At 48.2% G+C, this 142,522-nt stretch overlaps 3 protein-coding genes and 2 long non-coding RNA genes across 11 annotated transcripts; 1 reads left to right on the top strand and 4 right to left on the bottom strand.

Annotated features, from left to right (window-relative positions):
- Positions 1–13,305: 13,305 nt before the first annotated feature.
- Positions 13,306–17,748, bottom strand: LOC136100746 (uncharacterized). Of its 2 annotated transcripts, none has more exons than XR_011740796.1 (4): positions 17,616–17,748; positions 15,355–15,430; positions 14,299–14,445; positions 13,306–13,772 (listed from the first exon to the last, which is right to left on the bottom strand). It is a non-coding gene; the product is annotated as an uncharacterized lncRNA (long non-coding RNA). The 2 variants fall into 2 exon arrangements; XR_011740795.1 differs by lacking the exon at positions 13,306–13,772 and adding an exon at positions 13,810–13,924.
- A 28,236-nt stretch (positions 17,749–45,984) lies between these two features.
- LOC139828806 (uncharacterized) lies at positions 45,985–48,651 on the bottom strand. Its single transcript, XR_011740793.1, has 3 exons — positions 48,536–48,651; positions 47,746–48,161; positions 45,985–47,574 (listed from the first exon to the last, which is right to left on the bottom strand). It is a non-coding gene; the product is annotated as an uncharacterized lncRNA (long non-coding RNA).
- A 27,530-nt stretch (positions 48,652–76,181) lies between these two features.
- ZC4H2 (zinc finger C4H2-type containing) lies at positions 76,182–91,217 on the bottom strand. Of its 2 annotated transcripts, XR_010652107.2 has the most exons (6): positions 91,027–91,217; positions 84,540–84,711; positions 83,113–83,285; positions 81,679–81,841; positions 77,138–80,518; positions 76,182–76,813 (listed from the first exon to the last, which is right to left on the bottom strand). XR_010652107.2 is itself a non-coding variant. In XM_065846380.2 (5 exons), exons 1-5 carry the CDS (start codon positions 91,077–91,079, stop codon positions 80,405–80,407), a joined length of 675 nt encoding a protein of 224 aa, XP_065702452.1. In that variant the 5' UTR covers positions 91,080–91,217; the 3' UTR covers positions 76,182–80,404. The 2 variants fall into 2 exon arrangements, 1 of the variants encoding a protein (XP_065702452.1); XM_065846380.2 differs by having other exon boundaries at positions 76,182–80,518.
- Positions 91,218–97,744: 6,527 nt separating this feature from the next.
- ZC3H12B (zinc finger CCCH-type containing 12B) lies at positions 97,745–120,191 on the top strand. 3 transcript variants are annotated; one of them, XM_065846370.2, is made up of 6 exons: positions 97,745–98,080; positions 110,440–111,214; positions 112,519–112,658; positions 113,382–113,616; positions 113,715–113,821; positions 114,382–120,191. In XM_065846370.2, the coding sequence occupies exons 2-6, from the start codon at positions 110,604–110,606 to the stop codon at positions 115,800–115,802; spliced, it is 2,514 nt and encodes an 837-aa protein (XP_065702442.1). In that variant the 5' UTR covers positions 97,745–98,080; positions 110,440–110,603; the 3' UTR covers positions 115,803–120,191. The 3 variants fall into 3 exon arrangements, with proteins under 3 accessions (XP_065702442.1, XP_071669737.1, XP_071669738.1); XM_071813636.1 differs by lacking the exon at positions 97,745–98,080 and adding an exon at positions 104,978–107,782; XM_071813637.1 differs by lacking the exon at positions 97,745–98,080 and adding an exon at positions 108,278–109,011.
- Positions 120,192–142,015, bottom strand: LAS1L (LAS1 like ribosome biogenesis factor). Of its 3 annotated transcripts, none has more exons than XM_065846374.2 (14): positions 141,774–142,015; positions 141,086–141,211; positions 140,854–140,923; positions 139,660–139,741; positions 138,159–138,350; positions 136,236–136,282; positions 134,808–134,917; positions 133,785–133,870; positions 132,633–132,848; positions 131,323–131,458; positions 130,362–130,738; positions 127,801–127,942; positions 121,845–121,969; positions 120,192–121,313 (listed from the first exon to the last, which is right to left on the bottom strand). In XM_065846374.2, exons 1-13 carry the CDS (start codon positions 141,968–141,970, stop codon positions 121,882–121,884), a joined length of 1,869 nt encoding a protein of 622 aa, XP_065702446.1. In that variant the 5' UTR covers positions 141,971–142,015; the 3' UTR covers positions 120,192–121,313; positions 121,845–121,881. The 3 variants fall into 3 exon arrangements, with proteins under 3 accessions (XP_065702446.1, XP_065702445.1, XP_065702447.1); XM_065846373.2 differs by having other exon boundaries at positions 120,192–121,120; XM_065846375.2 differs by lacking the exon at positions 120,192–121,313 and adding an exon at positions 121,326–121,520.
- Positions 142,016–142,522: the final 507 nt, after the last annotated feature.

Raw genomic sequence — 142,522 nt, 5'->3', positions numbered from 1 at the left:
CACATCGCCGGGTTCCTCTTCAACATCTACAGTAACACGAGAAAACACACGCTCACCGAGCCGTGCCAGCACACAGTATCGCGGGGTGAACGCCGACCCCTTCCGCAGCACCCACCTCCTGCTAAGATCCACGGCGTTCCGCTCAGCGTGTGGTGCCTCGGGCGCAGTCAGAAACCCGCATCGCTCGTGACGCCTAAGACAGCGAGAAACAAAAGAACCGTAGCGCTTGGAACGAGTCCCCTGCCCCACGCTCCTCCTCGCCCCTACCCCGGCTCACCGAAAACGCTCCTCCAAGCCCAAAGGGCCCAAAAGGGGCCTGCAAAATAAGAAAAACACTGAACCGAGTCACCACGCGACACTGGGCTCCTCAACTCCCACCGCCGCCTCACCTTCTCGGCTGCTGCTGGTCGGCATGCGGCTTCGCTCCTCCGAGCTCGTCTGCGGCACCTGCAAAAACAAAGGCACCCGCTCGGACGCTGCCCGGAAGCACAGCCTGCCCGCGGACGGGCCCGCCTCCCCCTCCCTTACCTGGGCCGCTCGCCCGCCTGCCCGCCCTTGCTTTGGACTGCCACGCTGTTGACCACAAAGAGGTTCAGCTACCGCCTGTAAAACACAACCAAAGGACGCTCATACCTGCAGCAGCAACACGGGACCTCAAACGAGCTGATGCTTCGGCCAGCACTCATTATTCACCTTGCCCGAGGAGCTGCGGTGCGGATACCCAGCTTTCCTCTTTACTTCACACCTATAAAATAGACAAACGACCAAAGTTACATAGAGCCACACAGCACGTCTTCCCGCTGGCACCACGCACCGTCCCACCTGCTTACAGCGCTCTGCTCGCCTCTTCTGTTGCCTTTTTGTGCCACGTTGCTCCTCTGTATCTGAAATGAAGTTGTTCAACAAGTCACCCAGGGGCTCATCTACAGCTTGACCATTCCACAGGTCTGCTTTCTATTCAGGAATCCCACCAGAAGCTCTAATCAAGTCCCTAACACACTGGGGAAGGGACTGTCCCCTCTCCTGCCCCATCCCAGATGACTGCACAACCTTTGCCTGCACAATTTAACACGTCCACAGATCCATCATAGACTCCTAGAGCTCAGTCCACCCAACCCAGACTACAAACTTCCGGGCAGAGCATCTCCAAGCCAAATGCGCCTATGTGCAGAAAAAGGCTCCACAGAACGTCATAGACAATGCGATGGCAACAGCACTAAACAACTCCAAACCAGAGACTGCGTCTATGAAAAGAACCTGCAGGGAGGCAGTGGTGAGGCGAGGAGCCTCTACTGCAACCCCAGGAAAAAAAGGAGGCCAAACTTCACAGACAGAGACAGCAGCGCTGGCACAACCAAACAGAGACAGTGGTACTGGCAAAACCAAACAAACAGAGATGGTGGCACACACAAGAAACTGCTGCAAGACTTAAAAACTTCAAGATGCTGGGAAGAAGCGCCAGTCCCTGAGACTGGATGGGTAGAGAGCAGAGCTGCTGTTGCAGCCCAGAACTACACCATAAACACAACTGACCAGAAGTGTCTAAAATACAAGGACTATCCACATGTTCGGCTGCTAATACAAAAAAAAAATATGCTTTTTGTGCCCCTGGAGCACAACGAGACCCCAGGATCATCTGACAGGCGCAAGGCAGGCTTCCCAAAGTACACGACAACAGACCCAGGCTGAAGGTGCCCTGCCCCACACAAGCTGGCATCAGTTCCCTGGACCCCTTACCCTCCCAAAGGGGTCTGTTCCTGGACTGCCCTTTTCCGTCTGAGAAGTTTAAACCCACCCTGCAGTTCCCAGCCCCTTCCCAGCCCTCGTGCCTCCACTTAACTTTTAGAGGGCCAAGGGACCGAATCCGTCTTCACAGAGGAAAACACAACGTCTGCTAACAGGGATCTTCCTGCAGTTGTCACTTTCTCCATCATCACCTACAGTAAGGAAAGCAAGGACACGCACACTATCGAGCATCCAAATAGTATTTATCGGTAGTGGCCTACAAGTAATCGCTCACCTTGGGTGAGTTCTGGGAGGTACATTTGAATGATCTACCGGGGGCCACTGCACGCCGCAAAGGTTCTGGAGACAAGACGCCCTTCCAGGAGAAGAGATTATATTAACAACTATTAATACAGCAATACAAACCAAAAAATAACACGCCATCTTCATTGTAGTCAGGAATTTGGGGAAAATGCAAAGCACCTGGAAATGAATCAACAAATGAAACATAATGACAAACAACTTTTCTACTACAGCTATTGTCAAACCTTCACTGTCCCTGAAACTCTTACCTCAAACAGACACCTCCGCTTGTCCAAAGACATCTGCCCATGTAGCTTAAACGGCTCAAAAGCTGCTGACTGCTGAAGGAGGGGCAGAGAACAAGCACCCAAGCCGCCCTAGAGCAGAATGAGCTCCCTACCTGGGGACTGGGGCTCAAATATCCTGAGCCCCGCCCACCCCCTTCCCACAATCCCTGGGGAAAGGGGAGGGGGTCAATCACCCCAGGCCCCCCCCAGGACCCTTTTCAAATTACCTGGAATGTCACTGGAAGTGACAGCACCTGCACTTTATTGATGCTATTGCACCTGCAATGGGACTGAGTATGGATTTCAACTTAGATTTTCTAGGGAGCAGATAGAAAATGAAATACAATAACCAACACTCCATTTTCATTACAATCAGGAATTTTGCAAAAATGCAAAGCACCTGGAATTGAATCAATTAATGAAATACAGTTACAAACATACTTTCCACCACAGCTGCTACTAAACCTTTGCTGCCCCTGAAGCTCTTACCTCAAATGGACACCTCCACTTCTCCAAAGACATCTGCCCACGTAGCTGAGGACCTGCAGCCTCAGTTACATGTGCCCCCCACCTGCTCCCCCAAACAATGGTCCACAAAAAGGAGCATGCCCAGAAGCTTGCCAAGGGTCCTGAGGTCACCCGATGGACCAGAGAAAGACCCCTGAATGCTGGACACGTAAGCGTTGGCAAAAGAAAGCGTGAATCTCTCGAGCCTGCGCAGTACGAGCCTGGTCTGCGAAATCAAGTTGGAGACTGACCTAAAACAATGGGAGCAAGGGGGGTTGAAGAAACATAAAAGATGAGACCAGAATGGACACCGTTGAAGGTCTTATCGCCAGAGGATCCCGAACCACCGCGTAGGACCGGCAGGACTTTATAGGACTGGAGACCAGAGGAACGCTTCTGGAACTGGACTGGTGATAAATCCAACCTCATTTCTCATATTTTCCTTTACTTTTCCCTGTTTCTTTCCCCTTTCTTTTCTTATTCTCTCTCTATCACGTGCCGCTTTACAGGCAAATTGATAAAGTAACACTGCTTGATTGAATTATAACCCCTTGGCTTTTTGGTCACCTTAATTTTCCACTCTGAGATGAAGGTTAAAAAAGCATCACGAGTCCATCACCGAACAGACCGTGACACCATGGACTCCTAGAGCTCAGTGCACCCAGCCCTGACTCCACACCTCCGGGCAGAGCAGCTCCGAGCCAAACGCGCACACGCGCAGACACACGCTCCACAGAACGTTACGGACAATGCGACGGCAATGGCACCAAAAACACTCCGCAACGAAAACGACTCCGAGACCAGAGAGGCATCAATCAAAATAATCTACAGGGAGACACTGGTGAGGCGAGGAGCCTCTACTGCAACCCTAGAATACAAAGGAGCCGAAAACCTGCACCCTTTGCCCTCCCAAAGGGGACTGTTCCTGGACAGCCCTTTCCCCTATGAGAGCTTTAAACTCCCTCCCTGCAATTCCCACCCCCTTCCCAGCCCTCGTGCCTCCACTTAGCTTTCAGAGGGCCAAGGGACTGAATTCATCCCCAACAGAGGAAAACACCACGTGAGCTCACAGGGATCTTCCTGCAGTTGCCACTTTCCCCTTCACCACCCGCAATAAGAAAACACACACACAATAATGAGCACTCAGATGATGTTTATCAGTACTAGTCCAAGAGGCATTGCTCACCTTGGCTGAGTTCCTGGAGGTACATTTGAATGATCTACCAGGGACCACCACACAGTGCAAAGGTTCTGCGGACAACACACTGTTCTGTGGGTGATCAGGGAGGCGATGAGCCACCCCATAGCCTGAAAGACACTCTGCCCTATGGCCCTGCTGCTTCCTTCAGAAATGGTAAAACTCCATCTGTAGATACAAGGTGCTCATCCTAACCCCTGCTAGATAACCTGAGCATCAGTCCTAGGAGGAAAGATTATATCAGCAACTATTAATACAGCAATACAAACCAAAAAAGAACGCTCCGTCTTCATAGCAGTCAAGAATTTTGGGAAAACGCAAAGCACCAGGCATTGATTCAACAAATGAAACATAGTTACAAACATACCTTCTACTATAGCTGCTGCTGAACCTTTGCTGCTCCTGAAGATCTTACCTCAACCAGGCACCTCCACTTCGCCAAACACATCGGCCTATGTACCTTAAACAGCTCAACAGCTGCCGACTGTTGAAGGAGTAGCAAACAACCAGCACCCAAGCAGTCCTGGAGCAGAATGAGCTCCCCGCTCAGGGGCTGGGGCTCAACTACTCTGAGCCCCACCCACCCCCTTCCCACAATCCCCTGAGAAAGGGGAGGGCGTCAATCACCCCAGGGCCCGTCTACCACCCTTATCAAATCACCTGGGCCCTCACTGGAAATGACAGCACCTGCACTCCTGTCAGGCTCTGTCAGACACTGTCGGTTTTTGTCAAGCCCTGTCGAGATGTGATCTATCTAGACTTCAGCAAAGCCTTTGACACTGTCTCCCATAATATACTCCTTCAAAAGCTGATAGCCCATGGCTTGGACAAGTGCACTCTCTGCTGGGTTAAGAACTGGCTGGAGGGCCGGGCCCAGAGAGTGCTGGTAAATGGGGCTGCATCTAGCTGGCGGCCAGTCACTAGTGGTGTCCCCCAGGGGTCAGTGTTGGGTCCAGTCCTGTTTAACATCTTTATTGATGATTTAGATGAGGGGATTGAGACCACCATCAGCAAATTTGCTGATGACACCAAGTTGGGGGGCAGTGTTGACCTGCTGGAAGGCAGGAGGGCTCTGCAAAGAGATCTGGATAGACTGGAAAAATGGGCTGATTCCAATGGGATGAAGTTCAACAAGGCCAAGTGCCGGGTCCTGCACTTTGGCCACAACAACCCCCTTCAGCGCTACAGGCTGGGCACAGAGTGGCTGGAGAGCAGCCAGACAGAAAGGGACCTGGGGGTACTGATTGACAGCAAGCTCAACATGAGCCAACAGTGTGCCCAGGTGGCCAAGAAGGCCAATGGTATCCTGGCCTGTATCAAAAATAGTGTGGTCAGCAGGACAAGGGAAGTGATCCTTCCCCTGTACTCTGCATTGGTGAGGCCACACCTGGAGTATTGTGTTCAGTTCTGGGCCCCTCAGTTCAGGAAAGATATTGAGGTGCTGGAGCGGGTCCAGAGAAGAGCAACAAGACTGGTGAAGGGACTTGAGCACATGACCTATGGTGAGAGGCTGAGGGAGCTGGGGTTGTTCAGCCTGGAGAAGAGGAGGCTTAGAGGTGACCTCATCACTCTCTATAACTACCTGAAGGGAAGTTATAGTCAGGTGGGAACTGGTCTCTTCTCCCAGGCAGTTAGCAATAGGACAAGGGGACATGGGCTTAAACTCTGCCAGGGGAAGTTTAGGCTGGATATTAGGAAGAAGTTCTTTACGGAAAGAGTGATCAGGCATTGGAATGGCCTGCCTAGGGAGGTGGTGGACTCACCGTCCCTGGAGGTTTTTAAACTGAGATTGGACATGGCTCTTAGTGCCATGATCTAGTAAATGGGCTGAAGTTGGACCAAGGGTTGGACTTGATGATCTCTGAGGTCTTTTCCAACCTAGCCAATTCTGTGATTCTGTGATTCTGAGACCTCTTGGGGTGTGTCAGACTCTGTCAGGCTTTGATGGGCTCTGTAGGGCTCTGTCGAGAGCTGTTGGGCTCTGCTGAGTCCTGTCAAGATTTCTCAGGCTCTGTTGAGACCCCCAGGGCTCTGTCATACATATCAAGGCTCTATCAGGAACTGACAAGATTTGTCAGGCCCTGACGCGTCCTGTTGGCCTCTGTCAAGCTTTGTCAGGCTCTGTGAGGATCCGTCACACTCTCTCGGGCTTTGTCAGGCAGTGTCGAGACCTGTCGGGCTCTGTTGGGCTTTCTGGAGCTTTGTCAGTCCCTGTCATGCCCTGTCAGGGAGCCCACGAATGGAGGTTGAAACGTGGGTCAAGGGGGAGGAGCCCAACAGGGAGGGCGGGGTGCTTAGAAAGGGGGTGGGGCCTGGTTGGGACACACCCCTCGAGGGAGGCACATTGGGGGGACTGAGCTTGGGGGAGGGTGGAGTTGGCAGTGGCCCCACCCACATCTTCAGCCCCACCCTCAACCCCAAACCCCAGCCCCAAATCATTCACTGGAAACAGAACAAACCACATGCTTACAGTTTTTTTACATTTTTAAATTTTATTGGGTGAGAATTGGCCCCAAAACCAAGTTAAAAATCCCCCAACATGGCCGTGGGTGAGCCAAGTGAGGATGGCAGCAGCACAGTGCTGCCCTTTTCCAAGATGGCCCCCATGGGTAACCAGAGTCATGAGTCCCACCACCCACCTTGGGCCCCAAAATGGCCACACTATGCAGGCTCCGCCCACCTCAGCCCCACCCTCCCAGTACAGGCTTGGCAGCCACGACATTCATAGCCCCAGCCACCAGCAGAGACACAGCAGCCAAGGTGGCCACGCCCATCAGGGTTGCCATCTTGTTCCCATTGGCAGGGAGGGCACAGGGCAAAGCACAGTGCAGGGCCACAGGGGTAGCCAATGGGAGCAGCTGATACAGCCAGGAGCTGCCACCAGAGCACAGCCCAGAAAAACAGCCCCTGCGGCAGTGCCAGCATGGGCACCAGCCTCACCCCCCAGCCATCTCAGATTCCAAGCAGGGTGGAGCCCAGCAGCCATGCTATCCTCATTTTCTCTGTTCTGCGCAGGGCCCCACACAGCATCGCAACCCAGGACATCTGGTGGGGTGAGGGGACCCAGGAATGTGGATCTATGGGCAGAATGCAGAAACTGTGGGGTGCTAAATATTAATGAGGCACAGTGCTGGAACTATATGGTGCTGCAGAGCAGTGCTGTGGATGTATAGGGTAGACCAGATGTGTGGGGTGCTGTGGGGCACTGCTGTGGGTCTATGCAGCAGAGTGCAGGAGCTACAGTGTGCTGTGGGGCAGCATTGCTGGCCTATGGGCGAGTGTGAAGCAGCTATGGTGTTTTCTGGGACAGTGCTGTTGATCTATAGGGCAGAGGAGCCATGGGGTGCTGTGGGGTTACACTGTGGGTCTATAGGGCAGAGTGAACAAGATATGGGGTGCTGTGGAACAGCACTGTGCATCTATGGGGCAGAGTGGAGACATAGGGTGCTGTGGAGCAGTGCTGTCCATTTATGGGGCAGAGTAAAATCAGCTACGGGGTGGTGTGTCTGTATAGGGCAGATTAGAGCGGCTACAGGGTGCTGTGGATCTACAGGGCAGAGTAGAGGTGCTATGGGGTGCTGTGGGTCAGTGTGTGGGTCACTCACCTGCAGGGTTTCAGCCTCTTCAGGGGTGTTTCACCCCACAACAGCCCCATTGACCCCATAGCCCCCCTGATCCCCACAGCCACCCCACAGACCCTTGTGACCCACCCATAGCAGGCAGTGCAGGCGTGGTCGGGGGGAAAGGGTGGTCAGGTGGACAGAGGTGTGGGGTGCTGTGGGGCAGCACCTTGCACCTATGGGGCAGAATGCAGCACCTAAAGGCTGCTATGGGGCAGCTCTCTGGGTCTAAGGGGCAGAGTAGAGTCCTATGGGGTCCTGTGAGGCAGTACTGTGGGTCTATGGGGCAAGGTCAGTATGGGGTGTTGTGAGGCACTGCTATGGATGTATGGGGCAGAGTACAGCAGCTATTTGGTGCTGTGGGGCAGTACTGGGCATCTATAGGGCAGAGTGGAAGAAATGAGGTACTCTGGGGCACTGCTGTGGATGTATGGGGCAGAGCACAGGAGCTATATGGTGCTGTGGGGCAGTACTGGGCATCTATGGGGCAGAGTGCAGGAGCAATGGAGTGTTGTGGGGCAGCACTGTGGCTCTATGGGGCAGAATGGAGCAGCTGTGGGGTGTTGGGCACATCTGTGGATCTATGGGGCAGAGCGGACGATGTCTGGGGTCCTGTGAGGCAGTGTTGTGGGTCTATGGGGCAGAGTGTAGGAGCTATGGAGCATTGTGGGGCAGTACTGTGGGTCTATAGGGCAGAGTACAGGAGCTATAGGGTTCTGTAGGGCAGCACTCTGCATCCATGGGGCAGACTGAAGACAAATCAGGTACTCTGTGGCACTGCTGTAGATGTATGGGGCAGAGTGGAGAAGCTATGGGGTGCTGTGGGATAGCAAGCAAGAGCTATAGGGTGCTGTGGGGCAGTGCTGTGGATCTATAGGGCAGAGTGGAGGTGCTATGGGGTGCTGTGGGTCAGTGTGTGGGTCACTCACCTGCAGGGGGTTCAGCTTCTTTCATCCCACAACAGCCCCATTGCCCCCACAGCCCCCCTGACACCCACACCACCCCACAGACCCTTGTGATCCCCTCCGCTTCCCCACCATGGTGTGCAGTGGAGGAACAGTCAGCCGGGGGGGGGGCGGGCGCGGTCAGCCAGAGGCGGGGGGAAGGGGCGCGGTCAGCCGGAGTTGGGGGGGGGGGTGGGCGCGGTCAGCCGGAGCGGGGGGGGGGGGGGGGGGGGCGCGGTCAGCCGGAGCGGGGCGGGGGGGGGGCGGTCAGCCGGAGCGGGGCGGGGGGGGCGCGGTCAGCCGGAGCGGGGCGGGGGGGGCGCGGTCAGCCGGAGCGGGGAGCGGCCAGGCTGCCTTCGCTGTTCTCTGAGCAGGAGCTGCAGGAGGAAAGGGAAGGAAAGGGCCGTTATTTGTGTCACAGTCCTGGCAAACAGCCTCAAATCCCCCCGCTTCAATCTTAACTTAGTGGGCAAATTATTTGCCAAAAAATGGATCTTAAAAGCTTCCTTGACAACAAATAATCCTAAAAACAGCCCCAAAATCAAGTAAATTGAATTTGAGACCAAACAGCCTTAAAAATCTCAAAGACCCACCCAAATATGGTCCCTCACAGCTTTATATAATAAGATATATATGTAAAAATAGATTAGATACATTACATAGTAATTATATATATTAATATAGATATTAATATTATATAATGAATATAATTATTAATACATTATGTTATATATGTCATTATATATTAAATATTAATTACATTAAGTAATATCAATGAATATTAGTTGATTAGTTCATTATATCAGATTATATATTATATATATTTCTACTATTCATCAAATAATATCATTTATATTAGTATATTACTATATTGATTTTATATATTTAATGTTAATATATTATTTAATAAATAAATTAAATTGAAATATATTAAATTAAATTAAAGAATTTAAATGTAAATTGAATTAAATTAAAAATAAAAATAAATTTTAAAATACAATGTAAACAATTAAGTGGGTTTAGGGAGGCGGCGACCAATCAGCACCTTCCTCTCCTCAGAGGCAGCGACCAATCAGCACCTTTCTCACCTCGGAGACAGCCGCGCGGGGCGCAGTCAGTGGAGGCTTTCCCGCCAGACGGCACCGGCCAATCAGCGAGCGCCTCCTCGGCCCCCTCAGCGTGAGGGGAGAACGGGAGGGGGAGACAAAACGGCGGCGGGTTAAAAAAGCCGAATTTGTTCCCGCTTAAATATTAATTCAGTAAATTATCCATAAATAGATTTTAAAAGCTTTTTTTGGGGTCCAAATCAGCACCAGATCTGGGACCTCCAGCTCCGGACACGTTCAGTAAAGTGAATTCAGCCCCAAAACCCCTCAAAAAGCAATGAAATGCCCCTCCCGACTTTAAATACAATAATTCACACACTTATCTCAAAAACTATTTAAATTGTTTCCACAATTAATAATTTAAACAATTAAGCGGCTTTAGGAGCCTCAGAACCGCCCAAAATGCTCAAAAAAAAAAAAAACGAACTCAAAATCTCAGAAAGCCCCGTTTCAATGTAATAGTTTAAATTAACAAGTGGTTAAAGGAAAAAGCCGCATTTGGACTCCCCAGATCGCCCCCCGGTCTTTAAATATTAATCCACTGTATAAATTCTTATCAATAAGTAGATTCAAAAACCTTTGAAGTCGCAAATCGGCTCCTCAAACTTTAACCGCGTTACATAAACTTTTTAAAAGCCGATTTAGACCCAAACGGCCCCAAAACGGCTCCTCCCCCCCCCGGATCCGCACTGAACGCGCTCAGCGCCCTCGGGAGTCAAACACAGCGATGTGACATTAATAAATCAACAATTACATTCTAGGAGCCTCAACCCGCCCGAGATGTTCCAAATAAAACCTCTAAACATAATAATTTCAATAAATACGGGCTCTAAAAAAACCCTGATTTGGACTCAAAATCCCAGGGAAAAGCCCCAGATCCCCCGAGGTTTAAACTTTAATTCTCCTGACACACCGTCAATAAACGGATTTTAAAGGCGCCTTTTGGCACAAATCGGCGCCCAAAAAAACCAAAAAAATACCTAAAAAAACCTTTTACAAGCCGAATTCGACCCAAACCAGCCCCGATTGCTGAGAAAATCCCCGGACCGGCTCCTCCCGCTTTAAACACGATTTAAACCGCTAAAGCGGCTGCGGGAGCCTTAATCCCCGCCCCCCGTCACAAACCCGCGGCTTTAGAACCCCCAGCACAGCCCAGCCCGCGGTCCCTCATGAACCCGCCGAGCCCCGGTTAACACCGCACGGTAACGACCGCCCCAGCCCGCCTGCTCACTGATTCCGGCCGCCGTTCCCGCCGCTCCCGGGGTCCCACGGCGAATGGGGGGGGGGGGGGGTGCTCAACCGGTTCGTCAGCGCTGAGAACCTCGAGCAGTCGCCGACGCATCCACCTTTCTGGCCCTGCGAGCGCTCTGCGCCGCCCTATTTATCGCCTCGTAGTCCCGCCCGGTCCTGCCCCCCGCCCGCCCTCCGGCCAATGGGCGAACCGCCCGCCTCAGCCGCGCTGCCCAATCAGCGCTTCGTTGCTGTGGGCGAACGTCGGCGGGAAAACGGCGACCAATCAGCGCCTTTTCTACCTCAGCTGCGCTAGCGAATCAGCGCCTGACACTGGGAAGCCGAACTTCGGCGGGAAGGTAGTGACCAATCAGTGCCTTCCTCTCCTCAGCTATACGGTGACCAATCAGCGCCTTTCTCCCATCCCCTGGGAGAACCCCGCGTGGGGATGAGCCAATGGGCGACTTCCGCCGCTGACACCGTTAGCCAATCAGCGAGCGCCTCCTCCCTCCCTCAGTATAAAAGAGCGAATGTGACGGGAAAGGGGAAAGAAGATGGCGGAAGAGGAGGTGTCATGACGGCAGTGATTGAGGAGGAAGGGGGGGAGTCGGGGCTGGGCAAAAAAAGCGGCTGCTCTTTGGGCAGCGGCAACGATCGGGGGATGTGGGGGGCGGAAAAGCGGCGGCTCCTCAGGCAGCGGCAGCAGCCATCGGGGGATGTAATGGGCGGAAAAGCAGCGGCTCCTCAGGCACCGGCAGCAGCGATCGGGGGATGTAATGGGCGGAAAAGCGGCGGCTCTTCAGGCAGCGGCAGCAGCGATCGGGGGATGTGGGGGGCGGAAAAGCGGCGGCTCCTCAGGCAGCGGCAGCAGCGATCGGGGGATGTGGGGAGCGGAAAAGCGGCGGCTCCTCAGGCAGCGGCAGCAGACATCGGGGGATGTGGGGGGCGGAAAAGCGGCGGCTCCTCAGGCAGCAGCAGCAGCAGGGATCGGGGAATGTGGGGGGCGGAAAAGCGGCGGCTCCTCCGGCCGCGGCCAGGACGTGGCTTCACGGGCACCGGGGGCGCGAGACCGCGTGCTGCGGGGCTGCGGGGCGGGTGCGGAACCGGGGGCTCCGGGGGTCCCGCAGCGGCGGCCGTGGGGCGGGATGGGGCGGCTGTGGCCGTACCTGTGGGCACTTAAGTGGCGGCTGTGGGGGCTCGTGAGAGGCGCGTCTGGGGCTCTTAGGGGGCAGGTACAGGGCTGCTATAGCGGTACCTGTACGGCAGCCATAGCGTTGCTGTGGGGTTACTTAGGGGTCACGTATTGCGGGGAGGGGGGGGGGGTGCAGCTGAACAGTGGCCCCACCTACGGGGGGGGGGGTTAATGCTGAGGGGCGGGAACGGGGAGGATACGCCCACGGGGAGGCCGCCTGGGAAAAGAGAGCAGGGGGTGGAGCCTCCGTGTGTCACGCCCCCGTAGGAGAAGCCTCTCGTGGTGGGGTCAGCATGGGACACGCCCGAAGGGGGCGTGGCTTAGAAAAGGAGGGGTGGAGCTGGGGGCGGGGCTTCGGTGCACTGTGCTGCTGTGGGTGGGCGCGACAGAAGGGTAGGGGTCTGTAAGGGACACGCCCCTCGGGGAGGGCACAGACTGGCAGGGGCGGAGCCTGGACGGGGTGGACTTGGGGTGTGGTTTTCTCAGACCACGCCCTTGGAGGGAGAAGCCAGACTGGACAACACACTGAAACATTAAAATTAACTGTTGGTAATCAGATGGAGGTTGCTGTCTTTTTATTTTAACTCAAAGGTAATTAATACCCATCAGGTTTTCACACAACCCCAAAAAAGCTGTAGTTAAATTTAGACAGTCATAACACTGTTTTCTAATTTTATTTTACATCTAAATATCTTCTCATGTTCTGTTGGGAATCATTACTGCCTGGGAACTTTTTAATACCTCCATTTATAAACAGCCACTATCTAGTGGTTCCTTTTTACCTCTCTTTGGAAAAAAAAAAATGTAACGTTTTGACTCTGTTTGGTTCTGAGCATTGTTGCCTCCAATCTCATGGCTCTGTTGTAATTCAAATACTAAACACTCCCGATTACTTTCCAATGCTGTTTAAAATCTAAAGCTTCCTTACTTGGTTTCCTATGCAGTCATTCGTGTCTACAGTTTATTTCATAACGGTTCCTCAAATGTAGCTACTAATGACTCCAATTTAGTTTTCTGCCTTTATCATTTAAAAGGAATTTCAAACAATGTGTTTTTTAAACTATGATACAGATTGGGAATAATTGCTGCCTAGTTCACCAAGTAATAGCTGAAATTAAATTTAGTTATTGATCACGCCTAAATAATTTCATTTACACTTCAACATTTTTATCATTACATTACGACCAGGCGAATTAACTAGCACACATTATTTTTTATTATAGATATAAACTAGAGATTTTTTCTCTACAGGTATTACTTCCAATTAGTGCTCCAGTATTTATATTCACTCTTTTAAATTTTACTATATAAATTTGGGATCATTACTGTCTGCAGAATTTTGAGTAACAGCTAGAGTAGATTATAGGCATTATTTACTCCCAAAGACTCTTCTGGTTACTCTTAAGTTTTAATTCTAAATGTCTTACAGTAAGTAAGTAGTTAAAATAATAAAACACAAGGACCTTGGAATTTCCAGGAAAACCCACCGTGGCGCCTCGACGCGTCCAGAGTTTGTCGGTGCCGGCTCCGCCAACAACGCGTCCGACGAGCCCCACGGTGCTGCCGAGGCTGCGGCAGCGCGAGGGAACCGACCGCGAGCGTGGGGAGGAGACTCAGCCCAGCAGGGACCGCACGGAACATGGAACACCGGGCAGCGCACCTTCATTTCAAGGGAGAAACACACAAAGAGCACAAAGGACGTTACTCTACCTGAGACACACACTGTCCTTAGCAGCTGCACAGCAACATTGTCTCTGTGATTTGGAGTTCTGGTGGCAAATGATGGAGCTCTGTACGTTGCACCTTTCAAACCTGCACACAGAAAGACGCTTCACCCCACAGGTGACACCAGAAACTAGGAAGCCTCCAAAAAGAATTCACAACCCCACATCCAAACCAGTTACACTCACCCCCACAACCAATCCTGCTCTACACACATCTCCTCCTCCTTCAGACACCCTTCAACAGCCAGATCCACAGTCATCTCCCAATGGGTCATTCACTGCACTAAACGCAGCAGGGCGGGGGAGAGGGGGGCGGAACTAAAGGAAATTTAAAAAAAACCCTCCCTGACTGTGTTTTTTTCAGTGGCATTTCTTGGCGTTATTTTTGTCGGGCGTTGGAGGTAAAGGTTTAGCTTCCATTACCTGCTGGGCAGTCGTCACTGCATGCCCAGGTTCACGTACCCCTTGCTTTATGCAAAGCTGCTTCCATCAGCGACCCAGGAGTCTTCAGCATCCTCCAGCGGCTGGTCCTTTCAATCCGCTCCGCCGGAGCGAACAGCTTCTGCTGTTTCCAAGAAATCGTGGGCCACCGACTGCAAAACGGATCCACTGAGGAAAGAAGCCGGATCGACAATGTTAGTGGTAGCAATATTTACATCTTTACACGTTCTAAGGAGCCACCGAGGGAGGGATGTCGTTTTTACACAAATGGGGACGGACACTGACACACAGATACCTGGCTGCGAGCCCTGCGGGGCGAACAGCGCCCCTGCCCCCGGCCGTGCGCTGCAGTACCCGAATTTCGCCACAGGGCGGCAGGACTGAGGCGCGCTGCGGCACGGCATTGGGGCGCCCGGGTGCAGCACCGCGCTTTGCCCACAGGACGGCAGCACTGAGACCGCCGCGGCAGCCCGGGCCGAGGGGTTGTGCCGCGTTTCGCGGGAATCCCGCAGAAAAACAAACAAAAAACAAACACAACAAAACAAAAACGCACACAGAGAGCCGCGGCACGAAAGCCACGCGTACAGGACACAGAACCCGCTGGGCCTCACCCCGAGCTCCCACTGAAGCGGCGCCCCACTCGCCACACCACCAAGCCTGCAACCGCACCTTAGCTCTGGTTTTATGCATCCCCCCCCCACAGCGGAAAAAACCCTCCTATCTTGCATTGCTCTTTGGCATTGCAATTGCACAGGTGTGAACTCATCAAAGTAAAGCAGCCATCTCACAGACACACACTCAGAACTCGACTAGGCTGGGGTTTTTCTTTGTGTTACACAAACGGACTCTCACTCCTCTAAGGAAACAAATTCATTCTTAAGCGTAGCCTCTCCCTGGGGGGAAAAAATGCCCACTCCGAGCTCCCAAACACTAGGGAGCTGTGGGGAAACCAGTGAAAGCCAAAACCAACAGCAGCAACGTCAAGTGGAATTTGGCTTAAATTCTGATCATGCACTTAAAAGCCTCTCTCTGTCCTACCAATGGCTGGTCATTCTTTGGAAGGACAAACTTTCTTACCTGAACATCCTAAATTGAAGACTCCACGGAACAGAACGGAGATTGAGCCACAGGACAACGGTGCCATTGATTTACACTAATGGGGAAAAAAAACCCTAGAAGTCAAACCCAAATTTACTTATTACTTCCCATCACATTTCATCCCTTACATTTCAACTGGCACCAAGGTGTTCAAAAATTAACTATGCCCATGCCACTTATCACTAAAGATTAAACTCTATATATAAATCTTAAAGGCTATTTCCAGCGTGCCCATAAATTCATGTGAACAAAGAGAAGGGCAACGCTCGACCCTAAGGAGGGAAAGAGGCGGCTGTTCCTCCATGGCAGATCAAACTTCCTTCTTTTACCTGCAACACGTGGAACTGTCGCGGGACCCGTTCGCCAACGGGGTGTGCGTTCTTAACTAAAACTGGTCGCCAGCTTCTCTGCAGAGGCACTGAATTTGCCTCTTTTTTTTTTTTTTTTTTCCCACGTGGGAAAAAAAAAAAAAAACAAACACAAAAAACACACACAAAAAAAAGACAAAGGAATGATCTCTTCCAGGCCGTTTCTCTAAACCGTCAAGTCACTATAAAATTGCACATGCCTTCTCCAAGCAGAATGAGCCTGTGATTCCATACAAAAGGAGGGCAAGGAGCAGGTCAGCTTGTCAGAGACAGATAGGGACAGGGAGCAAGACAAGGTGACACAGAGAGAGGGAGAGAGAGGCAAAAGGGACGGAGAGGCAGGGCAAGGGGAAGGAGAGGCCAAAATGAGCGCTCCGCAGCCTCCCCTCCCTCGCCTCGACCCCCGTTTCCCCGTTAACTCCCGGTGGCCGCCCCGAGACACCACGGACGCGCTTGCCAGGGAGGCAGCTGTTCAAACGGGATTGAGTCGGTGCGCTCTGATTGGCTGCTTTTCACCCCAGCGCGCCGTCCTCCTATTGGATGCTCCTTCCCGCGCTCCGCGCCCAGGTGCCCGCCTCAGGGTCGGACCTGACTGAGGACTGCGCAATTTGGGCATGCGCAGTACTGAGGCCTCAACGCCCGCCCCTCTGGCAATCTGATTGGCTGCCTGCGCACATCAATTGCCATTCTCCCCGCCTATCAGCGCTCCGCCCCTCCAGCCCTCCCGAGCGATCTGATTGGCCCGCTCTGCATCCTCACTCGCCTTCTCGCCACCCTGCCGGGACCCCCACGCCCTTTGCCCGCGCGGCTTCCAACAGCCGCCTTTAAAAGGAAACAACAAACCGCGCTCCTTTGCTTTACACTGAGGAAAGAAGCCGGATCGACAATGTTAGTGGTAGCAATATTTACATCTTTAAACGTTCTAAGGAGCCATCGAGGCAGGGATGTCGTTTTTACACAAATGGGGACGGACACTGACACACAGATACCTGGCTGCGAGCCCTGCGGGGCGAACAGCGCCTCTGCCCCCGGCCGTGCGCTGCAGTACCCGAGTTTCGCCACAGGGCGGCAGCACTGAGGCGCGCTGCCGCACGGCATTGGGGCGCCCGGGTGCAGCACCGCGCTTTGCGCACAGGCTTTCCTTCCTTGTCCAATTTATACAATGGCCTCTGCTCACAAGATTTCATCAAGGTTGCTCTATTCACATTATCACCAGGTGGTTCCTCGATCTCTTTCCTGTGAGCTAAAATACACCCTAACGGGCTCTTTTTCAGAATACCGCTACTACGCCGTCCTCCCATTATGCGTCACACGGAACGACACGGCTCATCTTGTAACAAATACGAGCAAATAACTATTAACACCTACAGCAGTACTCCACAGGTAATACTCAAACCTACCCACGACACACCGCCCTCACAAGTTGTACTCCAAGTTTATCCCACCGTCTCCAAAACAAAACAATTCCGGTACCCAGCTCGAATCTCTCTAACACTCAGCACCGCAATTAGGACACTCTGCAACACAGATGGCTCCACAACGCTCACACTCCTTGCAAGTTAAAGCCACAGCAGCTCCTGCTGTAGTTTTTGGTGTTCAAGCGCATAGTCAGAACCAAGGCACATCCAAGAATTAAACCGAACTACGGTACTCTTCACAGCTACATACAGAGCCAGCTTTGCACCACAACGGAGCACGGGAACAACCAACACCAAAAGCTGGCCGCACAAACAACTCCACAGCAACTACTGTATACCTCTAAGGTGCTCGCAACCCCGTCCACGCTATCCTGCCGAAATTCCGTACCACGACTTACGGACAGTTCGCGAGCACGTGACCGGTCCCAAATTTCAGAAAAGAAAGACTTCTCACCAGAGGTCCTCGTCCGTCCCCGCGGCGATCCGACCGAGACGAGGAGTCTCTCCAGAGACATCCCCGGGGTGCGCCAAGAGAGCCCTCGGCTCCACGGGCCCTGCGGCCGGACGGAGCGGGTCCTCCGGCTGGCTCACCGGCTGAAACGGGGAAAGAAACGGGACGGCAGAGTCAGCAGCACTGCTAAGCCACGTTCTTTATTTCATTTGACGATGTTAGCTATAATTGTTTAGTTTCTCGCTGACAATACATCTGTTAATTATTAGTCAAATATAAACTAAGCTCTCAGCTTCTAAACAACGTGTTACTTAATCTTCCATCTCCCTCTTGTCGTGCAGAAGGATCTAAAAGGTGAAAAATATCCCCTCATCGTGCAGGCGGTCAGAAAGCATTTACCTCATGTCAACTGGTTAATGACGGGTACACCTTCTATAACTTCATCGCAGTATACGTTAACTTGGCAGCTTCTCTTCAAAAGCGAGAAGAGAAAAAAGGGACAGGGCTCTGAAAAAACAAGGCAGAGATCAAAGCAGCAGGGGGGACAGAGGAAAAGAGGCCGGAAGAGCACCAGGAACAGGGCACAGAAAGAAACAAATCGGCGCGGCGGCAGCGGCGCGGAGACGGAGGAAAAAAACCCGGCACGGTCAACGGGACAGAGAGGAACGCGACCACGGGCAGGGAGCGGGACACGGGGACACGGCGAGGAACCACGGGACGCGGAGAGATACCAAAAAGTCGGCAAAAAAGAGTCTCTAACGCTGTTCTGAAAGTGTTAAACGGCGGGCAATTTCAATACAGCGCACCGCACGCTCAGAGGATCGCCGCTGTAATTGAGCGTACGTGCGATTCACGCTTCTTGGTATTCTTTACATACACCTATTGCATATTCATTTGCTTCTACCGCTTAGTTAGTGCATTAAACAGAAGTTCTTTCCATAACCCCACCCTTCGCTGGCAGTCCATCTCTGGTATGCCAGTGTCCATCAAGGGTCTCCAGGTGTCCCCGGCGCCCCTGCAGCCCGGTGCCCCCTGCCCCGGTGTCGGCTCCTCGACCTCATGTCTTGAGCACGCCCGCTGTCATTTTGTGCTGCTACTCAAGTAGCTCCTTCTCCATTTAGTGGAACGTCCCATTTTCCCAGCCTGCGAGCCAAGGACATCCCGCTTTGCCCCACCTCCAGTCCCTACAGAGCTAGTTTTTCTGTTAGGTTTCTGTTCCGTTAGGCCTGGTCTTGCTGCCTTATGCCAAGGGCTTTCTAAAAGATTTTTGTTCCTCCTATCAACGGGAAGCAAGAGAGAGGGCAACAGGCAAAAACGATGGCAGAGCGAGAGACCGCGGGGAACACAGGGGCTTGGAGGAAGAAAGAGAGGAATGAGGAGCCCCGCGGAGAGACGGAGGACAGGAAAAAAGAAAATAAAAAGAGAGAAAAAAAACGGGGCGGGGGGCAGCACAAAGGCTCAGAACGTGAACGAGGACGGGAACAGTGCCGTACGGAATGAAGAAAGCCGGCAACGCCGAGCACGACAAAGGCACAGAGAGAGAGACGGCGAAGGGAGGGAGGAAGGAAAGAGACAGAGCAGCACATACAGACACAGAGAGGAAACTAATGGCAGGGAAAAGAACGGGCCAGAGAAAGCGTGGGGAAAAAGGAGACGGAGGGGCAGGGAGGCACCAGGACACACAAGCCGGGGACGAGGCCCGAGGGCCAGGGACTCACAGCGGCTCTCGCTTTCGGTGGCTGCCAGGAGGCTTCTAACAGCTCAGACGCTCCCGTCTCCTTCTCTCCTCCCTTCCTCTCCGGTAACTCGGGGCGCTCGGCCGTCCTCAGCCTAGGAGAACACGGTGGGGTGTCAGGGCTCCTACGAGACGAGGCTTCGGGGACATGGAGCCTCGCTGGCTCGCTCGCCAGGCAGCCGTCCCGCTCCAGGATACGCGCACGGACCCTGCCGCGCACGTTGGCCCCCGGCCCGCCGCACGCCGCGCAGAGGGAGCCTTCGCCACCCGGAGAGAGGGGCTCGCTCTCTTGCCTGCCGCAGGAAGCGGACGTCGGGCCCACAGCCCCGCATTGCTTCAGGATCTTTCCAGATCTACAGATTTTGACATATTTACAATTACATAGGTTTAGACGGAGATATCTATTTGCACTTCTTAAAAAAATACGTACACGGGTATGAGTGAATACATAGAGATGATATTTAATATCCATTTAGATTATGTAACGCACAGTCATTACAGGTAGCTCTACCTACTCACACTTTTCTCTATTTTAAATTGCTTTCTATATAATTTTTTTCTCATTTTCGAGTCCTTCATTTTTTAATTTACCTATAGACAAGATATTGGTATTTTTAAAACCAGCAACAGGAATTTTTTACATTCTAAAAATCCTTTATATAATAGAGTAGAAAAGGGGGTTGATATAAAAGCATTTGATATACACGTGAATGCCATCCTGCAATATATAAATACCAAGGACAGATTTCTCTGTTTGCAATTCCCACACTCGTGTTTACAGGTCGAACATGTGTTCTCCTCCCCCGGGAATTTTCAGGCACGTTTGGACTGTGACCCCCTCTTTTCAGGGGGACTCCCTTTTGACCCCCGCATCCCCCACCCGCATCGCCGGCCCCTGCTCACGCTGGGGCGCCACAAGTGACACCGTCACGCGACACGAGGGAAACGGCCCCAACAGGCAGCTCATTGTGTCATTTACACGTGCACGTACCACAACCCCCAAAAAGCGGGGGGGGGCTCCCCTAGGAAAACAAAGCGGGGGCAGCGCCCCAAACAGCCGCAGCCCCCGGCCCACAGGCCGGCAGCCGCCCCCCGGCACGGGAATGCTCCTGGCCAACCTGAGAAGGGAGCTGCTGTGAGTGCCACCCAATAGCCATACCCCTCTTTTCTAGGCAGCTTGGAGAACCCTATTTGCCAGTGTTGTCCTGGGACATTTCCCTCGTCCAATTGTTCTTATTTATACCCTGTATACAGTATTAAGATGATGGTTTTCTAGACACATTTCACATTGCTGGGTCACTCCTTCGCAAACAGTTTAGAAATTCACTCTTACCTTTTCACCTAATCTTAATAGAGCGCATCAGCTCCTTGCGCTGCGAGGTACCACTGCTCTCCCGTCACCAGTGACAGCTTCTTTGGACCCTAATTCTAATTCGGCTACAAATCTCCTATTAATTTCTTATCCTCTTTGTTGCGGTTTCCTGATGTTGGCTGGAGGAGACAGCCACCTGGGATCAGAGATGTGGCTTTTGTATCGGTCTCTGTCCTTTCGGTGGCTGGTTTCACACTGGCACCTGCTAACTTATTTCCAGTTTCCTGATCAGTGTTTCCCTTCTGAGGCCCTTTGCAACGCACGATGGTAACTTTTCCAGCAACAGCACAGCTTCCAACAACTGGAGTATCATGTTTAATCTGTTTAAAAAGCATGCAACTGAAGAAGCGAACGTATGCTTGCCTGTTTGAGTGAGCGTTCCTTAATCAGCTTCTCTACGTACGTCGCCGGATATCTTTGCTGCAGGTTTCGCTGCATCGTTCATCCGTTCGAGCAGAAGCTGACCGTTTCAACTGCAGTCATCATCATAGCCGTCACTTGGATTCTGGCCATCGCAATCACGCGTCCTTCTGCCGTCATGCTGCACGTACAAGAAGAGAAACATTTCAGGGTGATCCTCGGCTACGGCAACGAAACCCGCCCCGTATACTGGTGCCGAGAGGACTGGCCTGACCCAGGAATGAGAAAGATCTACACAACAGGTCTCTTTGCGAACATCTATCTGGCTCCCCTGTCGCTCACTGTTATCATGTACGCCAGGATAAGCATTGCTCTCTTCAACACTGCGATGCCCACGGTGGGAAAGCACAGCCAGGAGCGATGGCACAGCACGTCAAAGAAGAAACAAAGAGTAATCAAAATGCTCATTATTGTGGTTTTGCTTTTCACCCTCTCCTGGCTTCCCTTGTGGACTCTGATGATGCTTTCTGACTATGTCAACCTTTCAGATGTCCAGTTGCAGTTCTTTCACATTTATATCTATCCCTTTGCTCACCGGCTGGCCTTTTTCAATGGCAGCGTCAACCCCCTCATCTCCGGTTTCTTTAACGAAAACTCTCACCGGGGCTTTCAGGCCGCCTTTCAACTTCAGCTCTGCTCCCGGGAGGTGGCTCACAGGGACACCTGTTCTCAGCAAGGCCACAGCAATGTCATTTTGTCAGCTGGCAACCCCCAGACACCCCAGGATCAAGCTTCTCAAAACGCTAAGGAAAAAGGGAAGACAGTTAAGAAAGGAAATTGGGTGAATAACCAGCAAGATTTGACAATGGAGGCTCTAGAAGACACCTGCAATGACGGGATTAAGTGAAACATGCTATGCACTACCAAAACGATGTAAGCCTAGCAGAGTTGGTTTGTTGTGTTGTGAAACTCACGCTCTGTCAGCCCCTTGACAGTGTTTCTTTTTTGAAGGAGATACACAACTTGCCCGGTATCTGAATGTGTGATGTGAGCAGAAAGCCAAATTCATCCTCCTGTGTTAGCAGCTTGAAGAAGGTGCAACCGCCCTGCAGTCAGTGATGACCCACTCTGCTCCCGAACTGGGCTGGAGCAGAGACGTGGCTAAAACGGGCGAGCGTAGGGAGGAGACTCAGCCCAGCAGGTACCACACGGAACGTGAAACTCCGGGCAGCGCGCCTTCGTTTCAAGGGAGGAACACGCACACAGAGCACAAAGGACGTTACTCTACCTGAGACACACACTGTCCTTAGCAGCTGCACAGCAACATTGTCTCTGTGATTTGGAGTTCTGGTGGCAAATGATGGAGCTCTGTACGTTGCACCTTTCAAACCTGCACACAGAAAGACGCTTCACCCCACAGGTGACACCAGAAACTAGGAAGCCTCCAAAAAGAATTCACAACCCCACATCCAAACCAGTTACACTCACCCCCACAACCAATCCTGCTCTACACACATCTCCTCCTCCTTCAGACACCCTTCAACAGCCAGATCCACAGTCATCTCCCAATGGGTCATTCACTGCACTAAACGCAGCAGGGCGGGGGAGAGGGGGGCGGAACTAAAGGAAATTTAAAAAAAACCCTCCCTGACTGTGTTTTTTTCAGTGGCATTTCTTGGCGTTATTTTTGTCGGGCGTTGGAGGTAAAGGTTTAGCTTCCATTACCTGCTGGGCAGTCGTCACTGCATGCCCAGGTTCACGTACCCCTTGCTTTATGCAAAGCTGCTTCCATCAGCGACCCAGGAGTCTTCAGCATCCTCCAGCGGCTGGTCCTTTCAATCCGCTCCGCCGGAGCGAACAGCTTCTGCTGTTTCCAAGAAATCGTGGGCCACCGACTGCAAAACGGATCCACTGAGGAAAGAAGCCGGATCGACAATGTTAGTGGTAGCAATATTTACATCTTTACACGTTCTAAGGAGCCACCGAGGGAGGGATGTCGTTTTTACACAAATGGGGACGGACACTGACACACAGATACCTGGCTGCGAGCCCTGCGGGGCGAACAGCGCCCCTGCCCCCGGCCGTGCGCTGCAGTACCCGAATTTCGCCACAGGGCGGCAGGACTGAGGCGCGCTGCGGCACGGCATTGGGGCGCCCGGGTGCAGCACCGCGCTTTGCCCACAGGACGGCAGCACTGAGACCGCCGCGGCAGCCCGGGCCGAGGGGTTGTGCCGCGTTTCGCGGGAATCCCGCAGAAAAACAAACAAAAAACAAACACAACAAAACAAAAACGCACACAGAGAGCCGCGGCACGAAAGCCACGCGTACAGGACACAGAACCCGCTGGGCCTCACCCCGAGCTCCCACTGAAGCGGCGCCCCACTCGCCACACCACCAAGCCTGCAACCGCACCTTAGCTCTGGTTTTATGCATCCCCCCCCCACAGCGGAAAAAACCCTCCTATCTTGCATTGCTCTTTGCCATTACAACTGCACAGGTGTGAACTCATCAAAGTAAAGCAGCCATCTCACAGACACACACTCAGAACTCGACTAGGCTGGGGTTTTTCTTTGTGTTACACAAACGGACTCTCACTCCTCTAAGGAAACAAATTCATTCTTAAGCGTAGCCTCTCCCTGGGGGAAAAAAATGCCCACTCCGAGCTCCCAAACACTAGGGAGCTGTGGGGAAACCAGTGAAAGCCAAAACCAACAGCAGCAACGTCAAGTGGAATTTGGCTTAAATTCTGATCACGCACTTAAAAGCCTCTCTCTGTCCTACCAATGACCGGTCATTCTTTGGAAGGACAAACTTTCTTACCTGAACATCCTAAATTGAAGACTCCACGGAACAGAACGGAGATTGAGCCACAGGACAACGGTGCCATTGATTTACACTAATGGGGAAAAAAACACCCTAGAAGACAAACCCAAATTTACTTATTACTTCCCATCACATTTCATCCCTTACATTTCAACTGGCAGCAAGGTGTTCAAGAATTAACTATGCCCATGCCACTTACCACTTAGATTAAACTCTACATATAAATCTTAAAGGCTATTTCCAGCGTGCCCATAAATTCATGTGAACAAAGAGAAGGGCAACGCTCGACCCTAAGGAGGGAAAGAGGCGGCTGTTCCTCTATGGCAGATCAAACTTCCTTCTTTTACCTGCAACACGTGGAACTGCCGCGGGACCCGTTCGCCAACGGGGTGTGTGTTCTTAACTAAAACTGGTCGCCAGCTTCTCTGCACAGGCACTGAATTTGCCTCTTTTTTTTTTTTTTTTTTTTCCACGTGGGAGAAAAAAAAAAACAAACACAAAAAACACACACCAAAAAAAGACAAAGGAATGATCTCTTCCAGGCCGTTTCTCTAAACCGTCAAGTCACTATAAAATTGCACATGCCTTCTCCAAGCAGAATGAGCCTGTGATTCCATACAAAAGGAGGGCAAGGAGCAGGTCAGCTTGTCAGAGACAGATAGGGACAGGGAGCAAGACAAGGTGACACAGAGAGAGGGAGAGAGAGGCAAAAGGGACGGAGAGGCAGGGCAAGGGGAAGGAGAGGCCAAAATGAGCGCTCCGCAGCCTCCCCTCCCTCGCCTCGACCCCCGTTTCCCCGTTAACTCCCGGTGGCCGCTCCGAGACACCACGGACGCGCTTGCCAGGGAGGCAGCTGTTCAAACGGGATTGAGTCGGTGCGCTCTGATTGGCTGCTTTTCACCCCAGCGCGCCGTCCTCCTATTGGATGCTCCTTCCCGCGCTCCGCGCCCAGGTGCCCGCCTCAGGGTCGGACCTGACTGAGGACTGCGCAATTTGGGCATGCGCAGTACTGAGGCCTCAACGCCCGCCCCTCTGGCAATCTGATTGGCTGCCTGCGCACATCAATTGCCATTCTCCCCGCCTATCAGCGCTCCGCCCCTCCAGCCCTCCCGAGCGATCTGATTGGCCCGCTCTGCATCCTCACTCGCCTTCTCGCCACCCTGCCGGGACCCCCACGCCCTTTGCCCGCGCGGCTTCCAACAGCCGCCTTTAAAAGGAAACAACAAACCGCGCTCCTTTGCTTTACACTGAGGAAAGAAGCCGGATCGACAATGTTAGTGGTAGCAATATTTACATCTTTAAACGTTCTAAGGAGCCATCGAGGCAGGGATGTCGTTTTTACACAAATGGGGACGGACACTGACACACAGATACCTGGCTGCGAGCCCTGCGGGGCGAACAGCGCCTCTGCCCCCGGCCGTGCGCTGCAGTACCCGAGTTTCGCCACAGGGCGGCAGCACTGAGGCGCGCTGCCGCACGGCATTGGGGCGCCCGGGTGCAGCACCGCGCTTTGCGCACAGGCTTTCCTTCCTTGTCCAATTTATACAATGGCCTCTGCTCACAAGATTTCATCAAGGTTGCTCTATTCACATTATCACCAGGTGGTTCCTCGATCTCTTTCCTGTGAGCTAAAATACACCCTAACGGGCTCTTTTTCAGAATACCGCTACTACGCCGTCCTCCCATTATGCGTCACACGGAACGACACGGCTCATCTTGTAACAAATACGAGCAAATAACTATTAACACCTACAGCAGTACTCCACAGGTAATACTCAAACCTACCCACGACACACCGCCCTCACAAGTTGTACTCCAAGTTTATCCCACCGTCTCCAAAACAAAACAATTCCGGTACCCAGCTCGAATCTCTCTAACACTCAGCACCGCAATTAGGACACTCTGCAACACAGATGGCTCCACAACGCTCACACTCCTTGCAAGTTAAAGCCACAGCAGCTCCTGCTGTAGTTTTTGGTGTTCAAGCGCATAGTCAGAACCAAGGCACATCCAAGAATTAAACCGAACTACGGTACTCTTCACAGCTACATACAGAGCCAGCTTTGCACCACAACGGAGCACGGGAACAACCAACACCAAAAGCTGGCCGCACAAACAACTCCACAGCAACTACTGTATACCTCTAAGGTGCTCGCAACCCCGTCCACGCTATCCTGCCGAAATTCCGTACCACGACTTACGGACAGTTCGCGAGCACGTGACCGGTCCCAAATTTCAGAAAAGAAAGACTTCTCACCAGAGGTCCTCGTCCGTCCCCGCGGCGATCCGACCGAGACGAGGAGTCTCTCCAGAGACATCCCCGGGGTGCGCCAAGAGAGCCCTCGGCTCCACGGGCCCTGCGGCCGGACGGAGCGGGTCCTCCGGCTGGCTCACCGGCTGAAACGGGGAAAGAAACGGGACGGCAGAGTCAGCAGCACTGCTAAGCCACGTTCTTTATTTCATTTGACGATGTTAGCTATAATTGTTTAGTTTCTCGCTGACAATACATCTGTTAATTATTAGTCAAATATAAACTAAGCTCTCAGCTTCTAAACAACGTGTTACTTAATCTTCCATCTCCCTCTTGTCGTGCAGAAGGATCTAAAAGGTGAAAAATATCCCCTCATCGTGCAGGCGGTCAGAAAGCATTTACCTCATGTCAACTGGTTAATGACGGGTACACCTTCTATAACTTCATCGCAGTATACGTTAACTTGGCAGCTTCTCTTCAAAAGCGAGAAGAGAAAAAAGGGACAGGGCTCTGAAAAAACAAGGCAGAGATCAAAGCAGCGGCGGGGACAGAGGAAAAGAGGCCGGAAGAGCACCAGGAACAGGGCACAGAAAGAAACAAATCGGCGCGGCGGCAGCGGCGCGGAGACGGAGGAAAAAAACCCGGCACGGTCAACGGGACAGAGAGGAACGCGACCACGGGCAGGGAGCGGGACACGGGGACACGGCGAGGAACCACGGGACGCGGAGAGATACCAAAAAGTCGGCAAAAAAGACTCTCTAACGCTGTTCTGAAAGTGTTAAACGGCGGGCAATTTCAATACAGCGCACCACACGCTCAGAGGATCGCCCCTGTAATTGAGCGTACGTGCGATTCACGCTTCTTGGTATTCTTTACATACACCTATTGCATATTCATTTGCTTCTACCGCTTAGTTAGTGCATTAAACAGAAGTTCTTTCCATAACCCCACCCTTCGCTGGCAGTCCATCTCTGGTATGCCAGTGTCCATCAAGGGTCTCCAGGGGTCCCCGGTGCCCCTGCAGCCCGGTGCCCCCTGCCCCGGTGTCGGCTCCTCGACCTCATTTCTTGAGCACGCCCGCTGTCATTTTGTGCTGCTACTCAAGTAGCTCCTTCTCCATTTAGTGGAACGTCCCGTTTTCCCAGCCTGCGAGCCAAGGACATCCCGCTTTGCCCCACCTCCAGTCCCTACAGAGCTAGTGTTTCTCTGTTAGGTTTCTGTTCCGTTAGGCCTGGTCTTGCTGCCTTATGCCAAGGGCTTTCTAAAAGATTTTTGTTCCTCCTATCAACGGGAAGCAAGAGAGAGGGCAACAGGCAAAAACGATGGCAGAGCGAGAGACCGCGGGGAACACAGGGGCTTGGAGGAAGAAAGAGAGGAATGAGGAGCCCCGCGGAGAGACGGAGGGCAGGAAAAAAGAAAATAAAAAGAGAGGAAAAAAACGGGGCGGGGGGCAGCACAAAGGCTCAGAACGTGAACGAGGACGGGAACAGTGCCGTACGGAATGAAGAAAGCCGGCAACGCCGAGCACGACAAAGGCACAGAGAGAGAGACGGCGAAGGGAGGGAGGAAGGAAAGAGACAGAGCAGCACATACAGACACAGAGAGGAAACTAATGGCAGGGAAAAGAACGGGCCAGAGAAAGCGTGGGGAAAAAGGAGACGGAGGGGCAGGGAGGCACCAGGACACGCAAGCCGGGGACGAGGCCCCGAGGGCCAGGGACTCACAGCGGCTCTCGCTTTCGGTGGCTGCCAGGAGGCTTCTAACAGCTCAGACGCTCCCGTCTCCTTCTCTCCTCCCTTCCTCTCCGGTAACTCGGGGCGCTCGGCCGTCCTCAGCCTAGGAGAACACGGTGGGGTGTCAGGGCTCCTACGAGACGAGGCTTCGGGGACACGGAGCCTCGCTGGCTCGCTCGCCAGGCAGCTGTCCCGCTCCAGGATACGCGCGCGGACCCTGCCGCGCACGTTGGGCCCCGGCCCGCCGCACGCCGCGCAGAGGGAGCCTTCGCCACCCGGAGAGAGGGGCTCGCTCTCTCGCCTGCCGCAGGAAGCGGACGTCGGGCCCACAGCCCCGCATTGCTTCAGGATCTTTCCAGATCTACAGATTTTGACATATTTACAATTACATAGGTTTAGACGGAGATATCTATTTGCACTTCTTAAAAAAATACATACACGGGTATGAGTGAATACATAGAGATGATATTTAATATCCGTTTAGATTATGCAACACACAGTCATTACAGGTAGCTCTACCTACTCACACTTTTCTCTATTTTAAATTGCTTTCTATATAATTTTTTCTCATTTTCGAGTCCTTCATTTTTTAATTTACCTATAGACAAGATATTGGTATTTTTAAAACCATCAACAGGAATTTTTTACATTCTAAAAATCCTTTATATAATAGAGTAGAAAAGGGGGTTGATATAAAAGCATTTGATATACACGTGAATGCCATCCTGCAATATATAAATACCAAGGACAGATTTCTCTGTTTGCAATTCCCACACTCGTGTTTACAGGTCGAACATGTGTTCTCCTCCCCCGGGAATTTTCAGGCACGTTTGGACTGTGACCCCCTCTTTTCAGGGGGACTCCCTTTTGACCCCCGCATCCCCCACCCGCATCGCCGGCCCCTGCTCACGCTGGGGCGCCACAAGCGACACCGTCACGCGACACGAGGGAAACGGCCCCGACAGGCAGCTCATTGTGTCATTTACTCTCATTGTGTCATTTACACGTGCACGTACCACAACCCCCAAAAAGCGGGGGGGGGCTCCCCTAGGAAAACAAAGCGGGGGCAGCGCCCCAAACAGCCGCAGCCCCCGGCCCACAGGCCGGCAGCCGCCCCCCGGCACGGGAATGCTCCTGGCCAACCTGAGAAGGGAGCTGCTGTGAGTGCCACCCAATAGCCATACCCCTCTTTTCTAGGCAGCTTGGAGAACCCTATTTGCCAGTGTTGTCCTGGGACATTTCCCTCGTCCAATTGTTCTTATTTATACCCTGTATACAGTATTAAGATGATGGTTTTCTAGACACATTTCACATTGCTGGGTCACTCCTTCGCAAACAGTTTAGAAATTCACTCTTACCTTTTCACCTAATCTTAATAGAGCGCATCAGCTCCTTGCGCTGCGAGGTACCACTGCTCTCCCGTCACCAGTGACAGCTTCTTTGGACCCTAATTCTAATTCGGCTACAAATCTCCTATTAATTTCTTATCCTCTTTGTTGCGGTTTCCTGATGTTGGCTGGAGGAGACAGCCACCTGGGATCAGAGATGTGGCTTTTGTATCGGTCTCTGTCCTTTCGGTGGCTGGTTTCACACTGGCACCTGCTAACTTATTTCCAGTTTCCTGATCAGTGTTTCCCTTCTGAGGCCCTTTGCAACGCACGATGGTAACTTTTCCAGCAACAGCACAGCTTCCAACAACTGGAGTATCATGTTTAATCTGTTTAAAAAGCATGCAACTGAAGAAGCGAACGTATGCTTGCCTGTTTGAGTGAGCGTTCCTTAATCAGCTTCTCTACGTACGTCGCCGGATATCTTTGCTGCAGGTTTCGCTGCATCGTTCATCCGTTCGAGCAGAAGCTGACCGTTTCAACTGCAGTCATCATCATAGCCGTCACTTGGATTCTGGCCATCGCAATCACGCGTCCTTCTGCCGTCATGCTGCACGTACAAGAAGAGAAACATTTCAGGGTGATCCTCGGCTACGGCAACGAAACCCGCCCCGTATACTGGTGCCGAGAGGACTGGCCTGACCCAGGAATGAGAAAGATCTACACAACAGGTCTCTTTGCGAACATCTATCTGGCTCCCCTGTCGCTCACTGTTATCATGTACGCCAGGATAAGCATTGCTCTCTTCAACACTGCGATGCCCACGGTGGGAAAGCACAGCCAGGAGCGATGGCACAGCACGTCAAAGAAGAAACAAAGAGTAATCAAAATGCTCATTATTGTGGTTTTGCTTTTCACCCTCTCCTGGCTTCCCTTGTGGACTCTGATGATGCTTTCTGACTATGTCAACCTTTCAGATGTCCAGTTGCAGTTCTTTCACATTTATATCTATCCCTTTGCTCACCGGCTGGCCTTTTTCAATGGCAGCGTCAACCCCCTCATCTCCGGTTTCTTTAACGAAAACTCTCACCGGGGCTTTCAGGCCGCCTTTCAACTTCAGCTCTGCTCCCGGGAGGTGGCTCACAGGGACACCTGTTCTCAGCAAGGCCACAGCAATGTCATTTTGTCAGCTGGCAACCCCCAGACACCCCAGGATCAAGCTTCTCAAAACGCTAAGGAAAAAGGGAAGACAGTTAAGAAAGGAAATTGGGTGAATAACCAGCAAGATTTGACAATGGAGGCTCTAGAAGACACCTGCAATGACGGGATTAAGTGAAACATGCTATGCACTACCAAAACGATGTAAGCCTAGCAGAGTTGGTTTGTTGTGTTGTGAAACTCACGCTCTGTCAGCCCCTTGACAGTGTTTCTTTTTTGAAGGAGATACACAACTTGCCCGGTATCTGAATGTGTGATGTGAGCAGAAAGCCAAATTCATCCTCCTGTGTTAGCAGCTTGAAGAAGGTGCAACCGCCCTGCAGTCAGTGATGACCCACTCTGCTCCCGAACTGGGCTGGAGCAGAGACGTGGCTAAAACGGGCGAGCGTAGGGAGGAGACTCAGCCCAGCAGGTACCACACGGAACGTGAAACTCCGGGCAGCGCGCCTTCGTTTCAAGGGAGGAACACGCACACAGAGCACAAAGGACGTTACTCTACCTGAGACACACACTGTCCTTAGCAGCTGCACAGCAACATTGTCTCTGTGATTTGGAGTTCTGGTGGCAAATGATGGAGCTCTGTACGTTGCACCTTTCAAACCTGCACACAGAAAGACGCTTCACCCCACAGGTGACACCAGAAACTAGGAAGCCTCCAAAAAGAATTCACAACCCCACATCCAAACCAGTTACACTCACCCCCACAACCAATCCTGCTCTACACACATCTCCTCCTCCTTCAGACACCCTTCAACAGCCAGATCCACAGTCATCTCCCAATGGGTCATTCACTGCACTAAACGCAGCAGGGCGGGGGAGAGGGGGGCGGAACTAAAGGAAATTTAAAAAAAACCCTCCCTGACTGTGTTTTTTTCAGTGGCATTTCTTGGCGTTATTTTTGTCGGGCGTTGGAGGTAAAGGTTTAGCTTCCATTACCTGCTGGGCAGTCGTCACTGCATGCCCAGGTTCACGTACCCCTTGCTTTATGCAAAGCTGCTTCCATCAGCGACCCAGGAGTCTTCAGCATCCTCCAGCGGCTGGTCCTTTCAATCCGCTCCGCCGGAGCGAACAGCTTCTGCTGTTTCCAAGAAATCGTGGGCCACCGACTGCAAAACGGATCCACTGAGGAAAGAAGCCGGATCGACAATGTTAGTGGTAGCAATATTTACATCTTTACACGTTCTAAGGAGCCACCGAGGGAGGGATGTCGTTTTTACACAAATGGGGACGGACACTGACACACAGATACCTGGCTGCGAGCCCTGCGGGGCGAACAGCGCCCCTGCCCCCGGCCGTGCGCTGCAGTACCCGAATTTCGCCACAGGGCGGCAGGACTGAGGCGCGCTGCGGCACGGCATTGGGGCGCCCGGGTGCAGCACCGCGCTTTGCCCACAGGACGGCAGCACTGAGACCGCCGCGGCAGCCCGGGCCGAGGGGTTGTGCCGCGTTTCGCGGGAATCCCGCAGAAAAACAAACAAAAAACAAACACAACAAAACAAAAACGCACACAGAGAGCCGCGGCACGAAAGCCACGCGTACAGGACACAGAACCCGCTGGGCCTCACCCCGAGCTCCCACTGAAGCGGCGCCCCACTCGCCACACCACCAAGCCTGCAACCGCACCTTAGCTCTGGTTTTATGCATCCCCCCCCCACAGCGGAAAAAACCCTCCTATCTTGCATTGCTCTTTGGCATTGCAATTGCACAGGTGTGAACTCATCAAAGTAAAGCAGCCATCTCACAGACACACACTCAGAACTCGACTAGGCTGGGGTTTTTCTTTGTGTTACACAAACGGACTCTCACTCCTCTAAGGAAACAAATTCATTCTTAAGCGTAGCCTCTCCCTGGGGGGAAAAAATGCCCACTCCGAGCTCCCAAACACTAGGGAGCTGTGGGGAAACCAGTGAAAGCCAAAACCAACAGCAGCAACGTCAAGTGGAATTTGGCTTAAATTCTGATCATGCACTTAAAAGCCTCTCTCTGTCCTACCAATGGCTGGTCATTCTTTGGAAGGACAAACTTTCTTACCTGAACATCCTAAATTGAAGACTCCACGGAACAGAACGGAGATTGAGCCACAGGACAACGGTGCCATTGATTTACACTAATGGGGAAAAAAAACCCTAGAAGTCAAACCCAAATTTACTTATTACTTCCCATCACATTTCATCCCTTACATTTCAACTGGCACCAAGGTGTTCAAAAATTAACTATGCCCATGCCACTTATCACTAAAGATTAAACTCTATATATAAATCTTAAAGGCTATTTCCAGCGTGCCCATAAATTCATGTGAACAAAGAGAAGGGCAACGCTCGACCCTAAGGAGGGAAAGAGGCGGCTGTTCCTCCATGGCAGATCAAACTTCCTTCTTTTACCTGCAACACGTGGAACTGTCGCGGGACCCGTTCGCCAACGGGGTGTGCGTTCTTAACTAAAACTGGTCGCCAGCTTCTCTGCAGAGGCACTGAATTTGCCTCTTTTTTTTTTTTTTTTTTCCCACGTGGGAAAAAAAAAAAAAAACAAACACAAAAAACACACACAAAAAAAAGACAAAGGAATGATCTCTTCCAGGCCGTTTCTCTAAACCGTCAAGTCACTATAAAATTGCACATGCCTTCTCCAAGCAGAATGAGCCTGTGATTCCATACAAAAGGAGGGCAAGGAGCAGGTCAGCTTGTCAGAGACAGATAGGGACAGGGAGCAAGACAAGGTGACACAGAGAGAGGGAGAGAGAGGCAAAAGGGACGGAGAGGCAGGGCAAGGGGAAGGAGAGGCCAAAATGAGCGCTCCGCAGCCTCCCCTCCCTCGCCTCGACCCCCGTTTCCCCGTTAACTCCCGGTGGCCGCTCCGAGACACCACGGACGCGCTTGCCAGGGAGGCAGCTGTTCAAACGGGATTGAGTCGGTGCGCTCTGATTGGCTGCTTTTCACCCCAGCGCGCCGTCCTCCTATTGGATGCTCCTTCCCGCGCTCCGCGCCCAGGTGCCCGCCTCAGGGTCGGACCTGACTGAGGACTGCGCAATTTGGGCATGCGCAGTACTGAGGCCTCAACGCCCGCCCCTCTGGCAATCTGATTGGCTGCCTGCGCACATCAATTGCCATTCTCCCCGCCTATCAGCGCTCCGCCCCTCCAGCCCTCCCGAGCGATCTGATTGGCCCGCTCTGCATCCTCACTCGCCTTCTCGCCACCCTGCCGGGACCCCCACGCCCTTTGCCCGCGCGGCTTCCAACAGCCGCCTTTAAAAGGAAACAACAAACCGCGCTCCTTTGCTTTACACTGAGGAAAGAAGCCGGATCGACAATGTTAGTGGTAGCAATATTTACATCTTTAAACGTTCTAAGGAGCCATCGAGGCAGGGATGTCGTTTTTACACAAATGGGGACGGACACTGACACACAGATACCTGGCTGCGAGCCCTGCGGGGCGAACAGCGCCTCTGCCCCCGGCCGTGCGCTGCAGTACCCGAGTTTCGCCACAGGGCGGCAGCACTGAGGCGCGCTGCCGCACGGCATTGGGGCGCCCGGGTGCAGCACCGCGCTTTGCGCACAGGCTTTCCTTCCTTGTCCAATTTATACAATGGCCTCTGCTCACAAGATTTCATCAAGGTTGCTCTATTCACATTATCACCAGGTGGTTCCTCGATCTCTTTCCTGTGAGCTAAAATACACCCTAACGGGCTCTTTTTCAGAATACCGCTACTACGCCGTCCTCCCATTATGCGTCACACGGAACGACACGGCTCATCTTGTAACAAATACGAGCAAATAACTATTAACACCTACAGCAGTACTCCACAGGTAATACTCAAACCTACCCACGACACACCGCCCTCACAAGTTGTACTCCAAGTTTATCCCACCGTCTCCAAAACAAAACAATTCCGGTACCCAGCTCGAATCTCTCTAACACTCAGCACCGCAATTAGGACACTCTGCAACACAGATGGCTCCACAACGCTCACACTCCTTGCAAGTTAAAGCCACAGCAGCTCCTGCTGTAGTTTTTGGTGTTCAAGCGCATAGTCAGAACCAAGGCACATCCAAGAATTAAACCGAACTACGGTACTCTTCACAGCTACATACAGAGCCAGCTTTGCACCACAACGGAGCACGGGAACAACCAACACCAAAAGCTGGCCGCACAAACAACTCCACAGCAACTACTGTATACCTCTAAGGTGCTCGCAACCCCGTCCACGCTATCCTGCCGAAATTCCGTACCACGACTTACGGACAGTTCGCGAGCACGTGACCGGTCCCAAATTTCAGAAAAGAAAGACTTCTCACCAGAGGTCCTCGTCCGTCCCCGCGGCGATCCGACCGAGACGAGGAGTCTCTCCAGAGACATCCCCGGGGTGCGCCAAGAGAGCCCTCGGCTCCACGGGCCCTGCGGCCGGACGGAGCGGGTCCTCCGGCTGGCTCACCGGCTGAAACGGGGAAAGAAACGGGACGGCAGAGTCAGCAGCACTGCTAAGCCACGTTCTTTATTTCATTTGACGATGTTAGCTATAATTGTTTAGTTTCTCGCTGACAATACATCTGTTAATTATTAGTCAAATATAAACTAAGCTCTCAGCTTCTAAACAACGTGTTACTTAATCTTCCATCTCCCTCTTGTCGTGCAGAAGGATCTAAAAGGTGAAAAATATCCCCTCATCGTGCAGGCGGTCAGAAAGCATTTACCTCATGTCAACTGGTTAATGACGGGTACACCTTCTATAACTTCATCGCAGTATACGTTAACTTGGCAGCTTCTCTTCAAAAGCGAGAAGAGAAAAAAGGGACAGGGCTCTGAAAAAACAAGGCAGAGATCAAAGCAGCGGCGGGGACAGAGGAAAAGAGGCCGGAAGAGCACCAGGAACAGGGCACAGAAAGAAACAAATCGGCGCGGCGGCAGCGGCGCGGAGACGGAGGAAAAAAACCCGGCACGGTCAACGGGACAGAGAGGAACGCGACCACGGGCAGGGAGCGGGACACGGGGACACGGCGAGGAACCACGGGACGCGGAGAGATACCAAAAAGTCGGCAAAAAAGACTCTCTAACGCTGTTCTGAAAGTGTTAAACGGCGGGCAATTTCAATACAGCGCACCGCACGCTCAGAGGATCGCCCCTGTAATTGAGCGTACGTGCGATTCACGCTTCTTGGTATTCTTTACATACACCTATTGCATATTCATTTGCTTCTACCGCTTAGTTAGTGCATTAAACAGAAGTTCTTTCCATAACCCCACCCTTCGCTGGCAGTCCATCTCTGGTATGCCAGTGTCCATCAAGGGTCTCCAGGGGTCCCCGGTGCCCCTGCAGCCCGGTGCCCCCTGCCCCGGTGTCGGCTCCTCGACCTCATTTCTTGAGCACGCCCGCTGTCATTTTGTGCTGCTACTCAAGTAGCTCCTTCTCCATTTAGTGGAACGTCCCGTTTTCCCAGCCTGCGAGCCAAGGACATCCCGCTTTGCCCCACCTCCAGTCCCTACAGAGCTAGTGTTTCTCTGTTAGGTTTCTGTTCCGTTAGGCCTGGTCTTGCTGCCTTATGCCAAGGGCTTTCTAAAAGATTTTTGTTCCTCCTATCAACGGGAAGCAAGAGAGAGGGCAACAGGCAAAAACGATGGCAGAGCGAGAGACCGCGGGGAACACAGGGGCTTGGAGGAAGAAAGAGAGGAACGAGGAGCCCCGCGGAGAGACGGAGGGCAGGAAAAAAGAAAATAAAAAGAGAGGAAAAAAACGGGGCGGGGGGCAGCACAAAGGCTCAGAACGTGAACGAGGACGGGAACAGTGCCGTACGGAATGAAGAAAGCCGGCAACGCCGAGCACGACAAAGGCACAGAGAGAGAGACGGCGAAGGGAGGGAGGAAGGAAAGAGACAGAGCAGCACATACAGACACAGAGAGGAAACTAATGGCAGGGAAAAGAACGGGCCAGAGAAAGCGTGGGGAAAAAGGAGACGGAGGGGCAGGGAGGCACCAGGACACGCAAGCCGGGGACGAGGCCCCGAGGGCCAGGGACTCACAGCGGCTCTCGCTTTCGGTGGCTGCCAGGAGGCTTCTAACAGCTCAGACGCTCCCGTCTCCTTCTCTCCTCCCTTCCTCTCCGGTAACTCGGGGCGCTCGGCCGTCCTCAGCCTAGGAGAACACGGTGGGGTGTCAGGGCTCCTACGAGACGAGGCTTCGGGGACACGGAGCCTCGCTGGCTCGCTCGCCAGGCAGCTGTCCCGCTCCAGGATACGCGCGCGGACCCTGCCGCGCACGTTGGGCCCCGGCCCGCCGCACGCCGCGCAGAGGGAGCCTTCGCCACCCGGAGAGAGGGGCTCGCTCTCTCGCCTGCCGCAGGAAGCGGACGTCGGGCCCACAGCCCCGCATTGCTTCAGGATCTTTCCAGATCTACAGATTTTGACATATTTACAATTACATAGGTTTAGACGGAGATATCTATTTGCACTTCTTAAAAAAATACGTACACGGGTATGAGTGAATACATAGAGATGATATTTAATATCCGTTTAGATTATGCAACACACAGTCATTACAGGTAGCTCTACCTACTCACACTTTTCTCTATTTTAAATTGCTTTCTATATAATTTTTTCTCATTTTCGAGTCCTTCATTTTTTAATTTACCTATAGACAAGATATTGGTATTTTTAAAACCATCAACAGGAATTTTTTACATTCTAAAAATCCTTTATATAATAGAGTAGAAAAGGGGGTTGATATAAAAGCATTTGATATACACGTGAATGCCATCCTGCAATATATAAATACCAAGGACAGATTTCTCTGTTTGCAATTCCCACACTCGTGTTTACAGGTCGAACATGTGTTCTCCTCCCCCGGGAATTTTCAGGCACGTTTGGACTGTGACCCCCTCTTTTCAGGGGGACTCCCTTTTGACCCCCGCATCCCCCACCCGCATCGCCGGCCCCTGCTCACGCTGGGGCGCCACAAGCGACACCGTCACGCGACACGAGGGAAACGGCCCCGACAGGCAGCTCATTGTGTCATTTACTCTCATTGTGTCATTTACACGTGCACGTACCACAACCCCCAAAAAGCGGGGGGGGGCTCCCCTAGGAAAACAAAGCGGGGGCAGCGCCCCAAACAGCCGCAGCCCCCGGCCCACAGGCCGGCAGCCGCCCCCCGGCACGGGAATGCTCCTGGCCAACCTGAGAAGGGAGCTGCTGTGAGTGCCACCCAATAGCCATACCCCTCTTTTCTAGGCAGCTTGGAGAACCCTATTTGCCAGTGTTGTCCTGGGACATTTCCCTCGTCCAATTGTTCTTATTTATACCCTGTATACAGTATTAAGATGATGGTTTTCTAGACACATTTCACATTGCTGGGTCACTCCTTCGCAAACAGTTTAGAAATTCACTCTTACCTTTTCACCTAATCTTAATAGAGCGCATCAGCTCCTTGCGCTGCGAGGTACCACTGCTCTCCCGTCACCAGTGACAGCTTCTTTGGACCCTAATTCTAATTCGGCTACAAATCTCCTATTAATTTCTTATCCTCTTTGTTGCGGTTTCCTGATGTTGGCTGGAGGAGACAGCCACCTGGGATCAGAGATGTGGCTTTTGTATCGGTCTCTGTCCTTTCGGTGGCTGGTTTCACACTGGCACCTGCTAACTTATTTCCAGTTTCCTGATCAGTGTTTCCCTTCTGAGGCCCTTTGCAACGCACGATGGTAACTTTTCCAGCAACAGCACAGCTTCCAACAACTGGAGTATCATGTTTAATCTGTTTAAAAAGCATGCAACTGAAGAAGCGAACGTATGCTTGCCTGTTTGAGTGAGCGTTCCTTAATCAGCTTCTCTACGTACGTCGCCGGATATCTTTGCTGCAGGTTTCGCTGCATCGTTCATCCGTTCGAGCAGAAGCTGACCGTTTCAACTGCAGTCATCATCATAGCCGTCACTTGGATTCTGGCCATCGCAATCACGCGTCCTTCTGCCGTCATGCTGCACGTACAAGAAGAGAAACATTTCAGGGTGATCCTCGGCTACGGCAACGAAACCCGCCCCGTATACTGGTGCCGAGAGGACTGGCCTGACCCAGGAATGAGAAAGATCTACACAACAGGTCTCTTTGCGAACATCTATCTGGCTCCCCTGTCGCTCACTGTTATCATGTACGCCAGGATAAGCATTGCTCTCTTCAACACTGCGATGCCCACGGTGGGAAAGCACAGCCAGGAGCGATGGCACAGCACGTCAAAGAAGAAACAAAGAGTAATCAAAATGCTCATTATTGTGGTTTTGCTTTTCACCCTCTCCTGGCTTCCCTTGTGGACTCTGATGATGCTTTCTGACTATGTCAACCTTTCAGATGTCCAGTTGCAGTTCTTTCACATTTATATCTATCCCTTTGCTCACCGGCTGGCCTTTTTCAATGGCAGCGTCAACCCCCTCATCTCCGGTTTCTTTAACGAAAACTCTCACCGGGGCTTTCAGGCCGCCTTTCAACTTCAGCTCTGCTCCCGGGAGGTGGCTCACAGGGACACCTGTTCTCAGCAAGGCCACAGCAATGTCATTTTGTCAGCTGGCAACCCCCAGACACCCCAGGATCAAGCTTCTCAAAACGCTAAGGAAAAAGGGAAGACAGTTAAGAAAGGAAATTGGGTGAATAACCAGCAAGATTTGACAATGGAGGCTCTAGAAGACACCTGCAATGACGGGATTAAGTGAAACATGCTATGCACTACCAAAACGATGTAAGCCTAGCAGAGTTGGTTTGTTGTGTTGTGAAACTCACGCTCTGTCAGCCCCTTGACAGTGTTTCTTTTTTGAAGGAGATACACAACTTGCCCGGTATCTGAATGTGTGATGTGAGCAGAAAGCCAAATTCATCCTCCTGTGTTAGCAGCTTGAAGAAGGTGCAACCGCCCTGCAGTCAGTGATGACCCACTCTGCTCCCGAACTGGGCTGGAGCAGAGACGTGGCTAAAACGGGCGAGCGTAGGGAGGAGACTCAGCCCAGCAGGTACCACACGGAACGTGAAACTCCGGGCAGCGCGCCTTCGTTTCAAGGGAGGAACACGCACACAGAGCACAAAGGACGTTACTCTACCTGAGACACACACTGTCCTTAGCAGCTGCACAGCAACATTGTCTCTGTGATTTGGAGTTCTGGTGGCAAATGATGGAGCTCTGTACGTTGCACCTTTCAAACCTGCACACAGAAAGACGCTTCACCCCACAGGTGACACCAGAAACTAGGAAGCCTCCAAAAAGAATTCACAACCCCACATCCAAACCAGTTACACTCACCCCCACAACCAATCCTGCTCTACACACATCTCCTCCTCCTTCAGACACCCTTCAACAGCCAGATCCACAGTCATCTCCCAATGGGTCATTCACTGCACTAAACGCAGCAGGGCGGGGGAGAGGGGGGCGGAACTAAAGGAAATTTAAAAAAAACCCTCCCTGACTGTGTTTTTTTCAGTGGCATTTCTTGGCGTTATTTTTGTCGGGCGTTGGAGGTAAAGGTTTAGCTTCCATTACCTGCTGGGCAGTCGTCACTGCATGCCCAGGTTCACGTACCCCTTGCTTTATGCAAAGCTGCTTCCATCAGCGACCCAGGAGTCTTCAGCATCCTCCAGCGGCTGGTCCTTTCAATCCGCTCCGCCGGAGCGAACAGCTTCTGCTGTTTCCAAGAAATCGTGGGCCACCGACTGCAAAACGGATCCACTGAGGAAAGAAGCCGGATCGACAATGTTAGTGGTAGCAATATTTACATCTTTACACGTTCTAAGGAGCCACCGAGGGAGGGATGTCGTTTTTACACAAATGGGGACGGACACTGACACACAGATACCTGGCTGCGAGCCCTGCGGGGCGAACAGCGCCCCTGCCCCCGGCCGTGCGCTGCAGTACCCGAATTTCGCCACAGGGCGGCAGGACTGAGGCGCGCTGCGGCACGGCATTGGGGCGCCCGGGTGCAGCACCGCGCTTTGCCCACAGGACGGCAGCACTGAGACCGCCGCGGCAGCCCGGGCCGAGGGGTTGTGCCGCGTTTCGCGGGAATCCCGCAGAAAAACAAACAAAAAACAAACACAACAAAACAAAAACGCACACAGAGAGCCGCGGCACGAAAGCCACGCGTACAGGACACAGAACCCGCTGGGCCTCACCCCGAGCTCCCACTGAAGCGGCGCCCCACTCGCCACACCACCAAGCCTGCAACCGCACCTTAGCTCTGGTTTTATGCATCCCCCCCCCACAGCGGAAAAAACCCTCCTATCTTGCATTGCTCTTTGGCATTGCAATTGCACAGGTGTGAACTCATCAAAGTAAAGCAGCCATCTCACAGACACACACTCAGAACTCGACTAGGCTGGGGTTTTTCTTTGTGTTACACAAACGGACTCTCACTCCTCTAAGGAAACAAATTCATTCTTAAGCGTAGCCTCTCCCTGGGGGGAAAAAATGCCCACTCCGAGCTCCCAAACACTAGGGAGCTGTGGGGAAACCAGTGAAAGCCAAAACCAACAGCAGCAACGTCAAGTGGAATTTGGCTTAAATTCTGATCATGCACTTAAAAGCCTCTCTCTGTCCTACCAATGGCTGGTCATTCTTTGGAAGGACAAACTTTCTTACCTGAACATCCTAAATTGAAGACTCCACGGAACAGAACGGAGATTGAGCCACAGGACAACGGTGCCATTGATTTACACTAATGGGGAAAAAAAACCCTAGAAGTCAAACCCAAATTTACTTATTACTTCCCATCACATTTCATCCCTTACATTTCAACTGGCACCAAGGTGTTCAAAAATTAACTATGCCCATGCCACTTATCACTAAAGATTAAACTCTATATATAAATCTTAAAGGCTATTTCCAGCGTGCCCATAAATTCATGTGAACAAAGAGAAGGGCAACGCTCGACCCTAAGGAGGGAAAGAGGCGGCTGTTCCTCCATGGCAGATCAAACTTCCTTCTTTTACCTGCAACACGTGGAACTGTCGCGGGACCCGTTCGCCAACGGGGTGTGCGTTCTTAACTAAAACTGGTCGCCAGCTTCTCTGCAGAGGCACTGAATTTGCCTCTTTTTTTTTTTTTTTTTCCCACGTGGGAAAAAAAAAAAAAACAAACACAAAAAACACACACAAAAAAAAGACAAAGGAATGATCTCTTCCAGGCCGTTTCTCTAAACCGTCAAGTCACTATAAAATTGCACATGCCTTCTCCAAGCAGAATGAGCCTGTGATTCCATACAAAAGGAGGGCAAGGAGCAGGTCAGCTTGTCAGAGACAGATAGGGACAGGGAGCAAGACAAGGTGACACAGAGAGAGGGAGAGAGAGGCAAAAGGGACGGAGAGGCAGGGCAAGGGGAAGGAGAGGCCAAAATGAGCGCTCCGCAGCCTCCCCTCCCTCGCCTCGACCCCCGTTTCCCCGTTAACTCCCGGTGGCCGCTCCGAGACACCACGGACGCGCTTGCCAGGGAGGCAGCTGTTCAAACGGGATTGAGTCGGTGCGCTCTGATTGGCTGCTTTTCACCCCAGCGCGCCGTCCTCCTATTGGATGCTCCTTCCCGCGCTCCGCGCCCAGGTGCCCGCCTCAGGGTCGGACCTGACTGAGGACTGCGCAATTTGGGCATGCGCAGTACTGAGGCCTCAACGCCCGCCCCTCTGGCAATCTGATTGGCTGCCTGCGCACATCAATTGCCATTCTCCCCGCCTATCAGCGCTCCGCCCCTCCAGCCCTCCCGAGCGATCTGATTGGCCCGCTCTGCATCCTCACTCGCCTTCTCGCCACCCTGCCGGGACCCCCACGCCCTTTGCCCGCGCGGCTTCCAACAGCCGCCTTTAAAAGGAAACAACAAACCGCGCTCCTTTGCTTTACACTGAGGAAAGAAGCCGGATCGACAATGTTAGTGGTAGCAATATTTACATCTTTAAACGTTCTAAGGAGCCATCGAGGCAGGGATGTCGTTTTTACACAAATGGGGACGGACACTGACACACAGATACCTGGCTGCGAGCCCTGCGGGGCGAACAGCGCCTCTGCCCCCGGCCGTGCGCTGCAGTACCCGAGTTTCGCCACAGGGCGGCAGCACTGAGGCGCGCTGCCGCACGGCATTGGGGCGCCCGGGTGCAGCACCGCGCTTTGCGCACAGGCTTTCCTTCCTTGTCCAATTTATACAATGGCCTCTGCTCACAAGATTTCATCAAGGTTGCTCTATTCACATTATCACCAGGTGGTTCCTCGATCTCTTTCCTGTGAGCTAAAATACACCCTAACGGGCTCTTTTTCAGAATACCGCTACTACGCCGTCCTCCCATTATGCGTCACACGGAACGACACGGCTCATCTTGTAACAAATACGAGCAAATAACTATTAACACCTACAGCAGTACTCCACAGGTAATACTCAAACCTACCCACGACACACCGCCCTCACAAGTTGTACTCCAAGTTTATCCCACCGTCTCCAAAACAAAACAATTCCGGTACCCAGCTCGAATCTCTCTAACACTCAGCACCGCAATTAGGACACTCTGCAACACAGATGGCTCCACAACGCTCACACTCCTTGCAAGTTAAAGCCACAGCAGCTCCTGCTGTAGTTTTTGGTGTTCAAGCGCATAGTCAGAACCAAGGCACATCCAAGAATTAAACCGAACTACGGTACTCTTCACAGCTACATACAGAGCCAGCTTTGCACCACAACGGAGCACGGGAACAACCAACACCAAAAGCTGGCCGCACAAACAACTCCACAGCAACTACTGTATACCTCTAAGGTGCTCGCAACCCCGTCCACGCTATCCTGCCGAAATTCCGTACCACGACTTACGGACAGTTCGCGAGCACGTGACCGGTCCCAAATTTCAGAAAAGAAAGACTTCTCACCAGAGGTCCTCGTCCGTCCCCGCGGCGATCCGACCGAGACGAGGAGTCTCTCCAGAGACATCCCCGGGGTGCGCCAAGAGAGCCCTCGGCTCCACGGGCCCTGCGGCCGGACGGAGCGGGTCCTCCGGCTGGCTCACCGGCTGAAACGGGGAAAGAAACGGGACGGCAGAGTCAGCAGCACTGCTAAGCCACGTTCTTTATTTCATTTGACGATGTTAGCTATAATTGTTTAGTTTCTCGCTGACAATACATCTGTTAATTATTAGTCAAATATAAACTAAGCTCTCAGCTTCTAAACAACGTGTTACTTAATCTTCCATCTCCCTCTTGTCGTGCAGAAGGATCTAAAAGGTGAAAAATATCCCCTCATCGTGCAGGCGGTCAGAAAGCATTTACCTCATGTCAACTGGTTAATGACGGGTACACCTTCTATAACTTCATCGCAGTATACGTTAACTTGGCAGCTTCTCTTCAAAAGCGAGAAGAGAAAAAAGGGACAGGGCTCTGAAAAAACAAGGCAGAGATCAAAGCAGCGGCGGGGACAGAGGAAAAGAGGCCGGAAGAGCACCAGGAACAGGGCACAGAAAGAAACAAATCGGCGCGGCGGCAGCGGCGCGGAGACGGAGGAAAAAAACCCGGCACGGTCAACGGGACAGAGAGGAACGCGACCACGGGCAGGGAGCGGGACACGGGGACACGGCGAGGAACCACGGGACGCGGAGAGATACCAAAAAGTCGGCAAAAAAGACTCTCTAACGCTGTTCTGAAAGTGTTAAACGGCGGGCAATTTCAATACAGCGCACCGCACGCTCAGAGGATCGCCCCTGTAATTGAGCGTACGTGCGATTCACGCTTCTTGGTATTCTTTACATACACCTATTGCATATTCATTTGCTTCTACCGCTTAGTTAGTGCATTAAACAGAAGTTCTTTCCATAACCCCACCCTTCGCTGGCAGTCCATCTCTGGTATGCCAGTGTCCATCAAGGGTCTCCAGGGGTCCCCGGTGCCCCTGCAGCCCGGTGCCCCCTGCCCCGGTGTCGGCTCCTCGACCTCATTTCTTGAGCACGCCCGCTGTCATTTTGTGCTGCTACTCAAGTAGCTCCTTCTCCATTTAGTGGAACGTCCCGTTTTCCCAGCCTGCGAGCCAAGGACATCCCGCTTTGCCCCACCTCCAGTCCCTACAGAGCTAGTGTTTCTCTGTTAGGTTTCTGTTCCGTTAGGCCTGGTCTTGCTGCCTTATGCCAAGGGCTTTCTAAAAGATTTTTGTTCCTCCTATCAACGGGAAGCAAGAGAGAGGGCAACAGGCAAAAACGATGGCAGAGCGAGAGACCGCGGGGAACACAGGGGCTTGGAGGAAGAAAGAGAGGAATGAGGAGCCCCGCGGAGAGACGGAGGGCAGGAAAAAAGAAAATAAAAAGAGAGGAAAAAAACGGGGCGGGGGGCAGCACAAAGGCTCAGAACGTGAACGAGGACGGGAACAGTGCCGTACGGAATGAAGAAAGCCGGCAACGCCGAGCACGACAAAGGCACAGAGAGAGAGACGGCGAAGGGAGGGAGGAAGGAAAGAGACAGAGCAGCACATACAGACACAGAGAGGAAACTAATGGCAGGGAAAAGAACGGGCCAGAGAAAGCGTGGGGAAAAAGGAGACGGAGGGGCAGGGAGGCACCAGGACACGCAAGCCGGGGACGAGGCCCCGAGGGCCAGGGACTCACAGCGGCTCTCGCTTTCGGTGGCTGCCAGGAGGCTTCTAACAGCTCAGACGCTCCCGTCTCCTTCTCTCCTCCCTTCCTCTCCGGTAACTCGGGGCGCTCGGCCGTCCTCAGCCTAGGAGAACACGGTGGGGTGTCAGGGCTCCTACGAGACGAGGCTTCGGGGACACGGAGCCTCGCTGGCTCGCTCGCCAGGCAGCTGTCCCGCTCCAGGATACGCGCGCGGACCCTGCCGCGCACGTTGGCCCCCGGCCCGCCGCACGCCGCGCAGAGGGAGCCTTCGCCACCCGGAGAGAGGGGCTCGCTCTCTCGCCTGCCGCAGGAAGCGGACGTCGGGCCCACAGCCCCGCATTGCTTCAGGATCTTTCCAGATCTACAGATTTTGACATATTTACAATTACATAGGTTTAGACGGAGATATCTATTTGCACTTATTAAAAAAATATGTACACGGGTATGAGTGAATACATAGAGATGATATTTAATATCCGTTTAGATTATGCAACACACAGTCATTACAGGTAGCTCTACCTACTCACACTTTTCTCTATTTTAAATTGCTTTCTATATAATTTTTTCTCATTTTCGAGTCCTTCATTTTTTAATTTACCTATAGACAAGATATTGGTATTTTTAAAACCATCAACAGGAATTTTTTACATTCTAAAAATCCTTTATATAATAGAGTAGAAAAGGGGGTTGATATAAAAGCATTTGATATACACGTGAATGCCATCCTGCAATATATAAATACCAAGGACAGATTTCTCTGTTTGCAATTCCCACACTCGTGTTTACAGGTCGAACATGTGTTCTCCTCCCCCGGGAATTTTCAGGCACGTTTGGACTGTGACCCCCTCTTTTCAGGGGGACTCCCTTTTGACCCCCGCATCCCCCACCCGCATCGCCGGCCCCTGCTCACGCTGGGGCGCCACAAGCGACACCGTCACGCGACACGAGGGAAACGGCCCCGACAGGCAGCTCATTGTGTCATTTACTCTCATTGTGTCATTTACACGTGCACGTACCACAACCCCCAAAAAGCGGGGGGGGGCTCCCCTAGGAAAACAAAGCGGGGGCAGCGCCCCAAACAGCCGCAGCCCCCGGCCCACAGGCCGGCAGCCGCCCCCCGGCACGGGAATGCTCCTGGCCAACCTGAGAAGGGAGCTGCTGTGAGTGCCACCCAATAGCCATACCCCTCTTTTCTAGGCAGCTTGGAGAACCCTATTTGCCAGTGTTGTCCTGGGACATTTCCCTCGTCCAATTGTTCTTATTTATACCCTGTATACAGTATTAAGATGATGGTTTTCTAGACACATTTCACATTGCTGGGTCACTCCTTCGCAAACAGTTTATAAATTCACTCTTACCTTTTCACCTAATCTTAATAGAGCGCATCAGCTCCTTGCGCTGCGAGGTACCACTGCTCTCCCGTCACCAGTGACAGCTTCTTTGGACCCTAATTCTAATTCGGCTACAAATCTCCTATTAATTTCTTATCCTCTTTGTTGCGGTTTCCTGATGTTGGCTGGAGGAGACAGCCACCTGGGATCAGAGATGTGGCTTTTGTATCGGTCTCTGTCCTTTCGGTGGCTGGTTTCACACTGGCATCTGCTAACTTATTTCCAGTTTCCTGATCAGTGTTTCCCTTCTGAGGCCCTTTGCAACGCACGATGGTAACTTTTCCAGCAACAGCACAGCTTCCAACAACTGGAGTATCATGTTTAATCTGTTTAAAAAGCATGCAACTGAAGAAGCGAACGTATGCTTGCCTGTTTGAGTGAGCGTTCCTTAATCAGCTTCTCTACGTATGTCGCCGGATATCTTTGCTGCAGGTTTCGCTGCATCGTTCATCCGTTCGAGCAGAAGCTGACCGTTTCAACTGCAGTCATCATCATAGCCGTCACTTGGATTCTGGCCATCGCAATCACGCGTCCTTCTGCCGTCATGCTGCACGTACAAGAAGAGAAACATTTCAGGGTGATCCTCGGCTACGGCAACGAAACCCGCCCCGTATACTGGTGCCGAGAGGACTGGCCTGACCCAGGAATGAGAAAGATCTACACAACAGGTCTCTTTGCGAACATCTATCTGGCTCCCCTGTCGCTCACTGTTATCATGTACGCCAGGATAAGCATTGCTCTCTTCAACACTGCGATGCCCACGGTGGGAAAGCACAGCCAGGAGCGATGGCACAGCACGTCAAAGAAGAAACAAAGAGTAATCAAAATGCTCATTATTGTGGTTTTGCTTTTCACCCTCTCCTGGCTTCCCTTGTGGACTCTGATGATGCTTTCTGACTATGTCAACCTTTCAGATGTCCAGTTGCAGTTCTTTCACATTTATATCTATCCCTTTGCTCACCGGCTGGCCTTTTTCAATGGCAGCGTCAACCCCCTCATCTCCGGTTTCTTTAACGAAAACTCTCACCGGGGCTTTCAGGCCGCCTTTCAACTTCAGCTCTGCTCCCGGGAGGTGGCTCACAGGGACACCTGTTCTCAGCAAGGCCACAGCAATGTCATTTTGTCAGCTGGCAACCCCCAGACACCCCAGGATCAAGCTTCTCAAAACGCTAAGGAAAAAGGGAAGACAGTTAAGAAAGGAAATTGGGTGAATAACCAGCAAGATTTGACAATGGAGGCTCTAGAAGACACCTGCAATGACGGGATTAAGTGAAACATGCTATGCACTACCAAAACGATGTAAGCCTAGCAGAGTTGGTTTGTTGTGTTGTGAAACTCACGCTCTGTCAGCCCCTTGACAGTGTTTCTTTTTTGAAGGAGATACACAACTTGCCCGGTATCTGAATGTGTGATGTGAGCAGAAAGCCAAATTCATCCTCCTGTGTTAGCAGCTTGAAGAAGGTGCAACCGCCCTGCAGTCAGTGATGACCCACTCTGCTCCCGAACTGGGCTGGAGCAGAGACGTGGCTAAAACGGGCGAGCGTAGGGAGGAGACTCAGCCCAGCAGGTACCACACGGAACGTGAAACTCCGGGCAGCGCGCCTTCGTTTCAAGGGAGGAACACGCACACAGAGCACAAAGGACGTTACTCTACCTGAGACACACACTGTCCTTAGCAGCTGCACAGCAACATTGTCTCTGTGATTTGGAGTTCTGGTGGCAAATGATGGAGCTCTGTACGTTGCACCTTTCAAACCTGCACACAGAAAGACGCTTCACCCCACAGGTGACACCAGAAACTAGGAAGCCTCCAAAAAGAATTCACAACCCCACATCCAAACCAGTTACACTCACCCCCACAACCAATCCTGCTCTACACACATCTCCTCCTCCTTCAGACACCCTTCAACAGCCAGATCCACAGTCATCTCCCAATGGGTCATTCACTGCACTAAACGCAGCAGGGCGGGGGAGAGGGGGGCGGAACTAAAGGAAATTTAAAAAAAACCCTCCCTGACTGTGTTTTTTTCAGTGGCATTTCTTGGCGTTATTTTTGTCGGGCGTTGGAGGTAAAGGTTTAGCTTCCATTACCTGCTGGGCAGTCGTCACTGCATGCCCAGGTTCACGTACCCCTTGCTTTATGCAAAGCTGCTTCCATCAGCGACCCAGGAGTCTTCAGCATCCTCCAGCGGCTGGTCCTTTCAATCCGCTCCGCCAGAGCGAACAGCTTCTGCTGTTTCCAAGAAATCGTGGGCCACCGACTCTTGGGTGGGTCCCCTCCTGAACTCTTGGGTGGGTCCCCTCCTGAACTCTTGGGTGGGTCCCCTCCTGAACTCCTGGGTGGGTCCCCTCTTGTACTCTTAGTTCAATCCTGAACTCCTAGGTCCCCTCCTGAACTCCTGGGTCCCGCCCTGAACTCTGGATCCTTTGGGGCACTCCTGGGTCGCCCCCTGAACTCCTGGGTCCCCTCCTGAACTCTTGGGTCTGTTGGGGCACTCCTGGGTCCCCTCAGAACTCCTGAGTCCCCTCCTGAACTCCCGGATCCTTTGTGGAACTCTTGGTCCCCTCCTGAACTCTTGGTCCCCTCCTGAACTCTTGGGTCCCCTCCTGAACTCCTGGCTCCCCTCCTAAGCTCTTGGGTCCCGCTCCTGAACTCCTGGGTGGGTCCGCTCCTGAACTCCTGGGTCGTTTGGGGCACTCCTGGGTCCCCTCCTGAACTCCTGGGTGCCGCCCTGAACTCTTGGGTCCTCTCCTGAACTCCTGGGTCCATTGGGCACTCCTGGGTTCCCCCCTGAACTCCTGGGTCCTTTGGGGAACTCTTGGTTCCCTCCTGAACTCTTGGGTCCCCGTCTAAGCTCTCGGGTCCTGCCCTGAACTCCTGGGTCCTTTGGGGCACTCCTGGGTCCCCCCCTGAACTCCTAGGTCCCCTCCTCAACTCCTGGGTCCCCCCCTGAACTCCTAGGTCCCCTCCTCAACTCCTGGGTCGTTTGGGGCACTCCTGGGTCCCCTCCTGAACTCCTGGGTGCCGCCCTGAACTCTTGGGTCCTCTCCTGAACTCCTGGGTCCATTGGGCACTCCTGGGTTCCCCCCTGAACTCCTGGGTCCTTTGGGGAACTCTTGGTTCCCTCCTGAACTCTTGGGTCCCCGTCTAAGCTCTCGGGTCCTGCCCTGAACTCCTGGGTCCTTTGGGGCACTCCTGGGTCCCCCCCTGAACTCCTAGGTCCCCTCCTCAACTCCTGGGTCCCCCCCTGAACTCCTAGGTCCCCTCCTCAACTCCTGGGTCGTTTGGGGCACTCCTGGGTCCCCTCCTGAACTCCTGGGTGCCGCCCTGAACTCTTGGGTCCTCTCCTGAACTCCTGGGTCCATTGGGCACTCCTGGATCCCCTCAGAACTCCTGGGTCCTTTGGGGAACTCCTGGGTCCTTTGGGGAACTCTTGGTTCCCTCCTGAACTCTTGGGTCCCCTCCTGAACTCCTGCCTCCCCTCCTGAACTCTTGGGTCCCTGTCTAAGCTGTCCGGTCCCGCCCTGAACTCCTGGGTGGGTCCACTCCTGAACTCCTGGGTCCTTTGGGCACTCCTGGGTCCCGCCCTGAACTCCTGGGTCCTTTGGGGCACTCCTGGCTCCCTCCTGAACTCTGGATCCTTTGGGGCACTCCTGGGTCCCCTCCTGAACTCTTGGGTCCTTTGGGGCACTCTTAGGTGGGTCCCCTCTTGTACTCTTAGTTCAATCCTGAACTCCTAGGTCCCCTCCTGAACTCCTGGGTCCCGCCCTGAACTCTTGGGTCCTCTCCTGAACTCCTGAGTCCCTTCTGAACTCTGGATCCTTTGGGGCACTCCTGGGTCCCCTCCTGAACTCTTGGGTCCTTTGGGGCACTCCTGGGTGGGTCCCCTCTTGTACTCTTAGTTCCATCCTGAACTCCCGGGTCCCACCCTGAACTCTTGGGTCCTCTCCTGAACTCCTGAGTCCCTTCTGAACTCTGGATCCTTTGGGGCACTCCTGGGTCCCCTCCTGAACTCTTGGGTCTGTTGGGGCACTCCTGGGTCCTTTGGGGCACTCCTGGGTCCCTCCTGAACTCTGGATCCTTTGGGGCACTCCTGGGTCCCCTCCTGAACTCCTAGGTGGGTCCTGCCCTGAACTCCTGGGTGGGTTCTCTCTTGTACTCTTAGTTCAATCCTGAACTCCTGGGTCCCCTCCTGAACTCTTGGGTCCGTTGGGGCACTCCTGGGTCCCCTCAGAACTCCTGGGTTCCCCCCTGAACTCCTGGGTCCTTCGGGGAACTCTTGGCTCCCCTCCTGAACTCTTGGGCCCCCGTCTAAGCTCTCGGGTCCCGCTCCTGAACTCCTGGGTGGGTCCGCTCCTGAACTGCTGGGTCCTTTGGGGCACTCCTGGGTACCCCCTGAACTCCTGTGTCCTTTGGGGCACTCCTGGCTCCCTCCTGAACTCTGGATCCTTTGGGGCACTCCTGGGTCCCCTCCTGAACTCTTGGGTCCTTTGGGGCACTCCTGGGTGGGTCCCCTCTTGTACTCTTAGTTCAATCCTGAACTCCCGGGTCCCGCCCTGAACTCTTGGGTCCTCTCCTGAACTCCTGGGTCCCTTCTGAAATCTGGATCCTTTGGGGCACTCCTGGGTCCCCTCAGAACTGTTGGGTCCTTTGGGGCACTCTTGGGTGGGTCCCCTCCTGAACTCCTGGGTGGGTTCCCTCTTGTACTCTTAGTTCAATCCTGAACTCTTGGGTCCCCGTCTAAGCTCTTGAGTCCCACCCTGAACTCCTGGGTCTTTTAAGCACTCCTGGGTCCTTTGGGGCACTCCTGGCTCCCTCCTGAACTCTGGATCCTTTGGGGCACTCCGGAACTCTTGGGTCTGTTGGGGCACTCCTGGGTTGGTCCCCTCTTGCACTCTTAGTTCAATCCTGAACTCCTGGGTCCCCTCCTGAACTCTTGGGTCCCCGTGTAAGCTCTCTGGTCCCGCTGTGAACTCCTGGGTGCTTTGGGGCACTCCTGGGTCCCCTCCTGAACTCTTGGGTCCTTTGGGGCACTCTTGGGTGGGTCCCCTCTTGTACTCTTAGTTCAATCCTGAACTCCTGTGTCCCGCCCTGAACTCTTGGGTCCTCTCCTGAACTCCTGGGTCCCTTCTAAACTCTGGATCCTTTGGGGTACTCCTGGGTCCCCCCCTGAACTCTTGGGTCTGTTGGGGCACTCCTGGGTCCCTTCCTGAACTCCTGGCTCCGCTCCTGAACTCTTGGGCCCCCTTCTAAGCTCTCGGGTCCCGCTCCTGAACTCCTGGGTCCTTTGGGGCACTCCTGGATCCCCCTCTGAACTCTTTGGTACTTAGGGGCACTCCTGGGTCCCCTCCTGAACTGTTGGGTCCCTCCTGAACTCCTGGGTCCTTTGGGGAACTCCTGGGTCCCCTTCTAAGCTCTCGGGTCCCGCCCTGAACTCCTGGGTCCCGCCCTGAAATCTTGGGTCCCTCGGGGCACTCTTGGGTGGGTCCCTCGGGGCACTCTTGGGTGGGTCCCTCGGGGCACTCTTGGGTGGGTCCCTCGGGGCACTCTTGGGTGGGTCCCTCGGGGCACTCTTGGGTGGGTCCCTCGGGGCACTCTTGGGTGGGTCCCTCGGGGCACTCTTGGGTGGGTCCCTCGGGGCACTCTTGGGTGGGTCCCTCGGGGCACTCTTGGGTGGGTCCCTCGGGGCACTCTTGGGTGGGTCCCTCGGGGCACTCTTGGGTGGGTCCCTCGGGGCACTCTTGGGTGGGTCCCTCGGGGCACTCTTGGGTGGGTCCCTCGGGGCACTCTTGGGTGGGTCCCTCGGGGCACTCTTGGGTGGGTCCCTCGGGGCACTCTTGGGTGGGTCCCTCGGGGCACTCTTGGGTGGGTCCCTTCTTGTACTCTTAGTTCAATCCTGAACGCCTGCATCCCTCCTGAACTCTGGATCCTTTGGGGCACTCCTGGCTCCCCTCCTGAACCCTTGGGTCCCCGTCTAAGCTCTCGGGTCCCGCCCTGAACTCCTGGGTGGGTCCGCTCCTGAACTCCTGGGACCCACTCTGAACTCCTGGGTCCTTTGGGGCACTCCTAGGTTCCCCCTCTGAACTCTGGTACTTAGGGGCACTCCTGGGTCCCCTCCTGAACTGTTGGGTCCCCGTCTAAGCTCTTGGGTCCCGCCCTGAACTCCTGGGTGGGTCTGCTCCTGAACTCCTGGGTCCTTTGGGGAACTCCTGGGTCCCCTTCTAAGCTCTCGGGTCCCGCCCTGAACTCCTGCGTGGGTCCGCTCCTGCACTCCTGGGTCCCTCGGGGCACTCTTGGGTGGGTCCCTTCCTGAACTCCTGGGTGGGTTCCCTCTTGTACTCTTAGTTCAATCCTGAACTCCTGGGTCCTCTCCTGAACTCTGGATCCCTTGGGGCACTCCTGGCTCCCCTCCTGAACCCTTGGGTCCCCGTCTAAGCTCTCGGGTCCCGCCCTGAACTCCTGGGTGGGTCCGCTCCTGAACTCCTGGGTCCTTTGGGGCACTCCTGGGTTCCCCCCCTGATCTCTTGGGTCCCTCCTGAACTCTGGATCCTTTGTGGCACTCCCGGGTTCCCCTCTGAACTCCTGGGTCATTTGGGGAACTGCTGCGTCCCTTCCTCAACTCTTGGATCCCCTTCTAAGCTCTCCGGTCCCGCCCCTGACCTCGTGGGTGGGTCCGCCCCAACCTCGTGGGTGGGTCCGCCCCAACCTCGTGGGTGGGTCCGCCCCTGACCTCCTGGGTCCCCTCCTGAACTCTTGGGTCATTTGGGGCCCTCCTGAACCCCTGGGTCCCCCCCTGAACTCCTGGCTCCTTTGGGGCAGTCCTGGGTCCCTCCTGCACTCTGGGTCCCCTCCTGAACTCTTGGGTCCTTTGGGGCCCTCCCGGGTCCCCTCCTAAACTCCTGGATCCTTTGGGGCACTCCTGGGTCCCCCCTTGAACCCCTCCCTCCTTTGGCGCACTCTTGGGTCCGTCCTGGACACTTGGGCCCCCTCCTGAACTCCTGGGTTTTTTGGGGCACTCCTGGGTTTTTTGGGGCACTCCTGGGGCCCCTCCTAAAGTCCTGGTCCCCCCCAAAACCCCGGCCCGATGGCCTCCTGCGTCCAAACCTTGGCAACAAACATCGCCTCGCGGAGTGGCCAGGACCGGGGAAAAAAAAACCCAGCCGGGGGAAAAAAAAAAAATCCCCCGGTTGGGTTTTTTTTATTCTATTTGAAATTTTAAACGTACCTGAAAAGGAAAAACCATGAACCTGCAAGGACAATAACCCCCAACCCCAACTATACAAATGCACCACAATCTCACAGCTCACCACACCACTCATTCACCTACCAAACCCACCCCACGCTCACATCACAGCCGTTGTCCCCTCTGTGCCGTCGCCCCTCGGGCCCATGGTTCCCAGGAGCCTCAAAAATGGCCGTGCCTGCCAAAACCCCGGCCCAAGGGCCGCCCGCGTCCAAACCTCGGCGACAAACGTCGCCTCGCGGAGCGGCCGGGGGAAAAAACCCGGTCGGGGGGGGATGGATCCCCCCGCTGGAGTTTTTTATTCTTTAACTTTGGAATTTACCTGAAAAGGAAAAAAATTTGAACCTCCAAGGACAATTAACTACAACCCCGAGCCGCATTCGCTCGAGGTTTCACGCTATCCGAACGCTCTGCGCGTCGTCTACCCCGCCGACCACTTCTTCGTCTCCCGAAGACTGGCTTAAGATGGGGACTTCACGCTTTGCACTTAATTCCCTTGCCATCCTTCATGTAGTTCTTGACCGTGGTGACCTATTTTCGCTCAGCTTCCCTATCGTGGCATTTACCGCGACCTCCTTCCTCTGACGATCTGGAACTCAAACTCGCCCCACGTCTCCGACGCCGAACGCCGATGTCGCTCCGTCTCCGGTGACCAACTGGGGTGCGGTCAAGCGAGAGCGGCGCTAGACGGCTCACGCTGCGGTGTGGCGGGACGTGACGGCGAGGGACACTATCGCTTACTAAGTGGACAGAATATGCCAAGGAAATTCGGCTGAAACTTGATTCGGAGCGATTTCTACGTGGACGGAAGATGCCAAATGCTACGGGGAGGTCTTTCCGTCGAGTCATGAGGTTTGGATCGGACCCCCTCGCTTTCTAAACTCCTCTGCGGATGGGAGCCCGGGTGCGGCTGGATCCGAACTTAGCCCTGCGCCGGATCTACGGTCGGTCTCCTGGACGCGCAGGGGGTAGGGGAAACACCTAAGATACTATATTTATATATGGTCAAAGGACTGTATGTGCACACCTGATTCCTTATATCACTCAGCCTGAATTTCTGAATTGCATCGCTCTATACCTCAACATCTCTACCTCCCTTCCAGAGGCATGAGGATGCTTGGGTTGCGGTCTAGGTCCTCGGTCTATTGGGGCAAACTCCCAGGCAAAATCCATGTAAATAACTAACCAAATGCAGCGGTACTGTGGGAAGGCTGACTGGACCTGCTGCTTCTGCTGAGGTCCCAGCCGAGCGTAGAAATCCCTGGGTATTTATACCCTTACAAACTATTCATCCGCACCTCTACGTTGCGATTCGATCCAATAGCCATAGCCGAGTCTCCGGTCTTCTCGCTTCTCGGCGGATCCTTCACACTGACCTCGTGCCGGACTCGGCTCTGCACGGCCATAGATTCGGTTTACGGTCCGTGGGAGCTTCCCAACGGCCTCAAACGTGGCATTTTCGGCGACGGAAGCCTATTTCTGCGCGAACGTGTGAAGCGCACCTTATGGGATGGGTGCGGATCGGAGTCTGTAGCTGCTTTTGTTACCGTTGAGGAAAGGCTATGAGTGCTACATAGCCTAACAAAACACCTTTTTATAAGTGACTCATATTGACAATGTGGTCACCTGCAAAGAAAAAAATACAAAAAGATTTCATTAACACATGCTTTGTCTATGAAATAACAGCACACCACAGAAAACACTAGTCAACAATGGTCTCTGTGACAACTGCGAAACACCACTAAAAGAACTTACAACTCCCCTCCCCACAGCTACTGCGTCCCAGATGACTTCTGGCTACACATTTTAACACATCAACAGATTAACCCTGGACTCCTAGAGCTCAGTCCACCCACCCCTGACTCCACACCGCCGGGCAGAGCAGCTCCGAGCCCAATGTGCACGTGCGCAGACACACGTGCCACAGAACGCTATGGACAACATCACGTCAACAACACCAACAACACCCAACGATGAGAACAACTGCAAATCAGAGAGGCATCAATCAAAAGAACCTGCAGGGAGGCAGTGGTGTGGTGAGGAGCCTCCACTGCAACCGCAGAAAACAAAGGAGTCGAACATCACGGCCCCTTACGAGACGGCGGCGCTGGCCCGCGCACACACACAGAGACGGCGGCGCTGGCCCGCGCACACACACAGAGACGGCGGCGCTGGCCCGCGCACACACACAGAGACGGCGGCGCTGGCCCGCGCACACACACAGAGACGGCGGCGCTACTTAAAAACTTCAAGATGCTGGGAAGAAGTGCCAGTCCCTTAGACTGGAGGGGTACAGAGCAGAGCTGCCAATGCAGCCCAGAACTACACCATAAAACACAACTGAGCAGAAAGATCCAAAATGCAAAAACCATCCACACTTTCAGATGCCAATACAAGAAAACCGGGACCCGATTGGCGCTACGCCAATTGGCACCGGCGCTCCGGATCCCAGGATCCCTGTCCGGTCCCTCAAACGCGACGAGACCCCGGGATCGTCTGACAGGCACAATGCAAGCCTGCCGACCTACAACACAAACACTGACATGAGGCTGGAGCTGCCCTGCCCGGGACACGCTGGCATCGCGCTGTGAAGTTCCCTGGACCCTTCACCTGCCCAAAAGGGACTGTTCCTGGATCACCCTTGCCCCAAAGAGAACTTTACCCCCCTCCCCACAGTTCCCAGCTCCTTCCCAGGTCCCCAGCCTCCACTTATCTTTCAGAGGGCCAAGAGACTGAATCCATCTTCAACAGAGGAAACCACCACATGTGCCGATGGAGATCTTCCTGCATCACCAAGTTCCTCCTCAACATCTGCAATAACACAAGAAAACACACCCTCACTAAGCAGAGCCAGTACACAATATAAAGGCACAAAGCACATCTTCCCTCTGACATCACGCACCGACCCACCTGCTTACGGCGCTCTGCTCTGCTCTTCCGTCACTCTTTTGTGCCATGTTGTCCCTCTGCATCTGAAATCACGTTATTCAACAAGTCACCCAGATGCTCATCAACAGCTTGACCATTCCACAGGTCTGCTTTCTATTCAGGAATCCCACCCGACACTCTAATTGAGTCCCTAAAACACTGGGGAACGGACTGCCAGCTCCCCTGCCCACAGCTACTACATCCCAGATGACCGCACAGCCTTTGCCTACACAATTTGATCTGTCAACAGATTAACCATGGACTCCTAGAGCTCACTCCACCCGCCCCGACTCCACACTGCCGGGCAGAGCAGCTCCGAGTCGAACGTGCACGTGCGCAGACAAACGCGCCACAGAACGCTATGGACGACACGACCGCAACAGCACCAAAAACGCTCCGCAACGACAGCGACGCCAAAACCAGAGACGGCATCAATCAAAACGCCCTGCAGGGAGGCAGTGATGAGGCAAGGAGCCTCTTCTGCAACCCCAGCAAAAAGAAGGAGCACAACGTCACGGCCCCTTACGAGACGGCGGCACTGGCGCGCGCACACGCAGAGAGACGGCGGCACTGGCGCACACACACACGCAGAGAGACGGCGGCACGACCTAAGAACTTCTTCCCAGCATCTTGAAGTGCCAGTCCTTTAGACTGGAGGAGTAGAGAGCAGAGCTGCTGAAGCAGCCCAGAATGACACCATAAATCACAACTGATCACAAACGTCCAAAATGCAAGCACCGTCCATGCTTTTGGCTGATGATACAAGAATCCAGCACCCCATTGGCACTACGCCAATTAACACCGGCATTCCGGATCCCGGGATGGCAACTGAGAGGCCCGTTGGGCCCCCGGAGCACAGCGAGACCCCGGGATCGTCTGACAGGCGCAAGGCAGGCTTCCCGAGCTACACAACACCACACACAGAGGCTGGAGCTGCCCTGCCCGGCACGTGCTGGCATCGCACTGTAAAGTTCCCTGGGCCCTTTACCCACACAAAGGGGACTTTTCCTGGACAGCCCTTTCCCTTATCAGAACTTCACCCGCCTCCCTGCGATTCCCGGCCCTTTCCCAGCCCCCATGCCTCCACTTATCTTTCAGAAGGCCGAGGGACCGAATCCACCTTCAAAGAGCAAACGCCACGTGCGCTAACGGAGGTGTTCCTGCATTGCTGGGGTCCTCTTCAACATCTACAGTAACACAGAAAAACACAGGCTCACTAAGCCGTGCCAGCACATGGTATCGCGGGGTAAACGCCGACCCCTTCCGCAACACCCACCTCTTAAGTTCCTCAGCATTACATTTGGCGGGTTGTGTCACGGGTGCGGTCACAAACCCTCATCACTCGTGACACCTAAGACAGTGAGAAACAAAAGAACTGTAGGGCTTGGAGCGAGTCCCCAGCCCCATGCTCCCCCTCACCCCTACCCCAGCTCACCAGAAACGCTCCTTCAAGTCCAAAGGGCCCAAAAGGAGCCTGCAAAACAAGAAGGAAACGCTGAACCGAGTCACCGGGCGACACCGGGCTCCTCAACACCCGCCGCCGCCTCACCTTCTCGGCTGCTGACCGGCGTGGGGCTTTGCCCCTCTGAGCCGGTCTGCGGCACCTGCGAAAACAAAGGCATCTGCTCAGACACTGCCTGAAAACAGCCTGCCCACAGACAATTCCATCTCCCGCTCCTTTACCTGGCTGCCCTTGCTTTTGACTGCAACGCTGTGGACCACAGAGGTTCAGCTACCGCCTGTAAAACACAACCAAAGGACGCTCATACCTGCACCGGCAACACGGGACCTGAAACGAGCTGCTGCTTCGGCCCGGTAGTCGTTCCTCACCTTGCCCGAGGAGCTGCGGTGCCGATATCCAGCTTTCGTCTTTGCTTCACACCTGTAAAACAGACAAACAACCAAACTGACATAAAGACACACAGCACATCTTCCCTCTGACACCACGCACCGACCCACCTGCTTATGGCGCTCTGCTCTGCTCTTCCGACGCTCTTCCGTGCCATGTTGTCCCTCTGCATCTGAAATCAAGGTATTCAACAAGTCACCCAGATGCTCATCAACAGCTTGACCATTCTACAGGTCTGCTTTCTATTCAGGAACCCCACCCGACACTCTAATTGAGTCCCTAAAACACTGGGGAACGGACTGCCAGCTCCCCTGCCCACAGCTACTGCATCCCAGATGACCACACAACCTTTGCCTACACAATTTGATCTGTCAACAGATTAACCGTGGACTCCTAGAGCTCACTCCACCCGCCCCTGACTCCACACCGCCGGGCAGAGCAGCTCCGAGCCGAATGCGCACGTGCGCAGACAAACGCGCCACAGAACGCTATGGACGACATGACCGCAACGGCACCAAAAACGCTCTGCAACGACAGTGACCCAAAACCAGAGGCGGCATCAATCCAAATGCCCTGCAGGGAGGCAGTGATGAGGCAAGGAGCCTCTTCTGCAACCCCAGGAAAAAGAAAAAGGAGCCCAACGTCACGGCCCCTTACGAGACGGCGGCACTGGCGCGCGCACACGCACACAGAGAAATGGCGGCACGACCTAAGAACTTCTTCCCAGCATCTTGAAGTGCCAGTCCCTTAGACTGGAGGAGTAGAGAGCAGAGCTGCTGATGCAGCCCAGAATGACACCATAAATGACAACTGACCACAAACGTCCAAAATGCAAGCACCGTCCACGCTTTTGGCTGATGATACAAGAATCCAGCACCCCATTGGCGCTACGCCAATTAGCACCGGCATTCTGTATCCCGGGATGGCACCTGAGAGGCCCGTTGGGCCCCCGGAGCACAGCGAGACCCCAGGATCATCTCACAGGCGCAAGGCAGGCTTCCCGAGCTACACGACAACGCAGACGCAGGCCGGAGCTGCCCTGCCCGGCACGCACTGGCATCTCAATGTAAAGTTCCCTGGGCCCTCTACCCACCCAAAGAGGACTATTGCTGGACAGCCCTTTCCCTTATCAGAACTTCACCTGGCTCCCTGCAATTCCCAGCCCTTTCCCAGCCCCCGTGCCTCCACTTATCTTTCAGAGGGCCAAGGGACCGAATCCACCTTCGACAAAGAAAACGCCACGTGTGCTAACAGGGATCTTCCCGCAGTTGTCGCTTTCTCCATCGTCACCTACAGTAAGGAAAGCGAGGACACGCATGCTATTGAGTGCCCAAATAATATTTATCTGTAGTCGCCTACGGTTCGTTGCTCACCTTGGCTGAGTTCTGGGAGCTACATTTGAATGATCCACCGGGGGCCACCGCACGCTGCAAAGGTTCTGGAGACGAGATGCTCCTCCAGGAGAAGAGACTACATTAACAACTATTAAAACAGCAATACAAACAAAAAAACAACAGTCCATCTCCATTGTAGTCAGGAGTTTTGGGAAAATGCAAAGCACCTGGAAATGAATCAACAAATGAAACATAATGATAAACAACCTTTCTACTACAGCTATTGTTAAACCTTTGCTGTTCCTGAAGCTCTTACATCAAACAGACACCTCTGCTTGTCCAAAGATATCTGCCCATCTGGATTAAACATCTCAAAAGCTGCAGACTGCTGAAGGAGCAGCAGAGAACCACCACCCAAGCCGGCCTGCCCGGAGACCGGGGCTCAAATACCCAGGGCTCCGCCCACCCCTTCCCACAAACCCCTGGGAAAGGGGCGGGGTCATTCACCCCAGAGCCCCTCACCACCCTTATCAAATTACCTGGAATCTCCCTGAAAATGACAGCACCTGCACTTTATTGCTGCTATTGCAGCTACGATGAGACTGAGTATGGATTTCAACTCAGTTTTTCTAGGGAGCAGATAGAAAGTGAAATATAACCACCAGCACTCCATCTCCATTGTAGTCAGGAATTTTGGGAAAATGCAAACACCTGGAATTGAATCAATGAATGAAACATAATGACAAACAACCTTTCTACTACAGCTGCTCCTGAACCTTTGCTGCTCCTGAAGCTCGTACCTCGAACAGACACCTCCGCTTCTGCAAAGACGTCTGCCCACGTAGATTAAACGGCTCAAAAGCTGCCGAGGGGAGGGGTCGATCGTCCCAGGCCCCGCCCACCACCCTTATAAAATCACCTGGACCCTAACTAGAAATGACAGCACCTGTGGGAGATTTAAGGGATTTTCTTAAGGTTGTTGTGTGGATGGGTTTCTGTTAGATAGAGATTTATTTCTGAACCAGACAAAGTGACTCCGAGGCCAGCACGAAGGCTGAAAAACACCACCCGTTATGAGAGTGAGGTAATTCTATAATAACAAGACCCGAATGTGGATGATATCCGATCAGCCGATGCATTTGGAACGTGGATGCTTATCGGGAAATAACTGCGTATATAAGGAGGCTTGTCTCTGTAATAAATGGCTTCGCTTGAATTCGTATGGAATTGCGTGGAGTCCGTAGTTTGCGCCCTCGTGAGCGGTGACCCCGACGTGATCCATAAGGAGAATTTACGGAAGGCGCGCGACTGCTGCGGGGAGCGAGCCCCAGCCGGAATGGCTCGGCTGGACCGGGACCGGGACATGGGCTGCAGGCTGCGGGCTGCGTGACTCCCGATTGATGGCTACAGAGCGACAGAGGAGGAATAAAGGATCCGATATCGTCGCAACGAACGCCCAAAGAGGTGAGCAGCTGGGGGTGAGAGGAGATGGGGCAGAATATTTTTAAAGAAGAAGAAGAAATACTGGGGCTCCTCTCGCATATTCTCTCTAAGAGAGGGGTGAAGTATGAGGAGAGTAACCTCAAAAGACTGTTAATTTGGTGCAGAGGCAATGGGTTTCCTGCTGACCTGTTAGGAGTTTTTCAAATAGAGACCTGGGAAAAAGTGGGAACTGTGTTGTGGAAGGCGATTAATCACAGTGAAAAATATATTCTCGGTCTTGTAACCACCTGTAAACTGATAATTACTACGGTGAAGCAATTAGAACCTGAAAAGACTGTTATGAGCATTAGTGACTCAAAACTTAAACTTGAACTTTGGGATGATACAGGGCAGAAATCGTGGGATAAAGTCAGCAGTGGAGCTAAAGAAGCTAAATCATTAGTAACTACGTGGAAGCTTATAATTGCTACCTTAAGAGATCTTAAGGTCGAATGGTCTGCTGCTGCCGGAATTTTAGCGGCGTTGCGGCCCGATAAGCATCGCGAAAGCCGCTGTGAGGTTTACCCGGTTGGTGTCTTCGATACCCTCCCTGTTCCGTCGCCTGCTGTGCTTTCGGCACCCCCGATAGCTCGGCAGTCCGGGGCGGGGGGAGGGAAAATGCCGAGGGGGTGGCCTCCCATACCGTTGCCCAACCCCGGTGAGAACAGCGAGGATTGGAGTCAGACGACTTGCCCAAAGAACCTGCAAAAGCTGAGAATGCTGAGGTCGTAAATAAGTGTACTGTCGGTCCTTTTACCGATTTGTATCTGCCTTTACCGCCTTTTAACCCTCCAACTTCCATGAGAGAGCAGAAGGAGTCACTGGATAGAACTGGGCAGCAGAACTGTGTGAAAGATCAGATCAGCTATTAGCGAGTGAATCCAACGGTCGGCTATGCGGTCGTGATGATCGTGACGGGAAAGGGGGTGCTCCTGGGGACTCGGGTAATACGAATAATTACGATGCTAGAAAGTATTGGCGAGACTGTGCGCTGTTCCGAACCCCCCGGTTACTAATGATTCTCCGGCACCGTTACCTGCGTTATCCGATGACTCGGATGAGGACGGGGGTTTGCGGCATTTTCTTCAAAAGTTAACAGGAAAAAGAGTATGTGTACGTGTTGCCCTGAGATCAGATAAAAACTGTGAAAGACTCAAGCAAAATTAGACCTATGCAATGTAACGGCTATAGATCGTTTAGGACGGAACGATGGGGACTCATTGAAAGGGACAGGTATCCCGGCTCTTGGAACAGACACTAATTGATACACCGCAATTGCAGGCGCTGCTAGTTTCTTAAATCCTGAGGCGGTCGACAGACCTCGCATACCAAGCTATAGTAGAGGTGTCTGAAACCAACAAAGCAGCCAAATCTTTTATACGTACTAACAGGGTCCCAGTGAGAATTACATGCAATTCATTGACCGTGTTCAAGAGACCATCAATAAGCAGGTTGAAAACTTAGAAGTTAAGGAAGCACCGGTGTTGAAATTAGCAGTACAGAACGCTAATGTTTGCTATCAACGTGTTGTCTGCGGGTTTTACGGTACTTATTACGTGCTTCCGTGTATCGCCCCTCTGAAAGCCAAGCAGCTTGTCAGGAATGTGAGTTAATTGTTTCGCTGGTTGTTGTTAGAGTTGTTTCTTTGTGCTATGAGTGCACCGTAAAACTTTCTCCCCGCTTTTCCCGCTCGCGCTGCGAGGAGCCCTGTGCTTTCCTCCCCTCCCTCCCTCTTCTCGTGGTTTTTGCTTACGAGATGGGGTCAGAAATTACTGTTTTCAGTTGCGTTCCTGAGAAATCGGTATCGGGAGGTGTTTTAAAACATAGGAAAGCTCTTGGAAATATGAGGAAGGAAGATCTTGTAAAATATTGTAATTAATGGTGGCTGCTGTATAAGTTAAATGATTGGGAAAAGTGTCCGGAGAATACAATCTTGAAGTATAATGCTTGCAATTAATGTTGTTTTTTAGGGTGATAAGAGTAGGACAAAATAAATCCCTACTAGAGATCGTTACATCGTTTCAGACAGTTTTACGGGCGGAACAGTTTGAACTCCAACTCCAACAAGCCGAGAGGGGTGATACTGTTGTAGGTGTCTATTACAGGCCACCAGATCAGGCTGAGGAAGTTGATGAGGCCTTCTATGCGCAGCTGAGAGTGGCCTCGCAGTCACAGGCCCTGGTTGTTGTGGGTGATTTTAACTTCCCTGATGTTTGCTGGAAGGACCATTCAGCCAGCCAGCCACAGTCCAGGAGGTTCCTCCAGTGCATTGATGATAGCTTCCTCATGCAGATGGTGGAGGAGCCGACCAGGAGAGGTGCACTGCTGGATCTCATCCTCACTAACAAAGAGGGTCTGGTCAAAGCAGTAAAGGTTGAGGGCTGCCTGGGTTGCAGTGACCACGAGATGGTGGAGTTCAGCATCTCGTGTGGCAGGAACAGAATAGCACGTAGAATTGCAACCCTGGACTTTGGCAGGGCTAATTTCGGCCTTTTCAAGCAACTGCTGAGGGAAATCCCATGGGCAAGACTGCTTGAAGGAAAAGGGGCCCAAGAGAGCTGGATTGCATTCAGAGATTGCTTCTTCCATGCTCAGGATCAGAGCATCCCCACACGTAGGAAGTCGAGGAAGGGAGCCAGAAGGCCTGCGTGGTTGAATAGGGATCTGTTGGGTATGCTCAAGCAGAAGAGGCGAGTTTACAGGTCATGGAAGCAGGGACTGGCCACTTGGGAGGAATATAAGGCTGCTGTTAGAGGATGCAGGAAGGCAGCTAGGGTAGCCAAGGCCTCCTTAGAATTACAGCTGGCGAGAGGGGTCAAGGACAGCAAGAAGAACTTTTTCAAATACATAGCAGATAAAACTAATACCAGAGGCAATGTAGGCCCACTGATGAATGAGGTGGGTGCCCTGGTGGCAGAAGACACAGAGAAGGCAGAATTGCTGAATGCCTTCTTTGTCTCTGTCTACTCCGCTGGAGGCTGTCCTGGGGAACCCTGTACCCCTGAGACCCCGGATGAAGCCAGGTCAATGGAGGAGTTTGCTTTAGGCGATGAGGACTGGGTTAGGGAACAATTAAGTAGTCTGGACGTCCATAAATCCATGGGTCCAGATGGGATGCATCCGCGGGTGCTGAGGGAGCTGGCTGAAGTCATTGCTAGACCGCTATCCATCATTTTTGCCAAGTCTTGGGAAACGGGAGAGGTGCCCGAGGATTGGAGGAAAGCAAATGTCACTCCAGTCTTTAAAAAGGGCAAGAAGGAGGACCCGGGTAATTATAGACCGGTCAGCCTCACCTCTGTCCCTGGGAAAGTAATGGAACAGCTTATCCTTGGTGTCATCTCAAGGCACATCAGGGATAAGAGGGTCATTAGGGGCAGTCAGCATGGCTTTACCAAGGGTAAGTCACGCTTGACCAACCTCATAGCCTTTTATGAGAATGTAACAAGGTGGATGGATGATGGCAGAGCGGTGGATGTGGTCTACCTTGACTTCAGTAAAGCCTTTGACACAGTCCCTCACAGCATCCTCACAGCTAAATTGAGGAGGTGTGGTCTAGACAATAGAGTAGTGAGGTGGGTTGCAAACTGGCTTAAAGAGAGAAGCCAGAGAGTGGTGGTCAATGGTGCGGAGTCCAGTTGGAGGCCAGTATCTAGTGGAGTGCCTCAGGGGTCAGTACTGGGGCCAATATTATTCAATATATTCATTAATGATTTAGACGAGGGAATTGAGTGTACTATCGGCAAGTTTGCTGATGACACGAAGCTGGGAGGAGTGGCTGACACGCCAGAAGGCTGTGCTGCCATCCAGCGGGACCTGGACAGGCTGGAGAGTTGGGCGGGGGATAACCTGATGGAATTTAACAAGGGAAAGTGTAGAGTCCTGCATCTGGGCAGGAACAATCCCAAGTTCCAGTATAGGTTGGGGCATGACCTATTAGAGAGCAGTGTAGGGGAAAGGGACCTGGGGGTCCTGGTGGACAACAGGATGACCATGAGCCAGCACTGTGCCCTTGTGGCCAGGAAGGCTAATGGCATCCTTGGGTGTATTACAAGGGGAGTGGTCAGTAGATCGAGAGAGGTCCTCCTTCCCCTCTACTCCGCCCTGGTGAGACCCCATCTGGAATATTGTGTCCAGTTCTGGGCCCCTCAGTTCAAGAAGGACAGGGAACTGCTGGAGAGGGTCCAGCGTAGGGCAACAAAGATGATTAAGGGAGTGGAGCATCTCCCTTATGAAGAAAGGCTGAGGGAGCTGGGGCTCTTTAGTTTGGAGAAGAGGAGACTGAGGGGTGACCTTATTAATGTTTATAAATATATAAAGGGTGAGTGCCATGAGGATGGAGCCAGGCTCTTCTCAGTGGCAAACAATGATAGGACAAGGGGCGATGGGATCAAGCTGGAACACAAGAGGTTCCACTTAAATTTGAGAAAGAACTTCTCAGTGAGGGTAACAGAGCACTGGAACAGGCTGCCCAGGGAGGTTGTGGAGTCTCCTTCCCTGGAGACATTCAAAGCCCGCCTGGACACATTCCTGTGCGACCTCACCTGGGCGTTCCTGCTCCGGCAGGGGGATTGGACTAGATGATCTTTTGAGGTCCCTTCCAGTCCCAAACATACTGTGATACTGTGTGAGAGAGAGTTAACTGATAAAACACAGGTCACGGTAAACTTGCTGAAGTCTGCAAGACGCTTTCCTTATTAACCTGTTTTCTTTGTAGGTATCTGTTTAAGAACATTACAGTTTAATAGGTCTTTGTCTGTTATATGGTGCAGTAAGTTCGCAGACTGTGAAATCATGAGAATCCGTTGACTCAAAACGTGCGTTTTGTGATATTACAGAAGATCGTGAGTAATTTAGTTCCTTACTGCGTGAACGTGATTATAAGATTTTACGTGTAATGGCTGTTACTTTTCTTTCTAGCACGCTAGCTTTATTCCAATATCCAGATTTGCGCAACTCCGTGATCGGCTGTGTCTCGATGTGCTGGATTTGGCTCTTTTGTATGCGCATCATGTAAAGAATCCTGGTTTGGGATAGCAGTTGTAGCGCACCAGATGAGACACCGATAAAAGCCTTGCCGGGTCCAGCTCGCTGCGGCGGCGGGGGGCGGATGCCGATGGGGCTCCGGCGCGCGCTGACCCATTTTGTCAGGGAGACCCAGAGGGACCACGACCTGGCTGAGCAGTGAGCGGCCCGAAGGTGCAACGCAAAAATTGAGAGATTGTCTTGAGTAAGTGTAACTCTGATCTACCTGCGTATTTGAACTTGGTATTTGGTTTTCATATCTGAGCTCAGTATTTTAGTTTGCATATTTATATTTGGTACTGAAAGAATTTTGGGTGGGGAGATAATTACAAAATGGGAACCGGTTCCACTGCTAAAATTCCACCTTGTTCCCCCTTAGGATGCATCCTTATGCATTAGAGTAATTGCTTATATTGTTATCGAGTAATTTTGAGACCAGAAGAGAATTTAAATTGTTAAACTCTGCTTCACAAAAAAAAAAAAAAAAAAAAAAAGAGAAAAACAAACACCTAAATGCTATGATGGCTGTGATGGATGTGAATTTGGTATTGTATGAAGTTGTAGTTAAAGCTGCTGGAATGTGAGCTGATTTGGATCTAGGAAAATGGAATAATGGATTGATGTTTAATATGCTGGTTTTTGACATCTGTAAATCGTAAAAGGTAAATGGGGCTGAGCAGTGTAGCAACTCTTGAGCTACTTGGCATTGCATATAAAGTGTGTTATGGTTGGAATGAAATGGGAAACAAAAAAGCAAAATATCCCAGGCCTGTGTCGAGCTGCCTGACAAACTCAGGTCCTTGTAACCGAGGGGTTTGCCAGAGCCTCCCGCTTCATACCAGCGATTGTGCCCGCTGCGTGGCCTTGGCTGCGTCTGAACTGCAGGGAGAAGGGAAAGAAGGAAAAAAAAAAAAAAAAGGAAAAAAACCTGTTTTCCCACTGCTAAGCGGAGACCCCGCTCTCTTTCTCTGGAGCATTGTCATCCGTCCTTGTTGTGGCGCTGTGTTGCTTCTTAGCTTTGAATCAGGGTTTGCTGGTGTTGTTTCTTTTTGCTTCTGTCTTGTTTCCTGGGTTTGGCATATCTGGGAAGAGAGCTCATCATTTTCCCTCCTTGCTGAAGTCAGTCTTTTCACACGGGTCAGCTTTGGGGGTCAGAGTGGTGCTGGTTTGGGTGTGGAGTGCAGCCAGGTTGGTTTGATGTGGAGTTGAACTGATTTGTTGTCATGCTGGGCTGGAGATCCTGCCCTCCCAGATGGGGGCGAGAGGGAGGTTTTATTCCCCCCCAGCGATGTTACTGCTCGAGAATGGTAATAGTGCATCGAGGAGTCTGAGGGTGAAATTCAAAGGCATTGCTGGTGGGTCCATAGCTCTAATGAAGCTGGGAAACTAAACCAATTTGGTTTTTTTAATAGACTTATTCTGTGGTAACCGGTTGTAAGAGACTTCTTAGTAAATTCACCATGCTGGTTTTTGAGGTCGTGGGAGAGAACGAGAGAAAGGCTGTTTTGTGAGACCAATAGAATGCCAAATTGGGAACAAAGTTTTAACGCGTGAATTCTGGTAGTTGCCAGAAAGTCCTGTACCTCTCTTGGGTCAGGATTCATTAAGAAAATTGTAAGCTCAAATAACGTTTTTGATAATTCTGTTTAGTTGCGTGTCCCACGAGAAGCTGCTTGGATGGTGCAGATCTGCTTGCTGCGAGTGAGAAATTTTAAGGAGGAAACTCTAAATTTGACTTGTGATTCTGAGTACGCAGTCAAGGTCCAACGCACGTATCTGATTCTGAACTGGTTTGGTTTTGGTTTTGTTTTGTTTAAACAAAAAGGGGGGAAAAGTAGGGAAAACACCACAAAACCAATTGTCAAAAGCATTGTATGTGATGAATCGCTTATATCTAAGTGGTGCAGCCTAAATGTGATGGAACACTTTGCAAGTATGACCCAAAACCATGCTAAATCAGAAAGAACCTACATTAGTTATGGTCAAATCACTAGTTAATGGTAAATGGAAAAGGCCACATCGATTGATAAGCTGGGGAAAAGGTTATGCTTTTGTCATTACGGGCCAAGGATTGAAGTGGATTCAACAAAGATCCAACGGATGCAGACGGACAGGAGAGAGATAAGTTGTGAGGACTGTTTCAGATGTAAACCGTAGATCCTAATTCAGTGTTACAGATGCTCACAGACCTGGTGGTCCAGAAGCCTATTAGCAAGTGGGTGATGTACCTTCTGTGGAGAATGGCAACTTCAGCAAACAGCAGGAGAGCCAAAAGGGTGATATTACACTTAGATAGTCGATGCAAAAATGAGGTAAAATTATGAGACATTCCTACCATAGTATCTACTGCACTCCTTCTCCCTAGTCTAGCAGCTGGTAAAGCTTTAGGAGACATATCAAAGTTAAGCTATTGGTCTTTTAAACAGGCTAATCTAACTTCTGAGATACTAACTCAATTAATAGTAGATGTTGATGGTATTAGGCAGGTTACACTTAAAAATCGTGTTGTTATAGATTTTTGTTGTTATCGTAAGGACATGCTTGTGATGAATTTAAGAGAAAGATGTTGTATTAACATGTTTAATCATTCTGGATCTATTCTCAGTACTTTAGACAAACTAAAACAGCACGCTAATAAAATTGTCATAGTAGAATTAAGGTTTGACAAATGGTTTAAAAGCTTGGAAATAGGTGGGTAGTTGTTTGATCTTATTATGTAAGGCTTAGCTACATTATATGTATCACACAGTATCACAGTATCACAGTATGTTTGGGATTGGAAGGGACCTCAAAAGATCATCTAGTCCAATCCCCCTGCTGGAGCAGGAACGCCTAGGTGAGGTCGCACAGGAATGTGTCCAGGCGGGCTTTGAATGTCCCCAGGGAAGGAGACTCCACAACCTCCCTGGGTAGCCTGTTCCAGTGCTCTGTTACCCTCACTGAGAAGAAGTTCTTTCTCAAATTTAAGTGGAACTTCTTGTGTTCCAGCTTGATCCCATTGCCCCTTGTCCTATCATTGTTTGCCACTGAGAAAAGCCTGGCTCCATCCTTGCGGCACTCACCCTTTATAAACATTAATAAGGTCACCCCTCAGTCTCCTCTTCTCCAAACTAAAGAGCCCCAGCTCCCTCAGCCTTTCTTCATAAGGGAGATGCTCCACTCCCTTAATCATCTTTGTTGCCCTACGCTGGACCCTCTCCAGCAGTTCCCTGTCCTTCTTGAACTGAGGGGCCCAGAACTGGACACAATATTCCAGATGGGGTCTCACCAGGGCGGAGTAGAGGGGAAGGAGGACCTCTCTCGATCTACTGACCACCCCCCTTGTAATACACCCAAGGATGCCATTAGCCTTCCTGGCCACAAGGGCACAGTGCTGTAACTGTAATCATTGTTGTTAATCATATGTTGTATGCTACAGTGTATTTCAAAGATGATTACCCACGTTGTAAACAAGGCCTGGCTGGTTCAAAAACAAAAAGGGGGAACTGTGGGAGATTTAAGAGATTTTCTTAAGGTTGTTGTGTGGATGGGTTTCTGTTAGGTAGAGATTTATTTCTGAACTAGACAAAGCAACTCCAAGGCCGGCGCGAAGGCTGAAAAACATCATCTGTTATGAGAGTGAGGTAATTCCAAAACCTAAGCCTAACCCTAACTGTCACCTCATGTGGGGGACTACGGTGAGTCCGTGGATATCCCTGATGGAGGACATGGGAATGGAAATGAGCCTTGAAGATATGAAGGCCTACCCATGAGAAATATGTGAGTAAAGGAGCATCCAGAGATGTTAAGGATGTACCTGTGACAGAGAAAGGAGTAGAAAAGTAACACTGATGATAGCAAAATTAGCCAATGACATGTTACTACTGTAACTTGGAACCAATAGTGAAGAGACACATGAATTGGTAAAACTGTATAAAAATGCACTTGTGGCTATAAATGGTTTTTACTACATTCATCCTGGAAGAATTGGTCTATGTTGTTTGTCCGTCTCAGCCACGACGACCTAACCCTAAACCTAAACCTGACCTAAACCTGACTCTGACCATGACTCTAATGCTAACCTAGGCCTAGGCCTATGCCTAAGCCTGACCGTAACCTAACCCTAACCCTGACCTAACCCTGACTCTGACCGTGACCCTTATGCTAACCTAGGCCTACACCTAAGCCTAACCGTAACCCTGACCGTAAACTAAGCCTAACCCTAACTGTAACCAAACACAAACCTAACCCTAACCCTGAGTGTAACCTGAGCCTAACCCTAAATGTAACCTAACCCTAAACCTAACCCTAATCCTGACCTAACCCTGACTCTGACCGTGACCCTAACGCTAACCTAGGCCCAGGCCTATGCCTAAGCCTGACCGTAACCTAAGCCTAACCCTATCCCTAACACTAACCCTAACTCTGACCTAACCCTGACTCTGACTGTGACCCTAACGCTAACCTAGGCCTAGACCTACGCCTAAGCCTAAATGTAACCCTGACCGTAACCTAACCCTGACTCTGACCATGACCCTAACGCTAACCTAGGCCTAGGCCTATGCCTAACCCTAACCCTGACTCTGACTGTGACCCTAACGCTAACCCTAACCCTGAGGCTAAGCCTAACCGTAACCCTGACCATAACCTAAGCCTAACCCTAATTGTAACCTATCCCTAACCCTGACTCTGACTGGGACCCTAACGCTAACCTAGGCCTAGACCTACGCCTAAGCCTAACCGTAACCCTGACCGTAACCTAAGGCTAACCCTAACCCTAGCTGTCACCTAACCCTAAGCCTAATCCTAACCCTAACCCTGACTCTGACTGTGACTCTAACGCTAACCTAGGCCTAGGCCTACGCCTTAGCCTAACTGTAACCCTGACCGTAAACTAAGCCTAACCCAACTGTAACCTATCCCTAACCCTAACCTTAGCTCTAACTCTAACTGTAATCCAACCCTAACCCTAATCCTAACCGTAACCCTAGACCTAACCCTAAGCCTATGCCTATGCCTAAGCCTAACCGTAACCGTGACCGTAACCTAAGCCTAACACTAACCGTAACTATAACCTAACCCTAAGCCTAATCATAACCCTAACACTAACCCTAACCCTGACCCTGACCTAACCCTGACTCTGACCGTGACCCTAATGCTAACCAAGGCCTAGGCCTACGCCTAAGCCTAACCGTAACCCTGACCGTAACCTAAGCCGAACCCTAAATGTAACTGTAACCTAAGCGTAACCCAAACCCTAACCCTAAACCTAACCCCGACTCTGACCGTGACCCTAACCCTAACCTAAGCCTAAACCTATCCCTAAGCCTAACCCTAATCCAAACCCTAACCCCAACCCTAATCCTGACTCTGACCGTGACCCTAACCCTAACCTAAGCCTAAACCTAAACCTATGCCTAACCCTAACCCTGACCGTAACCTAAGCCTAACCCTAAGCCTAATCCAAACCCTAACCCAAACCCTGACTCTGACCGTGACCCTAACCCCAACCTAAGCCTAAACCTATGCCTAAGCCTAACCCTAAGCCTAATCCAAACCCTAACTCGAACCCTGACTCTGACCATGATCCTAACCCCAACCTAAGCCTAAACCTATGCCTAAGCCTAACCCTAAACCTAACCCAAACCCTGACTCTGACCGTCCCCCTAACCTAAGCCTAAACCTATGCCTAAGCCTAACCCAAACCCTAACTGTCACCTAAGTCTAAGTCTAACCGTAACCACTAACCTGTAATCTTCATACTAATGTCCCTAACCGTAACTGTCAGCGAAGTTTAATGGCCCTCATGTAATTGTCTGTCATGATGTTAATGATTGTTATAACTGTAAGCTATTATTCATTTTGTCTTTTGTATAGGTGTAATGAACGCAATTGCTATTTGTAATGACATTCAGTTGTCACCCCTGTTGAATATAATATGATGTTGTAGTATTTGTTTGCAAAATATAGTACTTGACTTGTAGAGATAATGTTAGGATTTAAAATTAATTTAATGAGAACTGTAATCAAGTAGTTAAAGGAAAGTGTTTGCAAACTTGAGATTTTACTGGTAAGTATCTGTGGAAATGTAGCTGTTAAGATCTTTTGAGGTTTAAGAATAGTAGTAAGTGTGTCAATAATCCTCATTTTAATAGTAACGGTAGGTTTAAAGTGGTTTACATATGTAGTAGCAAAAGGTGGTTTCAAGTTAATTGTAAATTTAAAGGGATTTGTGGAAAAATTGTCAAATATTTATAATTAGCTTTGTATTTTAGTTTGTAATTTTGTTTATAAAGTACTTTATTTTTTATATTGTCTTGTAATATGTTTTAGTTTTAGATTCTGTGTTACAGTTGTAGTGTCTTGTATTTTTAGAGGTAGTGTCATGTATTTTAGTGTTGTTTGAAGGAGAAATCATAAATGGGTTTTTGGTGATTATTATATTTAGTAGTTTAGTATATTACATTTTTTTAGAGATATACAAGTAGTGTGAGAGTATGTGTAGTCCATACTTAAATATTAATAAGTGTAAGTATGGTATTGTATAGTTAAATGAAGTATAATGTGTAGATAATATATTAATGTTACTCTTGAATACACAATGTGTAAAGTATTTTAAGAGAAGGTTTGAAATGAGATTGTGGATAGAATGTAGGTAAAGTTTATTGTACAGGAAGTGAAATTATTTTTGGTTTTCTAATTTGCATATTTGATTCAGTGTTGTGCAGTTAATGATGTTTTCGTGAGTTGGGGTGTTTTGTGGTGTGTAGTGTGTTGGGTATTAGTTGTGATTTGTTGTGTGTTTTGTTGTCTGTGGTTGTTGTTTATTTGTTTTATAGGGTTTTGTTTTATTTTGATTGTAGTAGTTTTGTTTTGGTTTTGTGGAAGTAACTTGTGCTTTTGTTTCATTTTTGTGTGGTTTGTTGTTATTTGGTGTGTTTTGTTTTGGCATGTTTATGTTTTGTATTTGGGTAGGTTTGTTTAGTCATTTGGTGGTAGTGAAAAACAATTTTTTGCATAATTTGCATATTTAATTAGGCAATTTGCATAATTGATTTGCCATTTGCCTGGCCATAGGGAGTAGTCCCTAATTAAAGCTGTGTGCAGTTGGGTTGTTTAATTAGGGACTATTCCCTATAGCCATGCAAATTGATGGGTGGGATGTTTTGTATATATGTTATGTATAAAAGAATAGAAATACAAAGTCTGGTGCAGCAGTGGGGCTTTGGATGCTCTAGGAGAGAACTAGGATTTTTTTTTTTTTTTTTTTTTGTCCCCTAGAGCATCCAAAGCCCCACTGCTGCACCTGAAAAAATAACCAATAATTTATTTTAGTTTATTTTTAATTGAGAAACTAAACTATCTTACATGCCATCCAAAAGAAACCCTACCATACCTGCACACTCAATCCCACTCAACCTGACCAATCCATCCACTCAAAGTCCAGCACACACACACAGAGACAGAAACAAAGACCAGCACACATACAAAGTCTAGCACCCACACAGACAGTCAAGCACCACACAAAGTCCAGCACCCTGACTCTGACCATGACCCTAACCCTAACCTAGGCCTAGGCCTACACCTAAGCCTAACCGTACCTAGGTACCAGATGGTGCACGGGGGGACGGGATGTTTGCGGGGGTGAGCTGCACCGGGGGGGGGTTCACCTAGGACCACTCGCAGCAGACAACTTGCCTGGGACAACCCACAACGGAGAATCTGCTTTGAAGAACGACCCACAACAGAGAATCCACACCAGATCATCCCAGGCAATGCCCCTGCAACTGCTGGTGTTTCCCTCTGTATTTGCCCCACATGGAGGGGTGCTGGTGTTTACTTTTCCATAATATCCAGTTTTGAGGTTCTTTTGGCACTTCAACAAAACATAAAAATTGGTGATTTTTGCTTTGTGTTTAGTGCATGAAAATGTGGTTTATTTAGCTTTCCAGCTGCACACATCCAGGGGAGTTTTGCTTCCCCAGTTGTTCCAAACTGATTGCTGTGGGTTTTTCCCCAAATTGGTGTAGTTCTTGGGTGTGGGTTGTGGGATTTGTTGTTGTTGTTTGGTTTTGTTTTCTCCCTCCCCCCCCCCGCCCCGTTGCAGATCCAGATTCAGGATGTTTGAGGCATTTTTGTGCCATGGCAGTGGTTCCCACTGAGCGTGCATTTTAAAAAACTAATATATCACTAACATTTACTTTCTAGTTATTTTGCTTTACTTGCACACACTGCTTTCCTTCCCTTACTACAATGTATTTTATCTCAGTGCCTGAGTTTTCTCACTTGTACTCCTCCAAGTCTCTGCCCCATCCCACCGGGGTGAGTGATTGGCTGTGTGTGGCTCAGCTGCCAACTAGGGTTAACCCACAAGTGTGGGAGCCACCGTACAGGCCCCAAACTCTGCAACGGGTTATTGGCAGGAATACTGCACTCCAGCTCCTGCCTACAAAGCAGGATCTCTCATATCCAGTTTCAGAATTATAATCTACTTTATAATGCTACTTTGACATGAATTCTAAGAATGTAGCACCATAACTAAGCAGTTTTGAATACCAATAATTTATAGACCAGAGTCATTTTGCTGTGTCTTTTTGATTTGCATTTCATTCTAGCATGAGCAGTTTTAGAAAAAGAAACTACAAGAGAATTCCAGAATTTGTGTACTTAAATAAGCAGTAAATCAAGAAGAAGGTGGCTGAATTCCATATGGCGGGTAACTTGTTTTTGACGCATGCTTTCACTCCTACTTGAGGTGTACACCCACAGCTCAGTATTTCTGTGCTGTCCTGTATCCCACAAGCAGCAATTACGTTTGGTGAGACCATGAGAGCTTAGGCTGTGCAAACAGGCTCCAGTCAGTCAGTATGAGCTGTGCCCCGAGGCCGCGGGCAGCTCACGCCTCTGCAGAGCATCCATTCCAGTTCACACACCGTGCACCTCACCTGAATGGTTTTCTCAGTGTGTTGGAAACGTTTCTGGAAAATACTGTAGTTCCGTCAATTTTCTGCCCTCTCCTGCTGCTCCAGGGTGCGGTTCCAGCAGGGAAGCGGCCGCGGAGCCTGGGCGGGGGGGGGCAGCACTGGCCGCGGCTTCTCCTGGGGCGGCACGGGCGGCGCTCCCGGCCCCGGACACGCTGTTTCTTGGTCTCTACCGGCTCTTGTGTGTCCTGCAGCCATTTTCTGTTGGAGGGGGTGGGCAGGTGGAACCATTTATTTATTTTGTTTTAAAGCGCCACAAGCTCATAGCCCCAAGGGTGACTGATTTCCGTTTCCTTTGGCACTCGCAGGGATAACTGAGCCCTGCTAGGACGGTGCAGAACACCCGCGGCTTTGAGCAGCCCGGTGCGACCCACAGCTCTGCCCGAGCTCGCGGTGCGCTCGGCAGCTCCAGCAGCGCTGGGCGGCCGGGACCGCTTCGGCGGTGCCGCAGTCGGGGCAGGTCCCACCGGGCTGGGCCCCACCGGGCCGGGCTGCGCGCAGGGCCCGTTAGGGCCGCCAGTGGGACGGGCCGCGGGCTGTGACGTAAGCGGGCCGGCTGCGCGGGCGCGGGCCGGTGACGCAGCGCGCGCCCGTGACGCGCTTCCGTCGCGACTGCCGGTGGGCGCCGGCCGCGCGGAAGCGAACGCAGGCGGGGGTTGCGGGCCGGCCCGGGCGCCCCTCGGCGGTCGCTGGCGGCTGCTGAGCGGCCCGGGAGCGGGTGCGTGGCCGCTGTGTCGCCTGGCGTGGGCCGGGGGCGTGTGGAGTGGCGGGTGCCGCGGGCCTTCTAATATCATTAGAACAGACATCCCTTTCCCCATGTTTATCTCAATAAAATTCTGTAAAGGTGTAACAGAATTGTGGCGCATTGCATCCCGTACAGTTAGAGAGCTGGGGTTTACCTTTCGGGATGCGGCTGCTTCTCAGTAGCATAAGCAAATAACAGATGTGAAAATACTCTGCGGGAAGAATGCAAGACATGAAACAACCATTTATTAAAAAGGGTTGTACAGGCAAATGCAATGGGCAGCACACTGTTACTCCAACTGGGCACAGGGGTAAAATATTTAAAACACAGAGCCAGTGAAAATGTCAGATACTGCTAAAATACCTAAATGTTAAAATGGAAACCTATGTTGGAAGAATTAGGAAACTGTAAAACAAGGGAAAGCACTTTCAGTTATTTAAAGTGCCAGTGAAGTTAATGTCTGCTATTTCAAGTAACACATTAATGGCTATTCTTTTAAAATTAGATTCTGTAACTTGAAGCCACTGGCAGGTTCAGTCAGTGTTGTGTTCAGAAAGCTAAAGCTGAATTCAGGAAGTGCAAGTATTAAAATTTAGTGTAGATTTTCTCTGTTGTTAATGGGGTCCTTGGCAGTAAAGTTGAAACAACTGATCTACCCCAGCTTGGGTACGAAAATTTTGATAGCGAAGCCTTTAGACACAGGAGAGTCTTTGTATCCTTTTAGCATGAGCTTAAGATAAGGGGCAGGGGGACAGGCTTGTGATTTTTTTTGCCACTTGGTTGCAGAACAACAGGACTATCCCTTGAGGCGAGTGAGGAACCAGGAAAAGACCCCAGGAACCATCTGTAACAAAAGGATCCAGTGATTTTGTTGTTGCTTTAATACCCATTGAAAAGGGAATGACAATGCTAGGGTTAAACCAGACTTTAGTAATATAAAAATCTTGTGAGCTTTGAGAAGGGTGTCTTTGTGACTATTACGAGAATTTAACCCAAATAAGAATGCATTTAAGCCAAGGGAAGAAATATCCTCAAAGAACCTTAGGTTCAAAGGAAGAGGCTATTGTTACTCCCTGGAGCAAAAATGCAGTAGACTCATGGCAAGAACTGTAGTTGCCACAGCTTCTGCTTCTGACTAAAAAACAATAAATCAATATTTCATAATTACCCCTCTAGGCTCTTGAGAAAGGTGCCTGGGAGAAAAGGGTCCAGGGCTTTTGCAAGAAGAGCTCTTCAGTTAAGCTTCCTTAGTTAATCTGTGAGAGAAAAGGAGAATACTGGTTCCCTATGAAAGGTACTGCTTCCCTGCCCCCAGGATCCCTTAATACATAACACGGATTTTGTCTCCTTGAAGTAGAATCACAGAATCACATAGTATGTCGAGTTGGAAGGGACCAATAAGGATCATCAAGTCCAACTCCCTGCATCCCACAGGACTACCTAATACTAAACTGTAACACTAAGAACATCATCCAGACGCTCCCCAAACTCTGGCAGGCTTGGTGCTGTGACCACTTCCCTGGGAGCCTGCTCAAGCGGCTGGCCACCCTCTCAGTGAAGAACTTTTTCCTAATGTCCAACCAGCCCCTCCCCTGAACAGCTTCATTCCATTCCTCATGTCCTATCCCTGGTCACCAGCGAGAGGAGCTCAGCACCTTCCCCCTGCTGCCTGCCCCACCGGGAGGAACGTGCAGACTGCGATGGGGCCACCCCTCAGCCATGGGGTCACCCCTCAGCCTTCTCCAAGCTGAACAAGCCAACTGACCTCAGCCACTCCTCTTGCCCTTGAGGCCTTTCACCATCTTGGTCACTCTCCTCTGGACACATTCTAACAGTTGGATGCACCTGAAACTGCACCCAGTGCTCGTGGGATGATCACCTGCAGTGACTGGCTCACTGCGCTTGATCTGCTCCAGGACGAAGTTTTGTCTGCCGGAGGACGTGTTGGCCATATTCAGTTAGACTCATTCTCAGCAATGCCTGCTATTCATATGGCAGAACTTCGTAAAGGATGTGAAAACAGATCTGTAAATGCTAGTACATGACTGATACAAACACAATATGTCATATTCACGTTTTGCTTTTTTTAAAAAAACAAAAACCTTGTTAAACACAAGGGCACAAGAGACTAGTTTAAAAAGGTAAAAATACAAAACTGCCACACTAATTTAGTAAATGGTGAATCCTTAAGCGTATTTCAGTTTAGAGCTCTAGAAATCTTCAAGAACGAACGAACGTGGCAAAGTAACAGTGAAGTAAGAGTAGCTATGACTAACCCTATCTATTTCAGAACTGTAAGTCAAAGTTTCTACGCATCTAACCTTCTATTCGCACTACTTCATTGCAGACCATTCACCCATTCTGCACTGTCACTGCTTCTTAAATTTACGTACAACTGTCATCAACGTGTGCTGCTCTCATGCATGCACTTTGGGGAGTCCATATACTGTCCTTCAACTCTGTGTCCCATAAACTCAGTAGGAATTGCTCTGAACGGGGCACACACAGAGTATGTGGCTGCTCTCACATTTAAAAGCAGAATCCAGTATTTGTGTTGGGAAAGATGCATAACAATAGAGTTAGCGTAGCACTGCCATGCGCAGCATGGGGTCAGACCATCCTCCGTTATTGTTATCTCACAGAGACCGAATCCCAGTAATTCAGCCAGCAGAATCTGTTCTTCATACAATTTCAGGGGCACGTGGTCCACATTCTGTCTCTGCTGTTGACAGGTGTTTGTTTGGCTACAAAACATTAAACTGGGAGAATACCAACTGAACTTGGTCAAAATTATAGGGCTATATGTAATAGAATACTCATGTACTTTATGGCAGAGTTGGGAAATTAATGGCAACATAAATGATTTGGCCAGCAAAATCGGTTTATGTGGATTTGTATGGTCCCCAGCATTTTGCAAAGTTCTTACAAAGTTGGGGCTTCCTTGCTCTTCCTATTTAACAAGTTCTCCATGTAAACGCTCCAGCATACTATAGTAGAGGAAAACCGGGGCTAAAGAGAGAAGGATATAAACAGGCAGTCCCTGCCTCCTGGAGTTAGTGAGAAGAATGCTTAATACTCAAGATCAATGTAGACAACAGAGGCGGTAACAAAACTGGGATTAGAAATGAGTGAGTTTTAAACCCCGGTTCTGTTGTTGCGTCACTGCCATCCTCCCCATTGCAGGAACTGCTGTTACATGAGGTGAAACAAAGGGAAGACATGGATACAGGGAGAGGTCTATAGGATCCTTTAGTCAGGGTTCTTTTGGCACACATACAGAGCAAGGAAAAGAAAAAAAAAACAACAACAAAAACAAAACAACAACAACAAAACCCAAACAAGCAAAAAACCAAATGAAAACAAACCCTGGGCTGAAATAAAGTGTACTTGAAAATGATACAAAAATAGGAAGTTTTGTTTCAGGGTGGATGATAATACAAAAGCCACGCAGTTCTGGTGAAAGTCATCATTTTTAGCTGACGCTGTTGCTGGTGCATGTTCCTGAGCTTCCCTGCGCTCCAGTGGAGGAAACACCTGCCAAGGGAGATCTGGGCTGTAGAAACCAGGAAGAAGACATACAGAATGGCTGTTGTTGCAGTCTGTGCGCACAGAGATTTGGGATATTTCATGCGTGTTTCCTAGGGAACCACAGTGAGCTGGTTGGCCACAGGACCTAAGAAGAGCACTAATACAGTTCATTTGAGCCTTGTACTTAAGTCAATCAGTCTTCTGACTGTTGAAAATACCATATTTGGATGTTAAAGCATCACAAATTACATCATTTTTGGAAATCCATAGACAGCCAGCAACTTGATCCCCCTTCCAAATTTTAAGTCAAGTTTGAGGGAATGGTACAGTTGAACTCCAGTAACCCAAAGCTCAATTGTGTCCTTAATGCACTGATTTCCTGTATAAACAATTTCTCTTTTTCCCCTGAACTATTCCTGTATAAGAAGAGCTCTGCTGGATACCCAAACCTATGAAATCTTACTAGCTTAGAAAACTAATTGTTCTTTAGTGAAACAGAGAGTCTGCTATTTCAGCACTTCAAGTAGTCTCCTATTATCAGGAGAAAACAGAATAGTCTTTTAGTAACATCTGTCTTTGAAAAGAGAATGTGAAAGCATTTGTGGTAATCACATTCAGCCAATAGGAATAGCCTGGCATAAGAATTCTACCTTGTTTAGGAATCCAAAAGATGGAATGATTGAAGTGTTAAACTGTAGCACCAGTAATACTTACTTTGCTAAAATCAAATCCTGAGGACTGGAAGGAAATCAAGACAGAACAGGAACATTGTGCTTACACTGCGTTAAATAGGAAACAATGGGTTGGTCGTACTTGAGTCTGTACTTCAGAAAGTGTGGCCACGTTTGCAGTTCTGCTGCAAGAGGACTGGAACAGGTGACGCGCTCGCTCGTCAGTCTGCTGGGTGTCACTCGTCCTGTTTCCTCTTGGGCTTTTTGGGGTTCCGGGATCGGCTCTTTGCCTTGCAGAGCGGACATATGGGCGCGTTCCGATGAATTTGTTGGTGACATGATAAACATGCCTGAAATAAACATCCCTCAATAAATAAACATATAAACATTCTGTGATTCTGTGAAATGTGACGCTGCAGCCTCATTACAAATAATTAATTGCCTCGTTAGATGGGTTATTGAGTATCACATTCCAAGTCACTGTACAGAACAAAATAACTAAAGCTTCTTGCCTTCAAAGGAAGGCAAACCAATGCTACATTTTATACAGTCCAGGCCAAATGAAAAACTAGAGTATCTCAGTGAATTGAAACTGCAGTTCAGCAGACACACGGTTCAGGCGTGTATCAATAACTTTAAGTTCTATTTTATGTTAAACATTCCACATGTTTTAAAGATGTTTACATGCATAATAGCCCACTGAGTCAGAGACGTTCCAGTGAAGGCCGACTGCGATGTCACAGAATTCAAGGCAGGAGCGGGCAATTAGATGAATTCCATGTATTTAACACAAGAGGCACCTTTTGCTCCATACTAAGCTCTTTAACTTCCATTTGACTGACGCATATCACTTTCAGAAAGGCTTTTTGAAGGCCTGACTCCAGACAGTAAGTACATAACTGTGCAGCGTACTCATGTCAGTTAGACTCTTTAGGGACTGAATCTGTGGAACCTGGGTGGGATGAATCCTCCTATGGAATTACTGAGCTCTTTTTACTGACTGCAGAAGGAGCTCAGTAAAACCATGGTTAGGCTAAATTAATCCATACGTTAGTCTTGTCTTGACGATCCCAAGAAGTGCAGAAACAATCACCTTCCCTGGTAATTTGTACCACCAGTAGTTACTCTCCCTTATAAAATAAATGCATTGCTTCTAATATTTATCCATTTGGGATTAACTCACAGCTATTAGTTTTTATTTTGTCTAACTTCTTTATTTCTTACATGCCTCTCTCCCACGTGAAGCAAAAGAGCAGAGAGAATTTCCTACGTCTCTGCTGATGGAGGCTCTTAAGTCATAAAGGAGTCAAATAATAGAGCCTTATCCTTAACCCTGGGTGACTGGTGCTACTCCTCGAAGTCTACTGGGGTTGCTCTTGATTTGAACCACTGCAGGAAAAAGCAGAATCAGGACACATTGTTTTTTCCGTTTTGTAAATATTGATCAACTTTATAAACACAATACATTCCAATGACAAAAGAGAAAACGCAGTGCATAACCTGTCCTGACCTTCATGGGTGGCGGCTGTTGTCTGAAGGTTGCCGTCTGTCTGGTGTCTTGTTTCCTGGCCACCTGCAGCTGTTGGGCAGCAGCTGCAGCTGCAGCCAGTGACTCGGGGATGGGCGGCTCCTGTGGCTCTGTCTGCCATTCCGCTTTCTGCTTCTCAAAGTAGCTAGACAAAAGAAAACCAAATAAAAAATATAACCACCTTCTGGAGCATTCCATTAGTTTGTAAATTATATTTTGTGTTAAAATATAATGGATCACACTGCCCTATCGTTTTCCTCCACTAGGGTCAAGTTGCCTACACTTAGATACCACTTGGACTAGTTTATAAATAGAATTGGAGGTATTTTCCTCTGTGTTTGTACACTTCAGCCAGATTCCAGAGTGTCGGCTTCTAAGGCACCTTGGTGTACAACTGGATATAAACCTAATAGGATGGAAAATGCTAACACACTGGGAACCTCAGATTACCCAGAGAGGTGGTAGATGAACCATCCCTGGAGACATCCCAGGCCAGGCTGGACGGGGCTCTGAGCACCCTGACCTGGTGAAGATGTCCCTGTCATGGCAGGGGGGGCACTGGGGAGGTCCCTTCCAACACAGACTGCTCTATGATTCTCTATGTATTTAATCTTTAACAGCTCTAGGTGCACCTCTGTCAAACTTCTTAAATACATTTTATTCTGTTAAAATTAATAACTTTTGCATGCAATAAATACATTATTTGTAGCATCAAGGTGCTTGGAATGGAAAACAGCATTTCTGGAACAATGCAAAAGAAATCTTGAAAACTGTCCATTTGTGAAAATGATACCAGTTGTGCTGGGCATTAAGAGAAATACATGTTTCTTAAAAAATCATTTGCATTTAAAACTGACCTGTTAAACGAAGGACACGGATCTTTTAATAGTAGCTAATTCTGTCACCCTCCCCACACAGGTTGTAACTAAAAATGAAACTGTAATTTATTATCCAAATTTATTCCACATCCATGGTAAACTTACTTGTTGAAAGTCATAGGTATATGGCTAAATGCCACTGCCATCTTAGCACAGCAAAACATAAAATTCTGACTAGCAGTAACCAAGTGAAGAATACTTGTTCTGTGTTCCCTCTGCTTGCTAAACAAGGGGGAAAAAAGTCTTTCTAGAAAAAGCAGTATATGGTAGAAAAATCTAGAGAATCAGCCAGCCTTGAAATGCTGCATGTCATATACAGAGTTTGCAGCTTGGGATAATCTAAATTTAACTTCCAGCAAATTCAGACTGAATGTTAGCAAACACACATGCTTGTGCATCCCTTTTTTGTTAACTTTTGTTTTTCACGCTGACCTCTTAAGTTCTTTTTTTCCACCTACCAACAAAAATAAAGCAACAAAATAACCAGTAGAATCGAGAAAAGGTATAAAGCTGGGTAATATTTGCTTTGCAGACTTACTCAAGGGACAGTTTCTCTTCCTCCTCACACAGATCTGGCAGCCTCTGCAACCCCAGAGTCATCCGCAGAGCATCCACGTGCTCCTTCAGGGGTTTGTACTCCTCATGCAGGCGACGAGTCGATTCCAGGAGCTTGTTGAGATCGTTCTCAGACTGCTTGATAGTGTTCTCCATCTGAAATGGGAGGATGGGCATGTTTTTAAAGAACTGTTCTTTTAGTAATGCTCCAATTTAGCAAGAGACTGTATCAGAAAGCAGAGATTTTTCTCACTCAAGTTGGAAGAGATTGGAGACATTGCAATAGTAAAACAAAGAGTTAAGATACCAAGAGGATAAAAACTGGGCAAGGAAGAAGCAACTGCAACTGAAATACGAGATGCATTTTCAGTTAAAAGGGTGCACTCAACTTATATGACCTCCTGAACGGCAGAAAAATCAGGTAGATGGGCTACAGATAAGTCAGCAAGTGAGGAGCAATGGAAAGCAGAATAAACTAAATTTCTGTGTTTCTAAGATAACCGAACACTGATGGTAAGAATTTAACAAACAAGCTACGGAAAGATTCCTGGTTCTCTTATTGCAGTAAATGACAAAAACAGCAGAGAAAAAGACAATCTGACAGGAAAAAGAGGGGAGCAGGAAACAGAGACTGAGGTTGTGCAGCTGGGTGGGGAACAGACATTTCAAGTGATAAACAAGTGCAGTCTGTGCATCCAGCATGTAGCGTGTACTTGCTAATGATGTGGGAGCTTTTTTCTTCTAATGCAAAGCACAAACACCTTCAGAGCTGGAAACCATTGTACAGTCATGTGAGTGCCCTAACGTGACGTACAAACTGCAGGTTTAAAAATATATTCACCATTTATCCCCTTTAATTGGCTAATCTTCCTTGTTGATAAACTGGTTTGCTCTTATTTGCACTAGTTGCATTCAGGCTGGTGGTGCTTTATGTTTGATAGTTCCACTCAGTGATGAAGGCCAGCTCTTACTAAGAACCTAACAAGTATATTTTGCCAAAATCTCTTTTCTTCCAAAAACCTCCCATCAAAAGTCCCACCTAGCTGTCAAAGTTTCTCTGTTTCCAGGTGCTAAATGGGAGAAGACTAATGGGAAAAACAGTTTTCTGTGGGGCTGCCAGGGTGATGTTACTGTGTCTGCAGGTAAAGCTGTCCCACAGTGAGCTTGCCTGTACTCTTGGTGCAAATGTTCACTATGCCCACCTTACAAAATATCCTGCCCAACACAGACAGGAAAAAACAGTTATCCTGAGGAAAATTTACTTTGCACTCTTTGTAGGATCCTGGGATGGTGTTGTAAAGTCCAGACTATTGAAGCAGTGCTAGTCCACTGATGTGGACAACTCACAGCCTGTGGAACGATCCACACACAACTGCTGGTCAGGCTGCCCACAGCTGGACCATCACATACCACGTTAATGTCCGCGTGGATCAGGCGCAGCTCCTCCACATGGGCCATCTTCTCCTGCAGCAGCAGGTCCATCTCCTGCTTGTATTCCTTCAGGTGCCTCTCCTCAGACTCCAGGGCTTCAAATTCTGCTTTCAGCCGTGCCTTTATTTTTTCCATCTGCAAAGTCTTATTCCTGGATCCCAGTGATAATTAAAAATATAGAGAGACAACAGTGAGTCACTGCAACAGATTTTTGCAAGGTGTCACTTTATATATGAATGGATGGAAGAAGGTAACAGCAATAACAGACAAGACTAAACATGTCTGAGAAAAGATGAGGTGCAATGAGACAACTGAATTCTAATCCCAGATCTTTTGCTGAGTTTTTCAGTGCTGTGAGAATTCCTATACTGAATTATGAAATTAACAGAACACTGTCAGACTTCAACAGTTACTGTAGATGCAGATAATTTGTACCAGTAGAGTTGTACTGCATCAGTTAACTCAGATTAAACCCTAGTTCTGAAATACAGAAATTCAGAAAATCTGGGAGGTTTAGCACAGGATTCTGAGAAATGTAAATTGAACTGGAGTTTTTTACAGTGTCATATATACTGACTAAAACTATGTGGACAGTAATCTGAACTGCTAAACACTCACTTCAACTTCAGGTTAAAGAAAATTCCAGAGTGACATCCCACTTGCAAGTAGCAATGCGTTTTCTTGGTTCTTTGCTAAGATTTAGTACCCGTCACATATTTGTGTTTCTGCCCATATCCCGCATTCTGTTTTTTTTTTATTTGTGCCAATCCGTAATTCCATAGTAAAAATGTTTAGATACTCTGTCCTTACCTCTCTCTTCAAAGCTAATCACCAAAGAGTGTGACTTTCAGCCATCAGTTCTAAGCCGCAGAACTGCCTACTTACTGCTGTTGTGATTCAACACTTGTCCAAGCTGTAGAACAGAACAAACTGTTCTTGTTTCTGCAATTTCCTTAATGAAGAGGCCTTAGTTATTTTTCCTGTACTGGAAGTCAGAATATAATACTGGGTAACCAATGTGGCAACAATGTTTAAATGTTCCTAACAAGATGCTGCAATGTCGCTGTGGCAGGTGCACACTCTTCTCTCTCCCCCTCCCTTGCTTTGATAGGGAAGGTGCAGACACATCTCCCCCCCATCTCCTGCAACGGGGTCAACAGCTTCCTCTGCTTGATCCCAGAGCCCCTTGGCCAGGGTCCTTAAGAGAGAGGAGGAGGGGGCGCAGAGGTGCCAAGGAGCCACTGGGCGCCACAGCCAGAGTGGGGGTGCAGAGAAGCTTCTGGAATGCCCACAGTCAGATGCCGGTTGTGTGGACTCTGGTGGCGCAGGCCAAAGCCTGCAGCTGAGAGCCCTTCCCCTCAGGCAGGGTGGCTGCCTAAGGTGATCTCTCGGGACAGGGATTTCCCCATCGAGCCACTGAGTGAGCGATAAAACTTCTTAACACTTCCTCGCAGGATGGCGGGTGCTTATTCTGTGCTTAAATATAAGCACGTGTATTTTCCTTAATAATTCCTTGCCAGAGTCAGGCAAGTGTGTACTTTTCCCGGAGTCGGGGACGGCTCTGGCATTGTTTTTGGTGAGCCACGCGTATGCACACTGGATCTCCATTGTTAGTATTTGCTGCACCTCAATAATTACCTCGACTGATACTCAAACCTGTATTTATGTCACTATTGGAGAGCTAAAACCCCGTTTTCCACTGGTTAATCTGCTGCACCTTCTTTACCGAATAAAAGTTTGTTTTGGACCCTGTTGTCCATCTAAATTAACTTTCAGGTGCCTCCATGACAGTCACATTTCAGGGATGTAATCTAGAGTTTCAGTACTCCTTTACACTGTGTGAAACGAGAATGTACCACTCCTCTTTAGTCACCTAACACCTAGTGCAAACAGATCAGTATTGGTTTCCAGGTGCAAGAATAATATCTTCCTACAGGCATGATGTAAGAGGGGGCTGGGAAGACGAGGTTTGCATTCATATTTAAATATCCTATTCCTAACCCAAAGCGAAGTGGGGTAAGTTTTATTCAAATTCACTGTAAGCTGCAAAGCTGGCTATAGAATGCAGTGTGTAGATTATATGAAGCTGCCTATCAGATCAGCAGTGAAATCCCAGAACAGGGATTTGACCCCATTCCAGAACAGGGTCTGTGATTTCCCTTCCTGCAGGGTCCAGACTTGCTCTAACAGAGGCTCCAACGTTGTGCCTGTGAATCCTCCTCTCAGTCCCCTCATTTCTGTTTCCAAATCAGCCTTTGTGAGTTCAGTATCTGCTCATGCATCTAGTTTTGGTAACCTTTGGTTATCTTTGGTTACCTTTGGTAACCTTTTCCTGAGCGGGTGAGACATTACCGGCACAATGGGCTCCCACCAGCGGATGAGGAGTGGGGCAGAAAGCACAGTCAGTCTCCAGGATAACTAATTATGGCTATCTATTTCAAATATTACAGCTAGTGATGTGACCAGGGCTCCTCCCTCTCTCACTTCAGGAGTTTATAAAGCTGCAAGAGATAAAAACAGTGTCATAAATAACTTCTCCAATATGTATTCAGAAATGGGCTGCCTGGTAGGGATAATATGAATGACAGAGATTTTAAATGGAACAGTTGAAAAATTTAAGGTCAGAGGAAGTGCTGCTTGTTTCCTTAGAACAAAATTCTGCCTCGCATTGGTACTTCAGAAAGAATCTTAACAGTAATGTTCTTTCCTCCATATAAATATACTGATTGCTGTTCCCAGGGATGGCAACCCATGACTGTTAAGAATAGAAATACCAGATCAAAGATAAATAAAGAAAAAGCCAATGACAAATAATTATGGTCACCTCAGATGTCACTCAGAGATATTTACAGATATTGTGGGAGACATTTAAAACCAAATTTGATAAAATTCACTAAGTATGATTACTGTGTCTGTACTGTAGCTCACCAAAGAGTTCACCTTATTTCACATGTTTACTATAGAAAATATTAATCGTATACCTGTGAGCAGACATTTCTTTTAAAAGGTACACAGTCATTCCAGTTCTGAAAAGCCTGTATCTCACCAATAGGGTAAAAATAGATGATGGAACAATAAGTCAGCTAGTGAAAGTTCTGTGAATGAAGTGCAGAAGCAGCCTGGGTGTAGACAAAATACAGGTATGTAGCTACAGCATTGTAATTGTTAATGTAATTGGAGGTGTTCTGTCATTTGCTATACAATGGCATATACTAGTCAGTGTAAACATTGGACTTAAACCAGTAAAAGAGATCCTCTATGCCTTCCATTTTAAATGTGGCAATATCCCACTAAAAAGCACCATCCAACCATCTACCCCTGTTTTTATCCATCCTCATTGCTCCCATTTGCTTAGAACATTTATTTAGTAATGGCAGATTTGACTACTGGGACAGGCAGTACTTGTCCCCAATTTCCTCCATTTCTTCTCCTCTATTTATGTCACGTGTACACGTGAAACAATGGAAAAGATCAGTCCCTCACTGTTACAAGTCACTGGCTGCCATGCTTGGCCAAACTGCTACAAGTGAGTTGCAAAGGATGTTTCAGTCAAAATGATTAGCTTTTGGTATTAGAAAAGAAAAAGTGCACACAAATTAGAACTTTTCCTGTTAGCATCAGGCAACATGCATTAGTGTTTTAAAACAGAAACCATAAGTGTGATTTCTAGGCTGCCTAATGAATTCTGCCCTCGTATTCTTTTCCCTTCTATTTAAGTTCTATCACTGCACTGATGACAGTAGTCACTGAGTCCCAGTTAATCAGTGAAACCAGTGTCTGTCATCAGTGAGTTCACTTTAATCCTCATTCATCTCTCCCCAGTCAGAACACAGGGCTCTGGTCTTTGTTTAGGTATTTGCTATATTTTATGACCAGGGTTATTTCTCTGGAACAACTTGGTGCATATAAATAAACATGTGCAGATATGTTTGGCATGTGGACACATCTCTCTGTTAGCTGGCAGCAGTATTCCATTGACTACAAGCTCTATGTGTGTATCTGTAGATATGTATATGGATAATGACAGAGGTCTTCGAAATCAGATCCCACAATCCCTTCAAAAACCCAGCTGAGCAGCCTGTAATAAGCGACAGAGATCAAGTACAGGAATGGGCAATTTGATTGATTTTGATTGTGGGGGCTTTTTTCCTCTCTGCCTGTGGAGTAATACATGGAATACAGATTCAAATAAAGCCTGCCAAGTCTATCAAAGGTGTGTCCGTAAACACAAGAACTTCTCCTGTTTATTTTGAAGGAAATTCTTGACAGAACAGAAGCTCTTTTTCAAAGATTTGGGGATGAAAAAATAGGTTTATTTGATCAGATTTTGTTAAAGGTGACTCAAAATATACATCAATGTTGCAAGCAGGATTCATTTTTTGATTTTTCGAAAATTTAAAATATATCAAAGCAACTTTCTTCACCTTTACAGTACCTTATGCCACAAGCAAACAGCAAAAATGTCTTATGGTTTATATATCACCTTCGAATATATAATTGGAAAACTGACTGCACCATAAATTTCCAAATACAGGATATCACTCTCACTGAAAATATAATGTAATGAGATATTTAAATTAAGTGTTATAATATTTGGACTACAAGCCGTAGGAGGCCATATTTAGATCTGTATTTTAAAACTAAGCCTGTGTAGCACTTGAGTAGAAAAGCATTGTTCTTACTCTGCAAAGTAAGTGTTCGCTCATCTCTTTCTACTAATAGTTTTCGGATACTAGAGACACAAATATTTTTGCTTGGTCTTTGTTCACCTTTATGATATTGTGTGAAGCAGGCCAAGGCCCATACACTGCTGCCCAATTCACCTCTTCCATGGGTACAATGTGCTTTTCAGAGGTGCTGTTACCAGCCAGCAGTCTCTGCGACCACCTGCAGGCACCGTTGCTGGCCCTGTCCTTGTCCCTGGCCCTCTCCTCTCTCCCTCCCATAGCCCCTCTCTAGCTGTTCTGTCCCGAAACACTTCCCATGGCTCTGGGGTTTCCCACTGTAAGCATGTCCATGCCTTGCACCTCCCAGCTATATCACTGCTCTCACTTTCTTTTTCACATGTTTTGGCTTTTGGATGCATCAGGCCTTATCCTGAAAATCAGTGTCCTAAGACAAAGAGTGAAAATGCCCGATCTGAAGCTGAGAAGCAGGCACGTCCACACTGGGCACACACACATGGTGCCGTGATGTTTCTGAGCCCCCTTTTTCAGAGCATCCCGCGACTCCCCCGGTGCAGGACGCTCTGCACAAATTCCTGGTGTGCACTGGCCTCCTGCCCTGCGGTGGGTCCTGCAGGGGTGGAGGGAAAAGCTTCATGCGGTGTGTCCCCATCCACCACTCCTGTACTGCCCTGCCAGCCAGCACTCGGCAGATGGGCAGGGCAGGGCAGGGCAGGCAGAGGCAGGGGCAGAGGCAGGGGTAGGCAGGCAGAGGCAGGGCAGGGCGGGCAGGGGCAGGCAGGCAGGGGCAGGGGTAGGCAGGCAGAGGCAGGGCAGGGCGGGCAGGGGCAGAGGCAGGCAGGCAGGGGCAGGGCGGGCAGAGGCAGGGCAGGGCGGGCAGAGGCAGGGGCAGGCAGGCAGAGGCAGGGCAGGGCGGGCAGAGGCAGGGGTAGGCAGGCAGAGGTAGGGCAGGGCGGGCAGGGGCAGGGCAGGGCGGGCAGGGGCAGGGCAGGGCGGGCAGGGGCAGAGGCAGGCAGGCAGAGGCAGGGCAGGGGCAGGCAGGCAGAGGCAGGGCAGGGGCAGGCAGGCAGAGGCAGGGCAGGGCGGGCAGGCAGAGGCAGGCAGGGGCAGGGCAGGGCGGGCAGGCAGAGGCAGGCAGGGGCAGGGCAGGGCGGGCAGGGGTAGGCAGGGTAGGAGGGAGCCAGGTGGGTGCTGGCTGTTCCAAGGCTCGGCTGCTCCCCTCTCCTGACAACCACACAAATTCCGCGCCCTCTGCAGGCCACAGCCCTGCAAAGCCGCGGTGACCCCGGCCCCGGCCGCCCCGTGCCCGCCCTGCCCGGACACCGCATACTCTGCTTCCCGTGCCAGCCCCTTCCTTCCCCAGCCGGTCACGGCTCCTTCCGCGGAGTCAGTTGGGCAAAATAACAGATTCATGACAGAGGCCCTCAGGAACAGGAAATAACAATCCAAAGGGCCTAAGCCGCCCACCCGCAGCCGCTCCCGCTCCCCCGGCTGCGTGGGGCCGCCGCGTCCCCCCCGCGCTCTCCCCGCGGTTCCTCTCGAGGCTGATTCTCTGGAAATTCCCCACCCTTGCCGCCCCCACTGCGCATCCCAGCGGCGATTCGCAGCACCAGGTGCTCCTTTCCTACTTAGAAAAAATGTATTTTCACCTCTTATCATAAAGCCCAATGGTGTTTTTCCCCCCCCAGTAGCACAATAGCTACTTTCAGATCGATGCAACTCCTCCGCTCTCCCGAGGAAAAGCTGCTTCATGTAACTGATGAGGCACAAAGAGAACGTACCTGATCTCCTTGATGCTCTCGAGTTTGCACATAATTTCTTGCTCGTCTGTCATGCTTTTCACTCTCGATTTAAACCTCCCGTGAAATGTACAAAATGCCAAGGCGGGGCGGGGGAGGGGGGAAGAAAAACATACAATAGACAATGTAGTGGCCCCTCGGAGCACACGGTCTCTGAGCCTGTGCGGCGGCTCCAGCGGGAGCGATGGGACTGGGAGTCCCGCTCCCCATCGAGCCCGGGCAGGCAGGCGGCACAAGGACTACAGCACCCACAAGGCAGAGCACAGCGGCCCTCCCCGCTTCCTGCAGTTGCGTTTAAGTCCGTTTGTCACAACTCATTGTGTCAAAGGTTTTTAGGAGTGCAAGAAGAGCAGGGGCTTTCGCTAAAATTATTGAGTACACACTAAAAGACTGTTGAATGACTCCATTATTTTGATTTAAAACTTTTTTTTTTCTGACACAAGGGCATGCTGTAGCCTGTATCAGTACTGCTCTGAGTGACCTGACTGTTCCTGTAGTTCATAAAAGACATATTTTCTTCTCTAGGCTTTTTTTATTTCAACTACTATACATAACTATGGAAAAAACAGAATGCGAATAAAACTGTTGGATTGAGGAAAGTGCCCATCTATCTTTCTACAGACACTCTTGTCAAAAAATATCAGAGCACTTCACAGGAACTGATGAAAAGGCTCTCAGTCTCCTCAGCCAGGTAATTATTTCCCTTCAGCTTCTGTAATGTACTAAGCGCTGTGTTTTAAGTTATGAAGATAACAGTTGTATCTCAACACTTTGGAAGGTCTCCTCCAGGATCTGTCCAAAGGGATCCACAGTGTAAAGTCATGATCCTCCACCTACGTGCCCACGCGTGTACCCGGGGTTTACCAGCTCTGAGGGTCATGCTGGACTGCAGGGTCAGCACATCAGAATGAACATTAAGCTCAAGGTCTAGACAGTCAGTAGGCAAATCGGATTCTGCAAACGTGGACACCTGCATGTTAAAAATGTACAGGCAGCAGTACCACAGTCCTAGTGAATATAGCAGACCACTCATCAGTTAGTACTGTGAGGCTGATAAGAATGAGGCAATTATTCCAGAATATATTACAGAAATGTTATGTGGAAGGCACCAGAAGTACTTAACCTCTACTCAGCACTGATCAGACTTGCTGTTGTCTGGCCTGGGGCTCTGAAAAGGAGGTGAAAAATAAAAATGGACAGAATGCAGAGGAGAGCAACAAAAAATGATAGGAGTTTTGGGAACATGAAAGACAGCTGAATGCAAGACAGTGTGGCCATATTTACATGATCACAGTATCACAGTATGTTTGGGATTGGAAGGGACCTCAAAAGATCATCTAGTCCAATCCCCCTGCTGGAGCAGGAACGCCCAGGTGAGGTCGCACAGGAAGGTGTCCAGGCGGATTTTGAATGTCTCCAGGGAAGGAGACTCCACAACCCCCCTGGGCAGCCTGGTCCAGTGCTCAGTCACCCTCACTGAGTTTTTTCTCAAATTTAAGTGGAACCTCTTGTGTTCCAGCTTGATCCCATTACCCCTTGTCCTATCATTGTTTGCCACTGAGAAGAGCCTGGCTCCATCCTTGTGGCACTCACCCATTATATATTTATAAACATTAATAAGGTCACCCCTCAGTCTCCTCCAAATTAAAGAGCCCCAGTTCCCTCAGCCTTTCTTCATAAGGGAGATGCTTCACTCCGTTAATCATTTTTGTTGCTCTACGCTGGACCCTCTCCAGCAGTTCCCTGTCCTTCTTGAACTGAGGGGCCCAGAACTGGACACAATATTCCAGATGGGGTCTCACCAGGGCAGAGTAGGGGGGAAGGAGGACCTCTCTCGATCTACTGACCACCCACGCCCCTTGTAATACACCCGAGGATGCCATTGGCCTTCCTGGCCACAAGGGCCCAGTGCTGGCTCATGGTCATCCTGTTGTCCACCAGGACCCCCAGGTCCCTTTCCCCAACACTGCTCTCTAATATGTAATTTCCCAACCTATACTGGAACCTGGGGTTGTTCCTGCCCAGATGCAGGACTCTACACTTTCCCTTGTTAGATTTCATCAGGTTATTCCCCGCCCAACTCTCCAGCCTGTCCAGGTCTCTGGATGGCAGCACAGCCTTCTGGCTTGTAAAGCAATATAAATTTGCATTAAATTATGAAGCCAATATAAATCTCAGAAACTAATGCCATGTGTTACTGTAATACTTGGTAGCTGAACTCACATCGTCTAGGTAAACTAGGTGGTTCTGAGCTAAAAATTGATCTTGGAAACTTCACATGCCACAGTCCCTGGCATTTCACATGGAAGATTTCTGCAGCAAAAAGGACTCGAGGGGAATTACCCTTGCAAATTTTCTCCCCATGGTATCTGGGGCTTTTTGCTCATTTTGGTTTGGCTTGTTTTCTTTAGGGGAGTTGTAAACTGAAGCTGGATGAGGGTGCTGCCATTCAAAAAACTAAAAACCCAGAAAACAAAACAGGGTTCGGAGCTGAGCTGCTGTGACTGAGGTTTGTCCTCAGTGTGAGGCAGGGAACTTCCTAATAGTTGGACTAAACAGCTCCAAACTGAGGTTCCTAAATAGCCATAGTTAGGGAAAATAGCTGAATTTATTTTTGTATGTCCTGCCTTTCACTCTCTTAACCACAATAAAGATAAATCCCTTGATGGATTTCTTTTGGCCAGCCACTGGAGCACCTGGGTTGATTCAGGATGTGAAGCAAGCCACATTCTCTCAAGGATTAACAGTGGATATTTTTATTACTTTTTTTTACACTTTATTAGTAAATTGGTATTTGGTTTTAGAGAGCAGAGGTGTCAGCTCAGAGACCATCTGAGTTGTGGGTAGTTGGTGTCTCTGAACAGTGAGATCTTCCCTGTCATGAACTTCATGTTAGTGTCTACAGTCTTAAGCTGTGGAGCAGGATCCCTTCATAATTAGCAGTGTAGAAATCCAAGGACAAAAGCTTGTGGTTCCTGTTCCAAAGAAATTACTTAAATATAAGGCAAGAAATAAGAAAAGAGAATGAAGAAAAAAAAGATGAGAGCACTGGCCATCATAAGCAGCAGTGGCTGAGGTTCACCTAATGCCTGAGCAAGTGGCAGTAGTGACCAAACATTCCCTCTCAGAAAGAAGATTATTAGTGTTGATAATCTATCGTGGCAATGTATCCTGAGAGTCTGTCAGTATTTGCCATGTGGACGCTCTGAGATCCCTTGTGTTTCTAGAGATGAAAATCCCCAGGCAGAAGGGCAGGCTCTGGGCATCAGGATTGTTTTTTCAGATCTGGTGCCAACACTTGTAGTTCAAGTGTGTTCGAATTGATAGCATTCAGCTTTTGCTTTGTGGCTTTGTAAGTGTCTTAGTGTGTCCCACCTTTCCTGGTCTGCAAAACAGGTCTGAGCTCTTTATATGATCTGAAGTCACTGCACTGATGTTTAATACATATTCTGCTGCTGTTTATAAACTTTGATAGGTGGGAGCCAAATAATGATCAGTTTTCCCCAGCACGTGGATTAGATTTTTCAGGGAGACCTAAGGGATTTAAGGATGAAACTGCCATTGAACAAAATCTTCCATGTCTCTCTGAAAAATTCAACCTTGTTTCTAAGCTAACAGATACATTTCAAAACAAGTTGCAGTATTATACAGCCTGAAACCAATGCTAAAATACTCCATGGAGCACAGGATTGAATTTTGTTGCATGAAAAATGAGCTGCTCCCATTTCACTGTCTAACGCCAGTCCACGCAGCCTTGTCATCGACAGCAAACCCCGCACACAACATTTCCAACTGCAAGAAAAATTTTTTCCCTCTGGGTAATCACCCTGATTAATTAATCTTGCAATTAATTCTGCAAGACTGGATGCAATGATGAACATTTTTATTTCTTTTCTCAGTATATGTTAGATATAACATCTTAATATATATTCTCTTCAATTCCTTCACTATTTTTGTTAAAAAAAATCTGGATACAAAAGAGATGACCCTAACAAAAGTATACTGGTGTTAAATTTGGACATTTCTTTACTATTCTTTACAGAAAACTTGGCACACGTTATAAAGAGTGACCTAAAATATCAGTATCATCCGAGTTTATTTAAAATGAGTCACTATGACAGATTATATGACAAAATTTACATATTTGTTATAAATTATGTTATAAATACAAAATATTGTATACTTTGTAAACTTTTGTATTTTTTTCTTCAGAGCATCTGATACATCTTTACCAGAAAATATCTGTGAGTTAAAGCAGCCAACCTGTATAATTTCTTTCTTGTATATGATAAAACTCAGACATTTAGTATTTCGTAAGGTTGCTCAGCTGGCAGGGGAAATGTGGGGACATTGAGAGCAGATTGAAATCTTTAAGGATTGACTCTGAAATAGCCATGGCCCTGGCGTTCTGCGTGTGGAGGTGCTGGAATGCACCACGAGGGGCTGCGGGCTTCAGGGAGGGGTGTCTGTGCTGGGCAGAGGAGGCCAAGGGGCGACCCCGTCTCTCTCTGAGGCTCCCCGAGGAGGGGATGTGGAGAGGGACGCGCTGAACTCTGCTCCTGGATCCGGGGCGGGACCTAGGCAAGGCTCAGAGCTGCCTAGTGTGGGTCGGATTTGACGTGGGGAAGTGCTGATTTACCCAGAGGGTAGTCAGACACTGAACAGAGTTCCTGGGGAGGCGGCCCGTGCCCTGTGGCTGCCGGTGTTTCAGAGGCATTTGGACAATGCCCTTAATACCTTGATGCTTTACCTTTTGGTCAGCCCTGAAGCGGACGGGCAGTTGGACTCGATGATCACTGTAGGTCACTTTCAACTGAACTGGCCTGTTATGAAAAAAAATATGCAACATGTTTTATGAAACAAGTAGTTTTTAAGGCAATGTTAGAGAATAAAGACTAATGGAGAAGACCCTCCAATAAACATACAACAGGACTGAATTTTGGCTAACGTACTGCTGGATGAGGTACAGGTCACTACGAGTAGAATAGGTAACAATGTTGTCAAATCTAAACATCATAAAATGAGTGATGCAAAATGGTGCATCCTAAGTTGTGAAATTTGGTATAAATTCCTGAGTTTTTAAAATCAAAATTGATTATTTCTATATCCCATTGGGTTTTTGAGGCTTCAAGATGTACTCAAGTCACATTTGCAAGACTTTTTTCTTACAGCTGGGTCACCCAAATTGTACTGGCCCACTTCATATTTTAAATTGGTTTCAGGAAGCTTTGGGAAGCTGAGGGTAGTCATCAGCAACGCTAAACTGCTGGCACTGACATCTTAAGAGCATCTGGTCTTCAAATGTCAAATTTATGCAAAGCCTAAAGTATCTGCAATTTTTGTTAATCAATACAATAATTCTATACACACTGTGTCTAAGAGCACACAATTAGCATCCTAGGAAGCTAAAGGTGTGTGTGCCTAAGTATGTCAGTCTTGGCCCATTCCAAAGCTGGGCCTAAATACATCTGAATTTAGTCCTGTCCTTTATTTCATCTTCCATTCCTGTGTCCTGGTTTTGTTAAAAACAACACCAGTTCTCTTTTAGTGATTTTTCTTTCAGCTAAGTTCTTCTAGGTGGCTGTATTTTTCTGAGTTTTAGCTGCGTATTTTTCCTAGGATGCTGTAGTCAGTGCTGATAAGAGACCAACGGAATACTGAAGAAGCTTGTGTTTGGATTTACTATTATGGTAGCTAAGAAAGACTGATAAGTTTTCCCACATTCTGTTGTGAGAGAGGCGTGTTTGAACAGCTGACTAGAACTGACCAATGGAAGTATTCCATCCCATAATCATCATACCCCTATATAGGAGGGTGATCAGGAGGGTTGAGCTCTCTTCGACCATGGCTGGTATCTGGGGGCGTGTCTGTCTGTGATCCACAGGCCTCAGGCCCTGCGTCCTGCACCCAGGTTCCGGTTGCTGTGCAGTCCTGCCCGTGACTCCCGGGGCCTGGCCTGCAGCTGCTGGAGCCGCCAGCCCCGCACACCCAGCTCTGCTGCTCAGTGACCCAGCTCCACATCCAGCACTTGAGATGGGTTTTGTGTATTCTGTATATATATTCTCTATTTATTAGTAGCACTAGTAAAACCCTTTAAAACTCTCCAACTTGAAGTCTAAGTCTCTCTTCCATCATCTTTCCGATCTAAAGGAAAGGGTGGCGGGAGATCAAGGGCATAACAGGGAGCGTCTGCCGCGGTTTATTGCCGCCTTGCCTTAAACCGTAACATCCTGTGATCTCCAGAGCCGAGCAAGCGCGGTGTTTTCACCAACGCTGCCACTCGTCTGCCCTCCTGAGCCACCTCCTTTCATGGGGGCCGGAGGAGCGCAGGGCCGGTGCAAAGGGCGGCGGCCTTCCCCTCCCGTTCTGTCTCGGACCTCGAGCGCCCCGCGCACCCTGTGACGTGTTTTCCGGTGCCGTCAACCGCCAGCACGGCCACGAGCGGCCCGACGCACCGACAGCGCTCGTACGGGCACACGCGCCTCAGCGCCGCGCGCCGCAGCTCTCGCGCGTGCCCCGAGCGACAGGCGGCCGCGCACGTGCACACGCCCGCGCGCCGCGGCCGCTGCCCCGCCCCCTGCACGCGCACAGCGCCCGGCGGGCCGGGGCAAGGGGAACGTGCCGGCCCCGCCCCCGCGCCGGGCGCGAGGGGGCCGGCTGGCGCGTGCGCTGCCTGCGGGAGGAGCCGGGCGCCTGCAGCGGCGGGCCCGGCGCGGTTGCTAGGCGACGGCGCCCGGCAGCGGCGTTGGCCCGGCTGGGGCGCGGGCAGCGATGAGGCGGCGGCAGCGCCGGCCCCCGGGCTCCCGGCAGCGCTGAGCCCCGCTCCGCACCTTCCCTTCGCGGCCCGCCCTGGCTTTGCTCCACCGCCCCCATCCTCCTCCGCTCCCCTCGCTCTGGCCTGCCCTTCCCCCTCCATGCGGCGGGAGCGGCCGGAGTGGGGCCCCCGTCGCGGCCGCGCCGAGCCCCGCCGTCCGTCGCCTCTCTGCCGCCAGAGCCCGCAGGGAGCCGCGGCCGGTGTCTGCAGCGACAGCAGCGGGTGAGGCCCCGGCTGGGGGAGAGGGTGGTGAGGGAGAGAGCGGGGTGGCCGGAGGATGGCGGAGCCGGGGCTGCCCGGGCCCGCGGCGGGAGCTGCCCGCCGGTGGAGGCCGGTCGGACGCCCCCTGCCGGCCCGCCGGGCGGCCTCCAGGCCTGGCAGCCGCGGCCTTGCTGCCGCCCGGGCCCAGCGGGCCGCCCGCTCGGCCGCCTCCGGGCCGGGCTGCCTCGCTTGCCCTGCGCGCACGGGCAGGGGCAGGAGGAGGCGAGGCCGCTCGCTGTGGCCCTGCTCCCCCCCTTGCCCCGCTCCGCCTGGGCACTGCCGGGGCGCGGGGCCTGCGCGGGGCCGGGCGGCCAGGGCGGCCTGGGTGCAGTCAGGAAATTGGGCTGGTTACAGTTAAGTGATTCGAGTGCCAAGAAGGGGTTGCAAAGGCTGCGTTAGCGCGGTGTGCAGGGAGGTGCTCAGTGTCAGAACACAAGAAGGGCAGCAAGAAACTTGCATTGACGAAAGCAGGGTGTGAAATAAGGGAATTACGTTTTTGGAGGGTACCTTATATCCCTGCTCACATCCTTCCATTTTGCTTTGTAGTGCAAATGGGAATAAGGAACTGGTCACCTGCTGCAGTATACATGACATTCTAGATAGTTTTTCTAGGTGGTTCATTCTAAAGTGTTATTTTTCATAGTTATGTCCTTTTCTGGTTGCCATTTAATCGTTTGGAGATGATATGTCACAAGAGCTGGATATTTTCTTCACAAGTTAGCAAACAGTATTGTGTCTGCTTAAGTTGATAAAGGCAGATCTGAGTTAATTTGGGTTTATTGAGATGCATGTGATACCTTTTTCTGTTTTTTAATCTTGCAGTGTGTTTCAGTGATTAGCACGTATTGTCATAAATGGGAAGTAGGAATAGAAATTAAATTAAGATACTGGTCATTTATGAACTTCCATTATGCATAGCAGTTGTTGAGTGTACAGCATTCCAGATCAATCACATTTCTTATGCTTGTTGTGTTTGTTTATTCAAATGGATGTGTCTGTCAAGTAGTCATTCTTGTATAGGAGGTATCTTTTTTTGATGAGATACATCTTGTGCTTGCTGGATGTTAAAAACGGACTGTGGTATGTACAACTGAAAGGTGTCTTTCACAAGTGTAGCTAATGTCACTTATAAAATTGTCTTTGCTTCTTGCTGAAAAAATGGGTTAGTGGCAAAGTCAAGGTCACCCTCAAATTTAGAACAATTTAACTGCTGCCAGAATATGTCATCTTCTTCACTGTCATATGTTTTCCATATATTGATCCTGTGGCAGCTGAAGTTTTCTGGACCTGTGATCTATTTGTCTTCTAAAACGATCGAATGTGTAGTGAGTTTTAGTAGAAGCAATCTGTAAAGCTTCCTAAGACACTTTCATTTAAATGGCCTCTTGAAGATGTATTAAAAAAAAAAATCTAGGGACATCCAGACTCTTCAGAAAGAATGGAAACAAGAGGTGTTAAGAGCACCTGTGATAGTTGATTTGCAAATGAACTAGTAAGAAAGTAAATTCTTACTGTGAACTGCTGTGAGGGAGTTCTGGCTTTCTGTTCTTTGATCTTGATGCCTTTTCCAATGCAAATTATTCCTTTGTAGACAGCTACTGGTTTTGCCTTTCCTAGTGACTTTATGGTTTGCAACTGAAATGTTATTTTGTAAAACACTTCTACTATAGGTCTGTGGGTAATAGAAATAAAACAAATGCTTCTGTCACTTGTACTCTGTTAGTGCTTACATCACTTTTGGAAATAGCTTTTGGAAATAAGGAGGGCAGCAGGTCAGTTCAGTTATGGGAACTGGCCTTGGGAAGGTGAAGAAATGTAATTTATAAACTGAGAAGAAGTTTTCAGGTGTTGCCACATTGGAAATTAGTTTGATATATTCATTTGTCTATCTGCTAATGTAAAAGAAATATATACATATAAATGGCTGCAATACTACGTAGACCTCAGACACATCCCTGAGAATGCTGCCCTGTTTGGATCATGGAATCTGGTAGACATAAGGTGCTTTGAAGAGCCATGTGTACATAGCTGGACCAATATATATTTTTGTATGTATAAACTTACGGTTTTTGTAAGTTTATTATAAAAGGCTATTTTTTCCTAGGCATTATAAATGAAAAAGATGTTTGAGTAATAATGCTGGTATTTTAAAATTTCTTTACATCTGTTAGTGCATTGTGGGTTTTTTCTGTTTGCTGTGGATTGTCCATTTTTGTTGATTTGTTACAATACACTCATGGTAACACAGATAATTCTTCTGGAGGTAAGAATACCATGACCACCTTTACAGATCCAGGCTTCCTGATGCCATGATCTGTAGTACTGTAGTTCATACATTTCAGATTTAGGAAACATGTTTGGAAGTGCAGATCTAAGCAGAATAGTGTGCCTTAAGATATAGTTTTATGGTTCTGAGGTGAACAATTTATTCACGAGATGTGCCATAAAAAGAAAAACTCTTAATTAGCTGACAGTTTTGATGCAAATATATACATTCTTTATTTAAACAAGTAATTCAGTTAAGTGTCTTTGTGTTTTAAGGGTAGCCATTGTATGTTTATGTGTGTATGTATATGGTTGGGTTTTTTTGCATCACTGTTGTGTGTTGACAGGACACATGTAGGTACAAGAAGATATAGAACGTCAGCAAGGTAAAGCTTAGTGATATTTCTAAATTAATTTCTAGTTCTATACATTCTAGTGTGTGGTTTCCTCAAATTCAGTCCTGTCTGCACAGCTGAACCTCTTCCACCACCACAAGTGTTGCCTTAGCATTTGTTAAGACAAAATATCCCCTTCAGGGCTGGGTGATAATGATGATTACTGGTGAGTTCCTTTCCTCCTGGCTGCTGTGGCAGACGTGTGGGGTCACATCCCTCACTGTCCTACTCCAGAGGTGCTTAAGGGAGGGAGACAGGCAGATGCAGAAACAGAAAAGGCAAATTCACTTTTCTTTTAAAATAGTGCATCTGAAGTGACTCAGAAAGGAGGAAGTTTCTAAATAAAAATTATTACTAACCATAGCCAGCAGGCTGTTTTTCAGTTGTAGTTTCAATATTAATTATAGGGGCGAGGTGTTCACTACTGGTGTTACCTGTAGTGCTTTACTTTGGACTTAAAGTACATCAGTGTTTTATTTTAGAGAGGTTCTAATGAGTAGAAGAAGTAAAATATTTCTATTGATGGTGTTCTGAGTGCGGCTTGATAAAAGACTATACAATATTAGGCCTTTGATTTGTGTAATTTAAGATTTCTGTTCATCAGAATGACAGTGTTGAAACTCACCATTAACATGTTGAGACTGACTTTGCATAGTAAGGTAAGAAAAAAATCCATTAAACTGACTCAAAATGCTGTCATTCTTACGACTCTAATTATCAAGGGACTAAAAATTCTGATCTGCCATTTTAACGCTTCTGTTAAAAGTGGGGTTTTAACTTGGTGCGTGCTCTGGGAATACTGATTATATGCCTTGTATGTATAAACAAGCTGCAGATCTGTGCCCAGGTCATTCATTTACACCACCTCTTCTAGAATGGAGAAATAAGCTGATTTTGTTAGATTAAAAAGTACAAAAGTATTTGAACACGTGTTCAAGTATCTTAAAATAAGAGTACTCCTTTTAAATAAGGAGGATTCCTCACTCCTTAGTGAGCAAAGTGCTGTAAGTGATGTTAATGCCAGATGTTTGCATCAAAAGCAGCTGCTTTGATACACTTGCTTTCCTTCACTGAGTGTCTCGTATGTATTTTGGACTGTTTATGGAAGCTCTATCAGAATATATATACTATACACGTGTCAATGATTTGATGAGTCTTGTTTGCTAAGTAAAAAATCTCTTAGGACAGTTTAATAAAACTGTGTAAAATACAGTTTTAAAAGGAGCAATAGAGTAGAATTCTTTATTCCATGTCTTAGATAAATTCAGAGCGTTTGGTCATAGGATCTTGTTGAGATCACTGAGAGGTGCACTGGACACTGTGACTACAAATTATGCATACTGTATTTTTGCAAGAGCGTCACCATTTTGGAGTCACTTTAATCTCAAAATGGCCAACTTAAATAGGAACATTTTCTACAAAGCTTATTTTATCCTGTTTTCCTACCATCTTGCAACAGTTGACATAGTAAATGAAAATTAAATATGCAAAGCTGACAGATTTGTTACGTGCTGAGAGTAATTCTAAGGTTCAAAAAAATAACTGGGTAAAAGTGATTAATTCCTGTTGAATTACAACATATGTATTATTATGGTATGCACGTGTAAACTGTAATGTATTCCTGTTAGCTCTGTTCAAAATAATGATAAATAAGGAAATCCAGTGGTTCGAGGTATATAAACACACTGGCAAAATGCTACAGATCACCAACCCTTTTTATTAAGGACAAAAGAGAATTGCACGTAGTGTCACACAGCCCAACTCTTCCATTTTTTTAATCCAGTCTGAAATACCCACGTGTTAATTTTAGAATGTATTCTGCTTTTTTCAGTTGTGAAACTGTCCCAACAGATGTGTACCACCTAAGTGTATAATTAGAATGAGGGAAAACTACCATTTTTATTTGTGACTCATATACTATGTCAGCTTTAAGTGTTTTTTTTTCCTCAATAGATAAAGTAGTTGACTATGTCAGAAAATATTCAAAGCAGCAAGCAGTAATGTGTAATATCTGTACTGCTCCTGAAATAAGGATACGAGAAAGTTGTGTCCTCGGTGCCGTGAAAACACCAATGCTGGGTTGTGTCACTTTTTTCATGAGCGCTGTAGAAATGCGCTAATCAAGAGCTAATCAAAGCCCAGCGCCATCTGTGCATCTTGAGCTGCTTGTTGTCTGTGTCCTCTAACTGCTGCCTGATAAATACTGCTCACGTTCCCGAAGACTTGTGCCATGTGTTTCGGTTTGGTTTTGTGTGTGTGCATGTGTGCTGCAGGCCCAAATTGTCATGTCTTTAAAATGGCAATTAGTCATGTGATGGAAGTGTTAAAAATCACAGAAGTGCACTCTGTGTCCTGAGGGTCACCGCTGGTCTGTGCTGTAGCACACTGCAGTGTTGAAGGGCTCAGTGGATATGGTGTCTCTGAACACTGAATCGTTTTTGGAAAGACGTCTCTTTGTCTCTACTCATATTGTTTCCGTCGTTTTAGACTCCTCATTTACCGTGATCAGTATGTGGAAGTTGTCAGCTGTGGTGTTAGTCAGCTTACACGCTGTTCACGCTGTACTCATGAGGCGCAGCTGTAGTAGGTATGTAGTATACCAGCCCTACCTGTTGTTTAGTTGTGAAGATGAGAGAATGGGTTTAACTCATTATTTCATTTGTTGTAGAACAGGTGACCTGGGATCCTGGTGAGTTTGTGCACTTTGTGTTGCAGTCCATGTTGTTGGGATTTGGTTGCTTTTGGTGCCTGAGCTGGCTGCATGGACATTGTTCTGGGTGTGTGTCTCTGTTCTTCAGTTGGGTTCTGGTGATATAGAAATAGCCACAGTAGTCAAAGGCTGGGCTGTTATTTGAAACAGCCTTCTCTGTACAGATGGCTTGTCCTGAATGCTGCTGGTAAGTTAGTGAAATAGAGAGGCAAGAGACATGCTAAAACATTGAAATTCGTGCTGAAGCCATGGAGGGAATACCTTAATTTTCTTCATAGAAAACATGCCAGGTTTTTAATTGTTGTGAAGATGTCTGTTTGACAGTTTAAGAAATATGGAAGGAGAATTTTGAAATATTTATTCCTCACTGTGCATATGGAACTCCCCTAGACATGACCGTTTCATGTGCCAGTATTCAGTTAGTTTTTTTTTCCTTGAGTGTTATTAAAACCCCTTATTAACTGCATGTATCTCAAAAATGTACAAGGGAAAACAAACAATCCTCCCTCCTCTTAAAAGAAATACTATAGAATCATTATAATCTGTATTTATTATCCGGGTGGGAGAGACATTTGAGAAAATACTTGGCTTGGGTGTGTTTGTTTGTTTTTCCAGTTTAGTATCTGTAATGACAGAAAACATGTAAAGCTGCTTAAAAGTTGATGAAAGGAGTTAATTAATAAAATACTTTTCATTTAAAGGTTGTTCCTCCCAACAGATGTGTGCATCATGTAATTGCCCCTTTGAAGGGCACGGCTCAGACACACGTGGATGGAGGAGACAGTGTCAGAAGGGACCAAAGAAGTGGCTTGGTCCCACCTTTCACTCTGTCTGCTCTGATTGTCTTGGTCCTGCTGAAATGAACAGGCTTTGAATAGAGTATTTCTAGCACCAGCTCTTTTATAGTCATTGTCATTTGAATAGTAATTTTTGAATAATTTCCAAGTGTTTTTTGTTAATATTACAGTGCTTTATTACTGAGCACACATTTTCCTTCTATTTTAATACCTGCAAAGTTAAATAGATGGTTCCAGTTTAGTCCTTTATGAACAAAATATACATAATTTTGCCTCACCCTTTTCTCTGAATCACATCAATTCTACTAGTCAGTCGTGACTGTGTTGAAAGAGGTGTTTACTAAGAAAACTTGGTTTCTTAGCAGTGAACATGGTGAGAATTAAAATTTTAAAGCTGCAGTATATGTATTTCTGAGTTATATTTAAATCAAAAGCTGCTAATAGCTTTCTTTTCTCTCCTTAGATATATGTTCACATTCTCCTGTCTCTGGAGATAACATAACTCGTACTAACCAAACAGTAAAATTTCATCAACACAGTATTATTGTTTATGATTTGTGAGATGAGCTTTTGTTCTAGCTTTGGCAAGATTTTGAGGCACACTGACTCATTTCTCAATTTTGTAGTTATCAGCAAAATCAAGTGTGACTCAAATGATTTATGTTTTTAGGTGTTTGTTGTCTTTTTGCTTGTAAATGGATTTTTTAAAAATTTACCCTGTGTGATAACTCCTTAATGCATCTATACCAGCTTTAAAAACTGTACAGTATAAGCTATAACAAAACAAAAAAGTGGAAAATTATCTGCAAGGATAGCTCTGTAAACAAATTATTAGCGCTTTCTCCACAACTTTTCCTCTGCACGTAAGGACAAAGAGAGCACAAAGGCAATGAGATAACAGAGAATTCTCCATGGACCAGCTATTGCTTCCAGAAATAGAGCTCAACTAAGATATTCCTTCCAAAGACTTTGCCCGAAAGCTGTCCTATTATTCTACATGTGCATATTAAACACATCATTACTTTTCACTTGCTCCTTTAAAACCTCTCCATAAACTCCCTTAGTGTCCTCACAAAGTACCTTCTAAAGGTGTCTGGACAAACAGTAAACTGAGACAGTACTTAAGTGTTTCCTGTAGTCTTTCTGATATTCCACTTGTTGAATTAATCTGTAGCCAGTCGTCATAATTCTCGATTGTGTTTTCGTTTAGTTAGGGACTACAGAGTTAGAATAGAATAGGAACTGGTTGAGGTCCGTAGGTACAGCTGTACTACCACTGCCAGGTAGTGTAAATGAGAAGGAAAAGAAATTCTTAATTATTGTCGGTACTTTGCAAGACGACAAGTTGGAATTTTGGGAAGTGCAATGTGGAAAAACAGACAAGCAAACTATACTACTGCAGCTTTGAGGGTTTTTTTAGCCTAAATGCCAGTGAGTTAATTGCATACAGGTGTTGCTGCTGACTGGAAGTTGTCCTGAAGATGTGGCACTGATGTTGTTTTTACACGTATGAAAGAAATTATGAACTTTGTTGCTTAAAATGGGAAGCAGAAGGAAGATTAATAGCCAGGGGCTGTTTTCATACGGATGTGGAAAACGCAACTACCGAACGAGCTTTTTGTTAAAAAAAAAAAAAATATATATATATTTTTTGCACACACTTTCTTTTAAACTATATTTATACAAATTATGCATGTTATACTAACAGACCTTCATCTTTATCAGCCAGAGAGGGCAAGGAGTTGAGGCCCCCAGTCCCATTGTGTTTGTGCAGGTGGCCCCGGCAGTGTGTGTGTGTGCTAGTGTGTGTAACCTGGGAGTATATGCTTGGCCTGGCTGCGACTGGAGCTGTGCAGCTGCTCAGGGTTTCCTCAACAGAAACCAGAGTTATTTGGTGCACTATATGACATGTGTTTGACAAGGGATGCTTAATCTATAAGCAGTATGGGAAGCGGGAAACAATGCTAGCAACTTAAATGTGTAAATTCTTTATTAGGTTATGCTTCAATGGCAACAGATCTAAACAGTGAAGCAAGAACCTTATTTTAGTTGGAGAGGTAGTCAGGGGAAGCAAGACAAGCTACTTATCAAAAGCTTAATGAAAAAATCCAAAACTTGCTCAAAAATGCATTAGAATTTTTAAGATCGGTAAAAAATGGAGGACTTGGCTTAATGTAAAGATAAAATGTTGATTTTGTATCTGCTTAAGACTATTTCACGTTTCCCATGAGAAGGTGCAAAGAGCAGCGGCTACAACTCTTCCCTGGGCTCTTCTTGTGTTTGAGGTGGCAAGACAGAACCCGGTCAGTATCTCATTTGTTCTTTGTTTCCTGGCAGCATCACGCCTCTTTTAAAGGAACTTCCTAAGTTCCTACTTACAGTTTTTTAATCAGCAGTTTCTTCAGTTCGACTGTTGTACGGTTGAGATGGGGGGCGAATTCAAGTCACTGAGCTTACGTGCTTTGAACATACAGAAAACTCATTTCCCTGATATGCCTACATAACAGATGACTCCTTAATTTGAAGGAGAACCATGTGGTCCACTACAAAGGACTAATATACTGAATGCGTGTCATACTGTGGGTGTAGAGGTAATGACAGCAAGTAGAGGTACTGAACTGGAAGTCAGAAGTAAACTGAGCAAATATGGTTTCAGACATGGGTGGTACAGAGCTGAGACCTCAGCTTTCCAGGAGCGGGCACCTGAACCTTTTCAGAGCCGTGGTGCTGGTTGACATTGACAGAGGCAGTGACTGACAGGCTGCTTGGGTCCAAATACCCACTGACAGAAGAGAGGTCCTGTCTTCACCATAGTCAGCCTGGGCTCCAGAACAGGACTGGGTATTTATTTAAAAATCGTGACTGCAATTTGACAGCAAGTGGTAATCAGTTTCTGTAGCTCTGCCTTTTCTCACTGCTGAGAGTTGCTCAGGGTCACGGGTCTGGATCGCAGTCTGCGAACACGCAGTAAATCTATAGTGATGACTGTGGGATTGCAGCACAGTATAGACTGGACTACTCGGGGCTGAGAAAAAGTGAGGGAGAGACCATAGTGCTGTTTTTGTAGCTGAATGGTGTTGTTACAAGTCTGATTTCTGATCTGGAGGGTGCGAAGAAGGGCGCTGTGATATAGGGAATTGACAACTAATTAACACTTAAAGAGCTAACCCTTTAACCCACATCATTATTGCCTAGCCTTGCTTAGCTCTGTGTAACTTATTGTACGAGAAACAGGACTTCACTGACGCCTTGCAAAAATAATAGTCCTTGGGTGCATCCTTGGGTGAACTAGATTACAGAAACTTGGGCACAGGACAGGAGATACGCCAGTTTAACCAACTCAGCAGTCTGAGACCTCACCAACTCATCACATTGGACCAAGGGTGACCGTGTACAGAGAAAGACGACCCGGGGTCACAATCACTGCGCAGCTGCAACCAGGAGGAGAGGAGCCGGAGGTGGAGACTCTGGAAGTCGTCTCCGGGAACTCATTGTAGTAAGAACCGCCTTCTCAGGGACAGGTTATGAATATGTATAGGTATTCCTAAAACTGTCATGAATATGTAACACTTTACTGCATTTAACCAAGCTCACAGCTACTGTAATTTTGCACACGCATTAGGTGAAATGATTCCCCGTGTGTCCGGCGTCATAAATACATACCTTCCTTAAAACCTCAAGGGTTGTAAGGTCATTCCACACCTCAGCTGTGCTGAAGTAGCGGTAGTTGCCACTCTTTCTCTTGCATAGTTCTTCATTCCACTGTATTTGCTGTCTTAGGAGCAACACAACATGTCCTCCTTCCTGGGCTCCTTCTCTCAATGGTCAGTGGGAAAACTTGGTCCTGTGCTGTAATATGTTCGTTGTTGTTGGATTTGCTTGTTTGTTTTGGTGCTCCTGACCAAACCATGAGATGACCCTCATTGTTTGAGAACCTTATGCATTTGGAAACAAATCCTGCAATGTCCCAAGTTTGTGGATGCGTGGGAGCAGTGAAGTTGCATAGATGGAGCGACTGACTCTGGTGCAGGCTGGTTTCTCTCCTAGAGCTCTGTGCACAAGTGTGCAGGCTTGCAGGGTGGGCTCTGGAGCCCGCCTGCCCCGTTCGCAGTCCCCGTGGCAGCTAGTGCTGAACAGACTGTCAAAACTAGCTGGCAAAGGTTGCCTCTGCGGGTCCTGGCTTTGTGTGCAAGGTGTTTAAAGAAAATGGGGAAAAACTCCTTACTTTTCCAGAAGTTAGTTATAATGTCTACTTTTTATTTTTCTTCTTTTGTTCTGTGTTATATTTTGGTAGAAAAAATGACACAGTTGGTACAAATAGGACCTTTGACTTTTAGTGCTTCCCTCACAAGATGGATATGAAGAGATTGTTACAAAACCCTGTGATTTAGTTTTTAAATAGTTTGAAAACAACTAGAGATTTATTTCTTTTTTAGTGTATTTTTAGTTCCCTTCTAAAATATTTGAAAGATAATGGTGATGATTACATCACAGACCAAATATTTTCCACTGCTATGCAAGAGAGGGATGAGGCAGCTAAAATTTCCCTAGTTAGCGGCTTTCAACCAAAGGCTGACATGAATGAAAAAAAGAAAAGAACCTCCAAGATGAGTCACGCAGTGGGAGTTCCCATAGACTGAGCTTCCCTGAGAGAGCCGCGGGTGCAGCGCTGTGACCAGAGCACAGCCAACCTGACCCAGCCTGGGGCTGCGGAGCTGCTGCCTCGTGAGTGCGTCAGAAACTCTGCTTGGGATTAATGTGCTTTCGTTGTGTTTTAAATAACTTTTGAACGATGATCAAACTATCTGCTTGTTACAATAAGATTTTACTTTCAGGGAAGGTCAAATGAGATTTAAGACAAATTGCTTACATGATGTTAAATAACAGAAAACTAGAGATATATATGCAGAATTGGAACAATGCAACAAAATGGTGAAATCAGTTTATATGCTGATAAAATGGATTCTTTTCCAGCTAAGAAAGAGGGGAAAAAATAAAAGCAAAACTTAAAGAAAATTTGAAAAATATAAATTTAATTAGTGATAGTGTTACCCAGATGATGATGGTTGTTGTTATTATTATTAAAATATCATAGTATTTTTGAGTTAATCTAGGTAATTTAATTTCCAGTTAGGAAGGAATGTATTTGGCTTGTGGTTTAAATTAATATTTAAGTGTTTAGAAGAGAATGTAAATTTGGCCCTTGTGGTGGTTTGACTGAAAATGAGGTAATTTTCTTCATAGAGTTATAAACTTTTCTTGTTCGTAGCTAGCATGGCTATTGTTTGGACTTAGTTTGAGAACAAGAGATAACAGCCCAGCCCAGAGTTAATGCTTTCAGTTGCTCTGGTCTGAGAGCCAAGGACCATCGGCTGATCATTCTTATGAGATTTCCTCTAGCAAAGGTGTTAGGATTATTTACTGGAGTGGAAAGCCAGGCATGATAAGTTTAACAAATGGCAAAAACATTCTTGTGACATTATGGTTAAAGAAATGATGACAGCTTGGCAAAAAGAGTGGAGATGTTACGAACAACTTTTCTTCCGGCCTGGATGAGAATTCTGAGCGTCTGTCCTGACTTTCTGAAAAAAATGCAATAATATCCGTCCTTGATTGTTTGGATTTGCAGTGCAGTAGGTCCAGTGAACAGCACTAGGTGATTAGGTGTAGAGCCTTTGTGCATCCGTTTATTGACCTTTACGCCTCTAGCAGCCAGCTTGAAATAAACTTGTCAGTTCTGATAGTGAACTCTTACCAAAAGGGCCTGAAATGGTTTAAGTTTTGTGTGTACTGGAACTCCACACAGGTGTTCCTTATGTAGACAGACGGCTGTAAAGGCAGTTTCTGATGGAAGTGCTGGATTACCCTTTTCTGTTTTATTATCTTTAAATATTATTGAGATACTCCATTAATTCCAGCTGTAAGTTTATTGTGTGGGAAGTGTAATTTTTTTGGTATGTACAGTAACTGGGGGAGGGAAAAAGAGTTTAATTTGTGATTAAAGAGACAACATAATTACATGCTTTCTTATGATCAGTTTTTACACAGAAATGTGAATGACGAGGGACCTCTGCTGACTTGTGAACAAAGTCATCGTAGTTGAGAATTCACAGAATTTGTCAAAAGCTAATTTTCTTTTTTTTTTTTTTTAAGGAACTTCATGTTGGTGTTGTTTATGCCAGAACACAGTAAGCAAGGCAAATTACCTTCAGCCTCATGTAAACTTTCAGTTGGCCAGCACAATGTGATTGAGCACAAATTCCGCGTGGCTTTGGAAATGAAAGAGAACTGAGCGCTCTGGCTGGAAGCTGAACGTGATGACGGCCTGGTCTATGGTAGGGAAGCTGAAAATGGAGAAGAGACGCTCCAGAAAAGCCAGAAACGTGGAACAAGATGCTGGAGAGTGCAGTGCTGAATCTGAGGAATGGACGAGCTCAGACAGTGAACCTGAGCAGCCGTACTTCAGGAGCAGCTGCAGCAACGCTCCGTGGAGAGAAAAGGAGGTTCCCACTAAACCACATCGGCCGCTCTGTCGGTCCCCTTGTTTGGATCGCCCAAGCTTTTCACAGAGCAGTATCACACAAGACTTGAAGCTAGATGAATGCAAAACAAATTTGGACAAGGAATACCAAGCTAAAATGGATTTTGCTTTAAAGCTTGGGTATGCAGGAGATCAGATCCAGGCTGTACTGAATAAACTGGGAGCAGATGCGCTCATCAATGATGTTCTGGCAGAGCTTGTGAGACTTGGCAACAAAAGCGAATCAGAGGGACAAAGCAGTGCCAGCAGTGCCACTGGTGCTCTGGTGCCACGAGGCCCTTGCCCAAAGGAAATAGCAAGCCCTGAACTGTCGCTAGAAGATGAAGTTGTGGACAACAGTGATAACCTGAGGCCAATTGTCATTGATGGAAGCAATGTGGCTATGAGGTGGGTCTCCCTGTCGCACCGCTTGACAAGCACGAGTCACTAAACATTTATGAGAAAAATCAATATTTCTGGCAAAGTCCTTTTAAGTCACACAATATATTTACACTGGTAATACATCTTTTTAATGGACTCTTTAGTCCAGGCTTTTATTTATACTGTTGCTCGTATATATATATATAATCCCTATTCCATTTCCCCTCCCCTCTTTTTCAAACCAAGTTCTCCCCTCAAATCTTTTGTTCCAGCAACAAACAACATTGTAACAACATTGACTGAAAAGGGCCAGAACCTGTAGTTTTTATTATTCAATTATATGGTGCAGCAGTAATATATGCACTCTGGTTTTCTAGACAAAGAAAATGTTGGTTTGAATCTAAATATGAAACCCAGCCATAATGCAAAGATCTGTGACTCTCTCTTATCTGTGAAGACTACCTACTAAGGAGGTTATAATTACATGTCGTCTTCTCTTATGTAGGTACTCATGTATTATTTAGGCATTCCTAAACTATTTCCTGAGAGGATTTAAAACCTGATTCTTTAGTTCACTCTATGTTTAGCAAATCAAGATAGGTGCACCCATGAGGTAGACTAAATGAGATTCATAATTAAGATCCTGCTTAATTTGTATCAAAATCCTAAAGAACTCTTTTCTTTTGCGGGTAGTTCTTAGGCCATTTTAAAAATTGAAGCCCTATATCTGAATTGTGTGCTGTGTCACTCCTGTGTGCTTCAGAAAACAAATTTTTCATGGGGGCAGGGCCTGAACATCTTTGAAAGCTTTTTCATTTCCTTGAAAAAGCCGTAATAAAAATGCATTTAGTATTAGAGAAACATATTTTTTTAATCTAGATGTTTAAAAGCCCATATCACCCATGACAACCAGCATTGTTAGTTCATTTTGATTTTGTTATTAATAACTTTTGTATGGTACTTTTTAAGGCAAGGTCAATTTGTTGGAGTGAGTGACACTTTTCACTAACTCAGCTAACAACATGAAAAAGCAGAAAAACTTGGTTTATTTGTTTTTGCTTTTGGGAGAGTGAAATCTGACTATTTCTAGAATTTTAAGTAGGGGTGTTGCTGTAATCCAATAGCTGAATAGCTCTGGACAGTTGTCGTCTTCCAGCTATGTAAGCTGGTCTGATGGCCTTCTTTGCAGACTGTTTCCCTGATGCCCTTAGACCATGGCAGCTTTAGAAGAAAAAACAAAACAAAAGAAGAAAACCCAAACCAGAACCACCACAACAACAGAAACCAAAACCAAATGTAACTTTTGTCCTTGCTATTTCTAAAACTTTTAGCCATGGGAATAAAGAAGGATTTTCCTGTCGGGGAATTCAACTGGCTGTTGACTGGTTTCTGGAAAAAGGACATAAAGATATCACTGTGTTTGTACCTGCATGGAGAAAGGAGCAGTCTCGACCTGATGCACCGATTACAGGTAACAGATCAAGATTTTCTTTGACCTCTTGGTTAAAAAGAAAAAAAAAATGAAGTATTGCATGAAGATGCACCCACGTCATGTTTCTGATGGGTGCCGCATACTGTGAGTGTGAGGTTGTACTCAACTGTTTGTTTGAAAACAACAGCTTCACTGGAAACAAGCACTTAGCTATCTGCATCTGTCAACAGTGCTGGGTTTCTGTAACAATACGGGATCGTTTCAACAGTTTTGCAAAGCAGTACTCATAATTTTCCCATTAGCAAACATTGTTAAGCATGTAGGGACTGATTCTTACTTGCTGGGTGCGTGTAAAATCAGCGGCATCGGGCCAGGGTCTCAGTGAGCAGGATTGTCCTGGGCACTGAAGGGGCAGCATGTGTTTGGAGCAGTAGGCAGCACTCAGGTTTCACTCCAGGCTGTCAAGAAGGCTGTTACAGTAGCGCAACAACCAACTTCTTGACGTGTTCAGAAAGACTGAGTAGAGATACGTGTTTGTTTACAGAGGCGTAGCTTAAATACTGAACATTTACCCAGAACTTTGAAATCTCAGAAATAAAATGGCTCTCTGCATCTGGGTATTTTTTAAATGATAATGGGGACTGTATGTGAACATAATTGCAAAATACTTTCTCAGAAAAGAGGACAAGAAGTTTCATATTTAAAAGACTGCATTTCTTTCTTTTACAACTTTTATAAAAACTGCTCAACATTATTTTACAGATCAAGAAATCTTACGTAAATTGGAGAAAGAAAAAATCCTTGTTTTCACCCCATCTCGAAGAGTTCAGGGAAGAAGAGTAGTTTGCTATGATGATCGATTCATAGTAAAACTTGCTTTTGACTCGGATGGCATCATTGTATCAAATGACAACTATCGGGATCTTCAAAATGAAAAGCCAGAATGGAAGAAGTTCATAGAGGAACGGCTGCTAATGTATTCATTTGTGAATGACAAGTATGTTGTGGGGTTTTTTTTCTTCAAAAGTAAGGGAATTTACTAGTTCAGCATCCTCGCTAATAACTGAGATTCACATTTCATTTCTTTCCCCTTAGGTTTATGCCTCCTGATGATCCTTTAGGACGCCATGGTCCAAGCCTTGAAAATTTCTTAAGGAAAAGGCCAGTTATTCCTGAACATAAGAAACAACCATGTCCTTATGGTAAGTGCCTAAGTCAGATTGCTTCATTGTATTCAAAGGTAGGTAAAGCAAGCAATTAATTAATATCTTGTCGTTACTGAAAAAAAAGCACAATTTTCCTAATGTCATCTGAGCACTGTATCAGTTTTTATACCCTTCATACACATAATAATTAACAAAAAAAAAGAAGCAGAAAATTAAGGATTACCAGATATACCTTGTGGATAACACAGTTTTTTGCTATTTTCTTCAGATTTGCATTAAAGGAAGAAGATTCACAACTATACAAACTGTGTTAGAGCTGGTTTGATTTATATAGCGTTGAGTATGTCATCAATATTGAAATCACAAGCCAGCTGTAAGAGAAGTAACGTGTCTTTGCCCTTGCTGCAGTGATATACATGGATACAGACAGCAAGTCTGTGACTGCCTGTGGACACTATATATAATTATTCCTTGGGGGGTTAATATAGAAATTTTACTATTGAGAAGTGGTAAAAGATATAAAGAAAAAAGATAGCAACTGGTGGTATTGATTAGGTTTTTTTGGTTTATTTAACCTGAAAACACTTTTCTTGCAGGTAAAAAGTGCACCTATGGGCACAAATGTAAATATTACCACCCAGAACGGGCAAACCAGCCTCAAAGGTCAGTAGCGGATGAGCTTCGAATAAGTGCCAAATTATCTGCTGTGAAAACTATGAGTGAGGGAGCCTTGGCCAAATGTGGCACAGGGCCATCCAGCTCCAAAGGAGAAATCAGTTCTGAAGTGAAACGCATTGCCCCAAAACGTCAGTCAGATCCGAGCATTAGATCAGTAGCTGTGGAACCCGAGGAAAAGTTGTCAGTAGCACGCAAGTCCGAGGCCAGCTCTGTCCCGTCTCTGGTGACCGCACTGAGTGTGCCAACGCTCCCTCCACCAAAAAGCCATGCAGCTGGTGCGTTAAATACTCGGTCGGCAAGCAGTCCGGTGCCAGGTTCCTCACAGTTCATGCATCAGAAATCCTCACTGGAACACATGTCCAGTGTGCAATATCCTCCTATACTGGTCACCAATAGTCATGGCACCTCAGTTAGCTATACTGACCAGTATCCCAAATACGAATCGTTGGGGGACCACGGCTATTATTCCTTACTCAGTGATTTCTCCAGCTTGAGCATAAGTAGTATCCGTAACACAGATTATTATGGGGCTGATATGGACCAGGGGATGTATTCTAGAAACTCAAGCCCCTGTCCTGACAATTGCTTAAGCCATACAAGTAATGATTCTTATTCCTCTTACAATGACTTGTATCTGGGTGTAGCAGATGCCAGTCCAGAAGACAATGTGAAGATCCACAGACTGCCATCGCAAAATCGTCTTCAGCCTTTTTCCCATGGTTACCATGAAGCCTTAAATAGAGCTCAGAGTTACGGAGCTGAGGAGCCCAAGCAATCCCTTCGCAAACAGTCAGTGTCCCACTTAGGCCTGCATGCCCAGCATCCAGTTGTTGGAGCACGGTCCAGTTGTCCAGGGGAATACGCTGTGCCTCAGAATGTTCATCCATCGGCTGCGCAACCAAGCCGTGCCTTGGTCATGACCAGAATGGACAGTATTTCTGACTCACGGCTCTATGAAAGTAACCCCGCGAGGCAGAGACGGCCACCGCTCTGTCGAGAGCAGCACGCGAGTTGGGACCCATTGCCGTGCCCATCAGACTCCTACACCTACCACTCGTATCCGCTGAGTAACAACCTCATGCAGCCATGCTATGAACCCGTCATGGTGAGAAGCATGCCTGAGAAGATGGAGCAGCTCTGGAGAAATCCCTGGATTGGGATATGTGGTGAGCCACGGGAGCCCCATATCATTCCAGAGCACCAGTATCAGACGTACAAGAACCTCTGCAATATTTTCCCTCCGAGCATTGTCCTTTCTGTGATGGAAAAGAATCCCCACATGACAGATGCGCAACAGCTGGCAGCTATGATTGTTGCCAAATTAAGAACAGGGCGTTAAAGCATTACAGCTTCTTTTGGATAAATGGAAATATACAGTGTACAGGACCTGGAGGAAAACTAATATGAAGAAGGAAGATGCAAATCTATTGTAAATATTTTCTACTAAGATAGTATAAAATTCTGTACACAGTAGCAAGCATACATGTGCTGAGGCACTACACAAGAGTTGATTGTATTGTAAATTTTAAGATTTTAAATATAGGGATTTTTAGTAGTATTTTATGGGAAATGCATACCTTGGTGCATGGATAGCTCATTAAGAACTACAATGTCACGTTCCGTGTCTCAAAGCTGTTACTGCAAAATGATTGTTAGCAATTATACTGCATGGTTTAGTGTACGCTTTCAATTTGCTTACAAGTACCTAATTGGCTTTAAAGGTATGCTCGATACACACCCAGATGACCCAGGGTTTCAGCTTTGTCATTTGACACGGCCTACTGGCATATTAAATATTGGAGAAAAAGTAAACTTGACAAAAATTAAAATACTCAATTTGTAAAAGGAAACACTGATTTCAGCTTTTGAATGTCAGTATTGTTAGTACTTAAATTTCAAAACTGTTCCCCAAGAGTGTCAGTATCTGTTACATTGTCCAACATGTTGGCTCAATCCAACAGAAGCCAAATACTTTATTAAATTAGGACCAAAACATTGATTGCGAGGGCATGAGCGCCTTTCAGTAAACTAAGAAGTTCAACTGTAGCTTCTCTCTCCAGAGCTGCCTCTGGCTGCGGGCGGCCGCTGTGGCCCGGCGGGCTGACATTGCCAGTTTTGTGTAGGTCGGGTCACTCGACGGGAAGCAGCGGCCGCTGGAGTTCAGGTGGGCGTTCGTCGGTCAGCACAGCCCTGGGCCCGCAGAGGCCGTGCAAGCCCAGCTGAGAAGGGGCGCGGGGGGGCAGCTTCTGGAAAAGAGCCGCTGCAGTTGGATTTGTCAAAGCTGGCCCGTGCTCTCCAGATCCAAAGGTGTGCATTTGCCTCCCGAAGGCTTTTAGAGTTCCTGTTTCAACAGGTGAGATAATTCTGTGTGGCATTGTTTGCGCAACTGGTATCTTGCTCAGGGTGGGAACCTTTGTAGCTAAATGTCTCCAAAAGAGGCGTTTATTGTTTTTTAAGCTGCACTGACTGGACGCCCTTTTTTGAATCCATTGTATATTTCACCATTTCGAAGCATTACTAACTCGACAGGTCTCGAGCTGGGACTTGTTGACTTCTACTGTAGTTTTTTTCATGAAAGCTGAGAAGGCCGGGTTTATGGCCTTTGTTTCTTCATGAGAAGGTGTGACACTGCCTAAATGTTTCTTACTGTGAAACACACGGAACGTGAGGCTGCAGTCAGGGTTGTTTCTGGTGTTTTGATAACGGCTTGCATGCTGCTTTCTCAGTTATCTGTTTGTCTGAGGAGCACAGTTACAGCATTTCCTCCACTTGTGTTACTGCAGCGGTTGGTTTGGCTCTAAATATCTTGTGGGCTCTTTATCACGTGCAGAATACGTTCCTGTGATTTTAAAAGAACAACCACAAACAAACCAACAGCAAACCACAATTACAGGTGCAACTATAGTTAATTTATTGAGATTTGATAACCATATCATTTCACACAGGATAAACATCCCTGTGTTGGTACAGGTAGCATATATAATGACCATGTCATTACGTATTTAAAATGAGTCAATTACACTTGGTATTTAAAAATAAGTTTTAATTAGTTTGTTATCATCTCTGTTAATAGGAAAAATAAATCTTCAGACATTTATAATAGTTGAGGAAAACATTTAACTCTTGACCGGTTTTCAAAACCATTTCTTACTAACCAGCATTTAATAATTTTAATTTGCAATTAGTTCTTATTCTCTTCTCTTGCATGGTATAAGCAGCTGAGAGCAATGCCTCAAATAACCAGAAATGACCTTTTGTTTGTTGATACAAATTGTATCTCTTTTTCTTGATTGTATAAAAACTGTGTATAGAAACAATAACAATCTCTAGATGAACTTCAGTATTACATTTTCACCACGATGTTTGTGACACCATGTGTCACAGGAGAGTAGCCCATGAGTAATTATGGATATTTTTTATTTAAAATGGGCACTTGTAGTTTATAGACAAACAAGGACAACTTTTCGGAATCAGTTTATTACGTGCACAGATGCTGTGTGTACACCTCGAAGCATTACATAGTGATCTTCAGTCTATTTATTAAGCAGATACATTCTTGCACTAAACTTAATGTAAAAATGTTGCTGTTAACTCATCTGCATGTGTTTTAAAATGTAGCGGTATAATTGCTGTAGACCCTGCTTTATTCTTAATGGATTAATTTATAATTTATTTAGGTATAAAATGAAGTTTATTGTGCACTCACACTTTCCATCTTGCATGGATTTAAATACTTGTATGTAGAAAAGTGTTTGTTCCCTTCTTCTCCAATTATAAAGATAAGCTGTTTTCAGAGGGGTTTAGTGGGGTTTTTTTGATGTTTTCTACTGTGGAAAACGGAGTAGAAATTTCTGTGTGAAGTGCTGGGTGGTTTATGGAGATACTCGTTTTCCTAGGATTTGTCCTTTTGATTTTCACCAACTTCAGTCCTACTGATGAACAATTCCTTTTCCAGCGCCGGGAATGCTCTACCAGCACAAACCTGCGCTGTTTCCCGAGGCACGTGGCACGCACGTTGTGCTGGTCCAGCAGCTGCTGGCATCGGGCAGTGTGGCCTTGTGGGAACGATCCGCAGGTTTTGTGCTGGTTTAGTCCTCCTGAGGTCACTAAACCTCTCTTTGTGATGTGGTCTTTCCTAATCAACTACTTTAAGTGATAATTCAGTTGTCCACGTCTGTTTTCGGATACGTTTACGTGCGAGTTCAAAACACCAATACGTTCACTCATCTTCAGTGCATAAGATTAGATTTCTTCTTACATGGAAGAGCTGATCTTATTAACACCCAATCATAACTGTCTATATTGTAAATAGAAGACTTTGTATGAATGCTCTTTTTGAGAGCATAGTATTTAAATGTTTTTAAAACTGTAAAAGAACAGTTCTAGAAACTATATTTTAATAAAATCCATGAAATTACGATTCTGGATGAGAAACGAGAAGTGGGAAGGTGCGGTCCTGGGCTGCTGCTCTGGGGAGTTGAGCAGCAGAGCTCAGGGCTTGGCTGGGGCCAGAGCAGATTCCTGAGCTTTCATCTTTAGCTCTGTTACTTTCACATGATTTGTCAATACAAGTGTGTAACTTTACATTCATGAATCAAAACAAATGCTTTATGGAACGTCTGTCTAAGTTATTGAACTTTTTTGTAAGAATTACATGTCAGTAATATATTAAATTGTGCATACAGATGATTTCACTACTGTTAGTCCTGTTGCTGTTGTATTGAGCTGCAGTGGTTGGCTTTACTCATTTGTAGAATTAAACATTACTGTTTAATTGTTGTAAAATTTTATAAATCTCTTTGGGTTTTTTTGGTTGACCCAAATATAATGTAAGTCTTAATGACAAAATGAGTGAAAACAGATGTTAAACCAGTATGTGGTATTCGTAAATCTCTGCAGTAATAAGCATGTGCTGCTCTGGTTGCTGCTGCATGTCATTCATTCGCTAGTAACGTGAGCCTGAGCTTGTGTAAAACAGACCGTGTGGGTGTGGTTGCTTAGAACAAGCAGAAGGGTCCTAATTAAGAACCAACCAAACCAGACATCTCTCCAGGTGAGTGCCCCCTTCATACTTTAAAGCCAGTTTGCCTCAAATTATGAATTTTGTCATTCTGAAGTTCTCAGTGATAAGGTCAGAACATGCAGATCTGTCCAGATAATTCAGTTGAAACCCCTTGGTGACCAGGCGTGTGTACCAGTGACGCGCACCAGATCACTACAGGAACATCTCAGGGGACAGATCTCAACTACGGTCATTTTAAAAGTCCATGCTAAATCATTTCTGTGAGACATCTCCGCAGAGCGGGACTGTCCTGCAGGACTTGGAGCAGTCAGGTCATGGATCTGTCACCGATTTCCATGGTGAGCATTCAGCTTTAATGCTCCGTTGTGCCCACAGCCTGTCTGGGGGACAGACCCTTAGTACCTGTATTTCTTGCAACATTTCAGCTGGAAAAGCACAAGTGCACCGTCACTTACAGTGTTCTCCTGCCAGAGTTTAATTCGCCTTTGAAGAGCTATTATACACTATGATTTTGGTCTGTGGTATTTAAAATTTGTAAATGTATTAAACTAATTGAGAGAAGAATCTAAAAGAAATATATAGGCTATTACCTGTTTGCCCCCACTCTGTGTAAAAGGTTTGCACAATTATTTAATAATATGAAATGTTATACTTTTTATATATATATACACAAACGTGCTTATTTAATAAAACAGAGCCATTGGATCATTTGTTTCTAGCTTTTTATTTTGTAACCCCCCCTTAGGCAAGAGCCCCAAAATGTACAGGAGAAAGCAATCTCAAGAAGGAAAAATCAAGTAATTTAGGAAGACATCGCTGTTGCCGTTCCTGCTCCCACAGAATGAGCCTCAGGCAAGTACAGAGTCAGCACGTTGAAAACAAACTTTACTAAGTAAACTTTTACCGAAGGGCAAAAAAATTCTATGTAACACAGTGTTTTACCAGCATCGCTCTCTCCTCTTTGAACAAAGACAATTATTTAAGTAATTTCATACTCTACCCAATACAGTAATAAAAGAACAAATCCTCTTCCCTCAAAATTTCCTGAGGAACTGCTGGGTAAAAGGAAAAATTTCTAAAAATACCAGAAGGGGGAAGGGCTTACATGAAAAATCCCTCCTAAGAGAAAGAGAAGTTTGTGTTCTTCCGCATTAGCACTGCTTGTTTTTAGAGAAGGAAATACAAGGTCTCTTCCATTTTAAACAACTTTGGGTTGTCTGGTAAAGAGTAGCTGCAGTGGAGCAGATGACAAAAAAACAGAACACAGAAATAATAGTTATATTATGGACATTTAACTAAGCCTTTATGTGAGAGCCAGCCCAAGGCATCCATGAAAATGCTGTTCTAACTTGCAATTCAGTGCTCTCCAGTGTCAGCTGCAGCCGAGCGTCCCTGCTGCCCCCTCTCATCAGAACATCGCTCATCCTGTGGGCAGCGGCTCTGAAGAACTGGAGGCTCCATCTCGCAGCGCTGCACTGGCTCCTGCTTCTGTTCCGCTTGTGACACCGCCAGTGTCACAGATGGGCTCTGTAAAAGCACGCTCCAGCAAATACTTCCTGTGGAGTCCTGCGATGAATGTACGCTTAAACTCCTGTTTTTGATGGGTAATTGCAAAACCTCCAAGTTCTGAGAACCTTTAATACAGAAAAAATGAATTTAGGAAAAACTAGCCGGAAGTCTTTTTTTCTCAGCAACTGTCCAACAAGGTACTCGAGTCCATTTCTGCAGGAGTCACAGCAGCTCCAGCGAGGACCACAGTGTTAGTTGCCAACCTCAGCAAAATCCTAACGGAACAACAGCAAACACACAGTGTCCTCAAACTAGCACCTGAAAAAAATTGTGAGAAAAACATGTGTGAGGGTATTTACTGCCCTACAGTGTGTTCATCCATGTTATAACTCGGCTTGATCCCCGAAGCTCCATATGGAATCCTAATTAGAGAAAACCGCAGCACAATCTCATCCTGGAAAATCATACAGGACAATATTGGCGTCACTGAAATACGAAGGGCTCCACACTCCAGTTAACGAGGACCTGAGAGAAAGAGGAAAAGCAGGGTCCAGAAGGAAGCTTTGCCTCTAGCCAGCTGTATTTTTAACCACAGGAAGAAAAAAAGAGGAACACTAACGTGTTCTGAAGTACTCAAACTGCATTTGACAAGTATCAACTAGAGCTAAAAGTTCATGACCGTGGTTAAGCAAGACAATGGTTACTACATGTGGAACTTAAAACACACAAGCTTTATAAAATACTGATTTTACATATAAAAAATCGAAATCAGTGTATCTTCATTAAAAGAAATATATCCTGGAGTGCCTATTTCCCCATCACCATGACCAGTTCTTCCATGCCACTCACCTGGTGCGATACGGAAGCTGCAGAGCACTCTCCTGTCTTAGAAAAGCTGGAGGCCACTCTTTATTTTATGGAAGTCATTCTGGGTCCATAACAGTCCTGACCCAGGGATATTCAGTTCCGCAGAGCTGCCAGAGGAACAGAAATAACGCACATAAGCAGACAGGTAACTCTGAGCTCACATCAGCAGAGTAACTTTGAACAGCACTTTAAACTTGATAACAAGTTTGATTTCCAAACCAAAATGTCATTTCTCATTTTTAGCTCTGATCATTTACCTGCTGGGATGTCCTTAGTTTTTAATCAATTTGCTCAAGAGAGGCAACAATCCTAACGTGACAATGGTACCAAAGCACAAACCCAATGAAAGGTCACCAGTTCCTAACAATTGTGAGGGAGACGTAACTTCAGAAATAACCACACAACAGTTTCCATATGAACCTCCATCTGTCCTCTGCAGGCAGGAACACAAGCGACCAGGTGCGATGGAAACTCAGCAAGCAGCAGACACGAGAGCAGTCAAAGCTACAACCACTGCAACGCCCGCACATCCTGCACGTGCAAACATCCGTTCCAAGCGCTTGACAAGGGCCACAGAAACCAGCGCACCTACAGAGGCTTTGCAGGAAGCTTTGTGGGGACCCCCGCAGCGTGCCAAGTCATTTCTTATTCTACAAGGTGGCTCATTCTTGCAGAAGTTACCCAGTTAGGGCTGAGTCGCAGGAGATCCCCCAGACAATGATGCATTTACACAGCTTGCTAACACAGCACACAAAGGAACAAGGAAGAATCTCCAAAGTTCCAAAACCTGTCTGTTTAAAGCGCAACATACATGTTTTGCAAAGGATGGGGGGCACGTCAAGGCTGTCACAGACACCAAACTGAGTAAGTGGCCACTGTGGGAGGGACAGCCAGGTGGTGCAGGACGACTGCACAGGCTACAAGAGCGGGCTGAGAACGACCTGGGGAAGTTCAACAGGGACAAGTCTGAGCTCTTGCACCTGGGGAAAAGGGTTGTGGGCTGCCCAGGGCAGTGGTGGAGTCACCGTCCCGGGAGGGGCGAACAGACGTACGAACGAGGTCCTCAGGGACAGGGGTAGTGCCAGTGTGAGGTTAACAGCTGGACTCAATCTCAAGGGTCTCTTCCAATCAAAATGATTCTATGATTTATATACTGTTCCCAGACATCAGGCACTGTCAAACACAAGGCTTAAAGAACACTTGGAGAACATAAGAAAAGTTAAATTTCATCAATAAAACAAATCTTGAAAGGATCCACTTGAAACCTGGTATCTGACATTGTGAAGGAGAAAAAGGGAAAATACAGTTGTCTTGTGCATGTTTTTCAGTTTCTCTGTTCCTTACCCTCATGCGCTCCGAGCTCCAAAAGAGCATCCTCCAGGATAAGAATATATTCCGTGGCTACTCACCGGCTTACCCTTCAGCACACATTACCCATCCCTCTCACCTCTTTATCCATCTCGTCCTTAGGACAACAAATCCAGTCGTCACCCATGACCATTAACTGATGAGTCCCATTTCCGAACTGTCAGTGCCCCCGCCCGGAGCAATCCCTAAAGCAACTGCGCGCCAGCAACTCCAGCCTCAGAAACTCTCCGTCCAAGCCGTCGTTATTTGCAAATCTGCCCCTGCTGCCAGGGAAGCCTGGCACTGGAGTAAACAGAAAGCACATATGCGTATCACAAAAAAACCCAAAATGTCTGCCTGAGGACCACAGCAGCTATTCAAAGTTTCAGAGGTTGCCACAGCAACACTGAACACAAACTCTGACAACGCACACACCAGAAACCGCACAACAGAGCTCTGTCCTTGGGATCAGGGAGGAAGAAGCAGTTCCAAAGTATCCAAGCTTTACAGGAGCTTATCTCATCTCATGTTCAAACAAAACCAAAAACCTCTGCAGACAGAAAAGAACTTCTGCAAACATGACGGAGATGTTTGGAAAGTTTCATTTAAACAGCAACTTCAAGCCACACACCAAAAAACCCGATGTCTTCTGCTGATGTTCAGTACCGGAATAACTGGCTGTAGGCAGGGGCTGCTGCTCAGAGCTCCCGGAGACACATAATTTCTCCCTTCAGGTCAGAACAGCTCTTAGACAGCCCCTGTTCAGATGAATCTGCCAGACGCCTCACAAAGCCAACAAAGCAGCAGTGGAGTCGGAGAGAAGACGGCCATGGCTTTTAGGCAATGGGACACGTCCTTCCTATGCTGCAGATGCTTTTTCCAAGCATCTTATGGGTATTTTCAAAGGACAGCACCAAATTCTCAGGATCCCTCACACCACAGCGCAGCAGCCACCGCAAGCCTGGCAGAACAGCTGTGCAGACAAGCTGGAGGGCAGGATGACAGCACAGGTAAACAGCAAACAGCCCCTCAGAAACGCCTCTGAGGGGGAGGCACAAAACCCACAGAGCTGCAAGACAGCGGCAACATTTCTATGCGGAAGAACACGTGAGAAGTAGCCAAGAAAACCTGTTCCTCTGCCCCGGGCAAGTCAGACACAGCTCCCGGTGCCACACGGCCGGGGGAACACGGAGGAGCTGCTGTGCAAGGGAATGATGAATGAACAGGTTGCTGTTTTAACACTCCTGACGAAACTTGGACTGTTTCCAGGCACAGCTGCAGGGATAAATAACATTCTGCTCCTTTTCGTTTGGGCTAACGGCAGGTTTTCCTCATGTTTCTTGCTGGGCATTTTTCCTTGGGCTCCTGCCAGGCTGTGATCTGTGTGGCCGGAACCATCTGCCCCTTTCACTCACACACGGAGATGCAGAAACACGTTGCTTTTGGCCTGCTATGTGCTTTTTTCACTTTCTACATCGGTACTTTTTAGTGATATGAGCTGCATGACACATCACACTGCTCAAAAACAGCAACTGGAAGCAGCACGAGGAGAAATTCAAACCACCTCCTTGGGTGGATGCAGACAAAGCTCTTGCAGACGCTCCTCTCTGCACCCAAGGCCACGTGAAGCGGCTGAACTGCAGGGTTTGCAAGATGATTCCTTTGTAAATTGCTTTGGTTTTCTCTGCAGTAAGAGCGTACAAGTGATTCTACGCTACACAGAACAGGGAACACCCCCTGTGCAGTCAGTGGGGACTCGTTCTGCTGCTGCAGCACCATCCGAGGCAGCAGCATTGGCTCTTAACACAGCCACACCGCATACGTCACCTTTGCTCCTTCCGTTCACATGGCACATGAAGAGAACAGAAAACTGTCGGCAAAAAGTGAATGATACCCTCAACCTTAACTGCAAGATATTTATTGGTGGCTCAGGCTTTCCCTCCCTTTTCTAAAGCAAGGTTTCAGAACCAGTTTGTGCACTGGTTTTACTGATGGCCAGCAGCGGTCCAAGCCTCTCACCACAGGAATTCCGCCCGTGGCCCCAGGACAGGCATTGCAGAACTGGTCTAATTCTCTCTGGGGCAATCAACTGCTTTGCACTATAGAATGAAATGGCAGTGTCCTCCTAACCATAAAACTAGGAACAACCAATCTATACCAGCCACTCTGCCATGAATTCCTTAATGTCACCGCACTTGTTCACATCCTTGCAAGTACCAAATAACTAAGCGTCACCTTACAATAAAAGCACCCAATAAATCAGAAAAAACAGGTCCTTCCAGCTGACCATTTGCAGATATCAAGAGGAATGTTTTGGCACATGTGAGCAAGAATGTATGATGCAAAGTAGGTTTGTCTCTTCCAGGACCAGAGGAGCTGCGAGCCTTGATAAACCTTTCTGCACTGGTAGCGCACCTTGTTCTGCAAGTCAAGGTGGGGCCACGGTCGAGTGCACAGCAAGCGCTGCTTCCCGAACGTAACCCACGTTATTCCGAGTTTCTTGCCTCTGCTGAGTATCTTTAGCAAAAATTCCTATTACAGTTATACAAGTATGGTACAGAGCAGAAGATCCTGGAAACTTACATACTTTAGCTAAGCCCTGAGCCCAAGAACCTCTTGGAAATTTTCAGCTGGACACCAGTTTCTTCTACCCTATAGCACCGTATTTGCTCTTCTGTGTGCAGACAGGCTGACCTGGCATGTCCCCACAGCCATGTCTGTTCTGTATGACTTGCTGCTTCTTTCCATACACCCAGAAGCAAGGATCACTTATTTCTTATCTGTGGCAAGCAAGTGACTCAGGAACAAGTCCTAGAAAGCAAAACCTAGAGAACATCACCTAGAGTATGGATCAGCAACTGCTCGCCTGTGCAAAAACACCCAACAGCGTTTCCAAAGAACAGCTCACAAATAAGAAAATAGTTCATTTGTAACTATGAGAAGCCATTTCAGTATCTAATTAGCAGTATAAATATTTTTTCCTCTTTTTTTTATTAAAATAGAGTGACTCTACAGCTATGCGTTCTTTTAAACCTGCATATTGCAGGTTCTTTATGACCAAGTACAAATCTGACTTTCCAAAGCTTTTTACAGCATGGAGGAGAGAAAAATACCCCGATGAGTCTGTTATGAGAAAGAGGCCTTTTAAAAGACAGCCATGTGTATTTCCTGAACTATTAACATTCAGGAAGAAGGGGGGATAAATGCATCCTAGGAGATCTTCCAGAGCATGCATCATGCTGTTGGGGTCCAGATTTAGCTGTACATCGGTTCCAGTACATAAAAATACTTGCATTAGCTGAGACCAAAGGTCTGAGTTGCCTGTCTCCGGACACCTGAGTCAGCACACAGGACCAGTGTTCCCAGCTACCTGCCAGCGGTTTGTGGATCAGAAACTTGCCGAGCCAAATGTCAGCCTGGTGTTTAGAAGCACCTGTTGGCGTGCGGGTGTTTGGTTTGTATTTGGGGTTTTTTCTTAAGATCCTTTAAACATGCATCTTCACAGATTTTTCAAGCAAGGATCTCATATCACCTTTACAGACATCGTAACTCCCAGAATCACAGTTCCAGCTTCCATTGTAATGACACTGTGACACTTTGCTCTTGAAGCACAATATGGAAAGCAAGCTTTGGAAAAACAGAAATCTTACCCACTTTCAACATTTAACAGAGTTACAAAAATCCTAACAAGTTTTACCTCTCAAAACTCCTTCCAACAATCCTTACGTGTCCTCCAAATCCAAATAATTAGATCACATTTATTCTGAAGTCACAAGAGGTGATATAAGTCAGAGACAGACTGGAAGCTTTACCAAGTCACCATTTAATCATAACACTCTACTGCTTTTGCCAGTGCTGTAAAACCACTGAGACCTGAACTGCTTCCCATAACTCACTGCAACAACTGAGCATCAGGAAGCAGCTGCAAGTACCGAAGTTCAATACCAAGGAGAAATTCCTCCCTCAGGTGTCACAAAGGCAAACTGCAGTCAGCTCCTTCCTGTGGATGCTGTCCCTCATCTTCGGGCTTTCCCACCAACACACCTCAAAGTGCTTCGGCATTTCAGAACGAGTCCTCCTTCCTACACAGGACCAGCCAGTCTGGGGAACCCAACTGGGGAGACCAGCGGTGGCCTTCCAAGGCTTCTAGTCCTGAGCACTTTAATTGCAAGGCCACAGTTCTTCCCCTTATTCATCCCAGTGTATCAGCAGGCAGATTCCGCATCAGCTCTCACCAGCTTATTCTAAAAATTCTGCACTTCCAGACTAGTAATTCCAAGGGATCATCAGACTGTACCACACTAACAGCACCAGAGAACACTGAAGGTTGTCAGCACAGTCTGAAGAACAGGCTGTTCTGCTATTACACTACCCCTGCAAATGTCCTACCAAACACACACATTACTTCAAAAATCTGTGAGAAGCACAGTTAGTATTACTATTAGTATTAAAGATCGCAGCAGGTACTTGGGTCAAACTACTTAGTCAAACAGAAGTAAAGAGGAAATACCATCCTTGTTTGCATCACATAGTACAAGGCACAGAGAGACAAATGTGTTTCGTGGTTCAGGGGCATTGCAGCATCACTCACCTTGTACTGGGTGTTTTCCACTCATCTCTCACCGGCTGATCGAGCAGAGACATCATGGAATAATTGTCCAACATGAGACCATCAGGGTCATCTGTCTGACCTGGGAGCTTCCCAAGAGGGAAGTCTTTCCACTGTACTTCATCTGGGTAAAAACAGTACAGAAACAACAAGTTTGAGCTCCCCAGAGATTTTCAAAGATCGCCCCAAGTCCACAAATACTGTCTCATGCAACTCAGCCACTCAGCAAAAACAAACGATCACAGGCACTCTGCAAAAGTTTGAACTATAGTTTTAAGTAACTTTATTTCTAACCTTACTACCTCTTCCAAAGAAAGTCTCAGTAGTATGTGAGACAGCAGGACACATGTGAGCCTTGTAACATCATGGACTCTACACAGTGCAGTTCATCCAAACCACTGTGAAGCAATAACCTTTAAAAGAAACCCCACAGTATTCCAGAACAATGCTTCATATTTACCTTCCTCTTTTAAGCATACTTTTGTCTGAAACACATACATTGACTTATATACATTGATTTTAGAATGTCACTCTGCATACTTCTGTAAATGGAAAGACCGTTTGTACCCAGATAAGACCGAAACAGCAGCTCAGCATCAGCAGCTCATTCCTCCAGCAAGACCGAGCGGCTGCTCACGGCTCGCTGGGACCGCCAGCTGCACAGCAACCGCGCAGCAGCAACCGGGGAACCGAACCCACAAACGTACGAGAGGATAAGGCTGCAGAAACCTAAGTAACCAATAAAGACTGACAGGTGGGATGGGATGAAATGGCAAAGAAGAATATGACAATGTCTTGGAAATTTTGCTATTTGGTTTTACAAGCACCTATTGCTATTTCCTCTCCAGGACTTCATATCTGTTGAATTTGGCTTCCAGTCGGGACCAGAAACTGCACAATGGGAAACCATCCACCACAACTGGTAACATCAGACAGCCCAGCCCTTTGTTATTGTGGTGCCAAAATTTCAAAGGCAGTTCCCAATACGGAAATCCCTCTTTAAATCTCATTTCACATCTAACTAAAGATACAAATTATTTTGTGTCATTGTATTGACAGTAAGATTTCTTAAGTCCATGTGCTCTCTTGATGGCAGAACACTTGTTTCTGGAAAGCTTGATAGGAGCTCAGCAATGAGCAGCAACCAGAAGCCTTCAGAACACAAGGGACTCCACTCCAGCGAGCCAGCAACAACCACACGGACTGAGACCCCTGCTATCCACACACAGCTTGGCCTTTTCCTTCTCTTTGCCTGAAACCTGCTCAAAAGCCCAAGCACCATCCTAAAGCACCAACAGGTGTATTGGTTCTTCCTTTTAGACCATTCCTGGGCATTTACTAGAACACAAAAATCTTCACATAGGACAGTGCTTTCTAAGTGTTTCAATTTTACAACTAAAAAATGGGCAGAAATGGCATTTGGTAACATCCAACACAGCTGTAAGGCAAACACCATTATATATCTTTAATAGGCTAAGACCTCTCTTTGGGGAGTAACCCATTAACAGCTGATATCCCACATGTTGTCATGGGTTTGTATGTACCTCCTGGCTGTAGTTTCCGGTTGTTTAAGGACGGTAACTACACAGACATTATTCAAACAGAAATTAAGTTTACCCACAAACAATGACATAAACAGAATCTTCACAAAAATCAGGTGGTTCAGGTCATAATGTCTGTTCCTTCACTGAAAGCCTTGCTTGATCTGAAGCAAAGTCACTGAAGCAGAGGACAGTGTTGCTTGTTCTCAAACCGCCAGCTCTAACAAGCTGCTCACATCAGCACAACTACGCCAAGCTGCTCACGCAGACTGGGTTTTGACCTGGGAAAACTTCCCTGTGAGTGCGGTATAAGAGTTCATTGCGTTCTAATGGCTGCTGTTCTTCCTTTAAATATCAGTTTTTCTCCACCTCCGCTCCACCAACCTCCTCCTCCTGTCTTTGAGTCTCTCCATAAATCAGTCACCCAATATCTCCTTAGCTACAGAACCCTCCACCCCAACAAGAAAGTACAGCTACCATAACAAAGCTAATGAAACAGCGGGTGTACTGTTTATTCCCTCTAAGAACTTGCCTCGCTCCTTTCTTCTGCTTCCCACCTGTCACAGCAGCAATCTTCCTGCAGCGTGGAACTCAGAGCACGTGACTGGTGCCTTCCAGCACCGCCACACTGGGCCTTCCAGTACCCCAGGCCTGACAAACAGAAGAAATGTCTGTATTCTTCTTGCCATTTACAGCTGGCATATATGCTGCCCCACCAATTGGATACACTGAAGTTTTAAACAGTTTGGAAAAGCCTGCTATGAAATGTAGTGAGGTAGTAACACCCCTGGAAAGAGCACTCACAGTATTCTAAGTAGAGAGATGACTCCTGCACATAAACAGAAGGCTGGAAAAAAGCAGAGTTTTCAGTGATTTGGCACTTAGATCATTTTGAAGCACACTTCCAATTCTGGCCAGGCCCAATGGGCTGAGATGCCTTTGTATTTCAAATAACATTTGGCAGTGACAAAGGCTGTCTAAGCCTTACAAAGTCACATTTACCTGCGGTGACCTGCCAGGCCGATCCCTGCAGCGCTGCCCTTTTCTCAGCCAGAGCCACCACGTTACCAGGATGAGCAACTCCTTCCAAAGGATTTGTTTCAGTCACCATCTCTTCTTCCTCCTCCACCTCCTGTACATCATCATTTCTCTCCAGTACATCTTCTTGTTTTTCTACAGTCTGCCCTTGATTTTTAACCTGATTTTCTTGCTTGGCCCTCCACTGTAAGCTCTCAATAGTGTAAATTGGCTGTTCACCGCAGTCTGAAGAGAGGCCTCTGCAGGACAAGGGGCCAGCCCCTTCCGTGTAAACAGAAGCGAGATAGAGAAGGTTCTTCCGTGAAGAACGTGACAAGCGAGGTCTCATGATTGTGAGTATCCTAGAAAGGAAAAGGCCAACACAAGAGTCTTACAAGCAAAAAATATTCCAGATGAGGGTTTATCAAGCTGAACAGCATTTTATGTGTGCGTTTGCTCCAGGACAGCTCACCCACATATCTCCCAAGAGGCCAATCTGATTATTCCCTGGTGGGTGGATGCCAGGATACTCCTGTTTGTGATTAAAATTAAAGACTTGGGACACTTCTAACTGAACTCCCGCTCTGCTGTTTTCATGTGAAAAAGTTACCACTTGTGCTAAACGTGACTCTATAAGAAAGTCACTGCAATGTGACTGCTACCAAGTCACTTTTCTTCTGACCAGGTCGCTTCTTTAACACCTCCCCAGATAATCTCCGTTTTCATTTTGAAGGTGGGATCCTTTTAAATTATCCTCGGTCTTGTCTTTGTAGAATCAATGGGGAGGTGAGAAGCAACAAGGAGGGCTTTCTATGCACCTGCCCCATCTCTACTAGATGCAAAGGGGAGCGAATGCTGCTGTAGCCCAGTGCATCATACAGGAGGGGCCGGAGCGGTTCCACAGCACCGCCTGCTGCCCTTGTCTGCCCCACAGGGTCACACTTACAGCTGCAGAAGGTGTGGGGTTGCCCAACATGGAGCTTCCAAGCAGTTATCCGTCAGTCTTATCCACTGCAAAGGAACTTTGTGGAGGAACAGGTCCTTCCCAGACACCTGCTTGTTAGACTGTTGTTTTTTCTTCACTTGAAAGAAGACAACAGAAACAACAAGGTACTCAAAACTCATTAAAGATATGCCCTCCATCCCTTTGCATTTTTACTGGAACACCCATCCTCAAACAGGCTGGCCTTCCAAGCCCGAGACCAGATGTAATGACCAAACACATCCAGTGTGTTGAAGGGACCTGCCACCACATCGGGCCAGCCCCACCAGGCGTGACCACAGAGCAGGCGCCCCCCAGTTGGTTCAGCGCACGCCAGCCCAGACAGCACAGCCACAGCTGCGCCTGGACAGTATTGTCACAGATATATATAAAAATATATATATATATATATACACATAGAGTATACTGCTCCTGGAGCCTCAGATCACTCCAGACAGCGCTGCAATGAGTAGACCGAGCAGCTGGGAACTGTGGCCATTGGGGATCCGGGTACATGACAGATGTGCTCGGCACTGACTGTCAAACATGGACCTGCGGCCGCCACAGAGACTGGAAAAATCCTGGTGCAAAACCAACCAGCTGGGAACCTCCTCAGGGATACACTATATTGCAGTATTAGAGTCCCGTTAACAGAGTTCCTGTGACATGTTTCAAATAAGTAAAGCTCCTCTATGCCTCTGTTCCTGGAATGAAACACTCAGTTTGCCAGTTTAAACAGTTCTAAAGAGTTAGGAACAGAAAACAAAATATTACTTACTACTTTTATGTAAGTTTAGAAGGCATGAAAATCCTGTGATGGGATTAAAAAAGGCCGGCAAGGTGACGCGTCTTGTAAACACTGGCTTCTGTTAAGTGAGGAAATAACTGGGAACCGGGCACTCCTAACAGGTTGCATATAATATATTTCTTTGTTATCTGCTACTGTTATTTGCTACAACTACTAATATCTGGAAAAAAACAGCACTTCAGGGCCCGATCTTTCGTGGGAGAGATGGGCTTTTCCTATCCTGAGGGGGCTGCAGCAAAGTTGTCAGTAACAACTTCAATTTTGTGCTAAGAAATGCATGACATACAGAAGCTGCAGGCTGAAAAGTTTAAGAAATGTAAAAATAAAAGCTCTATGTTCAAATGCTAAAAAGTAATAACTAGGTTATTGTGCTTTCCATCTAAAGCTCACAACGCTCTCCCAATTTTCGCAATAGTACAGAAAAGACTCTCATTGTTTTACACACAGAAATTGCAGACGCGCTCACCAGCGTTCACTTTGGCAATGCCAGTCAGCAGCTCAGAAATCCAGTTGATCAGGAACTGGGGCCGCAGCTCTGAGGAGTCAGAACATTCCTTTAGCTCCATGAACATTTTCTCTATTAGGGTCTGTGTAAAACTTCGGGAGAGGAGGCCTGTGAGCAAAGGCTGCCAAAAGCAGTAAAACGTCTGGGGAATTCTGAATTGCCATACCTCTTTATTTGCTGCAATTACAAAAAAAAAAAAAAAAGATAAGCCCGGAATCTCTGGTTTATAATTTTTCTTCTCTCACAGGTATGACGTTTTCCAAACTTAAGCAGCTTGTTCTGAGATCACTGGTTCGAGGGGGCTTCCTGGGATCCCTGCTGAACCTGGAACTATTCTTATGCTAGGGAAGTAAATAAGCAGCAAATTGATAATTAAAACAACAGCTCAATGAAAGTAAAAAATACAATGCCTGATCTAATAACATGGTAAACTGCACGAAAATCTACCTGTTTTCCCTTCCTAGTCTCAGCTTATTTCACATGTAATGAAGAGCTATTCTGTCTAAAAATATACTGCCCAAAGATGCACACTGAGCAAAGCAACACAGAATCAAAGAACTCCTAAATTTTTACTACTGTTATATAATCACAGAAATGTGAGGATCTGTCTTGGAAAATTCTTTGGCTGTTGTTTCAAAGAGCTCCCAGGGAAACATACAAATTATTAATTTTCATTGCCTCTAGGTACCTAAGTCTCTTGCAGAACATCCATGCAGCTCCACACGTACGGGCAGCAGCACGGAGCTAACTGGTGAACAAGGCTAAAAAAACCCAAAACCCAACATCATAGGTTTGCTTCAAATTTTCAATGTAGAAAAGAAACTGGAGAAATCAGTAACTATGGCAGATAAGGGTAGAGATGAAAACTTCAGGAGATGGTTTGGCCAGGCAGCATTCAGTGCTGCAGGGCTCTTCCATGGAGAGAGAATTACCTAATAACAACAGCTAAGCGTGGCCATAAAGTGGTCTAGAGAAGAGGTCAAAAGATGTTTAAAGACCCAGATATATGAAAAATATGCAGAGAATTACAGTTTTCAATATAATGAGAAAAAAAGGAAAAACCTGAACCAACTTGCACACGACACTAGCTATGGTGGTGACCAAATCACTAACCTTCATACTTGATATTGAGCATCTTCAGACATTCCATCTTGGGGATGAGAAAGCCATCGCTGAGAAGAGCTTCAGCCACGGCCTCCCTAGAGCAATCAGAGCCTCATTAGTGCCACTTACGCCTCCAGATCCCGAACCGCCGCTTGTACCAGAGAGGCCCCTGGGGCAGCACCAGCCCAGCTGCATTTGATACACAACAGACCCCACAGGACGGAACGGTACTCAAAAAACTATGGTACTCAAAAAAACAACTTCTAGGAACCTCTGTGTTCACTTACATAAACATATACACACAGCCATATGTTTAAAGTTTGTGGGGTTGAAGTAAAAGTGACTTCATTATAAGCACTTGCACACTCATTGCTGCTTTGGTAGCATAATAATATTCATCTTCTCGAACAAATGTCATGGTTGAGAACGGATCAGGAGCAGCAGCTACAGAGGGCAGAGCTTTTATTGAATTTCTGAAGAATCACAGAATCATTTTGGTTGGAAAAGACCTTTAAGATTATAGAGTCCAACTGTTAACCTAACACAGCCAAGTCCACTAAAGCACGCCCCTAAGCACCTCACCTGCACGTCTTTTAAACCCCTCCAGGGATGGTGATTCCACCACTTGCCTGGGCAGCTTGTTCCAATACCTGACAACTCTTTCCATGAAAATTTTTTCCTAATATCCAATCTAAACCTCCCCTGGTGCAACCTGAGGCCGTTTTGTCTCATCCTATCACTTGCTACTGGGGAGAAGAGACCAACCCCATCCATGCTCCAGCCTCCTCAGGCAGCTGCAGAGGGTGAGAAGGTCTCTCCTCAGCCTCCTGCTCTCCAGGATAAATAACCCCAGACCCCTCAGCCTCTCCTCATAGGACAGAGACTAACAACTCGATCCTCAAAGAAGCTGAGGAAATCAACCAACTGCTTTCACCATGACCAGTGGAACAACACGGTGAAATGCAGTGTAACAGGTCTACAAGCCCAGCTCTGCAACCTACACTTCACCTCAGCTCCTTATCACAGATGTACCTGTTCTCTTGCACCAGGTCTTTGATCTGAGCCAAAATCCACTCCACTTCTGAAGAGGAATCGGACCACAGCTCTCGAGACTTTGACACAGACTGCACAGTCTGCATAACCTGCGGGAAGGAAAAATCCAAACATTAATGGCAAATATGCTCGTGGTGAACAGAAAGTCATTTCTATGAAGAGAAGATGCATATGCCACATGTATTTCATCAATAGCACTTCAAAAACTCACTAAAGTTCCCCTTCCCAGCAGCATATTAAAAATTAATATAAACAATGTCGTACTTCGAAAAGGATACATTAAAAAGGCAGCGTCACCAAGGCATCACAGTCCTGACGTGCTCATTCTGGTTCTAAACCTTGCCCTCCCTGACTTCAGCACAAACCAGGACAGATTTCGCATCATTAACTTCACAGGTGGGGTGGGGATGAGGCTTCCTACTTAGGACACAGTTTTGCCAGTCATGTTATGCATACAGGAAACCAAAACATCAAATCGACACAGCCATCTAGGCAACCTGTAATCAGCTGAGAGCATCTGATGAAATGAAGCAACACACAAACCAGACTGCCAGGTTGTACCAAGAATGAAAGAGAATATGGAAGGTTAGTACTCATGTGAAAGCCAGTGATTTCTTGGTTTGATTTATACCTTATCTGGGTCTGTCCAGTAGGGCAAGACATGTCTTCTATTTCTGCTCACAACCTACGCAAGTAACAATTCTATCCTCACCACGTTCTATAAAATACTGCTATGAAGCACGTTACATCACCAAGTATCTAGCAGATTCTTTTTGGAAGACAATAACTACTGAGAGAAAACAAATAACTTTTCTACCAGGTAGGAATGTAATGTAAAATGAGAATGGAAAACCAAGGTGTTGTTCTCATGACTGTGATCAGCTCTCTTGACCTGCATCTGCAAAGCTACCACTGCATGCAAAAGAGACTTTAACGACAAATCAAGTATGAACACATGACCTAAAGTGACTGAAGAACCTGTAGCCTAAGCACACAAATAATCAGACAAGAAAGTCCACAGTCCCCATGACAAAGCTTATTTTATCTTAGATTACGCCTTACAAATTTACATAAATTTTTAAGTGTAATAAGTAGTTAACAAAATAGCTAGAGAAGTATCTGTATCAGAGACTGTACAGTCACACTGTTATGCAGATGACTCTGAAGCATTGATAAGATATCCCTTCTGTATCACTGACACTTCTGGACAGATTGTGACCGGGGGAGGATGCTAAAGGCAGAAAAAAGGGATCCCTACAGTTAAATGAAACAAACTCCTGGCACGGCACCCGAGTCCTGCTCAGGCATTTCAAACGAGGCCTGTCCAAGAGCACCAGCTCCTCGGACTTAGTGCCCCAAGCAGGGAACGGGAAGAACACAATGTGCTGATAATCAGACTGCACTTACCCGAAACTGCTCATTCTTGTAGGATATCAGTACATCTATGACTTTTTCTGGAAATAAACATAAATAGATAAACGGGGAATGGATCAACTATAAAAGAGAATTCTGTACCTGAGCAAGCTGCTTTGTTCTGCCAAATATGCACTCAAGGAAGACATCAGTCAAATGAAGTAATAAATCCTGATTCAGACAACACTGATGACTCCCATAGCTTCCAGACTTTGCCAGCAACATTAATTTTATCAAGTGAGGTTGATGCAGGAGTTCAGTATTTTATCACTAACAGCAGCCAAAGACAAGCAAGTTCGATAAATCCAGAAGATCCAAAAAATGCCTAAATAGATCAGCTTAGAAGAAATTGTTCCTTTTGGCAGTTCATGTTCTGATGTGTATTTGTGTTCCTTATACTTGCATTCTGAATCTATTCCAACTGCACTGTGGCTGTTCGCAAACCAACAGTATGCTTCTCAGACTTCACGAAACCCGAATTTACCATCTGCATGAAATGTCTTTTCTCTACATGTTGACCACTTTTACTGCACCTGAAACAGTACCATCTTTCAAAACACTTTGCCATTCAGGTGTCACTGTCACCGGCTATCAGGATGCCCACCCACCCCGCATTGGCCAGATAAAACTTCGGATGCATTTGAACCGTAGGACTGACACACCATTGCCATTCCATTACTCCGGACACATAAATCACAGAATCTACTGTATTATTCTGTGGTTCTCTCTTTTGGCAACTGGGGCTGGGGTGGTTTTTTCCTTTAGAGAGAGGAAGGAATAGCACGTGCTTGGATCTCATCCATGAAGCTGCGCCAGACATACACTCTTACAAGAGAAGTGGTTAAGTGCTGCTGCGTTCTGAGGTTTAGCACTGCCTCTCCATTTGGATTGTTATAATAAATTCTGTATTAAACTCAAAGCGCACAACAAATTAGCTAATATCTTCTAGATCACAGCTACTCTATCTACATATTAGTCTGTTATAAAGGAATCTAGAAAAGACTTGCAAGAAATCCATAGATCCCAAAGGCAGAAAGATCATTATAATCACTTAGTGTGATCTTCCAGAGAGCAATAAGGGTCACTTCAGGACTTCTGCACAATCTCTGGACCTTGGACTGGGCTGCTGTAATCTGGCGGGGGAATAACTCCCCATAAACACGCTGTATTTTGTCAGAAAAATATACGACTAATTGTTTTTACTGTCTGAGGTACTGTTCAATACCTGACACGCCTTGCAGAACAGCCACCCAGTCTGAATGCCCAAGCTCACCAGCGAGTCATTCAAACCAGAAACCCGCTTTTGAGAAAAGCTCCTTGTTTTTGGTTCAAAGACTTCTGGTGATGGAAAAGCAACCACTGGAACAATTTACCAAAGTTTTCCCACTGTTTTGCACTTCATATCTTAGATGATGTCCAGGTTGAGCTACCCACGGCTCTTTTATTTAATACAATGACAGCTAATGATTTTTCTGTCCACCTGCAAAGTATTTTGAAACTTGATGAGCTGCCTTTGTCCTGCTCTAGCTCTAGATATGAATCTACGATTTTCAGGGCTACAAAGGGACCACAGTCACCTTTGTCAGTAGTGGCCTCAATAACAAAACTGTGGCTGATTAGACACTACAACTAATTTTTATAATGTTTGGTCCTAAATCATTCCAGTATAAGTGTTGCTGCTAATTAGGAACTGCATATTCAACTGCAGTAAAAGGTTTTATGCTACAAATTCAGTGAGCTAACACCAAAAAAGTCAGTCACCCCAAGAATCCAGCAAGGTCCAAAGAGGAATCCCAAAACCTGAGCTGAAGGTAAATCTGTATGCACTCAGGGCTGGAAGATGACGCTTTCAAACTGCTTTCTCTAGCACAAGACAGATCTAATCCTCATATCTGCCGTTGTTCTAGGGACACCTACCATGGAATTCCTTGTGTTTCTGACAGGCCTCATGCTCTGGGGTTTGAACCTCCCACGCATCACTGTCCAGCTCGGCATTTGCTTCCACCCCCTCCTGCTCCTCGTCCTCGTCCTCGCTTTCTTCACACAAGTTATTGCCCAGCTGACGACTCCAATACGTCTTTCGTAGCCATTCCAACACAACATCACAACCTAAGGGAGAACAGAAAATATTCTTCTCAGTGACGTTTTCTTTGTTATTAAAAAAAAAATACAAGCGGCACATTGCTAACCTGCATTGTGAAAAGAAATGCTGTTGACAAGTTACGAACCCTAAAATCACATACAATTCCATTAATGAAAAAGTGAATGAGGTTTTTTTTCAAATAACACAACAAAAAAACCCCTACAACCTGTTATCACGGTGTTGCGGTTGAGACGGACAAACAACGTAGACCAAATGCTTAAGTACAAACAGCGGCCTCCATTTATTGCCACAAATGCCCTTTTATGTAGTCTTTACCAGTTCATGTGTCTTTTTGCTATTGGTTACAGGCTGCAATAGTTAACATCTCATTGGGTAATTTTGCTATCGTCAATGTCACTCTTCTACTGCCTTCTCTCTCACAGGCACACCTTAATACCTCCAGATACTCCTTTACTCCCATCTTTCTCATGGGTAGACCTTAATATCTTCAAGGCTAATTTCTGTTCCCATACCCTCCTTCAGGGAATCCACGGGTCCGCTGTGGTTTCCCACATCACGGGCCTGGTAACACCCACCCACTGCCTTTCTGGCAACAGAAAGGACTGGACACTGCTATAGCGCTGCACCTCCTTCAAGCTAGGCCAAATTTAAGCAGAAACTAAGTCCCAGCAGGAGAGTTCTGATAAGAAAATGAGTCAATTCTTTAGTGTCACCATGACCAACACGGTGTCTATAACAGTAACATCAATTTTTTGTGCAGAGACGACATTAGGCGTATATTAGAATGTAAAGAAAACCCCTTTTCTCCCATCACTGTTTTCAGTATCCAACTCAGTTTAAGGACCCTGCTGAAGGTTGTTTAACTGGCTCCTCGGTGCTTAACCCCAAATTCCCAGGAATTCCTTCAAATGCCAAGAGCTGGCGATTCAGACTTGCAGTACCTACTGCATTTCTTCCTAAACGGGATTTTTTTTCAAGTCTCAGGAGTCTCTAAACCATCAGGAAAAGCATTTACCTCCTTCCCAAGATGAACTTCTTGTGCTATAAGGAAGCAAGAGGGCTGAACTATTGTTTCCAGTATTTTTTCCAAGGGAAGGAAAGTCTCTGAGCACCTGCCCTGTGACACACCAGAGGCTGGAGCCACCGCACACAGCTCAGTTGTCCCCCCGGGGCAGTGACAAACCCCCCCAGTGCCTCACTCCATGCTGTCCCTGCCAGGACCAGCCCACGGTTCATCCCACAATCCCAAAACGGCGGCGGCGCTCCCCCAGCGCCCGCGGCCCCGGTCCCCTGGTCACCGGTGGCAGCACTCACCCCTGCGGCACAGAGCCAGGTGCGGCAGCTTCCCGTGGGTCAGCTCATGGCGGAGATCCACCACCCAGATGGGGATGTCCACCTGCAAGAAGAGTCGCAGCGTCACCCCGGCTCCCTGTGCACGCTGCCAGGTTGCAGAACCGCTGCCCCTTCAGGCGGCTCCGGCACCGCAGCCCCAGCGCCACCACACAGGGCTGAGAGCCCCTCGAGCCCCTTCTCCCTCTGGCCTCGCGTCCGCACAAACTCGGGATGTTACAGGTAAAGTTCTTCAATGTTACTTGCAACAACAGATGTCTTTTTAGACACAGGTGCTGTGTGTAATTTAGCAAGATACTGAGAAGCAGTTAAATTATATTTAAACCGATGAAATATTTTGGATGACGGTTTGTGTATCAAAGATACAAACCATGTCATATGTAATACACAAATCACACACACTCTAGGTTGTGTGCAATTTTTTTGCAATTTTCCTAAGGACAGCCAACCTAAATTATGCAAGATCTTGATCAGTTTTCAATGGTGAGAAGCAGCACCCTTCTTAGAAACCCAGAAAAAAATACAATCAATTCACCATTGTCACAGACAAGGCTGCATATATAGGAAAGTCCCAAATACTGTCTTTTCTTAATTTTCAAAACTTGCTGTTCAGACCCAGATATGATGCTCAGTGCAGCTGGCAATAAAAGGACTCAAGCTGGTCCTGCTACTAGTGACACCGTGACCCTTCCCTCCTCCGCAGACATCACTTCAAGCAACAGGCACAAGATGCAAATGCCTGCAAATGTGATTAAGGGTTTTTTATACAAAAATCTGCTTGTCAAAGACTACAATTTATAAACCAGGAATTTAGCTCTTTTTCCATATCTCAGTAGCTAAGAAAAATAAAGAAGTGTGGCATATATGTCAAGTGGTACTATTTACATGCAAATCAAGCCTTTTGATCACGATTCAAAATGTTTTAATGATAATCAGCCTTTGTTACTCTTAATCTGACTTTAAAGAACAAAGTTTCAGAACTGGTTACATCAACCCTCTTTCAAATTTTGCATTTGGAAAGAACTGGCATCTATATCCACTACTTCAGTTACAAAGGAATGACCCCTCACTACTCCCTCCACCCAGTGTTGTTAACAGACAATGCATATGCTCTCTGTATATACTTAAGTTATGCAGAAACTCTTATTAAACATTTACCTCTCTGGCTAATTGCCTCAGCGGAATGCTGACCATCTTCTGTTTCCTTTCTGTGATCAAGTTGACAAACCTGTACACAGGTAACAGACAAGATAAATGACCACCAAGAGCTGCAAAGAAACCTGGAACCCCAGAGACAAAACCCCCTGTGGTCCCAAAGACGCAAAGCGAAGTCAGAGAGCTGAACAATCCACTGCCCAGGTCTCTCCCTGCCCCCCAGAGTCCTCCCTACCTCACAAGCGCCAGCCCATAGGAGAGGATGAGCTCATGCGACTTCAACCTGCCAGATGAATCCAGGACCTTGCAACGAACCAGTTCGGCAGTGCAATCCACTGCAAGCGGCATTTTGGGACCATACCTGGAGATGAAGGAAAAGCGGGTGAGCGGTCTCTCAAGAGTACAGTCCCTCTGCAAAAGCTGTACCTTTCCCGCTGCTTTTTGTGCTCTGTGGTACACAACAGTTTAAGAAACAGCATGCAGAAGGACACCATCAAAGAATCTCTCCAGAAGGCTTTTATGTGGAATAGCACGATCACATGGCTCCTGCTACGCATATTTTAAACGAGCACTTACTGACGCACTAAGCACACAGACAATACAAGAGGCCAAACCGAGACCAGTCTTGTGTGGGGGTGCAGTACGACCAACACAACCAGAACAAGGCGATGTGGGCCCCCGGGTGTGCACCCTGCAGCCTCTGCCTCGAGAAACGCGACCCCCGTCGGCCCGGCCCGGCTGGGCTGCGCCCCGGGGCCGCCGCACGGGGAACCCGCCACCGACAGAGGCTGCCCCCGGCGGCACCGGCCACCGCCGCGCACAGCCCGGGCCGGGGAAGCGGGGCGCCCCGGGGACAGCGGCCGGGAGGCAGCGCGGCCCCGCGGTCCCACAGCGCGGCCCCGCTCGCGGTACGCGGCCCGTACCGACTCTTCCAGGCCGAGACCCGGTCCAGCGCCTCCTGTTGCAGCCGGCTGTCCCCGCAGTACAGCCCCACCATCACCTGGTCCCACTCCGCCCGGCCCCTCCACGCCACCACAGTCCGCAGCGGCTTGAGCCGCTTGCGGGCCGGGGACGAGCACCGCCGGCCGCGGGGCTCGTCCGGCTCCGCACCACCCGCCATGCCGCTGCCTCTGCCCGCCGCTCCCTGCGCCGCGCCTGCGCCGCGCCGCGCCGCGCCTGCGCCGAGCCGAGCCGAGCCGAGCCGAGCCGAGCCGAGCCGAGCCGAGCTTCCGGCTCCCGCCCCTGGCGAGCTGGGTGGCGGCTGCGGTGCTTTTGCGGGTGGGCGGCGGGGGTGCGGGCTTTGCTGCGGCCTCGGCGGTTCTCGGCCCGCCTGGCAGCGCCGGGCTCGCCCGAGGGCTGCAGGACTGGTCTCCCGGGTGTGTGGGATCACCCCCAACGACGGTCACAGCCGAGAGGCGCTGTGGGTGTTGTGAGGGCGGTGCGGGACGGACGCGTCCTGCTCTGTTCTGGGGCGGTGGGGTGTGTTTGGGGTCCGGGTGGAGGGGAAGGGCGGCCGGGGGGCTGCAGGGCAGGCTGCTGCTCCTGGGGGCCCGGACCTCCCAGCCTTGGCTGTGTGCATCTGTCCTTCGGAACAGTCAACCGCTCGGCTTCCCAGGAGCCGCACTTCACAGATCTTGACAGCAGGCTGAATCGTTAGATTGTTCAAGTTATA

The sequence above is a fragment of the Patagioenas fasciata genome, chromosome 11 (genome assembly GCF_037038585.1).
Source record: "Patagioenas fasciata isolate bPatFas1 chromosome 11, bPatFas1.hap1, whole genome shotgun sequence".
In the NCBI taxonomy this organism is placed as follows: Eukaryota; Metazoa; Chordata; class Aves; order Columbiformes; family Columbidae; genus Patagioenas; species Patagioenas fasciata.
Note: the sequence above shows the minus strand (reverse complement) of the source record. Positions and strands in the feature narration are given on the sequence as shown.

What these genes read in the sequence shown, in the direction of transcription:
- ZC4H2 (XM_065846380.2), bottom strand. Translation starts at nt 91,079, where the DNA reads ATGACAGACGAGCAAGAAATTATGTGCAAACTCGAGAGCATCAAGGAG. An exon ending in GAAGAGAAACTGTCCCTTGA is followed by an intron (nt 81,842 to 83,112) that starts GTAAGTCTGCAA and finishes TCTTTTGTCTAG; the next exon opens with CTACTTTGAGAAGCAGAAAG. An exon ending in AACAGCCGCCACCCATGAAG is followed by an intron (nt 80,519 to 81,678) that starts GTCAGGACAGGT and finishes TGTTTATTTCAG; the next exon opens with GCATGTTTATCATGTCACCA.
- ZC3H12B (XM_065846370.2), top strand. Translation starts at nt 110,604, where the DNA reads ATGACGGCCTGGTCTATGGTAGGGAAGCTGAAAATGGAGAAGAGACGC. An exon ending in TATTCATTTGTGAATGACAA is followed by an intron (nt 113,617 to 113,714) that starts GTATGTTGTGGG and finishes CTTTCCCCTTAG; the next exon opens with GTTTATGCCTCCTGATGATC. An exon ending in GAAACAACCATGTCCTTATG is followed by an intron (nt 113,822 to 114,381) that starts GTAAGTGCCTAA and finishes CTTTTCTTGCAG; the next exon opens with GTAAAAAGTGCACCTATGGG.
- LAS1L (XM_065846374.2), bottom strand. Translation starts at nt 141,970, where the DNA reads ATGGCGGGTGGTGCGGAGCCGGACGAGCCCCGCGGCCGGCGGTGCTCG. An exon ending in CATTGCCAAAGTGAACGCTG is followed by an intron (nt 131,459 to 132,632) that starts GTGAGCGCGTCT and finishes TCTTCTTTCAAG; the next exon opens with TGAAGAAAAAACAACAGTCT. An exon ending in ACCCCACACCTTCTGCAGCT is followed by an intron (nt 130,739 to 131,322) that starts GTAAGTGTGACC and finishes TTTCCTTTCTAG; the next exon opens with GATACTCACAATCATGAGAC.